Raw genomic sequence first — 144,179 nt, forward strand, 5'->3', positions numbered from 1 at the left:
TTTTCACTATAGTTTTCTTTTTGGATAGTCCAAGGAAAAAAAAACCCTCACTGATCGCACATTGACGGGCCTCCGGTTGGTAAAACCCTTGAGGTCCCTCTTGCCGACCAGGGTGTACACCCAACTTTAACCCGCTTGAATTTTAGAAGACGGTGCATATCAAAGCTCAAGGATCCACACGCCTTTCTCTGCAGGCATTGAGGGTTGTTTAGGCCGAGGTAAGACCAAGGAAAGTGATGTGGCAGATGACATCGCATTGCTAATGGATAACAAGTTTATAAAAAAACCTATGAAAATCTCAATTCATACCAGCTTTCTATATATATATATATATTATTTATTTATATATGTGTGTATCCACTCTAAATCTACAAGTGCAGCCAATATTCCCTATATATTTGATGCACTCTATCATGTGGAATGACTGATATGCAAGTTAAAAAAAGAAGACATTTATTTGGATGTGGGTTGTGAAAACTCATCAAAGTGGCTTGGACAATAATCAACCTTGGTTTAAACATGATATTAATGTTGTCGATCTGGTGTAGTCATGGGTGGACTTAGGAGGTGTTCGGCATGGACTGACAACTTGACTAGCCCACAACATCCCGTTGTAGCTATGATAAGGCAACTATGGTGACAGTCACATCATGCACAAAGTAACACCCCAATGTGCAGCAACAAACTCCAACCCACAAGAATGGAAGCACTTTTGGGGTGCATAGCACTCAAACTGAGTCACCCCTGGCATGGCTCGACCAACAGTCGAACACAGTTAACTACCTAAAGACATTGGTAGCAGTTCAAGATGTGACAATACAAACTGAAGGCACGCTCGTTGGACACATACTTGGGCATGTCCTATTGTAATATCACATTTTTTCATGATTCTTAAATTCAAAAAATTTAAATTTTAAATTATATATTTAATTAAATTGATAAAATAATGGGAAAATAGTTATTTTATAGGTGATGCCATCTCAGAGCCCACTAACAAGACCTAGTTGAACTAATTATGAATTGAGAAAATTTTTATTTTTAACCTTTAAATTCGAGCAAAATTCAGGTATGAACATCGTTAGATGCACCTTAGAATATTGATCTTGTTGGCGGCCTGCTTTTCTGAAATCAGATTATGGTTAGCCCAAAAATCGCAGCTTTCAAAAATAACTTGCCACTATTTTTTACTTTTTCTCGATTGGATCGAAGTGGAACTGCTCTGTTTGATCCAAGTTAATATGGATCTGGATCTAATCCATGATCCATATTAACTAAGATCTGATCCAAGTAGGATCCATATGGATTTGGATCTTGAATCTAGATCTGAATCCAAAATCCATCCACGGCTAATTTAAAACATTAAAATCAACTTTAAACTAAAAGAGGATGAGGTAGAGTTCCACTTGAGATTAAACTCTACCCCATAAAGGTCTTCTAGAGAAGGCGACATCCTCCAGAATATTTTCTGGTATATTAAATAAAATATTTAATTAAATAATTAATAAAAAAAATAATTAAATAAAATTTTAATTTAATAAGATATCTAGAAGAGGTAGAGTTCTACATTAAGTAAAACTCTACTCTATGAGGCCTTATCTAGAGATGATGTCACCCCCTTCTAGATTAAATCAAATTAGAAAAAAAATAAAAAAAATAAAATATTATAAAAGGGGTTTGTTTCTCTCTCTTTAAAACTCATGTTCTAGAGAGAGAGAGAGTTAGAGAGAGAAAGAAATATAAAACCCTAAAATCATGTGAGGAGAGAGAAAAGAAAGAAAGGGAGAAAAAAGAAGGAAGAAAGAAAAGATGAAAAAGAAGAAGAAAAACCAGTTTTTCTTCATACATCCATCAATTTTTTTTATCTTTTTTTAACTTCAATTAAGGTATGGGTTTCTCTCTAAGTTCTTATGGGAAAAAATATGTATAAATCTGACTTTATGTATACATATTAGAGGAAAAAGGAAATCTAATTTTTTATGTATATATATAGATGCAAATTTATTATTTTAAGAAGGATGATTTCTTTTATGAATCAAAAAATTGAATTATACATGTTGATTTCTTAAATTCATGTATTTGAATAGGTATATGCTTATTCGGGTTCAGATTTGATGAATTTTCATTCAAAAATAAACATGTCGATTTTAGGGTTCATGGCTTATGCATAGCAAAATATACGTATAGATGCATATAATCAGATTTAGCATTTTTTATTGTTCATGCCATGGAATATATATATGATTTTGGTACATGTTTAGATTTATAGTCATGCAAAAAGGTATATGTATTTAATTTCATTGGTTTTATTAAATCACATCTAAAAATATGCATGAAATCTTAGATTGTCAGTTTGATATCCATGTAGTTGAATATACATGTTGTCGATTTTTCTTTAATAGCCATACATGTTGAATATATATATATATATATATATATATATATATATATATATATATATATATATATATATATATATATATATATATATATATATATATATATATATATATATATATATATATATATATGTAGTCTTGTCACCTTTCTTGATTTTTACAACTGAATATGTGCATACAGCCATGTGTGATAAATTTTCTTTTAAGCATATTTCTGAAAATATTATATGGATTAGTTTTGCTTTGCTCATGTGTCTTGACAGATCTGGACAGATTTGCCGACTACATGTGTGGACAGATCTGACTCAGATCTACCGAGTTTTATAAGTGTGAAGATCTGGTCCAGATCTATTAAATGTGTGCATGCAGATATGATCAGACCTATTGAGTTTCATAAGTACGTAAATCTGATCAGATCTGTCGAGTTTTTTATATACGCAAAACTGATCAAATTTGCCAAGTTTTATGAGTATATAAATCTGATCAGATTTGCCTAGTTGTATGGGTACATAAATATGATCAGATTTGTTGAGTTTTATAAATACATAAATCTGATCATGTTTGTCGAGTTTTATGAGTACATAAATTTGATTAGATTTTCCAAGTTTTATAAGTACGTAAATCTAATCAGATTTGTCGAGTTTCATGAATACGTAAATTAGATCAGATTTGTTGAGTTTCATGAACATGTAAATCTGATCAGATTCACCAAGTTTAGGTACACTGATATGAATCAGATCTGTCGAGTGTACGCATTAAACAGATATGGTCCAGATTTGTTGTATATGTGATCATTTTTTTATTTGTGATTCAAATCTGCATAGTAAAATTCTCATGCATCTGAATGCATTATTATATTTTATATTATCCAAAAAACATGTTCATGCACTTGGAAATAACTATATGTTTCAACTTTATTTGTTATGCAGCTAGCATGTGGTACATGTTATATATATAGTTTTTGGTAGTCTGGCCGACCCATATACATGATTATGATAATGTACATGGATCAGCCGACATGTTGAAAATATGTATTTTCAGCATTGGTCGACTCATATACATGGATCAACCCCAGTTGTTGGCTCGATAATGTTTTTTAGCATAGTTGATCTAGTACATGAATTTGATCATGTACATGTTTAAGATTGATGTATGCATTCTTTTTAAAATGATACATAAACACAATTTTGATTTTATCAACTTACAGTTGTGCATATTATACGTATGAATCCGAAATTTATTTGAGGTTTGCATAACTATGATCATATGCATGTTTGAATGTTTATACATGAAATTGATCATGATAATGTGTTTTGTAAGCATTTATTCTTATGCGTATGCATTTGACTTCATGTGCATTCATTTTGTGTGTTTGAATATGCACTGTGAACATGTTTTGAAACAATGAGTACCTTGCATGTTTACTAAAAATTTGCAAGGATGCATAGATCACTTTTTAAGATGAGTTGGTGGTCAGATATGAACTACGCTGGGCCGTGTAGGTCAGGAGCATGTGTTGCTCCACTTATTATTGATTTTATTTATGCATTGCAAAATTTATTTCTAGAAATTTAATGGTCTTCTAAAATTAATTGCACTTTAAAATTATATAGGTCAATGCTTGAATTTGGTTTTGCATGTTGATTTGCAAAACAGTTCCTTTGTAAAGAACTTGAAATTATTTGAAAAGTTTAAAGAGACCAAATAGTATAATTTATCACATCATTGATGTCCCTTTCATAATGTAAAAACTTGTATGGCGGTCTTGGGGGACCGTGAGGATACTAAAACTTTGTGTGTGATTGTGCACCCAAACACGATATGGTGATTCACCTCCCGACCATAATTTCAGGAAGATTCAACCACTTTGTCTGGGGGTGGTGTTGTTCACTCAACTGTAGTTATTGCTATACTAAAAAAGTGGCGTCAGTAGATGTTGATTTTTTGAATATCTCAACATTAAATGTTGATTTCTAATGTTTTGATGAATGATGTTAATTCCTCATATCAGTCAAGAAACAAGTGTGAAACCCAGTAATAAAATACAAATTGTGTGCTAAGCTACAATTAAAAACCTAACTTGGACTTCGAGAATTCGTACCCATTTTGAATATCTATGGGTTTAAGAAAATATGAAAATTAAACTTGTGTGCATTTAATAGGGACATGCATGCAAAAATAACTCTAATAAATAACTTAATAAGTTATTCATGCATGCGAATTGAATCATGCATATTTATTATTCAACATTAGTTCATGCATTTATGCATATTTGACTTTGCATAATATTTGTTACTGCATAATATTTGGTTAAATGCTTGAATGACAAGTTAATTATGGTAAGTTAATTGATTGTGATATTCTTCTCAAATTTATTTATGAATTTGGTTTATATTATTTCCTTTATTGTTTGGATTTTTAGAGAAATTTGTACAAAGGACTTTGGTTCTTGCCTATTTTTTTAAAATTATTTTACAGGCACAGTTGTTCAATGATGTCCTGACTGGCTGTCTGGAGATTACGAGTTGTGTGACTGGTTTTTGATAGGGCGGCACTAATGAGATAGACGATTTTTGTTGTTCTAGACTATTTGACATTTTTATTAAATTAATAATATTTGATTTATTATTTATTTGATTTATTATTTATTTGATTCAATGCACAGTTTGGTTTGTGGTTTGGTATATTAAATTTATGAGGCCCCGGATCCTTGGGTTAGTTTTTGCAATTATTTAAAAAAAAACCACTATTTTTACGAGGGTCAGTTGGGGTCGTTACACCTACGGACAACACCACCCCTTTCCTTTTACAATTAACACATTAGGCAACGGTTATGGAGCAATGAATGGTTAACCGCAGAATCTGCGTAGTGCATGGGACATATCAAAATCTCATGTTTGATCCGGGTAGAGCGGTTAATTAGTTAGGATGTTGTCTCTTCCACTTTGGGGGCAAAGTGGTGCATAGCGCTGTTACGCCCCAACTTTATATGAAAAAATTTCGAGATTTTTTTTAACCAACGAAAGTGATATACAAGCCATATGCAAACCCAAATAAACTTGGGTGGGTTACAATTAAACTACAACATATACACCCATACGATTGAAATATAAGTTTAACCAGAACCATTCATTGAAATTTAAAACATTCAATTATAAATTAAATAAGAGTCTTAACAAAACATTAATATTTAAAATGTCTCAATTGCCCAAGAGCCAAAAAACCTAGAGCCGTAGGTTCAAGACTAGAGCTATGGGGACCGTCTTGACACCACCACAAGCATACCGCATCACCAACTTACACATTGCCAGAAAATTTATAAAATTAGGGGTTTAAATCGTCCCCCAATAGATAACAATGTACCATATAAATGAGGAAAGAAATGTCAAGAACATAAAGCATGCAATTGGTACATTAACAAAATATATCACAGATCTTAATCACATTCAAATACATATGAGCACACAGGTAAATACACAACACTAACTTACTCTTTAACACTCTACCAGCATTCAAACTTGTCAGTAATCAAGATCATATACCTTTGCATACGTTCATTTCATGAAAATCAATATGAAACATGTGAACCTTATCTCTAATTCAATGTTTTTCTTTTCTCACCCTGAAGGGGTACACTCACAAATACTTCAACTTAGATTCAACCAATCCAATGAGATGTTCATTATGTAATATATTTTATTATCCTCAAGGACTTAGAAAAATTTGCAAACACACACTGAATCGGTCTAAACTGAGAGACACTTCAGTGGTCCAGAGAATCGATTCTTACTCTGCAGAGTCATAGAGCTACCTACTTAGGCTTTATTAAGTAGTCCTTGTTCCTACGCCGAGGATGGAGAACCAGGGAGACACCTTGCTCTCCAAAATAATCATCTCTTTCCTTGGTCATGTGTACCGCCTACCCTCTTTAAGGTAGACAAATGGTTTAAATGAGTTACTTAGTATGGCTTAATTAGACTCATCAGTCAAGTCGAGTGCCTTAGCACCAAGGGCTCTCCAGCCCAAACTTTTACTAGTAAGAGCTATCTCATGAATTTTTTCTTATTGTCTTGAAATTGTTGATTTTTTATATATTTTATATTTTTTACTATAGAAATGATTTCATTTAATTCAATGTGTGTGAATTAATTTTCTGTGCTTGTATGGTTGTGCTTGTTGTTCTAGATCAATCATAAGGGGGTAGGTTTGATTAGGGTACGAAATTACTAATAAATCTTGCTAAAATTTTGTGTCATAGATGTATGTCCTTACCCGCGCCTCTTCTTCTGGCGCTCCAGCTGACTGGCAGGAGCAGAGAGATTTTATCACAAATGTTGTCAATACATTAGCAACGACAATGACTACATATGTCCAAGCTTAGATGATGCAGCCAAGGACATGTATTCATCCCGCAATGGTGGTTGTGAACACCAGTGCAGTGATGTATGAGAAGTTCTTGAAGTTGGACCCACCAACTTTCTCAAGAAAGGTCAACCCAGAGACTGCTAAGAGCTAGGTCGAGGAGATAGAGAGAGTGTTCCACGTCTTGCCTATGCTCGAGGATAGGCAGGCAGAATTTGGCACGTACCGGTCGAAGGGCGATGCCAAGAAGTAGTGGGACACCCTGCAATGAGTAAAGTTTGCTACTGTGAAGGATATTTCTTGGGAGACCTTTAGAGGGGAGTTCTTGGACACATATTTTCCTTCCTACGCTTGGGAGCGCATATAGCAACAGTTCCTCGAGTTTGTTTAAGAGAACATGAGTTTGGTGGACTACATCACCAAATTCTAGAGTTTGGAGCAGTATTGCTCAAACTTGTTCGTTGACGATAAGGTGAGGGCAGCGAAGTACATGTTGATGCAACTTTTTCAATAGGGTATTTTTGAGATATATTTAATAAAATATTTGTGCAAATCATGCATCAAATCATAAAAATTGGATCGCACGAGTGGTGGAGTCTAGGTTGAACTCAGGGAACGAGAAAATTACTTTGTATTCCACAAATAACTAAGCTACTTTTTATTGCCTTGAAAAGAAAATTAATTAATTAACTAAAATAAATAAAGGGAGTGTTTCCCTTTGCGAAGGGCTTACAAAAAAATGATAAACAGTTTTATTACAGACCCAAAATAAATAAATAAAATAAAATCCTAATCTAAAAATAAAAGAAAAAGTCTTTAGTGCTTGAGCTTTAGTCCCTTACTTTCATTTGCTTTTTTTTTAGTCATTTTGGGATTGTTTCTTGTAGGCTCCCTGAGGGGCCTTTTGAGGGAACCTTTTGGGGACCTCAGAGGGCACTTTGGGGATACTTTGGAGGGCTCACCGCACGTCTAAACACTCTCCTGTAAAAAGAAAAACATAGAACACAAAAATATGAAGAAAAACTATGAGAAAATCAAAGGTTAGTATGAAGAAAAATCACAAAACAAGAATCTAACTATTAAGAACAAACAAACTTAACATATAATAACTATGAACTAACATGAACAAACTAAACACTAAATAACAAAATAGTAAAATAAACTAACTTACTAGATTGAAATAAATTAAAAACTACTAACTAAATCAAAACAAGAAAACATGAATTTAAAATGACAATTAAAATAAGAAAGAACGACTACTTTAAATCAATAAAAATGTGAATCTAATTTAGTTATACTAAAACCTAATGACATCTAATTGAATACAAAACACAATGAACAACCTTTAATTAATTAAAATCCAGAAATAGTTAAATCTAAACTAACTCACTTTAACAATTGAATTTGACTAATAAACTAATTTAATTCTAAGTAAAGGTAGGATGTCAATTCGACTAAACTACTTAGAAACAATGATTGCATATAAACCTAATCTAAACATCCTAAATACTAATTTAACATTTTTAATTATTATGGCTGATTTATTATTCTATTATAAACTGAGTTACACTAATTGAAGTTGATGACCATCTTGCTTGTGATATGTTTGATTCAAAGGCTACCCATTCGTTTATTTCTTTATCTTTTACGGGATTGTTTGACCTTGTTTCTTCTAGCCTAAAGAGGACTCTTGAAGTGATGTCTCTGAAAGGTGTGCCTACTCATTATAGAAAGTACCTTTCCGTAGTTTGAGTTGTCATCGAGGAGCATGAGTTGTCTGTCGACTTGGTCATATAAGACATGACATTCTACGACATCATTCTAGGTATGGATTGGTTGTCTAGACATAATGTGACTCTTTAGTATCGAGAAAAGAAGATTTTGTTAGAACACTACGACTTGTCTGCACTGGTATTTTAGGCAACTAAGCCTATGAGTGTGGTGAAGATTGTCTCAACTATGAAGATCTCGAAGTACCACAAGCAGGGTTTTTATGGTGTTTTTGGCCAGTGTGTTCACCAAAGACAATAGGAGATACCTTTAGAATAGTTGGACATGGTTCATGACTTTTTGGATATCTTTTTAGTGGACTTGCTAGATTTTCCACCTCACAGGGAGATCAAGTTCTCGATCAAGCTAGTACCTTGCAGGACACCAATATCGCGTGGCACTTGCAGAGCTGGTTGAGTTGAAGAAGCAGTTGCAAAAACTTCTTGACAAGGGTTTTATTAGGTCGAGTGTGTCACTTTGATATGCATCAATTCTTTTTGTCAAGAAGAAAGATTGGTCCATGCGACTTTACATAGACTACCATAAAGAACAAATACCTTTTGCCTAGGATTGATGATTTGTTCGATCAATTACGTATGACAAATGTGTTATCTAAGATCGATCTTCATTTAAGGTACCATCAATTATGGATCAAGGCAGAGGATATTCTGAAGACTGTGTTTAGGTTCAAATATGGGCACTACGAGTTCATAGACTTGATTAATTGAGTTTTCAGGTTGTGACTGAATCAGTTTGTCATCGTGATTATTGATGACATCCTCATATATTCTGAGAGCATGGAGGAGCACTGAGATCACTTGGAGATTGTGTTGCAGACACTAAGGAAACATAAACTATATGTTAAGTTCTCTAAGTGTGAGTTTCGGCTCGACAGAGTGATGTTCCTCAACAACATGATCTTAGAAAATGGTGTTAAGATGAATCCAGCCAAAGTGAAGGCAGTGTTGTCTTGAGAGCAACCGAAGACAGTGTCAGAGATCAAGAGCTTCTTGGGATTGACGGGTTACTACTAACGATTCATACAAGACTTCTTGTGTATAGATGCTCCGATGACTCGACTTTGGCAGAAGGGGGTAAAGTTTGTTTGGTCACCTCAGTATGAGGAGAGCTTCTAGGAATTGAAGAGGAGGTTGACCTCAACCCCAGTGTTGTCTTTGCCTTCTAGGATGGGAGGGTTCGTAGTGTACAGTGATGCTTCAAGGACCAGACTAGGTTGCGTCTTGATGCAACACGGGAAGGTCATTGTGTACGCTTCTCAGCAGTTGAAGGTGAACAAGAAGAACTACCTCACACATGACTTGGAGTTAGAGACAATTGTCTTCGTGCTGAAAATATGGCATCACTACTTGTTTGGGGAGTAGTTTGAGGTTCTGTCTGACAACAAGAGCCTCAAGTACATTTTCACACAGTGAAATTTAAATTTGAGGCAGTGCAGGTGATTAGAGTTCTTCAAGGACTATGAATTCATCATCGCCTATCACCCTGGTAAGGCGAATATGGTGGCAGACATGCTAAGCATGAAAACATTAGTCACGACAGCTAGCTTGATTGGTCACATTTAAGATTTGCTTGAGGAGATCGACAAGTGGCATCCATTTGTAGACGAAGTCGAACCTATCCTTTATGCAAAGATGAAGGTGTTGTTTGAGATCATAGACCATATTGAAGAGCTTCAGTTGGCCGATCCAAACTTTGACAAGTTATACGTGAGTGCCTAAAAGCCAGATGTGAAGTTCCATCATGAGGAGGATGGGACTATTATGTTTGGGGACAAATGATGGGATCTGAAAGCACTGTGGGAGAAGCTTATGAGTGAGGCCCACAGGTTGAAGTATTTTGTTCATCCTGGTTCTACCAAGATATTCAAGGATCTCTAGAGGACTTATTGGTAGAATGGGATAAAGCGAGATATTATAGAGTTTGTGTCTCGGTATCTCACCTGCCAGCAGGTGAAGATCGAGCATCAGAGGCCTGGTGGACTTCTTCAGCCTTTGGATATCCCCGAGTGAAAGTGAGATGACATATCAATGGACTTCATCATGGGTTTGTCGAGGACCCATCATCAGTACGATGCCATCTGGGTGATTATGGATTGATTGACAAAGAGTGCCTATTTTTTACCTATCAGGGTTAGTCAGAGTTTGGAGAGCTTAGCATATTTGTATGTAGATGAGATAGTCTGACTTTACGGGATATCACGTTCGATCATGTCAGATTGAGACCCTTGCTTCATGTTTCATTTCTGGCACCAGTTACAGAAGACCCTTGGTACTACGTCAAAGTTTAGCATGATGTTTCACCTACAGACTGACGAGCAAACAGAGCGCACAATATAAATACTTGAGGACATGCATAGAGCATGCAAACTGGATTGAGCAGGAGATTGGGATAGGCATATAAAGCTTGCAGAATTTTCGTATAACAACAACTACCATGTCAGTATTGGCATGGCACTGTATGAAGCTCTGTATGGTAGACTATGCAGATCCCTGGTGTGTTGGGATGAGGTTGGAGTGAGGGCAGTGGAGTCTCCAGAGGCTATCCAACACTACTTGGACCAGGTATAGATGATTCAACAATGTTTGGTTGCATCACAGAGCAGGCAAAAGAGCTACGCCGATCAGCAGTGTAAGGAGCATAGTTTTATCTTGGGTGATCACATATTTATCTGAATATCGCCTATAAAGAGTGTGTTTGAGTTTAAGAAGAAGAAAAAGTTGAGTCCTCGGTTCATTGGACATTTGGAGATTCTTAAGCGCGTTGGTGAGTCAGCTTACTGTGTGGCACTTCCTCCTCAATTTTTTCAGATTCACATCCTCCACGTCTCGATGTTGAGAAAGTATGTGCCTGACCCTTCACATATGATTCACTATGAGGCGATCAAGGTACAGTCTGATTTGATAATGGAAGAGAGACCGATTGAGATTGTAGATCGTCAGGAGAGGACACTTCATAGTAGGATGATCCCGTTCTTGAAGGTGTGTTGGCAACATCACGAATTAGATGAGTGCACCTAGGAGCCCGAGGTCGATATGCGTAATCACTACCCATATTTATTCGGTATATTTTTAATTTCATGGATGAAATTCTTTTAAGGGGGTAGGGATGTAATATCATGTATTTTTTCATGATTTTAAAATTCAAAAAATGTAAATTTTAAATTATATATTTAATTAAATTGATAAAATAATGGAAAAATAAATTTTTTATAGGTGATGCCAGTCAGGTTTAGGCATGGCCCAGAGCCTAATGACAAGACCTAGTTGAGCTAATTATGAATTAAGAAGTTATTCACTTTTAACATTTAAATTCAAGCAAAATTCAAGTTGTATTTAGGAAAATTTAGGTATAAACACCGTTAAATGCGCCTTGAAACACTGATCACGTTGGGGGCCTATTTTTTTAAAATTGAATTATGGTTGGCCCAAAAATAACATTTTTCAAAAATGACCTGCCTTTATTTTTGTCTTTTTTCTGGATTGGATCGAGCTGGATCTGCTTCATTTGATTCAAGTTAATTTGGATCTGGACCCAATTCAAGATCCATATTGACTAGGATCTGGTGTAGATAGGATCCATATGAATTTAGATATGGATTTGAATCTTGAATCCATATCTAGATCTAAAATCCATATATGGCTAATTTAAAACTTTAAAATCAACTTTAAATTAAAAGAGGATGAGAGTAGAGTTTTACTTGGGGTAGAACTCTACCCCAAAATGGTCTCTCAAAGGGTGGAGACACCCACTGGTATATTAAATAAAATATTTGATTAATTAAATAATTAAATAATTAAATAAATAATTAAATAAATAATTAAATAAATTTTAAATTTAATAAGATATTTAGAAGAGGTAGAGTTCTACATTAAGTAAAACTCTACTCTCTAAGGCCTTATCTGGAGGAGACGTCACCCCCTTCTAGATTAAATCAAATTAAAAAAAATCAAGAAAAATAAAATATTATAAAAATATTATAAAAGGGGTTGATCGCTCCCTCTCTCTAGAACTCACGTTCTAGAGAGAGAGAGTGTGTGTGTGTGTGTGTGTGAGATAGAGAAAGAAATAGAAAACCCCAGAATCATGAGAGGAGAGAGAAAAGTGAAGAAAGAAAAGAAAGGAGAAGAAGAAGAAAAGCCCATTTTTCTCCATATATTCATCGACTTTCCAGTCTTTTTTTTGAACTTCGATCAAGGTATGAGTTTCTCGCTAAGTTCTTATGGGAAGAAATATGTATAAATCTGATTTTATATGTATATATATACATATAAATACATAATGTCGAATATAAATATATATATGCAGATTTATTATTTCAAGAAGGACGATTTCTTTTATGCATCAAAATTTTGAATTATACCTGTCGATTTCTTGAATTCATGTATTTAAACAGGTATATGCTTATTCAAGTTCAGATTTGATGAATTTTTATCCAAAATAGGCATGTTGATTTTCTGTTTCATGTCTTATGCATAGCAAAATATAGATATGGATGCATATAATCAAATTCAGCATTTTTTATTGTTCATGCCATGGAATATATATATGATTTTGGTACATGTTTAGATTTCTAGTCATGCAAAATGGTATATATATTTAATTTCATTGGTTTTATTAAATCGAATCTAAAAATATGCATGAAATCTTAGATTGTCAGTTTGATATCCATGTAGCCGAATATACATGTCGATTTTTCTTTAATGGCCATACATGCTGAATATATATATAGTCTTGTCGCCTTTCTTGATTTTTACAACTGAATATGTGCATGCATCCATGTGTGATGAATTTTCTTTTAAGCATGTTTATGAAAATATTATATGGATTAGTTTTGCTTTGCTCAAGTGTCTTGACAGATCTGGACAAATCTGTCGACTGCATGTGTGGATAGATCTGTCTCAAATCTGTTAAGTTTCATAAGTGCAAAGATCTAGTCCAGATCTGCTAAATGTGTGCATGCAGATATGATTAGACCTATTTATAAGTACACAAATCTGATCAAATCTGTCAAGTTTCATATGTATGCAAATCTGATCAGATTTGCCAAGTTTTATGGGTATGCAAATTTGATCAGATTTGCCAAGTTTTATGGGTATGCAAATCTAATCGGATTTTGCCAAGTTTTATAACTACGTAAATCTGATCAAATTTGTTGAGTTTCATGAGTATGTAAATCAGATCAAATTTATTGTATTTCATGAGTACGTAAATCTGATCAGATTTATCGAGTTTCACGAGTTCGTAAATCTGATCAGATTCGCCAAGTTTAGGTACACTGATGTGGATCAGATCTGCCGAATATATGCATTACGCAGATCTGGTCTAGATTTATTGTATATGTGATCTTTTTTTATTTGTGATTCAGGTTTGCCCAGTAAAATGCTCATGCATCCGAATGCATTATTTCATTTTATGTTAGCCAAAATACATGTTCATGTATTTGTAAATAACTATATGTTTAAGCTTTATTTGTTGTGCAACCAGTATGTGGTACATGTTATATACATAGTTTTTGGTGGTCTGGCCAACCCATATACATGATTATGATCATGTACATGGATCAACCATCATATTGAAAACATGTATTTTCAGCATTGGTCGACCCATTACATGAATTTTGGTGTAGCTTTTATAAAAATAATTTTCAAAACAATAATTTTTAACAAAAAAATCTCGTATAAACTGTACATCAAATAATAAAAATACCAGCTTACACTAGTGGTAAGACCAGGTCGAACTCAGGGAACGAAATACGGCAATGTACAATTCACTTGAATTATTAACTTTATTAATATCTCAAAAATAAAAGAATTACAACGACTACAAGTTCACAAATATCAAAGAATGAAATCCTAATCTAAACTTTTGGGACTCCGATGTCAGTTGAAGAAGCCACAAAATCAACCTTCAATAGACACCCTCCTCCCTATGCATTCAAACCTGCAAAACAACCTAAACTATATAGACTCAAACAAAGTTAGTACCTAAATTATCTAAGCAATTAAGACTAGAATTAGAAACATACACTAAGCAAATTAATGAACTAACTAACTCACCAACTAAATAAGAGAGCAATAAACGAAATATTTGAGACTACTAAAAGCAAGTAAACTTAAACTACTCTACGCAACTATTTGTTTACTACACTACTAAACAAGTAAATCTACAATTAAGCAAATAAAGAACTGATTAATAAAATATTTCTAATCTAAATTTTCTACTTTCTGACAAAAATAACAGACCTACTCTAACTACAACTAATCAAAAAAAAAAAAATGAATTTAAGATTAAAAATCTACTTTTAAAGCAAATGACTAAACTAACTTAACTACTAGTCAAGCAGGACACTTCAGGACAGGTTTTGGGAAATTAGGATTTTAAAAATGTAAACAAGATCAGATAACCATGAATTTTTACAGAGACATTCTGGAAACACTCATGGGCCAAACCCAAATTATAGAGTTTAATTTTTTTTCTGAAATCCACATAAAATGATTTTTGAATTTATGAAAATGCCCCTTGACAACAATGAATCAAAACAGTAATTTCTGTAGAACTAGTTTTTGAAATCAAATTAATTACCTGACTACATCAACATAAAAAATTATGAAATTTGGCAAAGACACAGTAGACATGCTGATGAACTCAATGTAAAAATTTCAGATCAAAACACATTGAAAACATACATGAAATGATGACCTTAAGTTGACTGAAAATCTAAATTCTGTAGAGTTTATTATTTTGGCTTTGCTTGACTAATTAATTAGTTAAAAATATCAAAATAAAAGACTAATTAATAAAAATTTAATTACTTCTAAAAAGAAAAAAAATGCACAAATTTAAACCTAATCTAAAACAAAGAGTTAAATGAAAAAATTAAGTATGCAATTTAATAAAATTAACTATGCACTAAACTATGTTAATGCCTACACTAACAATTCTAATTATTAATCAATAAAATAAAGTGAACTAACAAATTAAGTAAACTAAAGCAAGCAATAAATATTCCAAAATACGAACACCAAGAAAGGTAAATGACATAAAAGTAAAACCTAACAACAATACGTAAAAGATGAAATTGGACCTAAACAACCCGAAGCAATGCTACACGACTAACTCTAATTACTCAACTAATTAATTACTAAACATATGACTAACATTTATTCTAGGCAAACAACTAATTTAACTTAAAACAATAAAAGTAAACTACCTAATGTAACTTGGATTTAAAGATTGAATTTAAAACTAAGCTACTTACTTAAAGCAATTTAAATCTAAATAAAATTAACTAATACTAATTATAACACAAGGGGTGATTATAAAAGTGAATTGAGATTGGAATGCTTCACGCCCCCTTAGTGGACCCTACTGTGGCTTAATTACACTTAACAAAAAAATAACACTTGCTTAAATAATTATGTAAAGAAAACAATTGAATTAAATTCCTAAAAATTAGTTACTAAAGTTAATGCAAAACAAGAAAGGCAAGGTTGAAATGGAATATTGAAAATGTCTACCCTAAGACTCTCTTTAATTACCTACCAAAATAAGACTTGCTCTAATTACAAACAAAAAAATAAAATCTAGACATTAACCTAAGAATTTAAAATAGGAAAACAATTAAAACTTGAAGAAGGAAATCAACTAACTTACCTAAATTATACACTACACGGTTTTGACTAACCCCTAATCCCTTAACCCTAATTAAAACTTAAAGCCCACTAAAAATCAATACTTAACAAAATTAAAATAAGGATTCAAAATTTAGAAGTTAATTTAAAATTCAAAATCAGCAATTTACCTAAGACTAAAGAAAGCAATCAAATGAATTACCTAAAATAACACCTTATCCGATTTCTATGAAGAAACCCCTAATTGCTATTCAAGTCTTACTAAAAACGAACTGCCAATTATTTATGCTAGCCTAATGACTCAATTGCTAAAAAAATTTGCGTTGACCTAAATTTCATTAATTTACTCTAACCTATTAAATTAAATATAGACTAATGACACCATAAAACAAATAAAAATAAATAAATAAAATAAGGAAACTATACTACTCAACTTGCTTAGAGAATATTGACTATATCTACATACTAACTATAGTTAACTTAATTATGTAAAAATCAAATAAAACCTAATTACCTAATGTTAAAAACCAGAATTAATAAGTTATTAAAATTAATATTAAACTGACTATTGAATTAGTATTAACTAGCCACTAATCTAGCCAAGCCACTAACCCTAAATCAGCTACTCACTAACCAATGCTACAAGTCGGATCCAGCTGCAGCTAGATCACGACCAGTCCTAAAAATATTTACAGAATCCTAATTTAATTATTTTGAAAACAAAATAAATAAAAGAAAATTTGAAACACAATTCGATGTATATGATTCAGCCGACTGCATTTTGAAAGGTTGAAATCGATATGCTTGATTCAATCGGTTGATTTAAAAATGATGAAATCGGTTCTTGCTCACGCAATAACACAATTTCCTATTGATTTAAAACAATAAATACAAATGGATTTTTGACTCACACAGACACTCTAAATGCAGATCTACGACCAGACATATGACACAACTCTTGACATGACTCTAACTAGAAGAAAGAGGAGGAGAAGACGTACCTCACGGCTTGTCCGATGAGTTGGGGAAGAACACGAGTGGTTAATGTGTCTGGAGTAGCACCTTTTCACATCTTGGTGGTCTGCATACTATCTTCCATTGCTGCAAATGCCCAGGAGCCGAGCTACATTGTGGAAGGTTGATGGTGGAAGAGAAGCAGGAGGACCGGTTGAAGAGAAAACATGGCCGATCCTCGGTGGTGGTAGACGGCACGCCGAATCTAAGTTGGAAGCTCTCCAAAAAAATCTGCAGTACTTGCAAGATAAATGATAGCACCCACACAAGAAGAAACACATGAAAAAAAATAGAAGGAGGAAGAGATCAAACACTTTTTTTTCAAAAAAGAGGGAAGAAGAAGAGAATTCATAGAAAAGGGGAGAGAGTGGGTGAGAGAGAGAGAGGCTGCTTTTCCAAACATCAAAAATGTCAACCCTAGGTTTTCTAATCTATTTTAAACACTAAAAAATATTCCTAATTCTAAAAGCTACCTGAAAGCAAAATTAATTCTAACTAAATGCTAAAACAATTTACTATTTACAACTAACTACCTAAGTGCTTGATAAAGAGGAGTTTTTTAGAAAAAGTTTATAGATTGCACCTTAGATCACATGGGTTCATAGATATTTTGGGTTTGGATCAAGTCCATGATCCAATATTTTACCTTTGGATCGGATCTGGATCTGATTTACCTTGTAGTTCGCTCCAATTACCCTAAAAATGCTCCTGATTCCTTCGTTTTAACTCAGATTCTAGTGAAATTCAAATCATGGCTTCTTTGCACCTAAATATACAAATGCATGGGTTCTTATCCTTCAAAATACATAAAAATGCATGAATATTGTATACAAATAGTATGCATTTCACACATCATCAAATTTGGTTATGTATATGGATCAACCCCAATTGATGGCTCGATAAGAAATTTCTATATAGTTGATTTAGTACATGAATTCGATCCTGTACATGTTTATAATTGATATATGCATTCTTTATGAAATGATACATAAACACAATTTTGATTTGAACAACTTGCAGTTTTATATATCATACGCATGAATCCAAAATTTATTTGATGTTTGCATAACTATGATTATATGCAGGTTTGGATGTTTATGCTTAGAATTGATCATGATAATGTGTTCTGTAAGCATCTATTCGCATGCGTATGCATTTGGCTTTATGTGCATTCATTTTGTGTGTTTAATATGCATTGTGAACATGTTTTGAAACAATAAGTGTGTTGCATGTTCACTGAAATTTTGCAAGGATGCATAAATCACTTTTGAGATGAGTTGGTGGCCAGATGTGAACTACGGTGGGCCGTGTAAGCCAAGAGCATGTGTTGCTCCACTTATTGTTGATTTTATTAATGCATTGCAAAATTTATTTTTAGAAATTTAATGGTTTTCCAAAATTAATTGCATTGCTAAATTATGCGGGTCAGTGCCTGAATTTGGTTTTGCATGTTGATTTGCATAATTGTTTCTTTGTAAAGAACTTAAAATTATTCAAAAGTTTAAAGAGACCAAACTATGTAATTAATCACATCCTTGATGTCACTTTCATATTGTGAAATCTTGAACGACGGTCTTGGGAGACCGTGAGGATACTAAAACTCTGTATGTGATTGTGCACCTGAACACGATATGGTGGTTCACCTACTGACCACAGTTTTAGGGAGATTTAACCACTTTGCATGCGGGTGGTGGTGTTCACTCAGCTGTAGTTATTGGTATACCAAGAAAGTAGCGTCAATGAATGTTGATTTTCTGATGTCCCAATAATAAAAGTTGATATCCAATGTTTCGATGAATGGTGTTAATTCATAATATCGATCGATAAACAAGTGTGAAACCCAGTAATAAAATACAAACTGTGTGTTAAGCTACAATTGAGAACCTAACTTGGACTTCAAGAATTTATGCACGTTTTGAATATCCATGGGTTTAAGAAAATATGGAAATTAAACTTGTGTGCATTTAATCAGAATATGCATGCAAATGCAACTTTGATAAATAACTTAAAAAGTTATTCATGAATGTGCATTGAATCATGCATATTTACTGTTCAACATTAGTTCATGCATTTATGCATATTTGACTTTGCATAATATTTGTTACTACATGATATTTGGTTAAATGCTTAAATGGCAAGTTGATTGCGGTAAGTTAACTGATTGTGATATTCCTCTCAAATTTATTTGTGAATTTGGTTTATGTTATTTCCTTTATTGTTTGAATTTTTAGAATAATTCGTATAAAGGACTTCCGTTCTTACCATTTTTCTTAAAATTGTTTTACAGGCACCGATACTTAGTGATGTCCTAATTGATTGGCTAGAAACTACGAGTTGTGTGATTGATTTTTTATTTTTGATTTTTGACAGGGTGGCTCTACTAAGATAGACGGTTTTTGTAGTTTTAGACTATTTGACATTTTTATTAAATTAATAAAGTTTGATTTATTCTTTATTTGATTCAATGCAAAGTTTGGTTTGTGGTTTGGTATATTAAATTTGTGAGGCCCCGGATCCTTGGGTTAGTTTTCACAATTGTTTAAAAAAAATCTATTATTTTTATGAGGGTAAGTTGGGGTCGTTAAACCTATGGACAACACCACCCCTTCCCTTTTTCAATTTACACATTGCGCAACAGTTATGGAGCAATGATTGGTTAACCGCAAAATATCCGTAGTGAATGGGATATATTAAAATCCCATGTTTGATTCGGGTAGAAAGGTTAATTAGTTAGGACGTTGTCGCTCCCACTTTGGAGGGAAATTGATGCATAGCATTGTTATGCCCCAAATTTATATCAAGAAATTTTAGGGATTTTTTTTTTAAACTAGTGAAAGTGATATACAAGCAATTTGCAAACCCAAATAAACTTGGGTGGGTTACAATTAAACTACAATATATACACCCATATGATTGAAATATAAGTTTAACCAGAACCATTCATTGAAATTTAAAACATTCAATCGTAAATGAAATCAGAGTCTTAAGAAAACATTAACATTGAAAATGTCTCAATTGCCCAAGAGCCAAAAACCTAGAGCCGTAGGTTCGGGACTAGAGCTATGACGATCGTCTTGGCACCACCACAAGCATACCATATCAACGACTTACTCATTGCTTGAAAAATGGTAAAATTAGGGGTTCAAACCGTGCCCCAATAGATAACATTGTGCCATATAAACAAAGAAAGAAATTTCAAGAACATAAAGCATGCAATTGGTACATTAACAAAATATATCACAGATCTCGATTACATTCGAACATATATGAGCTCAGAGGTGAATACACTACACTAACTTGCTCTTTAACACTCTACCAACATTCAAACTTGTCAGTAATCAAGATCATATACCTTTCCATACGTTTATTTCATGAAAATCAATATGAAACATGTGACCCTTATCTCTAATGCATTGTTTGTCTTTTCTCACCCTGAAGGGGTACACTCACAAAGACTTCAACTTCGATTCAACCAATTCAATGAGTTGTTCATTATATAATGTATTTTATTATCCTCAAAGACTTAAAAGAATTTACAAACACACACTGAATCGGTCTAAACTGAGAAATACTTCAGTGGTCTAGAGAATTTATTCCTACTCTGCAGAGTCATAGAGCTAACTACCTAGGCTTCATTGGGTAGTCCTAGTTCCCTACATCGAGGATGGTGAAATGGGGAGACGTCTCACTGTCTAAAATAACAATCTCTTTCCTCGGTTGTGTGTATCGTCTACCCTGTTTAAGGTAGACATGGTTTGAACAGGTTACTTAGTGTTGCTTAATTGGACTCGTCAGTCAACTCAAGTGTCTTAGCACCAAGGGCTCTTCAGCCCAAACTTTCACTCTGAATGCTCTCACAACCAATTTAAGATAAATCTTAACCCATTCAAAATCAAGCTCTCAAGAACATGTCTTCGCTTTGGGATGCCCTTGAGCCCTGACTCGCAGTAACATACTCCCCTCGGGAGTACCCTTGAGTCATTCCTCCCTTGAGGTTTAAGTATGTATGAGTAGATATAACTATCATTCATGATATGGTGTACACAAATACTGCAGTGATTTCAAAGAACCCAGACTCACTCACGAGCCATGTATAGATCTAGCATGCTACACACAAACCATTCAACACAGTGCATAATGTCCATGCCTTTGACATAAACCATAAATGCATCACTCATGCAATTTGTCATCTCATATGATAGATAACATCAAGCAAGCATGGCATTCATCATAACCATCATGCATAAACACTCATCGTGTTGTCATACATCAATTTCATAAATTTCTTAGAGTGCACACTAATTCACAAATTAACAATGTACATGTAAGCATGATAGACATTGAATCACATAGGTTCATGATTCATTACTTAAAAACAGTAAATAGTGAAAATCATTATGTTGTCACAGGCTCTGCCACAGTTCACAGAGAGCTCAAGCTGATAATTAAAATTTTTGAGAAACGCCTACATGTGTCCCATAACATCTCCAAGTGATAGATTCGAAAACCTATTATATTTTTACTATAGAAATTTTTAGACTGAAACTAGTTTTTCTGTTAATACACACAGGCACAAAATTTTGTTCTCTGAAGAAACAATAACAACTCTTTCAAAGGCTTATATATTTTTTAATTTTTTTGGTGATAGCCTTGTCTGCTACCTTTCAACAGAGTCTATTCTTTCTGCTAAACTCTGTGCTATTATTTATAAACATATTATGTACCGGACTCCTGCCAGGAAAATGCATAGGTCCTTATTTTCTGTAAGCAACAAATTTTTATCAACTTGGATGAAGTTCTGGTACTTATTGGCAAGAGCTAAAAAAAATTCCTTATTTTTTATGAGATATACGAGATGTCTTACATCACATATCCAAGAACCAGCCAAAAAATTCATAAAACAGATTTATTGGATTTCTCGCACTAACATCTACCAGATCCAGTTTTGTACACAGGCCAGATTTCTCGGTTCGTATTACAGAAGTTATAACACTCAAATGATGGACTTTCTAGCCAAACCCTATTTACTGGGACTCTGTGTACATGTCTACATGACCCACGTAAAAGGATTTAATCAAAATCTAATTTTTTGAGCATTGTAATTTTTTTACCGACATCGTTCAGATACGAAAATACAAACAACATATAGTAAAATTTTGAATTAAACCATTTACATGAAGACACATATATACATACATCTAATCATGGATTTCTAAGCATGGTACACACATAATCAATCAATTATGATGTTGTAACATGTTATAGAAATCAATACATGCTTTAGAACATAATCAAAATCATGTTTTTGCCAAGATCTAAATCATATCTTTAAAAAAAATACCTTTTTCATAAATTATCATGAGATTTAATAAAATCAATCATTTCCAAATCTATCAAATCCTTGTTCACAACAACTTCAACATCATATTTCATCCAAACATGTATACAAAATTCATACGCCTTTTCCTGAAGGCATTGAGGGTCGTTCAGGCCTAGGTGAGACCCAAGAAAGTGACCTAACATAGCATTGATAATGAATGACAAGTTAAAGATTCAAAGTCTCGGTCAAGAGCACTCATACACGTGTCAAGCTTGAAGGCAAGCCAATTAAGGAGTGGAGTCTACCTAGGAAGGTGTGTCATGCTAGAGAGTTCTAGGAGACCTCTTAGTTTTAAAAGATTAATTAGAGTTAATTAAGTTAATTAATTACGAGATAGTCTTTTAATTTGTTTGTTCTTTTGAGAAGTCATTTATTAAGAATGAGTCCTAGTCTAGTTGGTTTCTTTATCCCAGTAGAACTCACCCAAGGTTCATCTATATAAGGATGTCTTGAGGAGCTATATGAATCATTGATTAATTAAGTGAATTTTCCCCAAAGCATAGTCGTCCCCTTCTTTTTCTCCTTTTATTTCTCTTTCCTTCTCCTTTTCTCTCTGGCGTCCCTACCCTCTGACGCCCTCTTTTCTCTCACCTCCCTCTTGGACGTCCCTATCTTTATGACATCTTCCTCTCTTCTCTCCCTCTGATCTCACCTGGCACCACATGTGTGGTGGTGGATCCAGCCTACGCAAAGGGCTGAATCCCTTCATGAGTTTTTTTTAGAGATTCTGGAAGGCTATATTGCCTAAGAAAGCTATTCGGAAGCCTTTGCAGTCATCATTCTGTTGTACTGCCCTCTTCGAAGCCTAACTCGGGTACTCAACCCTATAACCATATGATATTAGTTTTTTAGACTGGTAGTCAGACCCCAGGTTGCATTAAATTGTTTTTCATTACCTTAGAACTAAAACCACATATACCTTATTACCTCGAAAAACCCTGTTTTCACTATTTGATCTTCTCAGCATTTCGATGACCTATTTTACTATTTTCTAACCTATAGTTACCTACCCTAACCATGACATGTTCCTAGGTGACCAACAAATCCTTGGTTCAGTCCATATTAAATCTGAACCAAAACCCTCTTCCGATTGGTCTTCGAGGTCATTTTTAGCCTACTTAATTTTCTTGTTTTCGTAGGCTTTTTCTCATAACCTCCAAAAACCTTTACCACAATTTACCTTAAACCACTGCCCCATCATGTCCAACAAGGGTCCATACCCCAAACATATCCAGCTCTACCTCAAAGGGCCAAGAACCTGAGGATCAATTCTCTCGCTTTTGTCGGGCTCAGACTAAAGTACCCATCTGTTGCCAGCCCAAAGTTCCCTTCAAATCTAAGTTCCAAACCTTCAAAACCAAATCTAGAAGAGGGCCTAACAAACCTCACGGCATGGGACACCAGCTGTGGGTAATTTTGAGTCTATAGTTAACACTAACCCAATACCAGAAACGGTGAAGTTGAAATTGGGTTATTTCTTTCTTTCTTTTTTATGATCAAACTGGGGAATTAAGGACGCCCTTCTTTCTTGTAGAGAAGCCTTACCGATCGATATACAACTAAGCAGTTATTCAACCACCTATACCACGGGTTTGAACTTGCAACGCCCCATCACATGGTGACTTGAACAAACTGCTCAGGGTTATTTAGTTAAAGGTGCACAAATTTGAGGAGTCATTTCGAAAGTGTGAAAACTATCGTGGGTTTGTTAAATTTGATATAAAGATTTGGGGGTATTTGGAAATGACCCATATTTTAATTCTCTTCTGCGATTTAATTTGATTGTTGATTAAGTTTATGATCTCCGATATTACAGCACACTTTGCAGCTCGTTGACAGCATCTTTCCTGTTCTATGAAGTTATATCTTCTGCTTCATCATGGTTCCAGTTGATAAAGATATGTAGTCCTCTGATTTGTATATTAAAATTCTAAAAAATAAGATCTTATGTCGTGAATCATGATTCCTTCATTTTATTTACAATAATTCACACAGAGCAGAGAGAATGAGGTGAATATCATTGAGAAAATCTGTCTGAAGAATTCTCAGGTCCGTTGGCCAAACAAAGTGAAACTTGTTAGCAGAGCGTACCAAGGGATGAAATTCATATCGGTTAGGGTAGGTTCCCTAGCAAATGCAATCAGAATGGTAAATTGGAGATGCCCTATTGGATCTAGGTCTGCTGTATGTGGGTGGTTTAAAGACTGAAGGATGGAATGAGAGCTCTACTGTGATATCACTGCACCCTTATGATCTGATGCAATTATCCCATCCAAATGAGCTCCATACTTAAGCAGCACACAAACCCTCATTTGATGGATATGGTGTTGCCCATCTATCCATGTCTGATTCATTCTATCCCTAGCAAGCAGCTTTGAAGCATTTGACAGGAAGTGAATTGAGACTTTGTATACTATGGAGACGGTTTACCAGATCAACCAACATAGGAAGATTCTATACTTCTGACAAGAACAGGTTAAAAATGCACAGTTGATCAAGTTATGATCTTAGAGCAGAATTTCCCTTCAATCGTGCAAAGGTAAACAAAAAAAGTCAGATGGCAAAAACCATGATTTTGACAAAGAATTTCATCTTATAAATTTATAATGTTACATATACAAAACGATGTCATCTCTCACATTACAATGGCGACTCAATCTCTCATTACAAGGCAACTGAGGCGATTAAACTCTAGACAATAAAAAACCTAGAAGATGATTCTTGAATTTCTGTAAGAAATGAATTTTGACATAAATAATTTCCTTTACAAGATGTCTTACCACAGGCAGAGCAGAAAGATGCAAATATGAACTAACGATTTTGAGCTGTCGTGTTTTTGTTGGTATGTACTGAACGGCACATGCAATCTGGCATCGGAAATGTATATAGGGAACTATTGGGCTTTCTTATCTCAATCCCCTTTGAATCACTGTGATGAAGCATTGCATGCATGGTCTTCTTGAAATAATCCCATCTGAAAGGAAAAAAATAAAAATTTAAATTACAGAAAAGTAGAAAGAAAAAGTGGCCATAAAACACTGAGAAAGAAGTGATCAACATTACAAGAAATACACTTTTGAGCTCATCAGACAGGCATATTACATTTTGCAGGTTAAGGAAGAACTTGTACTTTTGACTGCACAGAACTACAAACAAAAAGTTTAAAACATAAAGGGAAAGTTCTTTGCGTGGGATGCCTTGGATCAATTATAGATATAAGGGTGTACCACAAACAGCTTGAGGTTACCAAACCCAAGGAAACAATCAAAATTGTTTGGCCACTCTCCAATTAGACTAAGCCCTTCAAAATACAAAACCTTTGTAACTAAGATATGTGAAACAGGCTAAGCATCATGTCTATAACACAATTTTTCATGGCACACTTCAATATATATTGGAAAAAAAAGCACCATCTCTATCAGATTTAGAATTAATGGATCTATTTCATCCCGTCACACTACAGTGAAGATAGCCAAGAGGTTGGCATGCTGCAAACAGGAGCGAGTTGGCCAGATCAAAAATATCAATTTTGCCTGGATTGATACCTAGGCAGAAAGATGTCCTGTAGTAGCCAGTGGGAATATGCTTTTGCCTAGAAATTGGCAATCTAGGATTTACCCATGGCATTCTGTAGTCTAGAAATCATCAGAAAAAATATTTAAGTGGTTTTAGATCTGTGAGGGTAGAAATACCTATTTCTCAGATTTATCGGCAATATTTCTTTTCAAGTTGATCACTTTAATTTACTTTGAACATTCTCAATTTTCACTAATTTGAAAAATGTTGTCTTTTTGAGTTTCGATTAAGAGTTGTATTCTCCATTGACTCAAATTTAAACCAACATTAAATTCCATTGGTTTCTTAGAAGACTCCTACGTGCAAGCATATTCATGTTCTATAAATGAATCTAAACCAACAGTAAATTCAATCGGATCATTAGAAGAGATCATAGCAGTGTATTCCTCTCCTATAGATGGCTAACATATCCTAAACTCCAAACGTGGCATTGGTGTACTCATTGATGGGATATTATAGATGCAGAGCAAAATGTCAGAAAGATTTTTTCTATTTCCCATTTACATGGTATATCTAGTAAAATATAATCATACACAATGTTGTAAAAACGTTACATATTCAGATTATATTAGGATAAATGTGTGGACAAAGACTTCATCAACAATGTCAAATCAAATACATTCAAAATTGAGTATCAAAATATCTATTTAACCATATGTATTAATATCAAGGACATCATCAAAGGTTGTATAATAAGCAATGAATTAACTATCTGTAAACCACTTACAATCTCTACTAGAGGCATACAAGGGAAAGAAACTTACAGCATCTTTCTAAGGTACCATGTTTTCTACCTAAGGTACCGTGTTTATAATAAAATGTATTTTTTTAAAAACAGGATCACTAGTCCTACTTGGCAACCGTAGTTGCAACAAATGAAATTTGGTTTAAGCAGAAAAATGCATCAGGAGAGCATACTGCTTAACCAGGGATAAGATACAGCAACCAATGCACTGATTGCTGAACAAGCTATGATGCAATTGGAAAAGGTAAAATTGAATGACAAAAAGGTTTTGTATAATGAGAAGATGCCAAAGTATAGGTCATCAAGAAAACAAGAAAGAACAGTTTACTAGGAAAAAGTATCAAAAGTCATTGTCCTACTCAGAAGGCATTTCTGTCTTACCACACTCTTGGTCAAAAGATGAGTGAATTTCCAGGGTCATGCAAGTACTCTAGATTTTTTTTTGGTAAAAGGAAATCATGTAATCCAGATTTAAGCATCAGAGATCCAGTTATTCAAATATTTATCTAATCATGTCCTGATCCAATTATGCATGTCATTACATACACATGAATATCCCTGCACAAAGTTGCACTTGTGCTACACGGATATACATAAAAGAGAAAATTCTAATTCTAAGCCACAAACACAATGTAAACAGTTGAAAATCTTATAGATAGTGCCATATTAACTATCATATACGCAATTATGCACAGAGCATAAAAAAGAACCCATCATTTTGCACTAATTATGTCGTAAGGCTCAACAAGCACTAACCTGATCCTTGGATTGTCAAACAGGAGTGCTAGTTTCCTCTTATCAGGCTTGATTGTCTTTGAATGTCCTTCATAAAGGTAACGTCTGTGACCCATCAAAAAGTGAGGAAAGTTTCCACCTTGGGTTGTAACAAAAACTTCGCTGTGAAGACACACAGTATAATCAAGTGCAGCTAGCCTTGACAAGTGACCCTACATTAAGAAACCACTGTTCAATTTGAATGCACCCATCATCAAAGGAAAAATTAATGTCACCCACCACAATGATGCCGGAAACATATTAACTGAAGAAAAGCATATAAATAATAAGTCAAAAGTGTATTTCCTTGAGGAAAATAACTGTAATTTGGTGTGAAAATTCTGGTACCTCGAAAGAAGCAAGTTCATCTTCTGACGCTAAAGACTCCTTTGTTTCTAGAAAAGGAAACATTTGCTGAAGTGGGGCTATATATCTTTCAGCCTTATAAATCTTTCCTGCAGCAATGTAAACATGAGTTGTATTGTCAAAACCCATCCCTCTGAGCATCATTCCTACCTGCCAAGATGAAAAAAAACCAACACAGGTTAAAGTCACCAAGACAACTCTAATTTACACCAAAAGAGAACTCAACTTGATAGCACATGACCTAGCAAAACATGTCTTCCACAAATTTATTGATTTATTGAATAGTTTATGCCATTATTTTCCATCTATTGCATAAAAGGATCTGTAGAGATTAGAGTTTCTCCAGTATTTTGTAGCAAGCATCATGAATTTATTACTACTTGTGAGTACAAAGCAGAGTTACCGGAAGCTTCTTGGGTAGGTGGGAAGCTCGCTTCCCGGAAACTCGGTTCGGAAGCACGATACTCCTCGCTTCTGAAACTTCATGGGAATCTTGATTCCCCCACGCTTCTTCTATGCTTCTCATACACATGGTCTATGCTTCCTATATGATTTTCTAACATTTTTTCATGTTTTTCATGTATTTTCTCTCACGCTTTCACTCACTTCCATGTACTTTCTTTAAATTGGTAGCCATCATTGTGAGATTTTAACAAAAATTTAAATCTAACAAAAATTTAACTCTTTTACTGAAAAATCACGAAATATAAGAACGATCAATTTTTTTTTAGTTTTTATTTGTTTCTTGTTCGATTCCTATTCAGTTACCATATTGCTTCATTTTTTATTCATATTTTGCTTTTAAATTGATACTTCGCTTCCCGCTTCCTATAAATTTTAAAATGCCTCGCTTCCGCTTCCCGTAACGTTTCCCGATTCCGCTTCCTAGTTTGGCAACCTTGGTACAAAGGACACTGCCCTCAGCAACACTGGTGATGATATCACACATGGCGATATAGACAAACTGTTAAGTTCCAGTAACTTTGTTTTGAGGAAGGTGTTTGTGTGGAATCAATTTTCTTTAGCGCGTAGTAACTAGTAATTACTTTCAAGTTTCAAGTTATAATAGAGTACATTTTGAATCCTGAAAGGTAGTAGATACCAATAGTTCTTCAACCACATTGGCATTTTCTAATGTTCAATGGCAATATGGAATTTGTTTGAGCATTTCACAAACATTCTGAAACAAGAACAGTAACTATGAAGTGAAACAGGATTTGGGCAAAAGGAAGCATACCACTGTACACCACTGTACACCTTTTAAATTTAATACAAAATTCTATCACCTGATGGAGTGATTCAAAAATATGCACATTATGGGCACATACAAGCAACACGGTATGGTTAGGTATAGAAAAAAATCCAGATCAACAAACAAGGAGTGAACTTCAAGATCATCCACTTTTTCTGTGGTTCATAATTAATTTTGCAAAAAATATGAAGAGTAACAAAGAATAGATCAATTAATAATTATCAATTTCCAAGGTCATCATAACAAGAAGGAAAGATATCACTAAAGGTGTCCAATGCACTGACTATTGACCAAGATTTTTAACCTTCACCCCAGAACCAGCCCATATTGGAGTTTCTTGCATGAAAAATAGAACCAAAACATTCAACATACATGTTAACATTTGCTTACATGAGATTAATATGCAAAAAAGTACCACCAAGTCTACGGTTCACAGAAGAAACAAACCTCAAGTGGGGTCAAAGGACACTTCCCATTCATCCTTATCGCTCCAGGCCTAATTATTCGACCTTTTTTGTTGAACTTTCCTCTCCATCCTCTTTCACGTGCATTGTCCATTTCACGCTTTTCTTCCTCACCACCATCATAAATACAACATGAAAATGCTACCATGTCCTGTAATGTGCAACAACCTTTAGAGAATCCACCAGCATAAATACAGCCTGAAAATGCTACCATGTCCTACAATATGCAACCACCTTTAGAGAATCATGGCAGGACAGAGAAGCCCAAGATCATCTAATATGATTTGTTTTTCACAAACATGTAGCAGAAAGTAAAGAATGGGGAAATAGAACACTGAATACCTCTTCAAATCGGAGATGCACTGAGACATACTTTCCACCACTCATAGAGCTCTTCTTAACCATGCGATCTACCATACGTTCTGCAATTAATCTTATGGGTTCAGAAAACCTCAATGCATTGAAGTTAGTCAGGCATCTCAGGTATTGGATGTTTGAAGGAACCTCATTCGCCAAGCGATTGGAAAATGGTGCAATGCGTACAGCACTGTAAACAAAAAAAGGCCAGGTGATGATCAAATACTAAAAAAAAAAAATCTTCTTTTTATTCTGAAAGAGAATTAATGAAAATTCAAACTTGAACAAAGAACTGCAAGAATAAGATACTTGAGATAAATACATGCAACGGAAGAGAGTAGCCAAACAATCAGTGTAACTGATTAATATTTCCAAGCCTAGTAAATGCAGAAATTTAAAAAAATAAAACATGCTAATAGGATAAAATAATAGTATTGCTATATGAGGATAGCTAGACCTGTAAATGGAAATAATGAATAGCATGCCAAATCTACAGATACAATAAGCAGCAAATTTCATGAATGCTTGTTCCTGCTTCAGAATGTGTTTCAAGTATTAACTTAAAAGAATCACCTAAAGAAAAGAAGTAAATGAAATTTTTTCCTGTAGTTAGTAAAAAATTAATACTTCAAACAAGAATCTCTACATACAAAGATCAAGCCAAATTAATTTCTGCCTAAGAACGTGTTGCAAGGATTAAATCAACTACAATGAATTGCTCAAAAAAAAGTTAATGAAAAAATGTGTATGTAGTTAATCACAAGCATGGACCTAAAAGCACTATATTTCAAACAAAAGTACTAGATATCAGTATCAAACCAAAGTCAAATCACAAAAGGGGCATCACTTTAACTCGTAATTCAAACATAATATGGAACAAAAAAATGACAGCATTCAAAACTATTTCTCGCTAGAATAAGATGATGTGATGTATATTTAAATAGGCTAAGCAACAAGAGCTTCCTGATCATAATCTGGTGTAACATGTTTTAGCAGAATTTTAGTCTAAAAATTTCTATGGTGTAACACTGTATGCATGTGTTTGTAATAGATGTGGATAGCAGATAGACTACTATGGCCTGTTTGTTTCACAGGAAAAGGGAGATTTCTGTGGGACAATTAACAAACAGCTTCACAGGAAAACGTGCAGCTCATGTGGCAGTCCAGTGGGCCACACGTTTTCCTGCAGGGTGGGTGGGTGTGGAAGCCCGTTCCCATGAAAGGGCATTCTCTCCCCTCGTGAATTACAGACAGCTCGTAGAGTACATTCCATGAAATAAATCTGCACTGAGAAATGGATGGGATAATACATCATAGATTCTGCAGATGGAAAGATTTTTATTGAAGGCACTAGCATAAGAGAATGCCAACATTTTGGAGAACAATTTTCCAACAAGATGCTACAGAAATCTCAGCAAACCTAGGCAGAAATTGTAGCAGTGGTGACTGTAAAAATGTCTACGAAGAGACAATACGTATACAAGCACAAATACTTTACAAAAGATGTGCACAAAGGCACTCACACAACACTTGAACAACTACGCACAAATGCGTAAAAATAACAAACATGCATTAAGGCATGTATTTCAATAAAAAAAGGAGAATGCTTGAGACTCTAAGCTTATTTATTACAAAGGGGGAACACCCCTATTTATACAAGCAAAAAGGACCACATGGGGGGCTCCCAAAGGAGTCGTTGGGGGCCCCCAATGACTCTATTGGGAGGCCCCCAATGTGATACGACACTTAAAAAGAAGAAAATAAAAATAGAAAAAAATAAAAAAGAATAGAAAATAAAATAAAGAAATTACAAGCATTATTCCAAGTGGAATATGCATAAAAGGTGAAATTACAAAAATACCCTTTCAAGTATTGTGGACAAATATATATATATATATATATATATATAAATATATATATACTTACAATATTGGTTTGCAATTACATTTTAACACCCCCCCTCAAACTTACGGTGCGATAACCGCAAGTTTGCCAAGAAGAAAGTGAAATCTGGGCGAGCAAAGAGCATTAGTTAAGAAGGATGCCAGTTGATACTCAAACGTCACGTACGGAAGATCAATGACCTTCTTCAAGTATTCTCCCCTGACATAGTGGCAGTCCATTTCTATGCTTTGGTCGCTCATGAAAAGTGTAATTCTTGGTAATATAAATTGCACTCTTGTTGTCGCAGCATAACTTGGTTGGTTCTCTAATAAAAACTCTCATATCTTCTAGAAGACGCTGAATCCATACAATTTCCATGGTAGTGGACGCCATGGCTTTATATTCTGCTTCGGTGGAGGACAGAGAGACCTTCTGTTGCTTTTTACATCACCAAGAAATCAGAGACTCACCGAAGAAGACACAAAAACCAGTGGTGAAGTGACGATTATTAGGGTCACCTCCCCAATCTGAGTCAGTATAAGCAATTAACTTTAATTAAGAAGAAGACAAGAATACTCTATTATTTAGAGTTCTCTTTAAATATTTGATGATGCGAAGCACAACACTCATGTAAACTATAACGCCCCAAAAACTTAACCCAGAAACACCGGGATTTTTTTTTACATACAGCGGAATCATTTTATAACTCATGGTGAAGTAAATGGAGAGATGAAGGTAAAAAGATCTTCAAACAGTCCACACATCCTTTATACCACTTTAGTTTATGAAACTTTACAAAAGTACATTTACAAAGAACGAATCCATGATGACATATCAGTTACAAGTTGGCCAGGGAACCAGTAGATCAAACAGATATCAAAACCTCTCCTGTAACCGCTTGTGGTGACTACTCAGGACCTGAGAATGTTAAAATAAAATAGGAATTAGACTACCACGTCTAAGCAGAAATTCTGTATTGATAGCGCAAGTATATCGTGAATCGAGTGTGTGGGATGAGTGTCATGGTTGATCTTTAGTGTATATCAAGACAGGTAAGCACTATATAACAAAGATCTAAATTCATGTACATGAGCAGGTAAGCAGTTATATAACCATAACAACTATGCCACATTAATATGCAAGTGAGCAGTTATTTAGCAATAACAAATATGCAACATTGATAAGCAGGTGAGGTATGCCACAGTCAATGTAATAACATGTACACTTTCATATAACAATTTAATTACCTCGTATCCACCAAGTTAAGAATTTTACTAATTTACAAGTTGATAATATGAAGCATCTGAAATACAACTAAAATATATCTCTCTAGTGTCTCCACTAGTTGTGAACCTAACTCTTCTAAATGATGTTTAATTATCTTATCCCGTGGGTACACACGGGCACAGGTGACCATCTCAGAAGAGAACGTTCGAGGGTATATTATTCCAAGTAATTTATTAACCCGAACATTCTAACAGAGACTGAATCCCCAAGGGAGCGACCAATAGCCGAGAGAATCTCCAATGGCTCAACTCAAAACAGGATGCATCCCTAACCTTTGCAAAAGATGTGGAACTACCACCTACGACACATAGGTAGTCCTGGTCCCTAACTCCGAGGACGGGGACCCACGAGCTGCTTCACGCTCGACACCAAACACAAGTCCTCAAAGTCTTGTACCACCCACCCACTCCAAGGTAGGTCTCAACTGAGTAATTGGGTTTCATTACTTTAGTTATTTTCCCGAAGTTTAGAACCTTTCCGCAACTTCTAATCACTGCCATAGCATTAAACCCCATTCTTAGTAATACACACACCCTCAAACATTGAGTCTCAACTTTCCTTTGTCACATGTTATGTTCATTGTTCACCATATAATAAACATGAATACCCATCATAGGTATCTATCTGTTAAATATAACCCAGTTGCTCTGTTAATAAAAATATCACATACTCCCACATATTGTTCTAACTAAATTGTCCCAACTAGATGTCTTTTCACAAAAAACATAACAAATCAGCTATCCTGAAATTTGTGTTAAACCATTTTTAGCAGACAATCGTCCAATATAGATTGCAGTTAGGCGAAAAAATGCATCAATATGGTGTAAAAGAAACAAGACAATTCATGCACAGAGAGGCAATATACCATTGACAACGCGAGTGGAAGTCAAGCATGATCAGAAACCACTAGTCCTAAATATAACCTTGCATGCAGTGTGAAATAATATACAGTTTTAACGTGTTCTTTATAATGTGAGATATGTTGTATGGATCACTCAGTATGGGATACGTAAGACTGTTCAAGCAAGATATAGTCCCTCAATGAAAGTAGGTTTACTACTGTTTTCCTTTCATAATACATTTTTTTTTCAAAAGAAAATTCCAAAATCTATAGCAACCCACGAAATTCTGGCTATTAAAACAAAATGGAATCTGATACAGCATATACAGATTTTAGTTAATCTGAAATCCGACGCAGGCAACAAGAACCCAGGTTTATTCAAGAAGTTAAAAAAATTAAAGGAATCTATGTTAGGTTGTCCATATTGAATGGAAATCATTAACCGACAAATTCAAGACACCCTGCTTCACATATTATTTAGAATCCAACGCAATAGGTTAAAAGAAATCAATCTAACCAAGAATAATCAATCTGACCAACATCATATATGATCAAGAACCATTACGCTTAAGAGAAAAACAAAACAAATCTGAAACCCATCTGATTAAAACATATACGATCAAGAAAATCAATGTGTTCCAGAGAATGAATCAAATCAAGAAAGAAATGACCCCCAAACCGTTCTGATTTCAAGATTTAGGGTTTATCAAGAAAACCCCCAAATCGATTTGATTTGGGGATTTATGGTTTATCAATAAAACCCCCAAATCGATTTGATTTGGGGATTTATGGTTTAGCAAGAAAACCCCCAAATCGATTTTATTTGGGGATTTATGGTTTAGCAAGAAAACCCCAAAATCGATTTGATTTGGGGATTTATGGTTTAGGGTTAGGCACGAAAGCATCTTCCCTTCCCAAGGCTATTGTTACCCTTACCGGTAACCCCAAGACACAACGTTGGATTTTTCAACAACCAAGAACGAATTGAAAATCTCGTACATGCGATAATCATCGGGGTTTCCCTTGACCGACCCAACCCCAACCCGATTCAGTCCACACCCAACAAAATCAGAGACAGAATCCTACCTTTTCTTTTCCGGCGACGGACGAAGAAGGACGAGGCTGACAACCAAGCTCAGGTACCTCCCCCCCAACACTGTGCTTCTTGCTGCCGACCTTGAAATCGTCAAGAGAAGAGGGATGAGAGGATAGAAACGAGAGAAGGAATTTGAGAGGCGAGAAACACGAGGGCACAACCTCCTCTACGTCCCCCCCTTGTATCGTGGTGATTCCCCATCTCCGATGGACCGAGAGAGTCGGTTACCTCCTGTAACCCCTCCCCTCCCCCGATTTGCCATTTCCGCCTCTTGAGTAAGAATCGTGCCCTAAGCACGATTCTGAAACTCAAGTTTTAATAAAACTCAAAACGGGTCCGGGTCCGAACCCGATAACCCATAGTACCAGATCTACTCTAAAAGTGGATCCGGGTCTGTAATAGGTTATGAACCCATTCAAACCGGCAGACCCTCCATGACGTGGGTTCGAAATGACACCACTTGGGCAAATCCTTAAGTGGATCTATTTGGGTCCATGGTGAATTCGACCCGACCCATATAGTTCGTACCTTATTGTGAGAAATCAGATGTGGGAGTCACCTTACTATCGTAGCAAGAGATAGAGAGAGAGGTAAGAGGGAAGAGAGAAAAAAAAATGTTGGGCGGCAATGATGTCTTTTCCCCTTTCCATTGATATTTATATGTTGTACGAGTGGTACAATACAGTACAATAGTACAATACAGTACAGTATGTTGTACAATATAGTACAATACAGTACAATAGTACAATACAGTACAGTATGCTGTACAATACAGTACAGTATGCTGTACAAGTGGTACAATACAGTACAGAAATATATTCATTTACATATACATATTTAACAGCCTCCCTCAAGTTGAGGATGATCTTCAATCATGCTCAACTTGCCCTTAAGTAACCAAAATTGATGACTAACCAATCCTTTGGTGAAGATGTCTGCTACTTGGTCTTCTGATCTGACATACGAAGCCTCAATTTCTTCTGTTTCAATCTTTTGTCTAACAAAATGCTGATCAATCTCAATGTGCTTCGTGCGACAATGATGAATAGGGTTAAAAGAAATATTAATGGCACTTTGATTATCACATAAAAGCAGAGAGGAAGAGATAGGTTCATTCAACTCTTGAAGAAGATGCCGTACCCAAGTGACATCAACTGTCCCTGCTGCCATTGCCCTGTACTCTGCCTCAGTGCTGGATTTAGCAATGGCCTTTTGTTTCTTACTACTCCAAGTGACAATATTTGGGCCAATAAAAACACAATATCCTGAAACCGACCTACGCTCATCAGGGTCCCCACCCCAATCTGCATCACAATATGTAAGTAAACGGTGTCCTGTAGTGAAGCTTTCATCTTTGTGATAGAGCAATCCATCTCCAATAGTCCCTTTCAGATATCTGAGAATACGCTTAATACATTCCATATGACAATCAGTGGGAGCATGCATAAACTGAGATGCTTGATTTACAGCATAAGCAATGTCAGGTCTTTTAATGTAAGATATTGCAACATACCAACAATGCGGCGATATAAAGTGGAATCATGATATAATTGGCCTTCTTTTGCACTAAACTTATGATTTAAGATAGATGGGGTGCTAAGAGGTTTACAATTAATCATACCAGTGGTGTGAAGAATGTCAAGAGTATACTTGTGTTGACTTAGAGTGAGTCGATCATCTTGTCTATCGACTTCAACTCCCAAGAAGTATCGCAATGGGCCTAAGTCCTTCATCTTGAATTTGGCCATGAGTAAAGACTTGACCAAGGCAATATGTGCATCATCACTCCCAGTGATAATGATGTCATCAACATATATAAGAACCCAAGTAGTAACATGATCATTCTTATACATAAATAAAGAATGATCAAGTATACTCTTAGAAAAGCCATGCTGCTGAATTTCCATGGAGAAACTCTCAAACCAAGACCGAGATGCTTGTTTTAAACCATAAAGAGACCTTCTCAATTTACAAACCCATGTAGCCGCATCATGTTCACTATATCCAGGAGGTTGCTCCATATACACCTCTTCCTTCAAGTCCCCATGTAGGAACGCATTATTGACATCCAACTGGCTAAGAGACCAACCATGCTGAAGTGCCAAAGTGAGGATCACACGAATGGTGCCAATTTTGACAACAGGGCTAAAAGTTTCCTCATAATCTTGCCCATATTGTTGTGTGAATCCGCGTGCAACAAGGCGAGCTTTATATCTTTCAATGCTACCATCTGGTTTACGCTTGATCTTGTAAACCCATTTGGAACCAACAACATTTCTATCAACAGGTCGAGGAACAATATCCCATGTATGACATTCATGAAGTGCTGCCATTTCTTCGTTCATAGCTTCAACCCAAGCTCGAGAATGGGCTGCCTGATGGAAAGTAGACGGCTCTTTCTCTTTGGCCACATTGGTTAGAAACAACTGAAAGTCAAGAGAAAAATTGTTGTAACTAACCCAACGATGGATAGGATGCCTTTCACGTGTGGATCGTCGAAGAGGGGGAGCCTCGTGAGATGGAGTTGAAGGGGCTCCTCGACGGGCATAAACCAAACCTGAAAACCGTGAAGGTGCATCCTGGATGATGGAGTTGTCTGCTTCAAACTGAATTGGTTCATCAACAACAGGATCTCTGATAGAGTCATATAGCAAAGTATCACAAAGCCATGGATCATAAGTAGTTTGCTCATATACCTGAGAAGTATCACAAGTGCTGAAATGGTCATCATCAAAAACAACATTTCTAGACACCTTAATCTTACCCAAAATAGGATCATAACATCTATATCCTTTATACCCATCGGCATATCCCAGAAATCTGCACTGAACTGCTCTGTCCTGAAACTTGTTACGTAAAGAATGATCCACATGGACATAACAAATGCATCCGAAAGCATGCAAATCATCATAAGAAGGGTGAGAACCGTGAAGCAAATAATAAGGAGACTGATCTCCTAATAATTCCATAGGCAACCTGTTAATGATATGCACTGCAGTGTGAAAGGCCTCAGTCCAAAGAGAGAAAGAAATATCAATATTGTGCATCATACTTAACGCGGTTTCAACAATATGCCGATGCTTACGTTCTGCTACTCCATTCTGTTGTGGAGTGTAAGGACAAGAGGAGTTACGTGTGATGCCATGGTCCTTTAAATATTCACTAAAATCATGAGATATGTATTCTCCACCACCATCACACTGGAAATAAGTGATATTTGAATTGAAAAGGTTCTGAACAAGAGCATGGAATTGTTTGAAAAGTTTGAACACTTCAGATTTAGATTTCATAAAGTAAATCCAAGTGTAACGAGTGAAAGAGTCAAGAAATAACACATAATAACGAGAGCCAGATAGAGATGAAACAGGAGCTGGGCCCCAAACATCAGAGTGAATAATTTCAAATGGCTTGGAAGCTCTTTTATTGATACTTTGAAAGGGAAGTACATGACTCTTGCAGACATTACAACTAGGACACTTATGATCTAATTTGACTTTGGGAATAAAACCCTGAGAAGACAATTTGTCAAGGAACCCTTGACTACAATGACCTAACCGACGATGCCAAGAAACTGGCTTATTACATTGCATAACAGAAGAAGACTGACTCAAATAAGCAGGAAAAGATGGAGACACGGTAGATGACGTCTTCAAAGTCCCGGGGGCTGCTTCGAAGACGTACATGTTTCCGCATCGTTCACCCTTAGCGAGCATCTTCTTGGTTCGAAGGTCCTTAAGACAAACAGAAGACGGAGTAAATTCCATGGATGAATTTGTTTCATCAACCAATTTAGAAACAGATAAAATGTTTTTCTCAATGGCAGGAGTGAGTAAGACATTTTTCAATGGTAGTGTAGATTGTGACAAAGAGAGAGATGCATTTCCAGTATGAGAAATAGGGTGGTGGGAACCATCTCCCGTGACAATAGTGCCAGTGCCAATATAAGGAACCATGTTGGAAAGTTTACCTGCATCAGAAGTAACATGTGCGGCTGCTCCAGAATCAATATACCAAACTCCATCATCATTCTGACGCAAATTCATGTTGTTAAATGCAGTCATCAGAATTTGTTGCACATCATGTGGCAACCCTGCACTCTGTCCCTGATCAGTACCCTGATGTGCTCGAAAATTTCCCTGCGGCTGCCCCTGAAACTGTCTAACATTCATCTGTCCAGCTCTTGGTCCTGGCCTCCCTGCCTTGTTGCGATTCTGTGGGTTGTGCCAACAATCTGCTTTCACATGGCCACGCTTGTTGCAATGGAAGCAAGTAGGGACACGGGTACCTCTAGTGGCAGGTGGAGCAGTAGGAGTAGGAAGGAGTCCTCCACGGCCCATATGAGCAGCAGGTGGACGAAATGAGGTAGACCCAGATGTAAACATGACAGGATGAGGATCATCAATAAGATGATCTTGAGTCAAACTAACTTCATACTGTAGGAGTTTGGCCTGTAAATCCTCAAAGCATGGAAGTGTAGAGGCAACCTGTAATGCAGTGCAAAACATACGATATTGGGGCCCAAGGCTTCCCAATACCTGCTGAACAACATCTCTGTCAGAAACAGGATATCCAATAGCGGCCAACTGATCAATGATAATTTTGATATCCCCTAGAAATTCAGTAATGGTCTTAGTTCCCTTTCGCATAGATTGGAACTGCCATTTCAGTTGAAGTGCACGTGATTCAGAAACCTGTGAATAAGAGTGAGCAAGATGTCTCCATAGTTCTGCAGCAGTAAAATGGTCAGAGATAGTTTGTAATATACGATCAGATAACGTGGCAGTCAAATAGGCAACCACAGATTGGTCCTTCTGAAACCAAACATCATACGCAGGATTTGGAATAGCAATGCAACTCACCTTCCCATCATTACCAGTTACCTCTTGCGTAATAGTCATAGGTGGGGCGGGTGATCCCCCATCCAGATGCCCGGAAAGACCATGACTTCGGATAAACGGCAGAATTTGGCGTTTCCAAAGTAAGTAGTTATCATGAGTTAATTTGTGAGAAACAAGTTGAGAAAGAAATCCGGGGCTGATTTTAGAATCCATAAGGAAGAAGATCAAAGATGAATCAAACAGCACAACAGAAATTCGTAGGTTGTACGGACAGAAATTTTTGAGTTTTGGAAATCACGATTTTTTAGTTAATCGTGCAGAATGTACGATTTATCAACTATATTGCAAGAAATAGATAAGAAATCACAAGAAGTTTGAGAAAAGAGGCACTTTTGAGAAATGAGGGTTCCCAAATTTGGGGAAAACAGAAATTAGGGTTGATAAAATTGGGGATAACAGAATATGTAAGAAGGAAAAGATGCACGATATGAGGAAATGAAGAAACGACGTCGAAATATAGTGATTCAACGGAGAAACAACAGAGAAAAGATGAAAAAAAAAACACTTTCCTTGAGAACGCCCAAAAACGCACGTCAAGGTCCTTAGGGGCCTTCCAGATGATCGTGATTACCACGCCCTTGGCTCTGATACCATGTGAGAAATCAGATGTGGGAGTCACCTTACTATCGTAGCAAGAGATAGAGAGAGAGGTAAGAGGGAAGAGAGAAAAAAAAATGTTGGGCGGCAATGATGTCTTCTCCCCTTTCCATTGATATTTATATGTTGTACGAGTGGTACAATACAGTACAATAGTACAATACAGTACAGTATGCTGTACAATATAGTACAATACAGTACAATAGTACAATACAGTACAGTATGTTGTACAATACAGTACAATACAGTACAGTAGTACAATACAGTACAGTATGCTGTACAAGTGGTACAATACAGTACAGAAATATATTCCTTTACATATACATATTTAACACTTATTGCCTACTGCATTTGGATCCAGTGAAGGGATCCAAGACCCAAATCTCCCTATTTTTCGTAGTTATTACATGAACGGTTGTGGAAGCATGCTGGAATTGACTGGCGATGTGAATTGCATGAGATAAATCAGGCTGAGTGATGCTAAGGTACATCAACAAGCCTACCAGTTGCCGGTAAGGAGTAGGATCGGTTAAAAGGATCCCGTCATTGATCTTCATTTTTGAGCCAACTATTTCAAGAGTTTCGCAAACTTTGTCATCGAAAATTCCTGACCTGTCAATAATCTCACAGGAAAGTTTAAATTGAGATAAAAAATAACCACTTTGAGAATAAGCAACCTCAATTCCAAGGAAGTATGTCAGAAAACCTAAATCTGACATCTCAAATTTCGAAGTCAAGATGGACTTAATACCCTTGACTCCTTGAACATCATCACCTGTAATTAACATATCATCAATGTAGAGCAATAATATCACAATCCCTGCATCAGATTTTCTAGTAAACAATGCAGTATCAGTATAACAAGAAGAAAATCCATTTTCTAGCATAACACTGTTAAATCTATCATACCAGGCTTTGGGAGTCTGTTTCAAACCATAGAGAGCTTTTCGAAGGCGAAGAACTTTATCTTTAGGAACCTTCATGCCTGGTGGGGCATCCATATAAACTTCTTTATTAAGATCATCATTTAAAAAAAACATTTTTACATCCATTTGAAAAATGTTCTAGTTTTTTATAGACGCAATAGTAATAAGACATCTAACTGTAATCATTCGGGCTACAGGAGCAAAAGTTTCTTCATAATCAATACCATATTCTTTGTCATACCCTTTTGCGACTAAGCGAGCTTTGTATCGCTCCAGAGATCCATCGCTCTTAGTCTTAACCTTAAATACCCAACGACAACCTATAGTTTTCTTTCCAATAGGTAGAGTTTGGAATTCCCATGTCTCGACTTTCCTAAAAGCATTGAGTTCATTTTGCATAGCTTCTTGCCATTCTATACATTTTTTAGCTTCTTCAAAATTTCTTGGTTCAAAGTAAGAATGAATAGCACTAAGACAAGCTCTATATCTGGGTGAAAATGAATCAAAAGATATAAATCGAGTTGGAGGTCTCCTATTTCTTTCAGATCTTCTGTGATCAAGAGTGGGAACAAACTCACTATATTGATCAATAGCACTTCTGAAAGTATCTTGATTTCTACGAGAATAGGTTATTGGGTCACTTGAAATTCTGCCTTCTTGGATATTGGGTGAGTTAAGTTCATCAATATCTACTCTATTTTCCCCATCATGATTTGATGATACTTCATCATCACTAGACATATCATCATTACTAGACAATAAGTCAAATAAGAAAGAATAGTCAGTATTTTCTTGGTGGAAAACATTTCTTTCAAATCCGTTCTCATTTTCTAAGAAAGTCATATTTCTTGAGACATATAACTTATCATTTCTAGGGTCATAACATCGAAACCCTTTTTGAGTTTCGGAATATCCAAGAAAGATGCAAGGAATAGCCTTGTGAGAGAGTTTGTCATTCTTATCAGTAAGTATAAAACACTTACAACCAAAGACTCGTAACCTATTATAATCAGGTTCCATCTTATGTAAAACTTCAAAAGAAGAGATCTTTCCCAAATTCCTAGAAGGTAAGCGATTTATGAGATATACTGAAGCAAGGGCTGCCTCGGCCCAAAAGTTTTTAAGAATATTTTGGGATATAAAAAGGGTTTTAGTTGTCTCAATGATGTGTCTATGTTTCCTTTCGGCCAACCCATTTTGTTGAGGGGTTTTAGGACAAGACCCTTGGTGTACAATACCACTATCCTCAAGATATTTTTTGAATTCATTGGAGAGATAATCTCTTCCAGAATCACTTTTAAATATCTTTATGTTGTTGTTGAATTGATTCATGATCATTATATGAAAGGATTTGAAGCACGAAAATACTTCATGCTTATACTTGAGAAAATAAATCATGAATATCTAGAAAAGCCATCCACAAAGATTACATAGTAAGAAAAACCTCCTTTTGAAACAACTGATGCAGGTCCCCAAACATCTGAATGAACAATTTCGAAAGGTTTAGAAGAGAACATAGTTTCAACCGACGAAAAAATCCAAGAAAGAATCTTAAAATTCATCATTTCCCATTAGTCATGTTTCTTGGAACAATCTTCAAGTGCTTTTGTTCTTTCATTCCCTTCAAGAATCTTGATTTCTCCATCTTTAACAATAGTAATTTTCGGTTCGGGTTCCGGGATTGTGCCTTGCACATAACCCCATAAACCCTTCCCTTTTATGTGAGCCTTCATGTTCCCGGCCCAAACATGATAGTTGGAGCCATTTAGTTTAAAGCCGAGAGCAAAGGAGGACTCTTTTTCGCCCATTAGAGAGCAAAGATAGAGGGAGAAATACGTACCAAAAGGATATCTTTAAGTCTTACTTGCACAAGATTCTTCTAAAATATTGGAGAAGCAAGATCCACCACTTCAATTTTCAAAACACCGAAGGCACGCTTTTCGAGGCACTCAAAAAACGAATAATCCCACGATCCTCTATCACCAACTTGGCTCTGATACCATGTGAAAATATCTACGAAGAGACAATACATATACAAGCACAAATACTTTACAAAAGATGTGCAAGAAGGCACTCACACAACACTTGAACAACTACGCACAAATGCGTAAAAATAGCAAACATGCATTAAGGCATGTATTTCAATAAAAAAGAGAATGCTTGAGACCATGGTTGCCAGTTGAGGAAGCAGGAGCGGGAAGCGATACGGGAAGCGGGAGTGGGAAGCGAGGCACTTTCAAAATTTTAGGAAGCGGGGAAGCGTGGGACCACTTAGGAGCAATTCGGGAAGTGTCTCGGAAGCGACCTAGGAAGCGTCTCGGAAGCGACCTAGGAAGCGTCTCGGAAGCGAGGGGGAAGCGAAAAAAATAAAAATAAAAAATAAAAAATACAAAAAAATTGAAAAAAACAGGGGAAGCGAGGGGGAAGCGTGGGGGAAGCGAGGGGGAAGCGTGGGGGAAGCGTGATGGGAAGCGCGCTTCCCATTAAAGGGAAGCGCGTCCCCCATTAAAGGGAAACGCGTCCCCCATTAAAGGGAAACGCGCTTCCCAAAAAAGGGGGACGCTTCCCCCCACGCTTCGGAAGCGCGACGTTTCGCGCTTCCGAAGCGCGCTTCGGGGAAGCGCGCTTCCCCTTTTAGCTAGGCGCTTCCGGTAACTCTGCTTGAGACTCTCAAGCTTATTTATTACAAAAGGGAAACACCCCTATTTATACAAGCAAAAGGGACCACATGGGAGGGCTCCCAAAGAAGTCATTGGGGAGCCCCCAATGGTCACAACCCCCAATGACTCTATTGGGAGGCCCCCAATGTGATACAACACTTAAAAAGAAGAAAATAAAAATAGAAAAAAATAAAAAGAATAGAAAATAAAATAAAGAAGAAATTACAAGCATTATTCCAAGTGGAATATGCGTAAAAGGTGAAATTACAGAAATACCCTTTCGGGTATTGTGGACAAATAAATAAATAAATAAATATATATATATATATATATATATATATATATATACACGTATACATACATACATAGTATATGTGTATCTCTCTCTCTCTCTCTCTCTCTCTCTCTCTCTCTCTCTCTATATATATATATATATATATATATATATATATATATATATATATATATATATATATATATATATATATATATATATATATATACTTACAATGTTGGTTTGCAATTACATTTTAACATTGACGATACAAATTCAACAAATAGGACAAATGGGAAGACAAAAAGTATGCCATACCTAATTTTAATCAACTTTGGAAGGACCTTTTCCAAATAGTGGTTTGCAGTTGACCATGCTTTAACCCTTAAATTTATGATGTTACTAATATTGTTGTCAAATTTCTGAAGAATGTCTTCTGGGAGCTCTTTCACCACTTTCACCTCATTCTTGAGGGCCTCAATAAAGTGTTCCTCATCAAATATATCCCCAAACTTGCTGTATCATATAAGAAAAATAATTTGTTATTACTTCAAAAAATAAAAACTAAAAATGTTATTTTTTAGAACACCATGCAACTAAGGACATTGGAATGGAAGAAAAGAATCATGGTTAATAAACATTATAACAAAAAATAAAATTCAGTTAAAATTTACAAATAAGAAAAACAATAAACATGCCATTACAAAAATAGTATGTTAATTATGAGAACAGCATGAGTGCATCCTCACAAACCATCATGGTTCTCCCAAAAGCACAAGTTCAAGAACCCCTACACAATATGATGATAATTATGAGAACAGTATGTGTTCATCCTCACAAACTATCATGGTTCTCTCAAAAGCACAAGCTCAAGAATTCTTACACCACATGCATTCATAGGAAGCACTAAAATATAGAGGTATAATGGAAATCAAGGTAAAAACTCAGTCATGTTCAAGTGGGTCAAGACAGTGACTAGGCCAAGTAAAGTGAATATTAGGCGACTGTTGGTAAAAACCTTGTCAAGCCACTGGGTTGACCAGGTTAAGTGCAGAATCAGGTCAACTTGGACAAGTCATTGGGTTGACACTAGGTTTTTAGACTACGATGGGAATAAACAATTATACTACATCAAAAAGCAGTTAGAACTAAGCACACTGAGGCAACACTCATTTTATTTAACAAGTTTCAGATTAGCAATGACACTAGTTACCTCGAGTCCCTCCAGACACTATTTAAATGAAATGTTGGGATGACAAGTGTAGCATTCAATAAGCCTGCAACTGCAACTGCATCACAAATCTGCATGAGGAATAAGATATCACAAACATTAGCCAAACAGAGCAGAAAAAATACTTATCCATAAAAAACAAACAAAAAGGATTAACTTCTCCACGGTGTCTATCATGTCCTACTCGAGAGGGTACTTGGACATTCTACAACTCAATGCCACAAGCTTGCAAAATTTGTTATTTTGTCAACATCCTAGCAAGTTCTTTAGAGCATTAAGGCCAAAAACATTCATCCTAGATATAAGGCAGGTTGCAAAATACAGTGCATGTGAAAGATTTAAAGAGAGACATTGATCCATGATTAAATACCCCTGGAGGTGGCACATGGGATAACAAGACATTCAATGGCCAAGAAAGTCAGTATTTGACAATTAAAATAGCAGGAACAGGGAAAACATCACGTCCAAAATATTCATATCAAACTTATCAATTTCTTATCTCTAAGTCTTCAGTTTGTTATCCCTAAGACTTCTTGTACTTGAAAATTTTCCTTTTATTTGTCTGATAGAATATCAGATGGATAGATGTGTAATGAAATGTCACCAAAGAGTTCACCAGCACCAATGTCGCGATCACAAGCACAAGAGTGCACAATTGTGCCACCAAGAGCACAATCATAAGTCACCAAGAGCACAAGTGCAATAGCCACTAAGGGCACAAGACAAGAATCACAAGAGTGTGCACACACACACTTGAAAAAATTAATATTATTAATGGGAGTAAAATGCTCAAAACAAGCATGATCCAAGAGGGGTGAGAGTCCCCTATTTATACACAATAAACAGCCCAAGCTAGCCGTTAGACTAGTACAAATGGCTAGTTAACCTAGTTAAAAAATAAAATAAAAAAGGAAAAAACACAAAATACATACAATAAAAAATATATATAAAAAATAAATATGTATACACTCCCTCAATCTTGTGATGTAATTGTGAAATACCTTGGAGACTTGGTCCTGCACAATACAGACGAGACAAAGACAGAGAGAAGAAAATAGAAAAGGAGAAAAGCTGCAGGGAAAAATAGATGTCTCAATCACTTAGGGTGACGTCTTTTCATATATATAAGGGCTTACATAAGATTACAACATTGACCCTTTGTGTATGGAACAAATACAGAAATATAAAGTACATTTGGATATGGATATGGATCCGACTATTCTAACACGCCCCCTCAAACTAAGCATGGTTGAGGACCATGGATAGTTTGGATTTCAAGTGTCAATGGCGATGGACAATAAGAGCCTTGGTGAAAAGATCAACGACCCGGTCCTCTCCTCGAATAAATGAAAGAATGTAGTAATCCCTAACAAGGATTGTGTCTTCAACACTCACAAAGAGGATTTATGAAACAAAGGCATTTACACAAAAGAGCTCACACTCATACACAATACCCAAAAGAGGGTATACTTAAAATGAAGAACAAGATTTCATAAACTTGGGAGAGAACTCCCACAAAAAATAAAGAACAAAGAATACAAGGGGAAACAGCGGACTCCTAACGGCTCCCTTGGAGCTTCACCTTTTTGACTTGGTCAAAAAGGCCTTTTTGACTAGTCAAAAAGGTGAAGCCTAAAGGTGTCCTAAAAATAGATTTTAAGTGAGTTCTAGTTGGATTTAAACTAGAACTAAACTAACTAAAAAAAAGGAAAACATTACAAGGGATCTGTCTATGAGATTACATGAGTTATGAGTTGTCTATGAGATTACATATTTTAACACCCCCCTTCAAACTTACGGTTGGATAACTGAAAGTTTGCCTAAGAGAAAGTGAAATCTAGGAGCAGCAAGAGGCTTGGTGAAGAAATCGGTCAGCTGGTATTCAGAAGCAACATAGGGAAGATTGATGGTGCCGCGCAAGAATTCCTCTCAAACATAATGACAATCCATTTCTATATGCTTGGTACGTTCGTGGAACGTCCGATTGCTTGCAATGTAGATAGAGCTCTTGTTGTCACAACACATGTCGGATGCTTCTGAACTTTCAACTCCCATGTCAGAAAGCAATCATTGAAGCCAGACTACTTTCATAGTTGTAGTAGTCATTGCTCTGTATTCAGCCTCTATTGATGAAAGAGATACTTTATGTTGCTTCTTACATCTCCATAAGATCAACGATTCCCCCAAGAAGACACAAAAACCTATCGTTGAATGTCGATCATTCAGATCACCTCCCCAATCTGCATCAGTATAAGCAAGAAGCTTGAGATTAGAAGCAGCAAACAAAAATAGACCCCGAGATATAGAATTTTTAATGTATCTGATAATTCGCAAAACTGCTCCCATATGGACAGAGGTTGGAGCATGTTGAAATTGACTGGTTGTATGGACAATATGTACAATGTCAAGTCTTGTAATGGAAAGGTATGACAAAGCCCTGACGAGTTGTCTATACGGAGTTGGGTTTTCAAGAGGTTGTCCATCATCACTCTTTATCTTGACATTTACAACTTCTGGAGTGTCCACATGTCTTTCATCTGAAATACCTGACCTGACAGCAATATTCAAAGCAAACTTAGATTGTGTTAACAAATATCCTCTAGAAGAATAAGCAACTTCTATACCAAGAAAGTACTTTAAGAAACCCAAATCACTCATTTCAAAGTGAGTTTTGAGAAATTTTTTAATATTGCACACTCTCTATTTGTCACTGTCAGTGATAATCATATCGTCGACGTAGAGAATGAGGATAATGATACCTGTATTAGAATTCTTAACAAACAAAGCAATGTCAGTAAGACAAGATTGAAAACCAAAATCAAGCATCATCCTGCTAAATTTATCATACCAAGCCTTCGGAACTTGTTTAAGTCCATACAAGGCTTTATTTAGACGAAGAGTTTTTTCTTTAGGAACATCAATTCCTGGTGGTGGATCCATGTATACTTCTTCAGTTAAACTACCATTTAGGAACGCATTCTTAACATCCATTTGATATATGGACCATTGCTTTATAGAGGCAAGGCAATTAGAATTTTAACTATGGTCATTTTGGCTACTGGAGCAAAGGTTTCCTCATAATCTATTTCATATTCTTGAGTGTAGCTTTTAGCAACTAATATAACCTTAAACCGCTCAAGACTGCCATCGCTTTTAGTCTTTACTTTGTAAACCCATCGACAACCAATAGGTTTCTTGTTAGGCGAAAGTTCTTGTATAGTCCAAGTGTTTGCCTTTTCTAAGGCTTCTAATTCCACTTGCATGGCTTTTACCCATTCTGGTTGGGTTTTGGCTATAGCATAACTGGGAGGTTCTTCATAGGAGTGAATTAAGGCTATAAAGGCTTGAAATTTTGGCGAAAAAGATTTATATGACACAAATTTCTCAGGAATTTTTGAGATCCTAGTAGATTTTCTTGTTGACACCTCGGGTTCTGATTCTAAAGAGTACCTCTCAAGGGCACATGGTCTTTCTGAATTCCCTCGTCTAGAATATTGAATGAACTCTTGGTTATCACTAATTGGTTCAAGAGGAGAAATATCACTTTGATCATCTTTCTCAACGTTACATTCTTCATTCTTTGAGACTAAATCAAATAGAAAGGAATACTCATTTATTTCTGCAGATGCTTTGGTTTCAAATGGACTTTCATTTTCTAAGAAGGATATGTTTCTTGAGACATAATTTGTTATTTCTAAAGTCAAAACATCTATAACCCTTTTGATGACTTGCATATCCTAAAAAGACACAAGGAATAGCTCGAGAGGAAAGCTTATCATTTTTATCTGAGAATACAAAACATTTGCACCCGAATACCCTTAACCTGGAGTAATCAGGAATTTGTTTAAGAAGCTTTTCGATTGGAGAAATATTATTTAACGACGAAGAGGGCATCCTATTGATGAGATAAACAGCAGTTAAGGCTGCTTCAGCCCAGAAAATTTTTGGTACTTGATGTGATATGAGGAGGGTTCTTGTTGTCTCAATAATGTGCTTATGCTTTCTTTTAGCTAGGCCATTTTGTTGAAGAGTGTAGGGACATGACCTTTGATGTATAACTCCATATTGATTTTGTTGAGAATAGGTGGTTTTATAAGACTTGGAACTTCAGATCGTTCTTTTATTAAAAATACCCATGATAACTTAGAGAAATCATCAATAATAACAAGATAATAACGACACTGAGTCCTAGTAGGAATCTTACTAGGACCCCATACATCTGCATGCAGAAGTTCAAAAACTTTATTACTAGACTGACTCTGACTAGAAGGGAACGAACTTCGATGATGCTTGCCCAACTGACATGCTTCACACTGAAATGATGTGGTGGAAGGAATCTGAGGAAAGACCGACCGAAGCTTTGACAATGAAGGATGACCAAGACGACGATGCCACTCAACAGGACTGAATGAATGTTCCACTGCAGCATGAACAGAACCCATTGGATGATGTAGGTTGTAAATTCCATTTTCTTCATAGCCTCCACCAATCTTCTTCCCCGTCAGCAAATCCTGAAAATGACAACCCATTGGATCAAATATTACTCTACAGTTTTTTTCTTTTATAAGGCAACTAACAGAGAGTAAACTTTGAGGAAAGTTTGGAGCATGAAGAACATTATTCAACTGTAATGAGGAGGATATAGAAATATTTCCCTGACCAACAACCGGGGAGGAGCTCCCATCGGCTAAGGAGACTCCAAGTTGAGCCTTAATATCCTTAAGATCTGAAAAAACACGTGAATTTCCACACAAATGTCTGGAAGCACCAGGGTCAATAACCCACTTACTATCAGTCGGATGAAGATGATTTCCGGTTGAATATGCAACACCAGCTACAGGAGGAGTGAAACTCAAAGGTCGAAGAGCTATCAGCTCATCATATTCTGCACGACTAAGGGTGATACTACTTTCATTTTCAGCGATATTCTTTTGTACATTTGTTGCCTCGAGAGTAGTCACATTTGCTTTAGGAGTATATGACTTTGATGAAGAAGATGTTGGCCGACCATGCTTATCCCAGCAACGATCTTCTAAATGTCCAGATTTTCCACAGAATGTACATTGAAGCTTTCCTCTGCCTCCCATACCACGTCCACGTCCTCGTCCTCTGATATTCTGAATATTTCCACGCCCATAACTAAATGAGACAACAAGAGCAGATGACTGAGTTACAGGCTGAGACTGTGGCAGAGAGATCGCAAGTCTACTCAGACGATTGTAAGCATCAGCAAGAGTGGGAACATCTGATCCAGTCAACATTTGAACTTTTGCAACAGAAAAATCTGAAGAAAGACCTGTAAGAAAACGAGCAACCATGGTTTGTTCTTGATGATCCTTTTGCTTCGAGCAACAAAGAGGCCTGTGAGCATTAAGTCTTTCAAACGCAGCTTTGACAGAAGCATAGTACTGGGCCAAGGTCTGATCTCCCTGTTGCAAATTATATATTTCTTGTTCGACTTGCAGGATACGACTCACATTTGTTTCTTGTGAGTATGTATCACGAAGATTGTCCCACATCAGTTTGGCTGTATTATAGTAGATCAATCCATCTGCAATATGAGGTTCGACACTATTCATGATCCATGACATAACTATGTCATTATCTTCATCCCAAGTAACATATTTTCCCAACTTCTCAATGGGTTCGCCTTCCAACAAAATGTGTTTTCGACGATGTCCAGATACCGACATCATAAAAGTTCTAGACCATCGGGCATAGTTGGTTTCATTCAACCTAACGGAAGAGCCATACGAGAAGGGGTTGGTAAAAGCCTTATACTCCCCAATCTGTTCCATTTTCGAATCACATTTCGAATTTTCAGCCATACTGCTCACTAGAACAACAAGTATCCAAGTAGAATTTTCCAGCACTGTAAGGAATCAGCCCTGCTGTTTCCAAAAAAAAACAGTCCACAACCAGCAGGTAATCACTCCTGCTGCTTCCACGACAAATGGATAGATGAAACTAATACAGCACGAAACATAACTCACCCCAGCAGGGAGTCACGACCATTGCTGCACCCAAACACACCACGACCAACAATAATATTCAGTTGCAACACAGATGAATACGACAACTGTTGTTCCCCAAACATATAAAGCATAACTGTCAATCAGTCTTCAAAAGACAATTAAATAGATCAATCATATCTCGATCACACGCAGCAAACACAAAAAAAATCCAGAATCACGGTAGTCACGCAATCAGCACAGAAAACATGACACTCTCGGCTGGCACGCAGTATCACAGACACTTGCTGCGTGGCCCAAACAGCAGGAACAGCCAACAACTCATGGTTGCGACGCAGCAGCACAGAAGCCTGCTGCGTGACCCAAATAGCAGGAACTAGTCAATCACGGCACGTCAATCACAGCAGGCACGCATCAGCAGGAACTCGTCAATCTCCAGAAAATCACGCCAAGAGATAAAAAAAATCCCACGAAAAAAAACAGATAAAAAAAAACTGTTTACAGCTCCAGGAGATCACGACAGATCTGGGTAACATCCATCTTTAGATCTGACGACAGATCTGGGTAACATCCCAGATCTGTTATCAGATCTTCCACACTAGTGCAACAGCAAACCTGATTTTTTTTTTCTCGCAGTCTGAATTTTTTCTTGATGAAGATCAGTCCTCTTCATGATCACGCTCCCGAGATCGAGGGCTTTGATACCATGTAGACAGGAGCAGCCTGAGCATGTAGAAAGGAGCAGCCACCTGTGTAGAGAGAGAGAGAGAGAGAGAAACGGCTGCACAGAAAAACTCAATATCGTTAACCTTGATTAGGGCTTCTCTCTATATTAAATAGAGAGAGGCAAAAAGGAAAAATTACATCTAAGTCCTTATGAGAGTAAAAATTCAGAAAACCTCTAATATAAGAGAACTTAATCTAAAACCACCTATTCTCAACAAATTTAAATAATCTTTGAATTCCTTTGATAAGAATTCTCCTCCTGAATCGGTACGAAATATTGAAATATCCTCTTTAAACTGATTTTTGACCATATTATGAAAGATTTTAAAATGCGAGAAGACTTCGGATTTATGTTTAAGAAAATAAATCCAAGTGTGTCGTGTAAAGTCATCTACAAAGATAACATAATAAACAAACCCACCTTTTGATATAATTGGTGCAGGACCCCAGACATCAAATAAATCAACTCAAATGGTCTTGTAGAAACAAAAGTTCTTTCCGGAAAATGTAATCTTTTCATTTTTCCAAGAATACAAATTTCACATGTAAAAGTTTCAAAATTACAAATTTTTTCCATGTTCGAAAAGTGTTGAATCTTGGATATACAAGGATGTCCAAATCTTTTGTGCAAAAGATCCAAATCCAATTTTTGAACATTGCAACACAGTGTACTCTTGGGAAAATCCAAAAAATCCATGTAGTATAAGCCTCCTTCTCTATGGCCTTCCCCAATCAGCTTCCCTAACTGGTGATCCTGTACTCGACAATCATGAGAGGAGAAGGAAACATTACACCCATGATCAGTTAACTGAGATACAGATAAAAGGTTTAAATTAAGTTTGGGAATATATCTAAGTTTTGGAATACGAAATTTGTTTGAGTTTGGAGAAGAATTTTCAAAACATCCTATTCCCTTAATCTCAAGAGAAGTGTCGTCGTCAGTCAAAACGTTTGAACCACTTGAGTTATGATATTGAGACAATAATTCTATGTTAGAGGTCATATGAAAAGATGCACCAGAATCAAGAAGCCAAAGAGGTTTATCTGGATCGGAGATGCTTACTGAAGAGATCGCAGCCCCAGCAGATGGGGAAGCTCCTTTAAGAAGTGGTTGAAGTGCCTCCACTAGCTGAGATAACGGCATGCTTCCAATAGATGTTTCTTTTGTCTCTTGTTGGGCTTTAACAGTAGCAACCTTCTTTTCATAAGTCTTCTTTAACTTTGGGCAGCGCGTCTTGACGTGCCCAGGTTCACGACAATAATAGCAAATTACTTCTTTTCTTTCCACCTTACTTGTATTTCTCATCATATGTTCTTCCAAAATGTGGAGGTTTATATGCACGAACATGATTCTCTGGTCTTGAAACAGCTAAAACCAAGTCATCATCATATTTTGAGATTCTTTTCTTCAGTCGGTTTTCTTCCATACTCAATTCTTCAATTGTGTCCTCAATAGAGGGAACCTTCGCTCGATGAAGAAGAGCGGACTTGGTTGTGTCAAATTCCGGTCTTAAACCATTAATAAATTAAAAAAAATGCTCCGCATTTATTTGATTTTGGCGAATCTCTATATCTTGTGGACAATGTCACTTTGGTTCAAGGAGAGCCAATTCTTCACATAGCTCGGACAAGCTATTATAATATTCTCTAATACTTTTATCTCCTTGAACCATATTGCGAACATTTTCTTGAAGATTACATATATGGGCATCTTTAAGAGAATACATTCTCTTGAGATAGTCCCAAGCATCATTAGCGTATTCAAACTTCGCAAGGCTTGAACACTTCTTTATATCCACACTAGAAATGAGCCAAGACATAATCTTGGCGTGACCCATTCTCCATTCTTTCCACTTTTTCTCATAAGTGGAAACGGCTTTAACTTTTTCTACCTCCGAAAGAGATATTTCTTTTCCTTCTTCTTCTTTAGTGAGCATTAGTTTAGGTTCCTCATCAGTTCCATCCACTAATTCCCATAGCCCCTTTCCCCAAATGAGGTGTTTCATGATAGAAGCCCATGTTACATAGTTAGAATCATTGAGTTTTATGGGCTTAATGGTGACATTATCATTGTCATTCATTTTATAAGTTTAGGAAAGGAAGAATGAGAGAAGAAGAAAAGAAAAAGAAAGAAATACACCACCACAAGAAGCAAAAATATCTAGTCTTCCAAGCTTCCAAGGCTCCACGCAACTAGCCCTTCAAAGAGGCTTCTTTCCTTTGAGAAAAACACGAACGGCATGCTTCCCAATGCACAAGAAGAACTCTGGACTGATTACTTCTATCGGCCTTGCTCTGATACCATGAAAGAATGTAGCAATCCCTAACAAGGATTGTTTCTTCAACACTCACAAAAAGGATTTATGAAACAAAGGCATTTACACAAAAGAGCTCACACTCACACAATACCCAAAAGAGGGTATACATAAAATGAAGAACAAGATTTCATAAACTTGGGAGAGAACTCCTACAAAAAATAAAGAACAAAGAATACTTTACAAGGGAAAACAGCCCTATATTTATAGAAGAAGGGGAGAGGAGCCACAAGGGAATCATTGGACTCCCAACGGCTCTATTAGAGTTGTTGGGAGCCCAACGGCTCCCTTGGAGCTTCACCTTTTTGACTTGGTCAAAAAGGTGAAGCCTAAAGGTGTCCTAAAAATAGATTTTAAGTGAGTTCTAGTTGGGTTTAAACTAGAACTAAACTAACTAAAAAAAAGGAAAACATTACAAGGGATTACATGAGCTGTCTATGAGATTACATATGAGATACGAGCTATCTATGAGATTACATATTTTAACAATAAATACCAGCTGAATTTCTTTGGCTTTCACCTTTTCTTTGACGAAATGTTGATCAATCTCTACATGTTTCATTTTACCATGTTGAATTGGATTAGTAAAGATGGCTACCGCACTTCGATTATCACAGTATAAGAGTGAACTGAATATATTTTGGTGCAAGTTTTTTTCCTAGAGGAACATCTTGGACAGTCCAAGTATTCGTCCTTTCTAAAGCATCTAATTTTACTATCATAACTTCAACACATTCAGGATGTCTCTCTGCTTCAGCATAGTTCGAGGGTTCTATATAAGAATGTATCAATGCAATGTAAGCTTGATACTTGGGTGAAAAGAACTCATAGGACACAAATTTCTCAGGGAGTTTTGATATTCTAGATGACCTAGTTTGTATTTTATTATATTTTTTAAAGGTACATGGATGTTCAGAACTACTACGCCTGGAATATTGAATACAATTTTGATCTTGAGGTTGTTCTGCACTTATCTTATTATCATGAGATTCTTCTTCATTCACCATATCATTTCTGATATCCTGATCCTCATCAAGATCAACATCACAATCACCAAACTTTGGAACGAGATCTAACAGGAAAGAATACTCATTTATTTTTTTAGGATTTTCAAATTCAAAAAATTTCTCTTTTTCTAAGAAATTCACATTTCTTGAATAAACAAAAAAAATGAAAAAGAAAAATATAAAAAAAATGTCCATATTGGACATGTCTATTTACAAAAAGATAAAAAGACCAAATTGCCCCTAATGGACGTTACAAAAGATATACATATAACATCCATATATTTTAACACCCTCCCTCAAACTGACAGTGAGATTACAGAGAGTTTGCTTAGGAGAAAGTAGAAACGAGGTGATGGCAAAGCTTTGGTAAAAAAATTTGTGAGCTGATACTCTGAAGTGACATATGATAGTTGAATGATGCCCCATAAAAATTCATCTCGAACATAATGGAAATTCATCTCGATGTGCTTTGTTTGTTTATGAAAGGTTTAATTGTTAGTAATGTAGATGGCACTCTTATTGTCGTAACATAATTTTGAAGGAATAGAAATAATGACTTTTTTTAGCATAATTCTCAACCAAACAAGTTCAGTTGTAGTTGTGGTCATCGCCCTATACTCAGCTTCCGTGTAAGATAGACACATTTTGTTGTTTCTTACATCTCCAAGAGATTAATGATTCTCCAAGAAAAATACAATAATCTATAGTAGAAATACGATCATTGAGGTTACCACCTCAATCAGATTCAGTATAAGCAATTAAATTAGGAGATGAAGAAGATAAGAATAGTCTTTTAGTTATGGATTTCTTCAAATATCTGATAATTCTCATGACGGCAGCCATGTGAATAGTAATAAGAGCATTTTGGAATTTACTTTCACTATGAACCAGGGTTTTAAAACCAATGACTCGAAACTCGACTCGTTCTTTATTGACTCGTGACTCGGTGGGTCAACTCGGTGACTCGGACCGGGTTTTGTTAACCTTTGATTTTAAAAGAAAAACAATATATAATTTGTCTCAAACCATGTTTTTCAGTAAACATATAGTCTAAAGAGTTGACAGAATAAAAAATTGCAAGTTCAGAGTAGAAAAAGTACAAACTTCTTCATAACAAGGTCACATGGAAAGATCAAGTTACATGAAGAAGCTGATGAACCATAATACAACTACAGCAAAAAGATAAATAGAAATAAAAAGGACATTAATGAATACCTTAAATTCAAAGGTGATTAGCTTATTGAGCCAAAGCATGCTGCTCATATTTGACTCAGGTTTAGCTAGATGAATATTGATTGTCCCCAGCTAGAAGCCTAGAACCTCTAGGTTGGAAGAAATGGTTAGAAGAGGCAGGACAAAGGACTGAAAGGAGGGACCGAGCAAGGGAAATGTTGTCACATGGATACATGCACAAGCATACCGTACAAGATCAGCACAACTGGTATGATATGGGTGTTTCTGTCAAAAAATAAGGATGCCAGGGTACAGATTGTTATGCACAGGTGTGGGTGCAGGTATATTTAAGATTGCAAAAAAAGAAATTCACAAGAATATGAAGATACAAAATTTCAAACTTTGTACAATAATATATTTGTATATATACAATGAAGGATATGATATGAGTGCATAAAGTGCGAGGTGTATTTAAGATTGCAAATAGAGAAATTCACAAGAATATGAAGATAAGCAAATACAGACTTTGTACAAAAATGTATTTTTATATACAATGAAGGATATGATATGTGTTCATAAAACAACACTCAAAGGCACCCAACACCAGAACATGAAGTACAAGCACCGATACGTGTATGCTTCACTTTTTTGTTAGATCTTTGAATCATTTTTTTTGCCAATATGTTTAATCAATATTATTGTATCTTTGAACTGGTTTGTCTTGTAATTTATTATTTATTATTGAACTGTTATTTTGAAATACCCAAAAAATCAAAATTCAAATATCCCAGAACTCGGCCGAGTCAGGCTGAGTCAGGCCGAGTCAAGGCAAGCCGAGTTTACCCTGCCGGGTTGACTCGCTGGAGGGCCGAGTCAGCCGAGTCACCGAGTTGACTCGACGAGTTTTAAAACCTTGCTATGAACGGCATGAGCAATATCTGACCTATTAATAGACAAATATGTTAGTGATCACGATAAGGAGTGGGATCTTCTTAAGGAGTTTCATCATCGGCTCTCATCTTGGCATTGATTACTTTTGAAGTCTCCACTTTCTTTCCGTCAATTAAGCCAAACTTAGCAATAATATCTGATGCAAGCTTCATTTGAGACAAAAAATATCCTCGAGAAGAATATGCAACTTTAATCCCTAAAAAATACCTTAGAAATCCAAGGTCAGACATATCAAAATTGCTTTTAAGAACATTTTTAATAAACTCAATGCCCTTTTTTATCATTCTCAGTGATGATCATGTCATCAACATATACCAATAAAATATTTATATGATTACTTGCATTCTTAACAACAAAGGCAGTATCAATATAACAAGAAGTAAAACCATTATCAAGAATAATTTTACCAAAGTGATCATACCAAGCATTTGGAGCTTGTTTAAGACCATAAAAAACTTTATTGAGTTTAAGAATTTTTCCTTTCTCAATCTCAAGACCCAGCGGAGGATCCATGTAGACTACTTCACAAAGGTTCTCATTTAAAAAAGCATTTTTGATGTCTAATTGATAGACAGACCATTGTTTAATAGATGTTAAGGCTATTAAGGTTATTACACTAGTCATCCTAGCAACCAGAGCAAAGGTTTTCTCATAACCAATTTCATATTTTTGTGCATACCCTTTAGTAACTAACCTAACTTTGTATTTTTCTAATCACCCATCGCTCTTAGTTTTGACTTTATAAACCCATCTACATCTAATAGCCTTTTTTTCCTAAAGAGAGACCTACAATTGTCCAAGTGTTAGCATTGTTGAGTGCTTTTAATTCAAGTCTTATAGCATTAATCCAACGTGGATGTTGTTTGGCTTCTTTAAAGTTGGAAGGCTCGTGATAAGAATAGATCATCATTAGACAAGTTCTATAATTTAGGAAAAATTAATCATATGACACATTTTTTAGGTGTACTACTCCTATAGGATCGCCAAGGTAGGGATTCTTCAACTTGGTCTTCTAAGGAAATATTTTGTGAATAAATATCGAAAGCATTTTGATGTTCATTTTCCTCTCGCCTAGTATACACATGGATATCATTAAAATTCTCATTGTGAAAATCATCATTTTGATTAGAATTGTCATCACAAACATTATCACAAATGGTATCATTAAAATCTTTAGACTCATTTTTAGGTAATAAGTCAAAGAGAAAAGAGTAATCAACCTCTTCCTTAGGTTTTTGAGATTAAAATACATTTTGTTCTTCAAGAAAAGTCACATTTCTTGAAATATAAAGTTTGTTATTTTTAATATCATAACACCTATATCCCTTTTGATTTTCACCATAGCCAATAAAAGGGCATTCAAGAGCTTTTGGTGAAAGTTTATCTTGCCCTTAAAAAAGAACAAAGCATTTACAACAAAAAATTCTTAATCTTTTAAAATTCGGAGATATTTTGAACAATTTTTAAAAGGAAGAAACATTTTTTAAAAATGAGGATAACATCCTATTTATAAGATAAATTGCAGAAAGAAGGGTTTCGGCCCAAAAGTTCTTTCAAACATTTTTAGAAATAAGAACTTTTGTTGTTTCAATAAGATGCCTATGTTTTCTTTTGGCAAGGCCATTTTGTTGAGGAGTTTTAGGACAAGATCTTTGATGAATAATGTCATTTTGTTTAAGGTAGTTTTGAAATTCATTTGACATGTATTCACCTCCGGAATTGGATCTAAAAATGGCTATATTGTTTTGAAATTGATTTTGAATAAAGATATGAAATTCTTTAAAAATAAAAAAAAACATCGGCTTTATTTTTAATAAAGTAAACCCAAGTGTATCTAGTGAAATCATCAATAAAGACAACATAATATGAATATCCTCCTTTAGACATAACGGGTGCCGGTCCCCATACATCTGAGTGCACTAATTCAAATGGTCTCTTGGAAATAAAGTTGCTATGTGGATAAGGAAAATAATACATTTTTCCAAGAATACAACCATTGCAAGTAAATTATTTTTCATTACAAATTTTTTTTCGAAAAAGAAAAAAGATACAACTTAAAAACACTAGGATGAAGTCTTTTGTCTCAAGTAACAATATCCTTAGATTGGACATGATTACAAAATGATTTGGATGGCAAAAACAAAAAATCCATGTAATATAGGTCTCCTCTTATATGGCCTTGCCCAATCTGCTTTCCGGACCGAAGATCCTGCACATAACAATTGGTTGGTGAAAAAGAGACACTACATCCAAAATCAGTTATTTGAGAAACGAAAAAAAATTAAGTTAAGTTTTGAAATAATCCTAATTTTTTTAACATAAAATTCTTTGCCTTGGCTTAAAAAATTTTCAAGGTTTCCCATCCTTTTAACATCTAATGATGTTTCATCGACCGTAGAAACAAATGATTTAAAAGAGTTAACACTTGGTTTGGATAAAAGAGATATATTTGGAGTCATATGAAAAGAGGCACTCGAATCAAGAATCTAAGAGAACATATCAGGAGTTTACGAGACCGCAGCACTGAAGGTGGAATGTGATGAAGAGTTGATTCTCATAAATTGTTGGAGAGTTTTCGTAAGTTGAACAATGGAGTCCTTTATGTCTCATTCTCTCTTTGATTTTTCACTTGAATTGCTTGGACTATCTCCAACGGAAGCCACCATCTTTTTAAGCTTAGGACAATCTGGTCTAAGATAACCCAATTCATTACAATGGTGACAAACAATTTGTCTTCCTCCACCATAGTTATTTTTCCAAAAATGAGGAGCTTTATATGTCCTCATGTTGTTTCCCGGTCTAGATACCGCATGGACTTCATCAAAGTCATTTTTAAGAGCCAAGTGAGTTTCTTCTTAGCATAAGTCGGCAAGGATTTCACTAAGAGGAATAGAGGCCCTATGAAGAAGGGATTTTCTTAGTTGTTCAAATTCGAGACAAAGCCCATAAATAAATTGAAAAAATATTTATCTCTCCATTTGCTCTTACCTCATGGCAATAATACTTCCTTCCCATTGTGGTTCAAGGAAAGCAAGCTCATCCCATAGAGGAGATAGAGTACTATAATAGTCTCTAATACTCATATCTCCTTGCTTGGTTCTTCTTACTTTTTCTTGTAAAAAGAAATGTCTAGCAAAGTCCTTTTGAGTGTACATACCTTTTATGAAGAATCATGCTTTATTTGCCTTCTTAAATTTGGCTAGATTAACACAAATCTTAAGCTCCACATTATTTATGAATCATGCCAATATTTTGGCATGCTCACTTTCCCAATCTTCAACTTTGGATTGGTATTCTTCAATAGCTTTGGCATTTTCTTTATCACTCAAGTTTTTTCTCCATTCCCTTCTTTCTTGGTGAGCTTCAATTGTGGTTCCAGAACGGTTCTACATACATATCCCCAAAGTTTCTTGCCTTTGAGGTTGTTTTCCATAGCGGCCGCCCACATTCTATAGTTGGTCTCATTCGATTTGAATGAGAGGTCAATCTTTGCATCTTTTTCGGCCATTGCGGAAGAGATGAAGAAGAACAAGGGTACGAAGCTTAATAACACTCAAACATAAAATAAAGAAGTCCCAAGAGTGCTCAACACCTAAGGGCTCTGATACCATGTAAGAAAATACCAGTGCCAAAAAACAATGTCACAAAGTGGCTTCAAGAAAGCACAATGTCTCTAATGGACAAGATACAAAATGTCACAAAGGGCAAACACCAAAACACACACGAGAGAGACGAGAGAACTTGAAATAATAATGAATCAATTATTGAAATGGTTAAAAAACATTGAGGAGAATGGGGAGAAGTCCCCTTTATATACACAAGAGGGGCCAAGAGAAGCTCCCAAAAGAGTTGTTGGGAGCTCCCAAACGGTCACATTTGTGAGCATTGGGGAGAGTCCCAATGACTCTTAAGGGAATCCCCCTTTACCCCTTTAATAAACAAAAATAAAAATAAAATATGAAATATGAAAAATACAAAAATGTCCCTAATGGACATGTTTATTTACAAAAGGATAAAAAGACCAAATTGCCTCTAGTGGGCATTACAAAAGATATACATATATATATGAAATATATATGTATATATAACATCCATATATTTTAACAAGAGCCATGACATTATCCCTAGATGAATATGATCCAAGAGATTATCATAGTCTCTTCTGCAATTAATTGTGCAATGACTTGAGTTACAGATGGTGAGAGCCTCTCAATGCAAAATGGCATTCCTCGCTCCATCAAATTCTAGTCTAAGAGCCATGCGAAACTTAATAATTATGTCAGTCTCCCTGTGCTGATCAAGAAGCCTCAAACAGGTTTGACATGATGTACAAGACACATTTTATACATTTCTTCTGGCCCTCCATAAGTGCAAGGGCATCCCAAATTCTTTGCATATCTAAATAAAATTCTTCAATGGATTTGTTTTCTTGATGCATACTTCTCATATCTTGAGTGAATTGAAAATGTCTTGCCTAATTCTCTTGTCTATAGATTTGTCTGAGGTACGCCCAAGCTTCTTTTGCCTCAGAATTTTGAAATATTCATGGCAATTCTCGGTTTCACAGACCCAAAAATTCATGCCTTGACTCTCACATTGTTCATGACTCATTCCTTTATAGACTTATCGAAACGCTCATAAGAAACCTTGGGTTTTGCCTTTAAACCATTCAAGTAACCTCCCAAACCTTTCCCAACAACAACTGCTTCCAAGAAATCTGCCAAATATGCATAATTTGAATCCCTTCCTTCTCCATAATACCATAAACAGTCAATGTTACCAAAAGTAATAGGAATTAAGCTCACCAAAATCCCAACAAAGACACCAAAAATCAAATGGAAGTCACAAAGCACTCTACACACAAGAGATGCTGAACCAACACAAACACAGTCCAAACTCAACAAATAGGGGCAGCCGACACTTTGAAATCAGCAAATATAGCCTGCCACAAGCTATAGCTGTTAAAATGTATACTCAAAAGCATTATTGTAAGTATAAATATATATACTTATACACATAGAGATACGTATACATATGTTATATGTATACGTATCTCTATATATAAGTATATATATTTATACATTTTTCTCTTTTTACCCGAAAAGGGTATTTTAGTCCTTTTACATTTTGCGCATATTCCATTTGGAATATGCTGTAATTTTTCTCATTATTTTTTCATTTCTTTTATTTTTATTTTTCCTTTTTGTATTTCCAAAAAGGAGCATTGGGGGTCTCCCCAATAGAGTCGTTGGGGAGCCCCCAACGGTCACAATTGTGACCGTTGGGAGCTCCCCAACGACTCCTTTGGGGAGCCCCCTCTAGCCCCTCTCCTTTCTTGTATAAATAGGGGTGTTCCCCCTTGTTGTAGAATAAGCTTGAGAGTCTCAAGCATTTGCTTTTATTTATGAAATACATGCATTATTGCATGTTCATTATTTATACGCTTTTTGCGTATTTTGTTCAAGTGTTGTGAGAGTGCTTTCGTGCGCTTCTTTTATAAAGTATTTGTGCTTGTATGCGTATTGTCTCTTCGTAGACAATTTCACATGGTATCAGAGCACGGTTGGTGATTGAAGATCGTGGGATCCTCCTTTGTTCGAGTGCTTCGAAAACCATGCCTTCGGATCTTTAAAGATTGAAGTGGTGGATCTTGCTTCTCAAATATTTTAGAAGGATCTTGTGCAAAATAGAAGTTGAAACATTGTATTGGTACGCCTTTTTTTCTCCTCTTTACGCATTAATGGGTGAGAAAGAGTCTCACTTTGCCCTTGGCTTCAAGTTGAATGGGTCCAACTATCATATTTGGGTCGGGAATATGGAGGCTCACATAAAAGGAAAAGGATTGTGAGGTTATGTGCAAGGAACCATTCCGGAACCGGAACCCAAGATAACCGTAATGGACGGAAGTGAAATCAAGATTCTTGAGGGAGAGGAAAGGATCAAAGCTCTTGAAGAATACTCCAAGAAGCATGACAAATGGGAAATGAAGAACTTCAAGATTCTTTCTTGGTTCTTCGCATCCGTCGAAACAAAGATTAATGCCAACATTATCAAATTTAAAAAAGCATCGGAAGCTTGGCATTATCTCGAGAAAATGTATACATCAAGAGATCTTTCCCATAAGTATTACCTTCAAAAGAAGGCCCTCTCCCTTACTCAAGGTGAAATGTCTATTAGGGAATATTTTGCCGATCTTTCCTCTATTTGGGATGAGCTCTCTATGCTTGAACCAAAATGGAGTGGAGAGGCAATTGAACTCCGCCACAAGCAACTTGAAGAAGATCATTTCTTCAATTTTTTGAATGGGTTGAGACCGGAATTTAAGCAAATAAGGTCATCACTTCTCTTCTCATTTACTCCTCCCTCTCTTGAAGATGTTCTCACCAAATTAAGTGGTGAGGAGACTCGTATGAGTTTATGTAAACAAGGATCAAGTGTTCTTATGGTTCCTTGTAATCATGAAGAAAACAATGAGGTTAATGTCGTATCAAGACCCAGAAGTAATGTAAAAACCTATCGTCCTCCTCATTTTAAATTCCAAAATCAAGGAGGAGATGGTGGACAAAGAGGAAAGAGGGACTATAGCAAGACTATATATCATTTTTGTAAAGAACCGGGGCATATCAAGCCCGTATGTCCCAAATGGAAGAAGCTTCTCGCTATGGCCACCACCGGTGCACCACAAAAGGAAGAGGCTTCATCAAGTGGGTCACTCTCATTGAACCAAATAATGGAAGCCCTTCAACCTCTTCTCAAGGGAGCTACATCCGGTGCCGCCATGTCTACTTCTTCCATTCCAGGTAAAGTCTCTTGGCTTTTGGACTCAGGTGCATCTTTTCATATGTCCACAAACATGTTTTCACTTTCCAATTATTCAAAAAATGTTTCTCCATCCTTTGTTTCCACTGCGGATGGAACCTCTCTTGAAATTAAAGGAATAGGTAATTTTGAAACTCAAGATTTTTTTATTCCAAAAATTAGATTTATACCTAAACTTAACTTAAATCTTCTCTTTGTTTCTCAACTCTCGGACCATGGTTGTGATATTAAATTTTCGTGTGATAAATGTTTAATACAGGATCGCCTGTCCAGGAAATTGATTGGGGAAGGCTTTAGAAAAGGCGATTTATACTATATGGAATCTCTTCAAGTTCCAAAATCCTTTTGTAATGTTGCCCGAAACAAAGATATAAATGTGTGGCACAAAAGACTTGGTCATCCTAATATCACCAAGTTATCTTATTTGCATTTTGCGAAAGACCTATGTAAAAGTTCTTTTTCTTGTAATGACTGTATTCTCGGAAAAATGCAAAGTTTACCTTTTGAGCAAAGAACGATGTTCTCATCTAAACCCTTTGAAATTGTTCATTCCGATGTTTGGGGACCCGCACCTGTTGTCTCAAAAGGAGGCTTTTCTTATTATGTTATTTTTGTGGATGATTTCTCTAGATATTCATGGATCTTTTTTCTCAAATTCAAACATGAAGTTTTTTCGTGCTTTAGAACCTTTCATTCAATGATCAAAAATCAATTTAACAGTAACATAAAGATTTTTAGAAGTGATTCTGGAGGAGAATATCTCTCCAACCAATTTAAAATATATCTTGAAGATCACGAAATCATTCACCAAAGATCTTGTCCTAAAACCCCTCAACAGAATGGGTTGGCCGAAAGAAAACATAGGCATATCATTGAGACCACTAGAACCCTTCTTATTTCCCAAAACATCCCTAAAAATTTTTGGGCTGAAGCCGCTCTTGCTTCTGTTTACCTGATAAATCGCTTGCCTTCTAGAACATTAGGGAAAATATCCCCCTTTGAGATTTTATATAAACTCGAGCCGGATTATAATAGGTTACGAGTCTTCGGGTGTAAGTGTTTCATACTTACGGATAAGAATGACAAACTCTCTCCCAAGGCTATCCCCTGCGCTTTTCTTGGATATTCTGAAACTCAAAAGGGATTTCGATGTTACGATCTTCGAGAAGATAAGTTATGTCTCTAGAAATGTAACTTTTTTGGAAAATGAAAGTGGATTTGAAAAAAATGTTTCTCAACAAGAAAATTTTGATTACTCCTTTCTTTTTGACTTATTGTCTAGTAATGATGATACATCTAGTGATAATGATGTATCATCAAATCATAATGAGGACATTGAGGGTGATGTCGAAGAGCATAACCAACAAGAAGGCAGGATTTCAAGTGATCCAATAACATACTCACGTAGAAACCAAGACACCTTTAGAAGTGCTATTGATCAATATAGTGAACTTTTTCCTGTTCTCGATCACCGAAGATCTGAGAGGAATAGGAGACCTCCCACTCGTTTTGTCTCCTTTGATTCTTTTTCACCCCGATATAGGGCTTGTCTTAGTGCCATTCATTCTTATTTTGAACCAAGAAATTTTGAAGAAGCAAAAAATTGTATAGAATGGCAAGAAGCTATGCAAAATGAACTTAATGCTCTTAAAAGGGCTGAAACTTGGGATTTCCAAACTCTACCCATAGGAAAGAAAACTATAGGCTGTCGGTGGGTTCTTAAGGTCAAAACTAAGAGCGACGGATCCCTTGAAAGGTATAAGGCTCGCTTAGTTGCAAAAGGGTATGGGCAAGAGTATGGAATTGATTATGAAAAAACTTTTGCTCCTGTAGCCAGAATGGTTACAGTTAGATGTCTTATCACTATTGCATCTATTAAAAGTTGGAATATTTTTCAAATGGATGTGAAAAATGCCTTTTTAAATGGTGATCTTAATGAAGAAGTGTATATGGATGCTCCACCAGGCATGGAGATCCCTAAAGATAAAGTTCTTCGTCTTCAAAAGGCCCTTTATGGTTTGAAACAGGCTCCCAAAGCCTGGTATGACAGATTTACCAGTGTAATGCTGGAAAATGGCTTCTCCTCATGTTATACCGACACTGCTCTATTTACTAGAAAATCTAAGGCAGGGATTGTAATATTGTTAGTATATGTTGATGACATGTTAATTACAGGTGATGATGTTCAAGGAGTCAAGGGTATTAAGTCCGTCTTGATTTCAAAATTTGAGATGTCAGACTTTGGTTTTCTGACATATTTTCTTGGAATTAAGGTTGCCTATTCCCAACGTGGTTATTTTTTATCTCAGTCTAAGCTTGCTTGTGAGATTATTGACAGATCAGGAATTTCTGATGACAAAGTATGTGAAACCCCTGAAGTTGTGGGAGCAAAAATGAAGATTGACGATGGTGTTCCTCTAATCGATCCTACTCCTTACAGACAGTTGGTAGGTTCTTTAATGTATCTCAGCATTACTCGACCCGATTTGTCACATGCCATACACATCGCCAGCCAGTTTCAGCATGCTCCTACAACCGTCCATATGAGTGTTGTGCTTCGCATCATCAGATATTTGAAGGGAACGGTGAATAAGGGAGTATTCCTATCCTCTTCTTCTGAATTAAAATTGCTTGCTTATACTGACTCAGATTGGGGAGGTGATCCTAGTAACCGTCACTCCACCACTGGTTTTTGTATTTTCTTAGGAGAATCTTTGATCTCGTGGCTATGTAAAAAGCAACAGAAGGTCTCCTTATCCTCCACCGAAGCCGAATACAGAGCCATGGCATCTACCACCATGGAAATAGTATGGATTCGACGTCTTTTGGAAGATATGGCAGTTGTTGTCAAAGAACCAACAAAGCTATGCTGTGACAATAAAAGTGCAATCTACATTGCCAAGAACCACACATTTCACGAGCGAACAAAACATATAGAGATGGACTGCCATTATGTCAGGGAAGAATACTTGAAGAAGGTCATTGATCTACCATACGTGACGTCTGAGTATCAACTTGCGGATTTCTTCACCAAAGCTCTTTGTTCGCCTACATTTCATTTCCTTCTTGACAAACTTGCGGTTATCACACCGTAAGTTTGAGGGGAGGTGTTAAAATATATACTCAAAAGCATTATTGTAAGTATAAATATATATACTTATACACATAGAGATACGTATACATATGTTATATGTATACGTATCTCTATATATAAGTATATATATTTATACATTTTTCTCTTTTTACCCGAAAAGGGTATTTTAGTCCTTTTACATTTTGCACATATTCCATTTGGAATATGCTGTAATTTTTCTCTTTATTTTTTCATTTCTTTTATTTTTATTTTTCCTTTTTGTATTTCCAAAAAGGAGCATTGGGGGTCTCCCCAACGACTCCTTTGGGGAGCCCCTTCTAGCCCCTCTCCTTTCTTGTATAAATAGGGGTGTTCCCCCTTGTTGTAGAATAAGCTTGAGAGTCTCAAGCATTTGCTTTTATTTATGAAATACATGCATTATTGCATGTTCATTATTTATACGCTTTTTGCGTATTTTGTTCAAGTGTTGTGAGAGTGCTTTCGTGCACTTCTTTTATAAAGTATTTGTGCTTGTATGTGTATTGTCTCTTCGTAGACAATTTCACAATAGCCACCTCAAAACTTGCTCAAATCTCCTCCAAAACCCCAAAATAGCTGACCCAAATAGTTTCTCCAACCTTCTATAGCAAAAACGACCTGAATAGAACTGATTTGAGCCTCCAAAAACTGAAACAGGTTCAATGTTTTTCTCAAATCTGGACTGGACTTTTCAAGAAACTCAGAAAATCTTGAAAAAATCCAAAACAACTCTAAATCCAATGGGGTTTGATTTGTAAATCTTCTAAAATCAAACCCAAGCAAGTAGAGGAATCAAACTAACCAAAAATGGTCTGAACAGACCAGTCATTCATCTCTAAATGACGCCGGATGACGTCAACCCTACACTAATCTTCTTTCTTCTCCTCCCAGAATCAGCTGCTTCTCTTCCCTGCACCCACTAGCTCTGATACCATGTTAGATAATATGAGAAAAGAGGGAAAAGGAGCTAGGGTTTACAAGGAGTTTAAAATGGAGAGAAGAAACAAAGTTTTATTCCAATACAATATTGTGTGAGGGGGTCCTCACTAACATAAAAAGGGTCGACCCCTTTAGTGTAACAACATGAAGAAGAAGCAAAAAGTCTAATATACCCCCTTTAATAGGGTATGTACAATAGGACCTAATAAAGTGACATTACACAAAACTGTATTACATTATATTACATAGACTTCCAATAATAATATCAGGATATTTTCAAATTATAGGAGATATTTTGTGACTATGATAACAGTTTTTCTGAAGTTAATGAACCCAACCATAGTCCATTCCATAACAACAAATGTGATGCACATTTAAGACTTTACTTAACTCCGGTGCATGCTTCATTAGCCGTATTTGTAATGAGATATTGCGGAAATACAAAACATACTTACAAGCACTTACAATAATGAATAAAAGAGACAATATCACAAATCCACTAAGGGACAATACAAGCACAAGCCTTTAAGAAGGCAACAATATAAAAAGCCTCTTATTGAAAGAGAGAGAGCTCTCAAGAATGAGAAATATACAAGGGGTTCACCCCTATTTATACAAGAGGGAGAGGAGAGAAGGGATGGCCAAAGGCCTCAAAAGGAGAGCCCAAAAGGGGGCTCCCATAGAATCGTTGGGAGCCCCCAACGGTCACATTTGTGACCGTTGGGAGCTCCAACGACTCTATGGTTGGAGCCCCTTTTAGTCCTCAAAAAATACAAAAAAGAATTCTAAAAAATAAAAAATAAAAAATAAAATTACATTTTATCAAAACTCGAAAATAGTTGTTTTCTAAAACAATTATGTGAAATTACAAAAATACCCCTATCGGGTATTGATGTAATATATATATATATATATATATATATATATATATATATATACATATGTATATGTATATATATTATATATAAGAGATACATTTTAACACCCCGCCTCAAACTTTACGGGGAAATGACGGAAAGTTTGCCAAGAAGAAACATGAAGCGAGGAGCCGGAAGATCTTTAGTGAAGAAGTCCGCCAACTGATATTCTGAAGTGACATATGGTAGAGCAATGGTTCCTCGTAAGAATTCGTCATGAACATAATGGCAATCAATTTCGATATGTTTTGTACGCTCATGAAAGGTGTGATTGCTCGTAATATAGATGGCACTCTTGTTGTCGCAACATAATTTTGAGGCTTCGGTAATATCAACCCCCATGTCTTTAAGCAGACTGCGAAGCCATACAAGTTTCATTGTCGTGGTTGCCATAGCCCAGTACTCAGCTTCAGTAGATGATAGTGAAACTTTCTACTGCTTCTTGCATCGCCAGGCAATAAAAGAATCTCCTAAAAAGACACAAAAACCAGTAGTTGAGACTCGATCATTGGGATTACCTCCCCAATCTGCATCAGTATAAGCAAGAAGATTCAGGAAGAAGAGGAGGATAGAAATATCCCTTTATTGATGATATTCCGAATGTAGCGGATGATTCGGAGAACAGCACTCATATGCACAGTTGTAGGAGCATGCTGAAATTAGCTAACTAAGTGAACCGCATGGGCGATATCTGGTCTGGTGATGGTTAAATAGGTAAGAGACCCAATGAGTTGTCTATAAGGTGTGGGGTCTTCCAGAAGAACCTCATCCTCCAACCGTAATTTGGCATTAATAACCTCGGGAGTCTCTACTTTCTTGTCATCAGAAATCCCAGACTTAGAACATATATCTGCAGCAAGCTTCATCTGTGACAAAATATATCCTCTAGAAGAATATGCAACTTCAATTCCAAGAAAATATCTAAGAAAACCTAAATCAGACATATCAAAATTATTTTTTAACATATTTTTAACATCAATAATACTATTTTGATCATTCCCAGTGATAATCATATCATCAACATAAAACAACAATATTACTGTTGAGAATAGGTGGTTTTAAGTTTAAGCTTTATTAAATTAGAGGGTATTTGAAATTATATTTAGTTACAGGTTTAGATGTAATTTCTTGTTTTTGGCTTCTCTCTATTTAACATAGAGAGTAGCTGCCCTAATTGTTATCAAGTGAACTTTCTGTGCAGCTCTCTCTCTCTCTCTCTCTCTCTCTCTCTCTCTCTCTCTCTCTCTCTCTCTCTCTTTTACTCTACCCAAGGTTCGGTACTTCTCATCCGACCTGCAACATGGTATCAGAGCAGTCGATCGTGGGATCGTGATCAATCGTGAACAATCTACGAGTGATCTATATTCAAATCGTGGGAGCGTGATCGATAGCCGATCGTGGGAGCATGATCGAGTGTGATCAAATCACAGTTGATCGTGGAAGGTGTCTCGATCGTGATCAAAATTTTATCTAATGAAAATATTTCTCCAATCAGGTCAGCGATTTAAAAAAAAAGAAAAAAAATTCCAGATATGCTGCTGGTCGTGGATGCTTGCTGTGGGTGTGGTAGCCTCTTCTAAATTTTTTTTTGACTACCTGCTGTCGTGGTTCTTTGTTGCTGAGTTTCTTCTTCGCTGTCAGCGATTTTAAAATTTTTTTTGTATGCTGCTGGTCGTGGATGTTTGCTGTTCAGATCTGGCAGCCGTAACCCTTTGAGCCACGCTGTGATTTTTGGGTTTGGCAGCTTATAACAGATTGTATGTGCTGCTGCCGTGATTTTGTATTGTGTCCCTTGAAGAAATGATTTTCCTTCTTCATCTGTCGTAATTTCAGCATCTACAGTAATTTCTGCAGGGTCGTGAAATAAATTTTTTTTATGCTGTCGTGAGTTACAGCATCTACCTATATGATTTCAGCAGCAACTGTCATGATTTACTATTGTCAGTTTTGATCCTGCTATGTATCACCACAAGGAGACTGCATTGACAGCTCCTACCAACCATGCTGTCATAATTTTTGTTTAAGAAACATGTTAGTTTTGGTTGTGCTCATGTCGTGGAAGCAGCAAGCGTAGGGAGAAAGAATCAGATCTGACTGATTTCACATCCAAACACGAAAGCAGCTTGCTAATATAATTTTTTTTTGGAATCAGCAGGCATGATTCCTTGTGGTGTTGAAAAATATTCAGTTTGTGGGATTCTTGTCTTTTGACGTGGGATTCTGAGTTGAGTAATGCTACTGGTGGTCGTAGTGGCGGATGTGTGATGGTTACACACACTAAGTCGTGGTGGATGTGTGCTCTTGATTTGCAACCTATAGCCATCTCTGGGTGAGGTGATAGGTTTTTATTAGCCATCTCTGGGTGAGGTGGTAGGTTTTTAAAATTATATTTGGAGTTTGGATCTGAACAGTCGAAGGGTGTGTTTCTCAGATTTCATTGGTGAGGTCAAAACTTGATATAGTCGGGCTCGTAGGTGATTGTGGGTGTGCGCGTGTGGTTGATCCTGCACTTTGTGAATCAAGCTCATTAGTTTATATTATGGCTCAAGTGGTTAAATCAGATGCAGATTCCTCCAATGATTGTGTAACTCTTAGCAGGGCTGAATATGACAAGCTCCTTGCTTTACGATCATCCAATTCGAAGTCTTTTGTTGCGGAGGTTGTGTGCTCGGCAGGTAATGGCCTATCGGCTCAAGGTGGTAGGTGGATCATTGATTCTGGAGCCTCTGGTCACTTGTGCGGAAACTCGAGCAATTTTTTGAGTTTAAAACCTGTGACAGGTCAAAAAGGGGTGCTTCTTGCTGATGGTAGCTCTTCCCCAATTGTAGGGCAGGGAAACATGTCTATAACCCCTACTCTTCAATTGTCGCATGTTCTTCATGCTCCTTCGTTTCCACAGAATTTACTATCCGTCAGTCGTATGACAAAAGAGTTGAACTGTAGAGTGATTTTTTATCCTATGGGATGCACCTTTCAGGACTTGCTGACGGGGAGAAGAATTGGTGGTGGCTATGAGGAAGGTGGTCTGTATTACCTACACCAACCAGAGGTTTCGGCCCATTCTGCTGTTACATCATCCTCAAGTCCTCTATTATGGCATCATCGTTTGGGTCACCTTCCAGTGACAAAACTTCGTCGCGTCATTCCTCATATACCTCCCTCAGTTTCTTTTCAGTGTGAAACATGTCAATTGGGAAAACATTGTCGAAGCTCTTTTCCCTCCAGTCAGAGTCCATCAAGTCAAGGATTGTTTGATCTTCTTCACGTAGATGTGTGGGGTCCGAGTAGGATTCCGAATAGGTCTCAGTGTCGCTATTATCTTGTTATTGTTGATGACTTCTCGAGACTATCGTGGGTGTTCTTGTTAAAAGATCGGTCTCAAGGTCCTGTTATTCTTAAATCTTTAATTGCAGAGATAAAAACTCAATTCGACATATGTGTTAAAATTGTTCGCACTGATAATGCTCTTGAGTTCAAATCCAAAGACTTACTTCAATTCTACTCTGTTAATGGGATTCAACCTCAATTTTCATGTCCCCATACCTCCCAGCAAAATGGGGTGGCTGAGAGGAAACATAGAAAAATCCTTAATGTTGCTCGGTGCCTTATGATTCAATCCAATATGCCCGCTACATACTGGGGAGATGCGGTTTTGACAGCCGGGTTTCTTATAAATCGCATGCCATCAAGTTCTGTAGAAGACCAGATCCCAATTCAAATTCTCCATCCAGAGGCTCCTCTCTTTCCTATCCCCCCTAAAGTGTTTGGATGTGTGTGCTTTGTGCATAAGCTGGGTCCTGATCGAGATAAACTTGTTGCGCAGTCTATTAAATGTGTTTTTCTTGGGTATCCTAAGAACCAAAAAGGATATCGTTGCTATGACCCTATATCCCATAAAGAGTATGTCAGTGCGGATGTTACCTTCTTTGAGTCTATTCCTTATTTTTCGAGTACTACTCCAAGGTTACAAGAGAGTCAGGGTGATGTTTTTCCTCTGCCAATTCCCCCGTTTCCTTTAGAATCGTTCACTCAAAAGCCTGCGGCTCCATCCTCTGGGGAGTCTCGATACAGAAACCCTCCTATAGTGTATACTCATAGGTTATCACCTACCTCATTGCCACCAGTATCTCCTTCTCCTGAGGCAAGTATCTCTGAGCATACTGAAGTTTCTGCTATTGATGAGGATCTTCCTATTGCTCTGCGAAAAGGGAAACGACAGTGCACTCTTCATCCCATTTCTCAGTTTGTTTCTGAAGTTAATCTTGGGGCTTCTATGAAGAATTTTATCTTGGCTTTGTCTGCCTCCTCTGTTCCGCTTCATCACAGTCAGGCTCTATTCGACCCCAAATGGAAGCAGGCTATGCAGGATGAGATGGATGCCCTATGTTCTAGAGGCACTTGGGATTTGGTTGATCCTCCAACTGATGCAGATATTGTTGGCTGCAAATGGGTATATACCATTAAATATAACTCGGATGGGTCAATTGAACGGTACAAAGCCCGGTTGGTTGCAAAAGGGTATACTCAGACTTATGGTGTTGACTTTTTTGAAACTTTCTCCCCTGTTGCTCGTCTTGGCACTATTCGTCTTGTTCTTTCTGTTGCTGTGCACCATGGATGGCCCTTGTTTCAGTTGGATGTCAAGAATGCCTTTTTGTATGGGGATTTGCATGAAACTGTCTATATGCAACAACTCCTAGGCTTCGAGGTTCAGGGGGAGTGTAAGAAGGTGTGCAAGTTGAAGAAGGTTATTTATGGCCTGAAGCAGAGTCCAAGGGCATGGTTTCACAAATTATTTGAGGTAATGTCGAGTTTTGGCTTTGTCAGGTCAGCTTCAGATCATTCCTTGTTCATCAAGAAAACCAGTGCTGGAATTGTTGTTATGGTGGTATATGTCGATGACATCATATTAACAGGGAGCAGTGCCCAAGATATTTCTGCCACAAAAGATCATCTTCAGAAACACTTTGTTACTAAAGATCTTGGTCACCTTCAATATTTTCTGGGTATCGAAGTTGCAAGAAACAAAGAGGGCTTAGTGTTGTCTCAAAGAAAGTATGTGTTGGACTTATTAAAAGAGACTGGAATGCTAGGAGCCAAGCCAGCTAATATTCCAATGGATCCCAAAACTCACATGTTCGATGAGAAGTCTGAGTATGTGGATAGTGCCAACTTTAGAACCTTGGTGGGTAAGTTGCTATATGTGACTGTTACTAGACCTGACATTTCATTAGCTGTGAGTAAAATTAGTCAGTTCATGGACAAACCTACAAAAGTTCACTGGGATGCAGCTATGATGGTTCTTCGGTACTTAAAGGCATCTCCTGGTAAAGATCTGTTGTTTAAACGAAATCCATCTTTGGACGTTGTTGCTTACACTAACGCCGATTATGCAGGATCGGTTGAAGATAGGAAGTCAACATCTGGATTTTGTGTGTTTGTGGGAGGAAATCTTGTTACCTGGAGGAGTAAGAAACAAACCGTTGTAGCCAGGTCTAGTGCTGAATCTGAATACCGAGCAATGGCCCAGACTGTAGCTGAGATTATGTGGGTAAAATCAATCTTGACCGAGCTTCAAGAAAAAGTATCCCTACCTATGTTAATGATATGTGACAATAGGGTTGCTACATATATTGCCAACAACCCAGTGTTTCATGAAAGGACTAAACATATTGAAGTTGACTGTCACTATGTACGTGACTTGATTCAGGCTGGTTATATTTGCACAGATCATGTATCTTCCGAAGATCAAGTTGCCGATGTCTTTACCAAGGCCCTTGCGAGGCCTAGTTTCTTCCATTGTTGTGACAAGCTGAGCATGATTGATATCTATGCTCCAGCTTGAGGGGGAGTGTTGAGAATAGGTGGTTTTAAGTTTAAGCTTTATTAAATTAGAGGGTATTTGAAATTGTATTTAGTTACGGGTTTAGATGCAATTTCTTGTTTTTGGCTTCTCTCTATTTAACATAGAGATTAGCTGCCCTAATTGTTATCAAGTGAACTTTCTGTGCAGCCGTCTCTCTCTCTCTCACTCTCTCTCTCTCTCTTTTTTACTCTACCCAAGGTTCGGTACTTCTCATCCGACCTGCAACAATTACAATACTAGAACCTGCATTTTTAACAAAAAAACAGTGTCAGTATAACAAGAGTGAAATCCTAACTTTATCATGATATCACTGAAACGATCATACCAAGCCTTAGGAGCTTGTTTAAGGCCATACAATGCCTTCAAAAGCCGAAGTGTTTGGCCTTGCTTAATATTAATTCCAGGTGGTGGACCCATGTAAACTTATTCACTTAAATTTTCATTTAAAAAAGCATTTTTTACGTCAAGTTGATAAATAGGTCATTTTTTGGTTGATGCGACAGCTATTAAGGTCCTGACACTGGTCATTCGAGCTACGAGAGCGAATGTTTCTTCATAATCAATGTCATATTCTTGGGAGTATCCCTTAGCAACTAATCTAGCTTTATATCGTTCCAAAGAGCCATCGCTTTTAGTTTTCACTTTGAAGACCCAGCGACAACCAATAGGTTTTTTGTGAGAGGGTAGATTAACTATTTCCCAAGTATTAGCCTTTTTTAAAGCATTTAGTTCAACTTGCATTGCTTCAACCCAATGTGGTATAGATTTAGCTTGATTATAGTGAGCAGGTTCAAAATAAGAATGTAGGGTTATTAAGCACGCCCGATAGTTGGGGGTTAAGGAATCATAGGATACGAACCTATTTGGGGGTATTGATATTCTAGAAGAATGTCTAACTTGTGGTTCCTCAGTAGATTCAGAAATTTGAGAGTATTTTTCGAGGGCACTAATAGGATTTTCTTGATTTCTTCTTGAGTAAACATTTATATTTGTATTACTATCATTTATATTTGAATCACTATCATTTGAGGGTGTTATATCAAGATGGGACACCTCACGAGTATCTTCTATGTTTTCAAGAAAATCTTCTTGTATGTCATCAATAAGATCATATAAGAATACATAATCAATTTCATTTGTTTCTTGTATTTTATCAAAGTCGTTTTCTTCTTCCAAAAAAGTTACATCTTTTGAAACATATAGTTTATCATTCTTAAAATCATAACATCTATACCTTTTTTTATTTTCACCATATCCTAGAAAAATGCATTCAATTGCTTTTGGAGATAACTTATCCCTTTTGTTTAATAGGACAAAACATTTGCAACCAAAAATACGAAGACGATTGAAATCGGGTGAAAGTTTAAAAAGTTTTTCATAAGGAGAAACATTTTTTAATTTAGAAGAAGGCATTCTATTGATTAGATAAGTTGAGGTTAGAACGGCTTCGGCCCAAAACTTCTTTGGAATATTCTTAGAAACAAGTAATGTTCTAGCGGTTTCTATAATGTGTCTATGTTTCCTTTCCGCTAGGCTATTTTGTTGAGGAGTCCTAGGACATGACTTTTGATGGCAAATTTCATTTTGGGTTAAATAGTTTTGAAATTCATGAGATAAGTATTCACCACCGGAATCGGATCTTAAAATAGATATGTTATTTTGAAATTGATTTTGAATCTTTTTATGAAAATCTTTAAAGAAAGTAAATACTTCCGATTTATGACTAAGAAAATAAATCCAAACATACCGAGTAAAATCATCAATAAAAGTAACATAATATGAATAGCCCCCTTTAGACATAACCGGAGAAGGCCCCCAAACATCCGAATGCACCAATTCAAAAGGTCTTGATGAAAGAAAAGTTCTAGTTGGAAATGGAATAGACTTCATTTTTCCAAAAATGTAATCTTTGCAATTAATTTCTTTTTCCTTACAAAATTTGTTTCCAAAAGGAAATAGATACATTTTGGAATAACTTGGATGACCAAGTCTTTTATGCCAAGTTTCCATGTTTTTTTCTTTGACATAAGAACAAAAATGATTTGTAGAGAGATCGAGATGGTCCATATAATAGAGGTCTCCCTTTCTATAGCCTTGCCCAATCCGCTTCCCGGAACGGAGATCCTGCACAAAGCAACCATTAGATGAGAAAGATATTTCACATCTATGGTCGGCAATTTGAGAGACCGAAAAAAGGTTTAAGTTTAGTTTGGGAACAACTCTTACTTTTGGAACACAAAAATTTTGAGAATCTTTAAAAGAGCCAATACTTGAAATTTTTAAAAAGGTTTCATCGGTCGTAGAGACACAAGAGTCCTTTGAATTGGTGCAAACATCAATAAGTGCATTTTTATGGGGGGTCATATGAAAAGAAGCTCCGGAGTCAAGGATCCAAGAATGCGTACTGGGTGATGATGTAGAAGCAATAGCCGCACCCGATGTGGAGGAAGAAACTTTTAGAATTTGTTGGAGAGCCATAGATATTTGTCCAAGAGTTTCTTTGATGTCATTGTTCTTGCCTTCATCTTCTTTGGTGGTAGTTTCTTCAAGAGAGGCCACCTTAGGCTTGAAAGTTCCGTTAAGCTTTGAGCAAGCAGGTTTAATGTGACCCGGCTCATAGCAATGATGACAAACAATCATTTTTCTTCCTCCATTGTAGTTTCCTTGTTTCCCAAAATGAGGAGGTTTATAGGTTCTAACATTGTTACCCGGTTTTGATACGGCAAGTACTTCATCAACATGTTTACTCATGCCAAGCCTTGTCTCCTCTTGAGTGATTTCGGCAATAGCATCCTCAATAGGAGGAAAAATAGATCTATGGAGAAGTGAGGATCTCACTTGCTCAAATTCGAGACGTAGCCCAAAAAGGAATTGAAACAATCGTTCTTGTTCCATTTGTTTTTGTCTTAAATCAATATCTTCCATAGAAACCCATTTTGGCTCTAAAAGAGCCAATTCATCCCATAGTAGGTTTAGGGCACTATAATAGTCTTGAATGCTAGAATCACCTTGTTTGGTGGTTCTAATCTTTTCTTGCAAGAAATATGCTCTTACAAGATCCTTTTGGGTATACATACCCTTCATAAAGGACCAAGCCTCATTGGCTCTACGAAATTTAGCTATATTAGCACATACCTTAAGCTCAACATTGTTCATAAACCACGCAAGGATTTTTGCGTGATTGCTTTCCCAATCTTCCACTTCTTTTTGATGATTTTCAATGGCCTAGAGGCGAGCATCTCCTTCAAGAGCCTTTTCTTGATCTTCTTCGTCTTTTGTGAGCATAAGCTTAGGTTCCGGAACGGTACCCATAACATAACCCCAAAGTTTCTTTCCTTTGAGATTATTTTCCATTGCCGATGCCCACATCATATAATTCTTTCCATTGAGCTTGAAGGATAGGTCAATCTTTGCCTCCATGATGTTGCCAAGAAGTGAGAAGAGATCCACCAAATATGAAATACACGAACCACACCTTTCCTTCAAGAATCGAGTGGCTCTGATACCATGTAATGAGATATTGCGAAAATACAAAACGTGCTTACAAGCACTTACAATAATGAATAAAAGAGACAATATCACAAATCCACTAAGGGACAATACAAGCACAAGCCTTTAAGAAGGCAACAATATAAAAAGCCTCTTATTGAAAGAGAGAGAGCTCTCAAGAATGAGAAATATACAAAGGGTTCACCCCTATTTATACAAGAGGGAGAGGAGAGAAGAGATGGCCAAAGGCCTCAAAAGGAGAGCCCAAAAGGGGGCTCCCATAGAGTCGTTGGGAGCCCCCAACGGTCACATTTGTGACCGTTGGGGGCTCCAACGACTCTATGGTTGGAGCCCCTTTTAGTCCTCAAAAAATACAAAAAAGAATTCTAAAAAATAAAAAATAAAATTACATTTTATCAAAACTCGAAAATAGTTGTTTTCTAAAACAACTATGTGAAATTACAAAAATACCCCTATCGGGTATTGATGTAATATATATATATAAGAGATACATTTTAACAGACGGGTTTAATCAAGAAATTCTTGTGATTCCACAAGTGGCTCGATGGAGGGCATGGCAATGTGGGCTGATTCAAGGTTATGAAAGTTGTTTAATCACTCCAGGTCAAATTGAAGAATTCACCTCATGGCATCTACACAGTAAATTCTTTTTGTATTATGATATGGAGAAGGCATTAGCCCCCAGCTTGCTCATTAAAAACAAAAGATAAATGTAGTAATCATTGCCCTTTTCACCGTACTTTTGATGACCATACATGTTAGAGGTGGACTATTAGCCTATACAGGAATTACTTGACCAAATTATGGTCACAGTCTCTCAAGAATCATATCAAGTTTCAGAATTCAAATAAAAATCAAATATACAATATGACAGGACAAAAAAAAGGAAAAAAAACATCATGAGAGAATAGTTTTGCCCCTTCATGTGCATGTATTCATTAGAGAAAAACAATAAACCTTCAGAAAGCTTTAGATAATTATAGGCACAGGCATCTTTTTTAGTTATTCCAGCAATTATGAACATGACAATGATACAATAATCATATATGTTTGTTCATGTTCATGCATGCTCATCAGAAGAAAAAACAAGAAACCTTCAGAAGAATGTGCATATAATTATGGACAGGCATCTTGTTTTTTATTCCATCAATTATGAACATGATAATGATATAACAAGGAAAACTGCAACAAAAAGATAAAAAAATGTATTTAAATACCCAGACCAAATGCAAGAGGCCCAGTAGATGATCCTTGCAACAACTCAGGTCATCCTGTATTCAGGCTGCATGGGTAAAACACTTGAACCTAGCAACTTGATATCCACAAATGATACTCAATTATGATATTCGGTCAAACCATATTTATCAGATTCTCTACATTGGACAGCAAATCGTGATCCATGACGAAAGTTCGGAGCATACTGGAATCTTTTTCAGTTTAATGATCCTATCCCAGAATACCAGGGTCTCTGGCCTTGACAACCCGCAATCCACAACCAGAAAATCCGGCGATTCTGGCCAAAACAACAGTGTTTTCAAGATTCTGGAAGGAGACAGTTTGTTGGATGACTAAATTGCATTTAATCTGGATTAGGTGCACAACATTTACAATTCCTTCTCCTTTTGTCAATTTGTATAGGATCAAGTTACACCATAACCAACTTCAACCAAAGCATTGCACTGCATCTTGCCATATGCTTGTCTTTCCCAAGAAGCTTTTTATGTCCTATTGCTATCTTATTAAAAAATGAGAGGCATAAACTGAAAACATCCTGATTTTGCATGACAAAATCTGATGTTTTTCAGTCTAACTCAAAAAAATCCAGTTTTGAAGATATCCCACTAAATGAAAACAATAAATAGAATAAATAGAAACTTAAAGAAAAAAATCTTAATCAACATTCAAAATTTTAAAATATTAAAAGCTCAATGGTAGTCAATGTCAACACATCATACCGAAATACGCTGCTGATTTAAACCACCATTTGCTTCGATAATGAGGTAACCATTTGAGGCAGGAAGTTCTGTTGCACCACAAATAAAATTGGCCAAAACAACTGATAAGTACAGGGTGGGATTACAATAAGAAATCTTTAAATATTACAGAATACCATACTAACTTTCATTTATTATTTTTTCTTCTGTTCCTTTCCTTTTTTCCTCTTCCCAAAACAATGACCCACTAGTGGATGGACAATCTAACTAAAGTAAACCATGCTAGATGCATATATGAACATTATTTATAACACAATGATCAATCATACTGGAAAAAAAATTATAATGTCATCTAACTTCCCGAGGATAATTTGATATGTTGGTTTATCATGGGATGTTGAAGACAGTGAGTTATTCCAATAATCCAATGTCAAATTTGTGGTTAATCATGCATATTCCATCGTGATTGTTTCTTCCATAATGGAATATGATAAGTGAGTCATCGAGTAAGTGTTTATAGAATCTTCTTCGAAGAAATGATTCATCAAAATAATGAGTCACTGATCCTATCTTCGAACAGGGGTAATTTCCGGCCAGAGAAAACAGGGGTAAATTGTTAAGATGTGTCATGTGTGGCTCCTTATGGAAAAGCATTTAGCAGCATAGTTTTAAAATCCAGTGACTTGCGACTCGACTCGGCATAGGTTGGCTCATGACTCGACTCGGCATAGGTTGGCTCATGACTCGCCAAGTCAACTTGGTGACTCGGGCGAGTCATGACAGATTTATATTTCTATAAAAAAAATTATTATATAATATGTTTGTGTATATTGTATAACTAATTGTTACATATAATGTATATTATAATATACATATTATGTATACGAAGTATATATATTACATTATTATTTATGCAAATATATCATTTATATATAATATACATATTATGCACATATATACATAAAACATACATCATATATGTATGATTCAGCTGAGTATAATTCTATGACTCGGACATGACTCAGCCAAGTTTTGTTAAGTTCCAGGTCATCCAAAATTTTGACTCGGTGAATGGCCAAGTCGAGCTGAGTCACCAAGTTGACTCGGTGAGTTTTTAAACACTGCTTAGCAGGCGCAAGAAAGATTAGGCCTCCAGCTCCCTGATATGAGATATCATTTAACCAAGGTTCAACCAATTCTATATTACAAGATTTGAGCAGAAATGCTCCATGCACTCCCCTCATCCTCAATGCCTTAAAAAACATTCATCTTGAGGTTTCCTTCCATGAGCTCATTTGCAAAATGTGTACATCAATGTCTATGGTTATTCGTGAAATGAAATGGGGATCTTCGAAACACGAGCTTAGATTAACAAGGGCAAGTGTCAAGAATGACACTAAAGCATAACCCTTAAAAAGGGTATAACTGAAAACAAAATAAAAATGTATTCTTTATTGATATGAAAAACCAATTGCTTAAGAAGCATTGGAATTAAAATACAAGAGGGGCTGCACCCCTTTATATACACAGCTGAAAGAGGACTCAATAGAGCTGTTGGGCACAGTCCAACAGCTCTATTTAGAGCTGTTGGAATGTGTCAGTCCAACAGCTCTATTAAGAGTTGTTGGACTGTGTCAGTCCAACAGCTCTATTGCTAGTCAAGTCTGGACAGGACTTGACTAGCAACAGTCATTCTAGTTCAAACTGAACTAGATGACATAAAGACAAAAAATAAAAATAAAGGAAAAAAATTATAGAAAAGAAAGAAATGAAAAATGTATTTATATATATATATAATAATATAATATTATTATATATACATATATGTACAGTTTTACATTTTAACACTCCCCCTCAAACTTACGGTACAATGAGCGAAAGTTTGTCTAAGAGAAAGTGAAATCGGGAAGCAGCGAGAGGCTTTGTAAAGAAGTCTGCTAACTGATATTCTGAAGTGACATATGGCAGATCAATTATCCTGTGTAGATATTCCTCTCTGACGTAGTGACAATCCATTTCGATGTGTTTGGTGCGTTCGTGGAATGTTCTGTTACTAGCAATGTAGATCGCACTTTTGTTGTCACAACACATTTGTGAAGCCTTTGTTGCTTCAGCTCCCATGTCAGCAAGCAGTCGTCGGAGCCAAACTACTTCCATGGTCGTGGTTGTCATGGCTCTGTATTCAGCTTTGGTGGATGAGAGAGATACTTTCTGCTGCTTTTTACACCTCCACGAGATTAATGATTCCCCTAAAAAGACACAAAAGCCAGTGGTTGAGTGTCTGTTATTGGGATCACCTCCCCAATCAGCATCAGTATATGCAATTAAATCAAGAGAAGAGGAGGAAGATAAGAAAAGTCCTCGTGAAAAAGAGAACTTGATGTATCTGATAATACGCATGACTGCTCCCATATGAACAGAAGTAGGAGCATGTTGAAATTGACTTGCTGTATGAACAGCATGTGCTATATCTGGTCTGGTAATGGATAGATAGGAAAGTGCCCCGACAAGCTGTCTGTAAGGAGTAGGGTCTGCAAGAAGTTCTCCATCATCAATCTTCATTTTAACATTAACAACTTCTGGAGTGTCAACTTTCTTATCATCAGTAATACCAAACCTGAAAACAATATCAAAAGCAAATTTAGTCTGAGATAATAAATATCCTCTAGGAGAATAAGCAACTTCAATGCCTAAAAAATATCTCAACAAGCCCAAATCAGTCATTTCAAAATGAGATTTAAGAAGTGTTTTGATTATTTCAACTCTCTGTTTATCGCTTCCGGTAATGATCATATCATCCACGTAGAGAAGAAGCACAATGATCCCTGCATCAGAATTCTTAATAAACAAAGCAGTGTCAGTTAAACAGAATTGAAAACCAATATCAATCATAACACGACTAAACCTATCATACCAAGCTTTTAGTGCTTGTTTAAGTCCATAAAGAGCTTTTTCTAAGCGAAGGACTTTACCCTTAGGAATACTTAGAACAAGAGGGGGTTCCATATATACTTCTTCAACTAGCTTTCCATTTAAAAAAGCATTTTTGACATCCATTTGAAAAATAGACCATTTTTTGATAGAAGCTAAGGCAATTAAGGTTCGGACAGTAGTCATACGAGCCACCGGAACAAAGGTTTCTTCATAATCAATCCCATATTCTTGGGCATAACCTTTGGCTACTAAACGGGCTTTATATCTTTCAAGAGTACCATCACTCTTGGTTTTAATTTTATAAACCCATCGACATCCTATAGTTTTCTTCCCTGGAGGAAGATCTTGAATATTCCATGTAGAAGCCTTTTCAAGTGCATCTAATTCAGCTTTCATGGCTTCTATCCATTTGATATCATTTTTTGCTTGAAAATATGTGGATGGTTCTTCATATGAGTGAATTAATGCAATAACTGCCCTATATGTGGGTGAGAAAGACTCGTATGATACAAACTTTCCTAGAGGCCTTGAGATTCAGGATGATTGTCTAGTTGGAATGTTAGAATATTTCTCAAGTGCACATGGAGGATTAGACTCTTGTCGCCTGGAATATTGAATACTAGTATCTCTATGAACTTCTTCATTTTCAACATTAAGATCAATAATTCTTTGATCATCATCAAAGTTACAGTCAAGGTCATATTTATCAGATATTGATGTTAGATCTAGCAAAAAGGAGTACTCAGTGACGTCTTTTAATTTTCTAAAATCAAAGAAGCTCTCCTTTTCAAGAAAGGAAACATTTCTAGACACATATAGTTTATTATTTTTGAAGTCAAAACATCTATAACCTTTCTGGTTTTCAGCATATCCTAAAAAGGCACAGGGAATCGCACGAGGGGAAAGTTTATCATTTTTGTCAGTAAATATGAAACATTTGCACCCAAATATTCTTAGTCTAGAGTAGTCTGGAGAAATGTTCATAAGTTTTTCAATGGGAGTGATATTTTGTAACGAAGAAGATGGCATCCTATTAATGAGATAGGTGGCAGTTAAGGCAGCTTCTGCCCAAAAGTCTTTCGGGACTTGATTTGCTATTAATAAAGTCCTAGTGGTTTCTATAATATGGCGATGTTTTCGTTCTGCCAATCCATTTTGTTGAGGTGTATAAGGACAAGATCTTTGATGTGTGATGCCATGCAATTTAAGATAATTTTGAAAATCTGTGGATAAAAACTCTCCCCCTGAATCTGTGCGAAAAATAGTAATATCATTTTGAAACTTGTTTTTAACCATATTATGAAAAGTTTGAAAGTATGAAAATACTTCAGACTTATGTTTGAGAAAGTAGATCCACGTATGTCGGGAGAAATCATCGACAAAAATAACATAGTAAACAAATCCTCCTTTAGAAATTACTGGTGCATGACCCCAAACATCCGAGTGTATTAATTCAAGTGGTCTTGAAGAGAAAAAGGTTCTGTTCTGAAATGGTAATCTTTTCATTTTGCCGAGAATACAATCTTTACAATCAAATGATTCAGAGTTACAAAATTTCCCTAGATTTGGAAAATGTTGGATTTTGGCTATATGTGGGTGACCAAGTCTCTTATGCCACAGTTCCAACTCTATTTTTTGAATATTATAACAAAAAGCTTTCTTCGGCATTTCCAAAAAATTCATGTAATAGAGTCCTCCTTCTCTATGGCCTTCCCCAATCAACTTGCCTGACTGGCGATCCTGTACCCAACAACCATGAGAAGAAAAAGAAATATTACACCCATAATCAGAAATTTGAGATACAGATAAAAGATTTAAATTTAATTTGGGAACATGTCTAATTTCTGGAATAAAAAAAAAATTGTTTTATAAATTTTTTCAAAATTTCCTATTCCTTCTATTTCAAGAGAAGTCTCATCAGCAGTAAAGACCTTTGACACACTTGTTTTATTTTTAACACATTTGGATAGACTTTGATTATTTGGGGTCATATGAAAAGATGCACCAGAGTCAAGAAGCCAAGAAATTTTACCTAGATCAAAAAAAGATGAGGCCGCTGCGCCGGTTGAAGCTTCAGATGAGGAAGAGGCACCTTTGATGAGAGGCTGAAGAATCTCCATTAGTTGGGCCAGGGAAATTGGTTCATCCTGATCTTTAGGCTCCGATCCAGCAATTGCAGCTCTTTTTTCTCTCAGCTCCTTAAGTTTGGGACATTGTGGCCTGTAGTGTCCCGGTTCATGACAGTGATGACAAATAACTTTCTTCTTATCATAGTCACCATTTTGTCGGTTAAAGTGAGGAGGCCTATATGATCGAACATGATTTTGTGGTCTAGACACGGCTAAAACGGAATCATCTTCAATTTTTAAAGAACCTTTCCAGAGACGATTTTCTTTCAATGTTAACTCTTCAATAGTTTCAACAATAGAAGGAATTTTTCCCCGGTGAAGTAGGGCCGATTTAGTGGTTTCAAATTCCGGCCGTAATCCAGTGATAAACTGGTAAAAATGTTCAGCATCGAGTTGTTTCTGACGAAGCTCGATGTCTTCGGCACAATGCCACTTTGGTTCTAAAAGGGAAAGTTCTTCCCAAAGTTCGGACAACCCATTGTAATATTCATGAATAGTTTTGTCTCCTTGTGTCATCATTCAAACTTTTTCTTGGAGGTTGCACACGTGTGCAATATCTTTAAGGGAATACATATTCTTAAGGTATTCCCATGCCTTATCGGCATGATCAAATTTGGCAAGACTTGAGCATTTTTTAATGTCAACGCTATTGATAAGCCATGACATTATCTTCGCATGATATATTCTCCATTCTTTCCATTTCTTCTCGTATGAGGCAATAGCCTTGATTTTCTCTTCTTCCGATAGAGGGACCTCTTTATCTCCCTCCTTTTTAGTAAGAGATAGCTTAGGTTCCGAATCGGAACCATCCACAATCCCCCATAAGCCTTTTCCCCATATATGGTGCTTCATGATTGAAGCCCATGTTACATAGTTCGTATCGCTTAGTTTCATAGGCATGATGGTGACTTTATCATTGTCATCCATCGATTACAAGGAGAGAAAGAATAGGGATAGAAGAGAAACAAGAAGGGAAATGAAAAAGAAAGAAAAAAAAAACAATACAACAAGATGTGAAATCTTCTCCAATGAAGTGATAAAACACTTCTCTTCAAGTGGCGAACACTTTTGCAAACGGGCACGAAAACCGAGGCAGCTTTTCCTCAAGATTTAGTACTTCCGCGGCTCTGATACCATGAAATGAAATGGGGATCTTCGAAACACGAGCTTAGATTAACAAGGGCAAGTGTCAAGAATGACACTAAAGCATAACCCTTAAAAAGGGTATAACTGAAAACAAAATAAAAATAAAAATGTATTCTTTATTGATATGAAAAACCAATTGCTTAAGAAGCATTGGAATTAAAATACAGGAGGGGTTGCACCCCTTTATATACACAGACTCAATAGAGCTGTTGGGCACAGTCCAACAGCTCTATTTAGAGCTGTTGGAATGTGTCAGTCCAACAGCTCTATTAAGAGTTGTTTCCAACAGCTCTATTGCTAGTCAAGTCTGGACAGGACTTGACTAGCAACAGTCATTCTAGTTCAAACTGAACTAGATGACATAAAGACAAAAAATAAAAATAAAGGGAAAAAATTACAGAAAAGAAAGAAATGAAAAATGTATTTATATATATATATAATAATATAATATTATTATATATACATATATGTACAGTTTTACATTTTAACAATTCGCAATCTAACCCACAAACTTGTTGAAAACAAGCTAAACACTACAAGTGGACATATATTCCGCAATGTCACAATTGTGCTCCTTTGTGACTTGGAATATACATGATCTGTACAAGGACGTAAATTTGAGATCTAAAAATAGACCCAATGGAAAACAAAAGATAACACAAAGGGCTTTCGCTAAGGAAATTAAGTTTATTGTATCCAAATCTTTACCTACATGTGAAATAAGTTTTTGTAAGGTATTATGCTTTTTATTCACAAGCATAGGAACAAATCTGAGATCACCTTGTTAGGATGGTGCAACTCTATCCATTCAACCATCTGGGTCCTCATCACTCCAAGTTTGGCAATACAACAGGTAGCAGCACAGAAACCCCAATAATTTCTAAATTACAGCCATTAAAATTTTGATATGACAAGGCAAGACAGAGATAACCAACTTCCACAAGAATATGGTAATGTATAAAGCTCAAAGGAAAAGCACACGCTTATTTTATGTTTGTGACTTCAAACAATACAAGTAGCATGTGAAAAAAAAATCCAATAAAAACAAGCTCTGGAAATAGGAAATTCTTCAGTTAATCAAGTAAAGAGAACAGACAATAATGTGAACACGGTAACACACAAACATACAGAAAAGAAGCACTATGGGTGAAAGAAACATGGTCATCAAATCATCAACAATTAGCATCATTTTCCTGTTTCACTTTATGAATTGGATGATAAAGGAAGAGCAGCTCACCACTACATTTGTTTAGTTAGTACACTTGCATAATATTAAACCAATACAAAATGATAACCATATCATGTTAAAACACAATCCAGTAGATAATCAATCAAATAAAACCAAGAAAATATTAATGAAGTCAAACCTTCTTGAGAAGCCTTCTGGCTGACACAAGGCTTCCACATTTGACCTCCCCTCACATGCCACGCAGCCACCAACTGCAAGGAAAGGTATAACTTTAGGATTCCCTAGAAAATATACGAAACTATTTTTAATAGGTAAAGGCTTCAAGAATGTCAAACAACATGCAACTCTAAACATTCAATTCTAGATAAATATTCAATCTTAAGGTCCAAAGGGTTAACGATAGGATCCATTATTTCCAAATAGATCCTACAACAATGACTTTGTAAAGAACCAAGAAGCCTTCGATCACGAGCAAAAGGTCCACCAAGAGTCAAAATGGACAAGCACAAAAGTGGTCACTATGAAGACACTTACAAAACCCACAAAGGGCACACACAAAGAAGGCTCAAATATTAAAAAAATATTATTTTATTGATACACACGTGCAAGAAGCATACATGCAAAGAGGGGTTTCACCCCTATTTATACAAGTAAAGAAGAGACCCTCTAGCCATTGGAGCTAGTCCAAAAGGTCCAACAGCTAGTCAACTCAAAGTTGACCAAAACAAAAAAGGTATAAAAAATAAAAATAAACAAAATAAAAAATACAAATAATTATTTTATATATAATACATACACACACACATATATATATATATATATGTACAATTTTAACACTCCCCCTCAAACTTACGGTAAAATGAGCGAAAGTTGGCTAAGAAGGAAGTGAAATCTAGGAGCTGAGAGTAGTTTGGTAAAGAAGTCTGTCAATTGGTACTCCTAGGTTACATAGGGAAGATCAATAATGCCTTGAAGATATTCCTTTAGTACATAGTGACAATCCATTTAGATGTGCTTTGTTCTCTCGTAAAATGTATAATTGTTGGCTATATAGATAGTACTCTTATTATCGCAACATATCTTTGAAGTTCCTTTTATTTGAATTCTCATGTCAACCAAGACTTCTTAGTCATATCACCTCCATCGTAGTAGTGTTCATGACCCGGTATTCAGCTTCGGTTGATAAAAGGGAAACCTTTTGTTGTTTTTTTAACCCCCACGAGATCAGAAATTCACCTAAAAAAACACAGAAACTCGTGGTTGAATTTATTGTTGGGATCACCTCCCCAGTCTACATCAGCGTAAGCAATTAAATCTAAAGCAGACGAAGAATACATAAAAAGACCTCTAGAAATTGAAAATTGAATATATTTAATGATGCACAAAACTGCCCTCATGTGAACAAATGTAGGAGCATGTTGAAATTGACTAGTTGTATGCACAACATGAGCTATGTAAGTCTAGTAATTGATAGATAAGAGAATGCTTCAATCAACTGCCGATAGGGTGTTGGATATTCAAGTGGCTCTCCGTCATCAATTTTTATTTTTACATTAGTAACTTCGAAAGTATCAACTCTCTTATCATCCGTGAATCCAAACCTGTGAACAATATCATAAGCAAAGTTAGATCGACACAATAGATACTCTCTAGGGGAATAAGCAACTTCAATCCCTAGAAAGTATTTTAACAAACTCAAATCAATCATTTAAAATAAATTTTAAGAATCCTTTTAATATTTTTAACTCTCTATTTATCTCTTTCAATGATAATCATGTCATCCACGTTTAGGAGTAAAATGATAATACCTGCATCAGTTTCCTTAACAAACAATGTAGTATTAGTCAAACAAGATCCAAAACCAATATCAAACATAACCTTACTAAATCTATCATACCATGCATTTGACGCTTGTTTCAAACTATAAAGTGTCTATTTTAAGTGAAAAGACTTTTCTTAAGGAATGCTCTGCTAGGAGGTAGCTCTATGTAAACTTCTTCAACAAGATCACCGTTAAGAAAGGCATTTTTGACATCTAATTGGTAAATGGACTAGTTCCTAATAGATGCAATTGCTATAAGAGTCCTAATAGTGGTCATGTAGGCAATAGGGGCAAAGGTTTCTTTATAATCTATCTCATATTTTTGTAAATACCCTTTTGCCTACTAACCTAGCCTTATACCTCTAGAGAGTCTCATCACTCTTGTTTTTTTACCTTGTAGACCCATTTACAAAGTATAGGTTTCTTTCCCTGTAGAAGATTTTGAAGAGTCCAAGTTTTAGCCTTTTCTAATACTTTTAATTCTATTTTCATGGCTTTTACCCGTTTAGAGATTTATTTGGCTTGGGAATAGGATGAGGGTTCTATATAGGAGTGAATCAACACAATATAAGCCTTGTATTTATATGAAAAAGAGTCATAGGACACATTTTTTTTTCAGGGGTTTTAAAGTTCTAGAGGATCTACTAGACTGCATATCATCTTCACTTTCAATTTTTGAATAATTTTCAAGTGCACGTGGAGGTTTTTAAACCTTACGTCTAGTATATTGTGTTAAGTTGTAACATATATATATATATAGTATTGATAGTGTTATAATAGGAAATACCCATTAGGGGTATTTCAGTATTTTCACAGTATTGTAACAGGTTGTGCCCATTAAGGGCATAATAGTCTTTTATAATTCTTTTCCATTATTTTTATAACTTAGTACTTAAGTTGTAGGCTTGAGGACATTTAGGTAATAGGCCGATAGAGTCGTTGGAACCTCCCAACGGCTCTATTTCTAGTCGATGGGACCTCCCAACGGCTCTATTTCTAGATGTTGGGAAGGTCTCAATGGCTCTATGGTGTGTGTTTGTGTATAAATAGGGGTGTTCCCCCTCTTATAAATTCAATGATTTCCCAATAATATCTATATGTTTTACTTTGTTTTAGCCCCTAAGTGGCTTGTGTGATTGTGTTTTGTATTGAGCCATAAGTGGTCTTGATTGTGTAGGTTCTTGTATTCTTCCATGCCCATAAGAGGCACCCACTTGTACTCGCTTTCTAGTTTAATACATGGTATCAGAGCCTTGGTGCTCTTGGATTATAACTTGTATGTGAAGATCAAGAGGAGGCTCATGAGATCGATGGAGCGTTGGTTTGTTGGTTCGGAAAGCGCACCATCAACTTTCTTCAACACTTGTCATCTTCTTCTCTTTTCTCTCTTCTTTCCTCTTCTATTCTCTCTGCTTCCATGGCCAATAAAGAAGTTGTAACCATTGTTCCCATCAAATTTGACAAGACCAACTACAACATGTGGGGCATCAAGGTAAAAAGAATCCTAGTAGAAAAAGAATTGTAGCACTTGGTTGATGGTTTTACTCTGGAACTTCAAACTATTCTTACCAAGGTTTTAGGAGAAGATGGAACAACTAAAGAGACCGTAACAGGAAATGAGAGGGATAAAGCTCTCTTGGATTACAAAAATAACTATAAAACATGGGAAGTAGGTCATCCTATGTGCTCTTTCTTTATGGGAAGCATGTATGAAGAGCCATGTGAGAATATCTTAAAATTTGAAAGAGCGGATGAGGCTTGGATTTTTATTAAGCAAACGTATACCCAAAGAGATGCCGCTCATAAATGAGAAATATGAAACAAGATCCATAAGTGTACATAAGGTGACAAAAAGTGTGCGTAAATACTATGGATCTTTAAAAAGACTTTGGGATCAAATGTTTAGATTAGAGCCTATTTGGGACACACCCAATGATGTTCGTCTAAGAAAAACACAAATCTTAGAAGAGCAATTTTTTCAATTTATGCAAGGCCTTAGACCCGAGTTCGAACATGTGAGGGTCACCATCACTCATCGCGAGAAAGATGAGCCTCCACCTCTTTATGAAGTATTGGCCGAAGTATGTATGGAAGAGACTAGATTAAAGACCATGATCGAGCCCAAAGAACCTAAAGATAATGTGTTGGTCGTCCAAAGACCCAATGCCAACACTAATGCCTACAAGCCTCCTCACTTCACAAGATTCAACTTTGGGAGGCAACGTTATGATGATGGGAGGAAGAAGATTATAAGACATAATTATGGAAAACCAGAGCACATTAAGCCTTATTGTCGCAAATTTGAAGGAAAGGATGAGCGAAGAGTGGCGAGCATAGATGCATTTTAAGAGGATAGCAGTGGAATCAATGGAGATTTCAAAATTGTTGGAACCATAACGTTGTCCCAACTAGTGGAGGCCCTACAACCGCTTCTCAAGGGTTCATCTTTTTCCATCATGGGTGCTACAATCTCTTCTTCTTCTCCTCCAGGCAAAATTTCTTGGCTCTTGGACTTTGGTGCATCCTTAACTATTTACTTTCCGATATCTAGAAATAATTCAAATAGATCTAATGTTTTTACCGTTAATGGTTCTGTGAAAATGTCTCCAAAGAGACTATATGCACAAGAACACTAAGTTCTTAATGTGTGAAGTGTGCACAAAGGCACAAGAAGAACACTTGGAACAAGTTTGCACAAAGGCATAACACATACAATAAATCACAAATGCACAAAGGCATAAAAATAGTATAAGATCTTTATTAAAGAAGAGAGGGCTTTTGCTCAAAGCTTGAAGCGATCATAAATCTAATCGATGGAGGGGCCCAACGTCTATAACGTGGGCCCCTCTAAGGCTTAAAGAAATGGAAAAATAAAAAAAGGTAAAATAAAAAAACAAAAAATAAATTACATGCATATTCAAAAGGATGAATATGCGTAAAATGTGAAAGGACAAATTTACCCTTATCAGGTTTACCCTTAAAATATATATATCTATATTTATATATATAGATACATATACATATAATATATGTATGTATGTATCTATATATATGTATATATATATAGTTTACAATTTAACATCCCCCCTCAAACTTACGGCGTGATGACCGAAAGTTCAGTAAGAAGAAAATACAATCTGGAGGAACAGAGAGCTTTAGTAAAGAAGTCAGTCAGTTGATATTCTGATATTACATAAGGGACATCAATGACTTTCTTCATATATTCTTCTCTAACATAATGGTAGTCCATTTTGATATGCTTCGTTCGCTCATGAAATGTGTGATTCTTGACAATATATATTGCACTTTTGTTGTCACAGCAAAACTTTGTAAGCCCTTGAACACGAATCCCCATATCTTCTAGCAACTGCCGAATCCAAACATATCATAGAGATGTGTAAAGTAAGCTTTAGGCTACTATATACATACCCTATAAAGGAGGGGTATACTAGTTTTTTATTTGTTTTTCTTTTTTATGTCTTAAGGTGGTTGACCCGTTAGCTGTAATATAACTTCATTCACAATAAGCAATAAAAGTGAACTTGTGTTCCCTCTTGTTTTGGAGTTGAGTTTCTTCTAACCCTAACTTCTTGTGTCTTTGGTTGTCTAACAGTATACTCTACATGTGGTTATTTACTAACTCAATCAAAGTTTGTTACAGACATCATTTACAGATTTGAAATTACAAATGAAAAAAAGGTGGACACTCCTGAAGTGATTAACTTAAAAATGAAGATAGATGATGGTACACCCTTGGACGACCCCCACTCATTACCGCCAAATGATTAAGGCCTTATTTAACCATTACCAAACATGACATTTATAATACAGTGCATACAACACGTTAATTTCAATATTGTGCATATGAGTGTTGTTATGCGCATTATTAGATATTTAGAGCATTTTGTTTCTAAAGGAATTTTATCATCTTCTTCCTCCCCACGTGACTTAATTTCCTATACTGATTCGGACTGGAGAGGAGATCCCAATGATAGACGCTCACCTACCGGTTTTTGTGTATTTATAGGTGACTCGTTGGTATCCTGAAAATGCAAAAAATAGTATAAAGTATTTATGCCATCAATTGAAGTTGAGTATCGTGTCATGACTACCACAACATCTGAAATCGTGTGGTTGAGAATATTGCTAGAAGAAATGGGGGTATATATGCAGTCACCCTCAAGGTTATGCTGTGATAATAAAAGTGCCATTTACATTGATGGTAATCACACATTTCATGAAATGACCAAGCATATTGAGACGGATTGCCACAATGTTTGTGAAGAGTATCTTAAGAAGACTATCATCATGCCATATATAACATCGGAATTTCAACTTGCTGACTTCTTCACTAAGGCACTTCCTTCTCCCCAGTTTCACTTCTTAACAAACCTTTGGTGATCCAACTATAAGTTTTAGGGGGGAGTGTTAAGTTGTAACATATATATATATATATATATATATATATATATATATATATATATATATATATATATATATATATATATATATGTCATAGTATTTAGAGTGTTGTAATAAAAAATACCCATTAGGGGTATTTCAATCTTTTCACAGTATTGTAAATAGGTTGTGAGGGGCACGATATTCTTTTATATTTTTTTCTTTATTTTAACAACTTAGCACTTAAGTTGTAAGCTTGAAAGCATTTAGGTAATAGGCCCATATAGTTGTTGGGAGTCTTGGGACCTCCCCAATGACTATTTCTAGTCATTGGGAAGGTCCCAATGGCTCTATGGTGTGTGTTTGTGTATAAATAGAGGTGTTCTCCCTCTTGTAAATTCAATGCTTTCTTAAGTATTTATTCTTAATAATATCTATATTTTTTACCTTTTTTTTAGCCCATAAGTGGCATGTGTGATTGTGTTTTATATTGACCCATAAGTGGTCTTGATTGTGTATGTTCTTGTATTCTTGTATGCCCATAAGAGGCACCCACTTGTACCCTCTTTCTAGTTTCATTACATATTAAAGGTAGGTTCTATCACCATAAGATTGTTCTTCAAGGAGCATTTCATCCCTTGGTTCATCAACATTCTCAAAATCAAGCTTATAATCACAATCATCAATATCATGCTTTGATACAAAATCAAATAGAAAAGAATACTCAGTTACTTCCTTAGATTTTTCATAATCAAAGAAATTTTTTTTCTAGAAAAAACACATTTCTTGAAACATATAGCTTCTCATTTTTAGAATCATATGTATAACATTTTTTGTTGCCAGTATAACCAAAGAAAGCACAAGGAATAGCCCTAGGAGAAAGGTTGTCATTTTTATTGGTATAAATGAAACATTTACATCCAAAAACTCTTAGTCTAGAATAATCAGAAGTTTGAAAAGTTTTTCAACAGGAGATATGTTTTGTAAAGACAAAGATGACATTTTGTTTATAAGATACGCAACGGTGAAAGCGGCTTCGGCCTAAAAAACTTTAGGAACATGACTTGCAATAAGTAAAGTTCTTGAAGTTTCAATAGTGTGCGTATATTTTCTTTCAGCTAAGTCGTTTTGTTGTGGTGTGTGTGGACAAGATCTTTGATGTATGATGTGTAAATTAAGATAATCGTTAAAATCATTTGATAAAAACTCTCCCCTTAAATCAATGCGAAAAGTAGAAATGTTATCATTAAATATATTTTTGACTAAGTTATGAAAGTTTTGAAAATGCAAGAAAACTTCGGATTTTTGTTTAAGTAGATCCAAGTATATCTAGAAAAGTCATCCAAAAAAACCACATAATATGCATATCTACCTTTAGACATGATTGTTATTGGACACAATACATCCGAATGGACTAACTCAAGTGGCTTAGAAGAGATAAAAATTCTTTTATGAAATGGTAATTTCTTCATTTTGCCAAGAATGCAACCATTACAAGTAAATTTGTCAATGTTACAAAATTTTTCAAATTTGCAAAATATGGAAATTTTGATACATTTGAATGTCCTAATCTTCTATGACATAAGTCAATCTAATTTTTTAACATTACAACAAAAGGTATTCTTGGGTATCTCCAAAAAAATCATATAGTAGAGGTCTCCTTCTCTATGGCCTTCTCCAGTCAGCTTCTCTGACTTGTGATCCTTCATCCAACAACCATCAGATAAGAAGAAGATACTACACCCATGGTGCAAAATTTGAGACTCTGATAAAATATTTAAATTAAGTTTGGGAATATATCTAATTTTTGGAAAAAAAAATTGAGATTTTGAAAGTTTTTCTCAAAATTTGTTATTCCTTTGATTTTAAGAGATATACCATGTAGTGAAGACATTTGGCACACTTGAGTTAGTGCGACATTCAGATAAAATATCAAAATTGGGGGTCATATAAAATGATGTACCAAAATCAAGAAGCCAAAAAGATTAAACAAGATTGAAGTAAAACGAGACCATGGCTTCGGTTGAAGATGATCCTCTAAGAAGAGGTTGAAGTGCTTCTACTAATTGTGATAAAAAATAGCTCCAACGTAAGTATTTTGCAAGTTGTTCATGTCCTTATCTTCTTGAGGTGGACCAGCCGAAGCCACTTTTCCTCCCTTAACATGGGACACAAGCGTTTAATGTGTCCCGGTTCATGACAATAGTGATAAATAATTTTTCTTTTATTGTCATACTCATTGGCTTGTCTCCCAAAATGAGGTGGTTTGTAAGTGCGAGTATAGGTTCTCGACCTATATACGGTCAAAACGGAATCATCATCATTCTTTTCTAAATGCTTATTTAACCTATTCTTCTCCGTACTTAGTTCTTCTATGCTATCAACAATAGAAACGTGTTTTCTATGTAGAAGAGTCGATTTAGTGGATTCAAATTTGGGTATTAATCCATTTATGAATTGGTAAAAGTGTTCCATGTCAATTTGCTTTTGCCGAAGCTCGATGTCCAAAAGGCAATGCCACTTTGGTTCAAGAAGAGCTAATTCTTTTCAAAGTTTCGAAAAAGCATTGTAGTACACCCTAATGCTCATTTCACCTTGAGACGATATGAGACTTGTCTTGAAGATTGCACGCATGTGCAATATCTTTAGGGAATACATTTTCTTGAGATAGTCTCATGCATCATTAGCATGTTCAAATTTCGGAAGACTATAACATTTCTTAATGCCTATGCTATTGATAAGCCAAGACATAATTTTTGCAAGCCTCATTATCCATTTTTTCCATTTTTTCTCATAAATATAGTTGTGGTTCTTTCTCTATTCAAAAGAGTCACTTCCTTTCATTCTCCACTTTGGTGAGAATTAGCTTAGACTTCAAATCGGATCCATCAACTAACCCCCACAACCCCTTGCCCCAAATATGATGTTTTATGATTGAAGCCCACATTACATAGTTAATATTGTTAAGTTTGATGGGTATGACGGTGACACTTACCTTATCTTTCATGATTACAAATAAAAATATAGGAGTGAGAGAGAGAGAGAGAAAGGAAGAGAAGAGGTGAGAAAGATAGATAGAGAGAGAGAACGAGAATGAGCACGTCCACTTGAGCACCACGAGCACCACACCACGAAATACTTTGAGAAGTGATCCATAAGCACCGAAACAAAGAGTCAAGTCAATCTTCAAAGGGAGATACATGAGCATACAAACGTGTAATTTGTCAATCATCAACTATCAAGAGCACTATGGCACTGATACCATGTAAAGAACCAAGAAGCCTTCAATCATGAGCAAAAGGTCCACCAAGAGTCAAAATGGACAAGTACAAAAGTGGTCATTATGGACACACTCACAAAACCCACAAAGGGCACACACAATGAAGGCTCAAATATTAAAAAAAAATATTATTTTATTGATACACAAATATGTGCAAGAAGCATACAAGAAAAGAGGGGTTTTAACCTATTTATGCAAGTAAAGAGGAGACCCTCTAGCCATTGGACTAGCTCCAATGGCTAGTCAACTCAATGTTGACCAAAACAAAAAAAGGTATAAAAAATATAAATAAACAAAATAAAAATTACAAATAATTATTTTATATATACACACATATATATATGTATACAAATAGGTATACATACATAGGTAATGTATACATATAGATACATATATTATATATGAGTAATACTACGGTGCTTCGGGAGTACCTACTCCCACATAGTATAAATCATGGTTGTAGGTTGTATCTTCTCAATTAAACCTTATGGATGTACTCAACATAGTTTATTTGATAGGAATCATGCTTTGGAACATGTTTTTTGGACATAAAAATCAGATTTTTTAAGTCATTAAATTTTGATACATTGTGAGCCGTTAATTTTTTAAGTTCTATACTATAATCACATGATCCAAAAACTTGTTTTCTACTAAATAATTCTTATAGATCATATCTATAGGGTCTGATTTCTACAAAAACTTGTTTTCTACAAAAAATGTTTAAGAAATTTGAAAATCTATTTGCAGAGAAAATTGGTGGTTTACCTTATTCGTGACTTAGTAGGCTAAACCAGAAAGAATATGCACATAAGAAGATATGTGAAGCAAAACAAACAATAACAACAACAACAACTACGCCTTCATCCCAAAACAATTGGGGTCGGAGATATGAACCAAAAAAGAAAATCATTCTAGGTCTTCCACATGAATCCTTCTCCTCCAATCATTTCTATCCAATGCCATGTCCTCGGTGAGGTTCAAAGCATTCATATCCTTTCTTATCGTCTCCATCCAAGTCTTCCTAGGCCTACCCCGACCTCTTTTAACCAATATATTTTTCCATTTCTCCATCCTTCTAACTGGAGCATCATTAGACCTTCGTCGAATATGTCCAAACCACTGTAAATGATTCTCTCTCATCTTATTTTCAATGGGTGCAACGGCTACCTTCTTATGTATCTCCTCGTTCCGAATCTTATCTTTTATTGTATTTCCACACATCCATCTAAGCATACGCATCTAAGCTACACTCATTTTTTGAATATGATGTCTCTTGGCAGCCCAACATTCCGTACCATATAGTAAAGTGGGCCTAATAGTCGTCCTATAAAACTTTCCCTTCAACCGCAATGGCATTCTACGATCGCACAACACTCCAGTTGCACTTTTCCATTTCATCCACCCAACCTTTATCCTATGATTTACATCTCCATCAATTTCTCCATACTTTTGAATGATAGATCCCAAATATTTGAAACAATCATCCACCGGTATTTCTTGCTCACCAAGCTTCACTACACTCCCATCACTACTTCGTTGCTTACTAAACCGACATTCCATATATTCTGTCTTACTTTTACTCAACTTAAAATCTCTTGCTTCCAATGTCTATCTCCATAATTCTAACTTAGCATTAACCCCAGCTCTAGACTCATCAATCAAAACAATATCATCAGCAAACAACATACACCACGGCACATTTTCTTGAATTGATCTCGTAAGCTCATCCATCACTATAGCAAAACAAACAATTATCCATAAATAAGAAACTTCAAAAGCATAAAGCCTTACAGGTGTTTTTAAGCAACTAAAAGAAAAGCATAAAGGTAAAGCATCATGATGGCATAACACAAGGTGAAAGCGTCGGATATAGAAGGGGGAGAAACAGAAAGCAAGCATCATAATTCATGAACAAGACCCTAAGAAGTATTATAAGAAGTATGCAAAATGGAATGTATGTTTCGTAAATACAGCTCAGACATTAGTGATAGAAAAAGAAAACATATAGAGAAAATGATTTTGTAATCAAGCTTTTGAGTTTGGAAAGATTAAAAAAAGGTCTAAAAACTGATCCACATGTAAAGTGAGGCAGGTTTTTAACAATCTCCAACATTTTTATCATTAATTCCAAAAAGAAGCCCTTGTACAAGTTGCAGCATGACACCCAGGCTTGACTTCTATGACAGATACCAGCCCTTAATATATAGTGATAGTAATATGGTACTGATTGAAGGTCATTAGAAAAATCACACATCAAATAGTCAAATGCATAAACATTTTTACTGCAAGAAACACAATTTTCAGTAAACTGTTTTTAATTTCACTGAAATGTGTGATTTGTTTTTCATAATTTACCTGATGATGTAGATGCTTTCACAATTTTCTAAAGAGCTAAATGTTAGAAATACCCATCAAAGGAATCTTCGATTGGTTAGTTTTACTAAGTAGGAGACGTGGTTTCAAACAGTATATCCAGAAGACAGTGTAACCTCATTAAACGAGAGTTGATTAAGATGTCTGAATTTTAACATGTAAATCAGTTTCTTAACAATGCTGATTGAGTTCAAAAAAAAATTATGTATTTACAGTTTTCATACAAGGATATTTTAGAATATTATTTCTTGCATTTAGGGCCAAGCACTTATCATATTATATTAATTCTTGCTGAAATAGACAGTTTTTTCAAGATACTAAACTCAACATTCATCTTCAATATCAAGATGTTATCCGAGTTGACTGAACGATCAGCACCTTAGCTCATCCTTTTAATTAGTGCAGCTCCAAATTCAGCAGGAGAAACATAAGAGCATATAAAGATCAGGTAAGTCTGAGGAGTTAGTATAGAGATTTGTTATCCGCTGCCTGTATCATCAGCTTAGTAATTTTCTAGAGAGACAAAACCTGTTGTAATCTCCTAGTAAGGAATCACATCACATCTCATACATGGAAAAGTGACTCCAAATTATACCAGTTAAACTGAATCTGTCCAGATAGGCAAACATGTACTTTTTTATTCATTGGGTGACCTCAGGGGAGGAAGTGAAAGGTGAAATGCACTTTAAAAATTTGAGCATTAACCATTAATGGAAATACATAGTGAAATTGGAATGCTTAAGGCAAACCCATGCATACTATACAAGGCTGGATGACATTGACAATGGTGGTGGTGGTGGTGGTGTATGTTCCTACCATCCTATCTCTTATTGACTCTATTCCTTTTATTGTGTTTATTCACGTTAAGGAAACCACAGAAAACAGTTACCAACTTAATGAGGCAGCATTCACATTTTCATAATCTACCACTAACGGTGCCAATTGTGTAAGATCTCCGTGTATCATGCATGTTGCCAATAGGTATGACCTCCGCCCGAATCATGAACCAGAGCAATCAGTTAATGAAATTCCCCACGTTTTTGCGGCAAAAATCATAACCAAGAAAAAAGAACACCAAATCCAACGATAATTCATCTAAAATATATAAAATTAACATCGATTCTTCAAACAAAGACAACGGAATCGCTCTTATGAACAGCAATGAGACAATCGAAGCAGAGAATCAAAATCATCTAAATTCTCAGAAATTGCAATTCTAACTCTTATCCAAAGAAAAAAGACATCGAATTGCCTCTGAATTACGAACAAAAATGAAGAAATCGAAGTAAGCGACTAAGAGCAAGAAGAAAATAACGGAAACGCACCGCATTCGTCCGCGAATCGTCGGCCTGCATATGCGGCCAGAGCCGCTCGAACACCACGGGGCTCCGATATGTCGAGCCGGGCGGCAGCCGGCGGACGACGCGCGGGATCTCGATCTGCAGCGTGCCCATGTAGAGCAGCATCCCGGAGAGGTAGATGAGCGGGGCGAAGAGCAGCACCCCGTGCCTCCTAAACACGACGGAGAGGAGAAGGTAGGCCAGCCGCTGCGCCAACCTCTGCAGCTTCACCGGCGACTCGAAGCCGGAGCCCCGCCCTCCCCCCCCGGCGGCGAACTTGCTCCGGCCTTGCCACGCCCGTGGCGACCGGCGGGGAGAAGCCGGATTGCCGCCCGCCGCCGCGGTGGGCCCGCTCCCCAACCTGCTGTAAGCGTACATGCTGCTTCTCGGAGAAGCTTCCAGAGGAGGATCGGAGGGGCGATTCGCAGACCTTCACGTCCATCCAAGGCCGAGGGATTTCAGTTCTCCGGCGGATCTGGCGACCGGAAAGCTAACGACATTACCGGAATTTTGCAGATGATGGAACCCAGAAACAATTGCTCCGGCGACAAGATGCTTCCCCCGTCAACGTTGGAGCTCGCTCTCTCTCTCTCTCTCTCTGAGTGTACAGTAGCAGTCACGAGGGAGGAGGGGATGGTGAGAAAAAAGAGATCGACCACCCGGAATGTCCGGTCCGTACGGATCTGTTAAGACGAACTCGGGTCTGGAGCGGCGAACCGTGGTTGTGTCGGTGGTGAACCGACCCTCGTGCAATGGATCTGGATCCCTCCCACAAGCGACGTGGATCCAGAGATTCAGACCTTTTTCTGACAGGCAAGTTCGGGTTAGGCAGACCCACCGTACCATTTGGGATTTGAACTTACGACGTCCCAATACAAGGTTTCGTACACTAATTGCTCATACCATACAGGCAGAGCCCCCAACAAAGGAGATAGGAGATGTCGTACTCATACATGCATAAAGGCCATATCCTGGTGTAACTAAAGGTGTCAACGGGTCGGGTTCAATTCAGACTCAAGTAAGTCCAAACCCAAATCTGGCTTTGAGGCTGGCACCTACTAAATTCAATTAGGTCTACCTTAAAAAAATCCATGCCTAAGTCTTATAAGAATTGCATGTACTAAAACCCCTAAAATAATAATTTTTTAACTTTTTCACATAAAAAAATAAAAAATACTATATTGTACAACTAATTTGACAAAAAATTTTAGAAACCCTAAAATTTTAGCTATTCTCTTGATGTCAACAATTGCAAATACCCAATATAGTCATGACCATTTTAACGTTCGCAATTGTGAATTGGCGTCAGCTAATGCAAACTCTCACTTAAATTCATAATCATACATTTTTTTAAGCAAACTTCACAAACTCACATAAATTTATTTGCAAGCATTCGGTGAAACTGAAACCATTAAAATCATAAATATTTTATTTTATCGTATATACTTCATGATTTTGCATAAATATATTTGCGCATATCCAACTAGACTGAAACTACTACAATCACAAAATATCCTACTTATTTGTATATACTTCGCAATTTTGCATAAATATAAGTGTAAACCCCCACTTAAAGAAAAACTACTAGAACACAAATATCCTACCAAAATATTTATGAATTTATTATATGCATGCAAGTATTTTTATTATTTATGGAGTTCACGAATCATATAAAACCCCATTTTTGTACCTAGGTTTCTTGTTTTCGCTTATGTCAGCAAAAAACTTTAATGTAGAACCCTTATAGCAATTCTTGTATAATTTGGCACTGCATTTTTGAGGAGGTTGTGGTATCATCAACTTCTCTGTCTACAGGTTCAAAAGAAGAGTTTCATACAAACAATACATAGATAGCTTACTCAATACAAACAACATACAATATCACGGATCTTAATTGGAACTCGGGTCTAACCCAAGTCTTTTATAAACCATACCCGACTCTATAGTCTGACCTCGGGCCTCATTCTTTATTACCACACTCAGACCTATAGGGTTTGGTATGGGTCGTCTAGGGGTTAAAGTTTTCCTTTCATATGAGAATCTGGAGCATGTGGAACTTCAGTCAGATGTTAGATGGTGCTTGTATCTTTGTGACATATCCAAGAACTAACTAACCTAAGTGGGGTTAGGTCCAAAAGCTTAGGTTGAATAACGGACCTAACTGAGACTGAGATCTTAACTGGGCTTGAATCTTTTGACATTTCTAACTCGAACTTGAGTCGCATGTCGGATCCTACTTGTATCTTTGTGACAGCCAAAAACTAATGGACCTAACTGAGATCCAACGGTTCATGTTTGTTTCTCATTGCAAAAGAAGGATTAGCTTTTCTTATGTAATTGGACTTTAATGCCTTAGATCTCATATCCATGTATTGAGACTGCTGTCAAAATCGAAGACAAACAAACAGTAAATCTTAGATCTCTAAAAAAGGAGAGATGATCATATTTATCTTTCATCCACATACTTCAAAAAATCCAAGAATGTAAAGATAGCTAAACGCAACACAAAAAAAGTGTCAGTTTGTCTGACATAATACTTAGCATCGGGTTAGATATGAAAATGGATCCAATTCAACCCATGCAGATCCATCCTCTGACCCGAAAAACTTCTTAGGCTGCACTATGCTCAAGTGCAAATATGGATCGGATCTGACCTCAGTAGAGGTTGGATTTGGACCATCCTACATTGCCCTTACGGGTTTGGAGCTCCTCATTTTTCTTTTTTTCTTTTTTTTGGCTTTTTTCCGTGTGTCCTTAGCTTGCTCGTCAAGTTGCTTACAAATTTTGTTCCTAAAACTTTTTTCCTACCGAGAACATGAATGTGATGCAAAGTGTGTAGCTTACAAAAGGTCCACACGAGCTTTTGGATCTATATTTGCATGAAAAGGTTGCTTTTGTTATTTGACACATAAAATTAACCTTGTCAATTCATAAATATATTTTTTTATGATAAGAAACCCTCGTTGAAATGAGAAAAAACCCCAGGTGGGCCCCATGACCACCCTACCTTAGTCTACTTTTGAAAGTTAGGTACACCTTGTGCCAGTGATCCGGTGGCTTCATATAGGAAAAGTGGTACAAAATGAAAAATGCTTTTTTAACCCTTTCAAATGAGACAAAATTTCTCTTGATAAATTTTTTTTTAAAAGTACATTTTTGATAAGAAACATTCGGCCAACTTTCTTATAAAAGAATATTTTCTATCAAAAAAAACAAGTGAGATCCACCACCACCGCAGCCACCACCACCACCGCCACCACCACTCAAAAACCTGCCCTCACAATTACTATTATCACCCACCATCACCAATCTCTTAAAAATTAAGGCTCGAGAAGCTCCACGACCACCACCCACAATCACCTACATTCCTACATTTCAAAAAATGGTGCGGAAGAAGCCCTACAACCACCACCATTGCGTACCTTCTAGAAAACCATGTCAGAGAATCTCCACCACCACCACCACCTCCTGCTCTCATTTTTTAAAGACTTTTCATTTTATTTTTCTTATGCTACACAACAAGTGAAAATCTTTCATTTAAAAAAATTATCATATAAAAACTTCTCAAAGACATTTTTTTTCTTATGAGAGTTTTCCTTGCATCAAAACTTTCCGTTAGGGTCAACCTTTTGGCCACGTTTTTTATATATGTCTCAGTTCTTTAGAAACTGCTAAATTTCGACCTATACTTACCATTATCCATTAACTCAGATTAAATATCAGTTAAATTGAATCAAATATCAATAATATCCTTCATATTCAATTGACATCAATGCATACTCTCTTTCCTTATGAGGTTAAATAACTATTTTCCAACTTTAAAAAGACTATTGGAAATTTTAAAAAAAAAACTGAGACCTTATTGGGCAGTTTTTTCAAAACCTGTCAAATATTTAAAATTAGGGATAAAAGCTTGACCTTTAAATAGAATAATTCTTATATTAAAATCGCCAAGTTGAATGGTAGCAATCTTGACTTGCTAAATCTAGCACAAGAGAATTCCACTTAGGTAAGCAATTCATATTTTATTTATGGCCATAAAATTTTCAAATATGAATAACTTCTTTAAAGCCCAGCGCCACAAAATCCACAATCTTTTTTTTTTAAGAAAAAGTGTAAAATAATATTGAAAGTAGTAATGTACAAGAGAGGACGAATAGTCCTCAAGAAAGAAGGGGGCATGGTTACCAATGAGGGGCTCAGCTTGTCTGGTAGGAGCAGCTAGTGCACGTCACCCAATGGTATAGTTGTATAATTGGCAAGGGTCTGCATAACCCCAGCTTGTTTTTCGAAAGAAAGAAAAAGAAAGGGTGTGGTTATGGTTTACAAATCATAAACCACAATGGCCAATGTGTCAATAACACTTACCTTATGTCTGGGATTTGTGATGGAGGGAGTTGCAAGGAGTCGGGGAGACTAGAATTATAGGAATTCAAGGGAAATGGATTTGGGAGGAGTTGTGGACTCCCTCTTTTTATTTGGAAACATAAACAATTCCTTCGATGATTCAAGCTTCTAACTACTGATTCCTTGTGATGTTTGAAAACCTGTAGCATGGTATTTGGGCTGGGTTAGGGCTTATAAATTAGGCCTTAGCTTCACTTATATATATATATATATAACATAAAAATTTAGAATTTACTGAGGTAAAATCTTATTATTTATTGAAGTAAAATAAGTTAATATAAGATTTATTGAGGTAAATGAGATAGAAATTTTGTACCATCAAAAATTTAAAAACCCATCAGAATCCTTGTGATTAAGGAGTTGTTGGAGTCGTCTGATTTCCAGCTTAAAATGTCGACTCCCTCTAAATCCTTCTCCCAAACGACTGCCAAATCTGTGAAATGAATGTCACATCAGATAACCGTCCGTCACTGCAAAGACTCCGGTCACATGCTCCCAAACAGAGCCTTAATATATTAAGGCCCCATGTAAACAAAGGGTGAAAGTCATGCTTCTCTTTCCCTGGGCCAGCAAATGCTGATCGCGAAGAGGACATCGCTCCTGATGATTCGAGCCACTTGACATGGTCATGACTCCATGTCCTTAAAAATCCTGTTTGTTCCTTTCCTTTCAAACCCACCGCCAGACTGCACAGATCCACCACCTCCAGATTGACAACCATTTTTTTGAATGCTAAAGTGTAGGTGGGCCAGTTGGAGACCCAGTTTTTGTAATTGATCCTGGGCGTTGATGCTGCTCGTGAGCAACAAGAAGGAGAAGAACATAGCACGAGGGGAGACCCTTGGACGAAAGCACCTTCAGTGGTAACCAGTCAGTACTGAGTTCAAGACCGGTCATGTAGGCGGACAATACGAAAAAATGTCGTTCTTGCAGAGAGTCCATGTTACTTGCGGGCCATCGATGGGTGTGCTCGTATATTGCTTAAAGAACAGGAAAAGCTTAGCTAGGTTTTTCCATATAGTCGACCCTCTCTTACAAGAGACATGTGGTTGCCAAAATCACATTGTGATCTTGAGATGATATTTATGTTTGACAGAGTTGGTCAATGGGGACGTTTCTTTGGGTAGCCTCCACCACCACCCACTAGGAAGCAGATCTGGTCATGCTGAACATGAGCGTTTTTTGCTCATGCCGACAACGTGGCCATCCGATTTGTATTTTAAAAAGGTAAAAAGTTAACAAAACCACGTGGCATTCATCCAAAATGCAAACAGATGGCCACGATGTCGGCAGCAAAAACGCTCATGTTCAACATGACCTGATCTGCTTCTCACCCACTAGGGATTGCATGATTCAACGCCCAATTTTCCAATCCCCAAACCACCCTTGAAATTGGCAAGCAGAGCCGGACCCGTAAAGAGGCCAATGAGGCTTGGGCCTCAGGGCCTCAGGGCCCCTGAGCCCAAAAAAAATTAGGGGCCCATTTTTAAGGCCCGAGCTCCCCTATTTTTATTTAATATAATATAAATATTTGTAATATTATATTTGTTTAATGTGAATGCAAATTTTATTGTTATTTTGATTCTTTAAAAAAAAAATCAAAGGCGCTGCACCCCTCTTATTATTAATAGGGGGCCCATTTTTTCCCTCCGCCTCAGGCCCCATAAAACACAAGTACGGCTCTGTTGGCAAGGAGGCGCTTTTCCAGGCCACCAATGCTTCGGGGATGGAGGACATGAAACGGGGATGAAGGCGAGAATGAAGGTTAAAATCAAAAGCCGTGCAGATAAAGGGTGGTGACCTTGTCCCTGCCCTCGCCCTGGTCCGCTGCCATCCCTAGGCATATTTCATTAGAGGCCCATATTTCTCCATAAATTTTTTTATTGGAGGCCCTCAGCATAAGACCCATGCATGTCTCACGTTTCATGGGAGGCCTAAGCATGTGAAATATATATATATATATATATATATATATATATATATATATATATATATATATATATATATATATATATATATATATATATATATATATATATATATATATATATATATATATATATATATATATATATATTCATTTGAGGCCCATGGCGGTGGCCTCAAATATCAAGGAGGCCAGCCGGCCCTGAAACCATCCCTTACACCCATAGATAATATTAGACTCTCATTCCTTAATGTTTTGAAAAATCAAATATACCAGTAAAAATTGAAATGCTTGAATTTTATTTAAACACATAATGATGAGATACTAGTCTACTTTATTGTCCAATTTCAGAAGAATTTGGACATAGGAATTTGATGTGTTGTTTGGTGGATTCTTATAAATTATACAAAATCAATACTGCAGGAACAGTGCAAGAGCTTGGAGGAAACCTTTTGAGAGGCTTAAACTACATATAGAGGCTTAATTAAGCCTCTTTAAGTAAGAGGTTATGCCTCTTTAGTTACCTACAAATGAAGCTAAAGTTTGGGAGGCAAGTAGAGCGAGGAGGCATAAAAAGGTATAATTCTCTAAAGCCACAACAACAACTAGGGCTGGGAAACATGACCACTTGCTCATGGCTCAGCTCGTGTTCAGCATAGGGGTGGGCATCCGGCTGGCCCGGCTAAACCAGGGCCCGTTTAGAGCTCGGCTTGCTTGGCTTTAAGTGTGCTCAGCTCAAAGATGACCCGGTTCTTAACGTGCTCGGGTTTTAAGAGCAGACCATGGCCTGGCCCAATGGGCCAATGTGAAGTGGGCTGGGTTCGGCCCGGCCCAGCCCAAATCCCTTTGTAAATAGTAATAATTAACAAATTCTCAACTTCTCGTGCATCCAATTAATTATCTTTTTAGTTTTCATCAGATTAATGCAACTATTTAGATAAATAATAATAGTTACAAGTTATTATGCAATAGTTACTTTTTTTAAAAAAATTTATATTATCAAAAAACTAATAAATAATTTAGCACTACAAGAAAATCGTGGATTAGCGACGGCTTATATCCATCGTTAATCCGTCGCTAAGCCATCGCTAAACTGTTTAGCGACGAATTAGCGATGGATAGAGGCCATCGCGAATTTTTGCTCGCTAATTAGCGGAAAAACTTATCTGTCATTAATTTTGTCGCTAATTTGTGACAGATTAGCGATGGACATTATCCGTCGCTAATCCGTGGTTAAATTTTAAAAAAAAAAAAAATGATCCTTGTCAGGCGGTATTCCGGCAGCAATAAGTCAGACTTATACCGCACCCGACAGGCATTGCACAGAATGATCGCTCTGCCTCGTCGCCGGACTTGTATCGTTCTCCGTGAACCGGTACTCTCGGGCATCGTCGTCCTTTGTGAATGGGCATCGTCGTCCTCCGTGAACCGGCATCGCCACCCTCCGTGAACCGGCGTCGCCATTCTCTGTGAACCGTCCTTCGTGAACTAATGCTCTCCGACGTCGCCGTCCTCCATGAACCGACACCGTCATCTTTCTCGAACCGGCGTCGCCGTCATCTTCCGTGAACCAACGTCGTCGTCCTCCATGAACGGGCGTCGTCGTCCTCCATGAACGGGCGTCGTCGTCCTCCATGAACCGACGTCGTCGTCCTCCGTGAACCGATACTCTTCGGCGTCGCTGTCCTCCATGAACCAGCGTCGTCATCTTCTGCGAACCGGCGTCGTCGTCATCTTCCGTGAACCAACGTCGCCGTCCTCCGTGAACCGACATCGTCGTCCTCCGTGAACCGGCGCCGACGTCCTCCAGCGATCGCCGACCGTCCTCCGTGAACCGGCATCGTCGTCCTCCGTGAACCGGCGCCGACGTCCTCCAGCGATCGCCGACCGTCCTCCGTGAACCGGTGCTCTCCGGCGTCGCCGTCCTCCATGAACTGACGTTGTCATCTTCTGTGAACCGGCGTCGCCGTCATCCTTCGTGAACCAGCTTCGCCGTCCTCCATGAACCGGCATCGTCGTCCTTCGTGAACCGACGCCGACGTCCTCCAGCGATCGCCGACCGTCCTCCGGCGTCGCCGCCCTCCACTCTCATGCACATGCTCTCCAACGCGCTCTCCTCCTCGTCCTCCGAAGAAGTCGGTTTAAATCGAGCACGATCGATTTAAATTTCGAACGGGAAGAGAGGGAAAATTTCGCGCTTGGTTTAAATCGAAAATTAGCGAGGGAATTTTTCTGTCGCTAATTAGCGACGGATTAGCGACAGAAAAATTCTTTTGCTAAATCATTCACTAAAATGTTTTTCTTGTATTGAGAATTAGTGACGAAACAATTGTTGTCGTTAATCCGTCGCTAATTAGCGACGAATTAGCTAGAGAAAACTTTCATCGCTAATCTGTCGCTACTTAACGACGAATTCATGAAGAAAGTTTTCTCTAGCAAATCTGTCACAAATTTACGACGAAAAAAATCGGTCACAAATTTTCGTTGCTAATTAACATTTTTCTTGTAGTGTAGGCCAATTGGGTCGGTCCAGACCCGGCCCATGTATATAACAGGTCGAGTTTCTGCCTGGTACGTAATGGGCCCAGGCCTAAAACATTGGCCCTAACCCAGCCCATTGGGCTGCCACTCCTAGTTAGGCTCATAAAGAGCTCACTCTTATAACTCGTTAAATACACTCGGGAAGCTGAACATGAACAATAGGTGTTTAACTAATACACGCTCATTAACTAGCAACAAGTCCGTTTACATATATTTTATATCATGGAATGTAGACAATTGAAGTGTTTGGCTCGCAAGCAATAAGCTTAGAGTTCAAATTCTATTGCTTACAACTTTAAAACAATGTATTTATTTTATAAATGAGCCAGTATGAGCCTGACTATTCAAATTTTACTATTTTTAATCTTAAAAATATATATTATTTTTGTATATGATCCAACACTTGTTCAACTTGTGCTTGCCATGAGCTTAAGCTTCGCTCGATTCACCACAAGAATGAGCAGACCTTGAACACCCTTTGTTTGGTTTGTTCTGTTAGTTTGCCAGTCCTAACTGTAATTAAAACCATACTTAAAAATGATCCAACTTGAAAATTTTTGGGTCTAATCTATGGGGTCCATTGGATGGCATCTTTGCCACATGCAACAGAAGAAGATGGGTGTCACTTGGATTGGAGGTGGGGGTGTCAATGGGTCTGGTTTACCCGGACTAAACCCTATATAGGGTCTGGATATGGTGATAAATAAGAAGACACGGGTCCAAACCCGAATGTTCGATTAATACATGGACCTGAAAACTTTATACTAGACCCGGACCCAACCCAAGTTCCGATTAAAACCCACAAATTTTCAATGTAAAAATGATACAAAATATTATTTTACCGGGTTTGGTTCATGTAGTTCTTATCGGGTCCGGGTATGGTTTTTCTTATAGTGGCCCCGATTACACCTGGGTCTGGACTTGATACCATACTAAAAAATCTGGTCCAAGTGTGGATCCACCTGAGTCCGAACCAAACCCGGCCCAGGTAGCGAATGGACGGTAGGTCACATGCTACAAAGCATATTTTCTTGTTTGTTTGGTTGGACGGTTGGAAAGTTAAAGTAACTTGTTGCTACCACATGAGATCCTGTCACTTTTTGTCACCTAAATACCTTCTTGACTGATTAAGTAAATTTAGAGTTCCTTAGTACAATAAGCAATTGATATAGCACAACTGTTCCATTCAATGTTGTCAGTATCGGAATCGGACCTGAATCGTTTGGCCAACTATTCAGGTGAATGCGGCCGGATACCGATTCTCAAGTGAATCATTCTAAATCGGCAAAAAATTAATTAAAAATTATTACGATTGACACATGTTAAAGCTATTAAAATAATATTAAAAATCAATTTTAAGCTATTTTTATATTTATTAAAAAATAGCCAATTCAGGCCGATACTGACAACACAGGTCCCATTGTCTCTTTCTGGTATGTTGCAGTTGCACTGCCATGGGAATATCTGTCATTTTGTTGGAATTAGGAGAGTGAGAGTATGTGTAGGGTTGCAATTTTAAAAATGGATTGGATATGGTTGGATACATGATCCGAGTTCATGTTATTTTCATATTGGAACCCTTTAAGTAAAATATGAATGTGCATTTTAAATTGGATCACGGTTTCTTTAAAAAACCTTAGAATTGAATCGCTTGTGAATGGGTAACTTTTTATCATCAGATGACATGTGTTATTAAATAATAAAAAAATATTTTTAAAATATTAAAGAATATTTTTAACTCCATAAAAATATTTTTAACCCCAACTTGCCTTTCAAAAATAAGTTATCGGCCCATCCATATCTCTTATGAACATATAGGAGGAACAAAGTAATTGGTTCTTTTTTTGATGTTGCAAGGAATCTTTCTGCAAATCAATGTCTAAAAATGTATTCAATATTTGCATTTGTTAGAAACCAATTCTTGAATCATTCTTTCGATGAAAAAGCACAAATTCGTGAGTCATGAAAGAATACAAATTTAATTTATCGACTACAAAAACTCATTTAAAAACTCATTTATATGTCATAATCTAACCCAAAGTGGTTTGGGATGGGGCCTAGGCAGCTAGGCAGGCGGTGTAGGTTTAAATCTCATGGATGTCACCTCCTTAAGCAAGCAAAAGAGTGGCGACTATCTAGAGGCAAAAGGGTAAGCCCATGAAGTTTTATGCTGACAGGACAGTGACCATAAGCACCACATGCAGAGCCAACGTGGCTAGGTCCCTAATCTTGAAGAAGGTTTATCCGTGTAAATATATAAAAAGAAAATGTCATAGTGGAACAATTCAAAAGTCAATTTATATTAAAGAAACCATGTATATCATATCCAATCAAGTTCCCTCCTACGTGTATAAACTTGTTTGTGTATAGATATAAGAGGGACCATCCAACTAAATGAAGGTCCAAAATCTATAACCAACAACGATAGGACGGCTTCCCTTCTTCAATGCTTGAGCATCTCATCGATCAGATCTCATATATTTGTTTTTTATAATTTATTTAGTAAGAAATATGTTTTACATGAGACTTTACAACATATAAACATGTTTTTCGAAACGTAAAAAATTGACGGCTCACAATACATTTAAAACTTTAAAATACAAAGTATTGTAGGCCATTGATTTTTAGCTCTTTCAAAAATACATCTAAACATCGAAAATTCATAATCTAAAATGTCACTTACTAAATGAATGATAAAAATCCAATATGTAAAGCCTCATTAATGAAAAACTTGATCGTTAGAGAAGAATGTCGTCGATTATCATCACTTGTAAATTTTGAACCTTCCTTTGGTTGGACAGTCCTCCTTCCCTGTATATATGAGTCACTAGAATATGAGAACTGAAAATATGAGAACTAATGTGAACCACAATTTTCATGAATTTTTTGTTTTTTTCTCTTGAATCTAACCATACGGATGTGATCTGCATACTTGGTTTATAAGAACTCGCTCTTTGATTTTGATGCATAAACAATATCTTTTTTAAGGCTTTAAAATCAATAGCTCATAATCTTCATAAATATTCAAGCATTAAAAAATCACATTTTTCATCAAAAAAGCATGATCCAATAGTTGATTCCTAGCAAATTCACCATGCCAAGCACATCCACATGGTTGGATTTGCTAAAAAAGTATTGAAAATGCCTATTTTTCTAGTTCTCATATTTCATTTCTCATGTTCTAGTGACTATATATATATAACCACTCACCTAAAATCATAAGGACTTTTTTGCAGTACAAAAGCTCATTTAGATTTGGGTCATCAAATTGTCTACCACACAAATTAAGATTAGTTTGGATATCATTATGAGAACAAATTCAATATTTCAACTTATCTCATCTTCCGGGAATACTGGGTGTGTTCAAACGCCTTCTAGTTAACACTGCGTAACTCCACAAAGGGTGCTAATTTAAATTGTAAATTAGATAACTTTTTTCTTAAATATACATTATTTTGATACATACAAAATGATAAAAAAACAAAGTTGCTAAGTATCAAATATAATTCCTAAGCAAAGGCCATCAACAAGGATGGTATTGAAAGAAATAATGCACGATCAAATGAACACAAACAGCACAAAAGTTTATGTGGTTCGGTCAAATCTGACCTACTTCCACAAATAGAAATTCTCTCACTTTTCTTTCTTACCTATTTCAGCAATCTTCATACTAGCCAATATATAGAAAAATTACATTCATAAGGATGTCGTCTCATCCTTTCCTTATCAATAGGATAACAACACGATTCCTGATCAATTCTCCCTTTATCGTTGGGATAGCTCTCAACATTATTTCTTAAGCTATCAGTCTCCTTATTCTGTTGGAGATTAGTTTCCTTATCTGGTTGAAGATTACGTTTCTTGCTTGCTTTAAATCTGCCAATTACTGCAGATAGCTTATCACAATCTGGTGGATGATGATCACGATCTGGTGGTGTGGATATTATTCTAACATTCCCCCTCAAGCTCATCAGATCTTGAATCAGATTGAGCTTGCCGACAAGGCTGCTGAACTGCTGATTTAATAATGGTTTAGTCAGAATATCCGCCACTTGCTTCTTTGATGAGATGTATCTCACAATCAGTTCCTTCCTATGAAGCTTTTCTCGAACAAAATTAAGATCAATTTCAACATGCTTGCATCAGTTATGATAGACTGGATTGGTGGCTAGATATGAAGCTCTGATATTGTCCTACCATAGTGTGGGTGGTTCTTTCCCTAGAACTCCAAGTTCTCTTAGCAAAAATCTAATCCACATAATTTCTACTGTGGTATTGGCAAGAGACCGATATTCAGCTTCAGTACTAGAGCAAGACACCAAAGATTGCCTTTTTCGAATTCCATGATACAAGGTTAGGGCCTACAAAAATTGCATATCCTTCCGTTGATCTTTTATCATCCAAACATCCTTCCTAATCAACATCACTATAGCCAACTATATTGAAAGACGAATACGATTTAATCACGTGACCATATTCAATGGTGTGATTTAAATATCTAAAAATTCTTTTTTCAGCAACCCAATGTTCATTTGTAGGTTTGTGCATAAATTGACAGACCTTGTTGACCAGAAATGATATATCAGGTCTGGTTGATAGGACAGGTGAATCGGCCATAGGTGTGGTAATGAGTTTTGCTCCTGTCATTCCAACTCTTTTCAGGAGATCAAAGATATATTTTTCTTGAGAGAGAATAAGACCATCTTTTGTAAAAAAAGATTTCATTCCTAAGAAAAAATGAAGCGCACCCAGGTCTTTTATGGCAAACTCGGACCCGAATCTTGAAATTAGGTTTTGAATTTGCTTGGTTGAACTTCATGTGGCAATTATGTCATCAGCATAGACTAACACATACATGACGAGATTAGCATTTATAAAGATGAACAAAGATGTGTCAATTTTGGTTCCAGTGAATCCAATGCTTAGAAGAAAGGAGTTAAGACAGGCAAACCATGGCAGTGGAGCTTGTTTTAGCCCATACAGGGCTCTTTGCAACTTACATACACTATTTGGAAATTTTGAATCTTTGAACCCTAGGGGTTGACTCATGTAGACTTCTTCTATAAGTTGCCCATGAAGAATGACATTTTACACATCTAATTGTCGAATTACCCACTTTTGGCTCATAGCTATAGACAAGATTGTTCGTATGTTACTGGGTTTCACCATCGGACTAAACATTTCTGTGTAGTCAATCCCTTCTTGTTGACTATCATTTTGTCACTAACCTGACTATGTAACGTTCTAGAGTACCATCTGCTCTTCTTTTTATTTTGAAGACTCATTTGCATCCTACCACATGATTGACATCATGAGCTGAAACCAATTTTCAAGTTTTATTTTTTTCAAGTGCATTAATTTTTATTCTCATAGCCACTCGCCATCTCTTATTTTTGAAAGTCGCTTTAAAGAAAATGGGTTCAGTATCTTGAAGTAAAGTCACTAAGAGGGCTTCAGGTATAGGATGTTTGGTCGCTAAGAAGGTATTAAAATCTTGGTATTTGGAATTCAGTTTTAAGGTTTCATCTTGGTGACAGGTGGTCATCTCAGGTTTGTAATGGTTTGGGTTGCTACACTTCTGGATTCGACTGAGTTGGAAATTTTAGTTGAGTCATTCTAACCTTTTGTTTTTTAACACTTTGTTTATTCAAAGATATTATACACCAATGCCCAAACAATTTTAAAATAACATTCTTAAGACACATGATAATAATGTCAATTAAAAAAAAGTTATAAAGAGTTTAATTTTTGCCACTTGATACCCTTTGGAGTGTTGATTTTTTTAACACTCAAATTGAGATATGAAAACTTGAAACTTTATTTTGGGATCTCTTCACCTTTACAATAGCTTCTGATTCCTAGAGCTTAAATTATAAGTAAGAAGAAAAAGAAAAAAGAGAGATAAAGAGAAGAAGATAAGGGCTTGTGATGTCGATCGGATCCTCGTGTCTTCTTGGGCTTCCTTGAATTTGCTTTTTCTTTTTCTCTATCTCCTCATTTTTTTTTCTTTTTTCTTTTCGAACTTACGTAGTTTCTCCCTTTTATAGAGTTGCTCTCTTAAGTTTAACATCCCATGATGAAAGTTATTCTATCATGGGTATTGTTTTTTGCTAGATAGATGCCATCTGTATCTGTAACCACCCCTATACTCTTTGCCTTTCTACTTTATGGGTACAAGCCACGACATGGATAGATGCTTGAGAGTTAGGGTGATAGGTGACTGATTTACTGAAACCAGTACAAGTTACCCTCCTTTACCATAACCAACATAGGTTACCTCTTTTTACTATGACCTACAAGGGTGGTTATCGTAACCAGTACAGGTTACCCACTTTTACCATAACCAGCACAGGTTACCCTCTTTTACTGTAACCTGCAAGGGTGGTTATTGTAACTAGCACATGTCACCCTCTTTTATCGTAACCAACACAGGTTACCCTCTATAACCTGCAAGGGTGGTTATCGTAACCAGCACATGTTGCCTTTGTTTACCATAGCCTACAAATATAGTAAGAGAGATTTACCATAACCTATGTATTTATCTTACCATGTGTAAATGAATGTATATTTGATAATTTTGACACACTTTCACATATATTTAAATTATTTAAATTATATATATATATATATATATATATATATATATATATATTGTGCAAACAGTTTGCCCCTCGATTTCTTTATGTTTGAAAGTAATTTTGAATGTAAAGAATTCACCTTCCTTTATTTAGACCTTCTTTCTTTTTTGCTAAATAAATTTTATTCATTTGGATCATGGAGTTGACACAGGATCCATTCGGATTCAAATCCCCATTTTATTTGGGTTTGAATTTTTGATCCATAATTTAGATATAATTTGTTGGATTTGGGTTTTATAAAAATTTTTTTACCATGCGGAATCGACTCTCACTTTTTGGACTCTTCCCTTTTTTTATGAGAAATCTCCAACATTTTATAGGATTCACACATTTTTTAAGTGTTTTTTTATTTTTAGGGCTTCTTTTAATGCCTAACATTTTGTATTTTTTATATTTATTTATTTATTTTTAATTATATATTTATCCATGAATTTGGTAATTTAGGTTACCAAGTTTAGGATTAAAAAACATGAGACCCAACATCTTTTTGTAAGGTTCTTATTTTTTGAGCTGGTTAGAAACCCAATTAATTGAGATTCCTTTCGGATTAACATTGTCACAAGGACTCTCTTACTTATCTCTTAGAAAGTCATTTATAAATAAGCATCCGTTAATACCAAATAGCAGAAGCCTTCCTTGAGTCATTTGATTCATAATTTGAGGCTACGGTCCAGTGTTGAGTTGATCGACAAAGAACACTGATCAAGCCCACGTAGGTATGTATGGGAAACATTTTTTTCTTTCTTTTCCCTTTTTTTTATTTCTTTGCTTTCTTCTCTTTTTTTATGGGAAAGCCAAGCAACACAGGTATATGTGCGTCCCTTTTTTTCTCTTTTTTTTTATTTGCTTTCTTTCTCAACCATAGATGTTGGTTGAGTAGCAGTCCCTATATTCACAGTTTTTTTTCATGATTAAGTCACCCTGTTTGTTATCTTAGAGACCAGAAACTTGCGATAAAAAATTCCTTGGTTATAACCTTCGATTCTAGTTTGGTATTGGTCGTGATACTTGAATTGGATCTTTACCTATTTTTTGAAAGGGTGTGAGGTTTGGATCTATTTCACTTTTTGAACCCGAAACAACTTGAATTGGATTTTCACTCACTTTCCGAAAGGGCGCGAGGTTTAGATCTGTTTCTTTTCTTATTGGATCCAAAAGGGCATGAGTTGGATCTTAACTTACTTCTCAAAAGGGCATTAAGTTTGAATCTGTTTCTTTTCTTATTGAACTCGAAAGGGCCTGAGTTGGATTTTTACTCACTTCTTGAAATGACGTGAGGTTTGGATCCGTTTCTTTTTTTATTGGACCCAAAAGGGTCTAAGTTAAATCTTAACTCACTTCTTGAAAAGGCGATATGTTTGGATCTGTTTCTTTTCTTATTGGACGCAAAAGAGCCTGAGTTGGATCTTTACTCACTTCTTGAAAGGGTGTGAGGTTTGAATCTATTTCTTTTCTTATTGGATTTGAAAAGGCCTGAGTTGGATTTTAACTCACTTCTCGAAAGGGGGTGAGGTTCAGATTTGTTTCTTTTTTATTGGACCCGAATGAGCCTAAGTTGGATCTTTACTTACTTCTCGAATAAGCATGAAGTTTGGATCCATTTTTTTTTTATTAGACCAAAAATGGCCTGAGTTGGATCTTTACTCACTTCTCGAAAGGGCATGAGGTTTGGATCTGTTTCTTTTCTTATTGAACCCGAAAGGACCTGAGTTGGATCTTAACTCACTTCTCGAAAGGGCATAAGGTTTAGATCCATTTCTTTTCTTATTGGACCCGAAATGGCCTGAGTTGAATCTTAACTCACTTCTCAAAAGGGCATGAGGTTTAGATCCATTTCTTTTCTTATTGAACCCAAAATGGCCTGAGTTGGATCTTTACTCACTTCTTGAAAGGGCATGAGGTTTGGATCCATTTTTTTTCTTATTGGATTTGAAAGAGTCTGAGTTGGATCTTAACTCACTTCTCAAAATGGCATGATGTTTGGATCCATTTCTTTTCTTATTGGACCCAAAAGGGCCTGAGTTAGATCTTCACTCACTTCCTGAAAAGGCATGAAGTTTGGATCAATTTTACTTATTGGACCCGAAAAGACCTTAGTTGGATCTTCACTCACTTCCTGAAAGGGCGTGAGGTTTGGATCTTTTTTTTTCTAGGACCTAAAAGAGCTTAAATTGGATCTTCACTCACTCTTCGAAAGGGTATGAGTTTTGGATCCCTTTACTTCTTATACCCGAAAGGGCCTGAGTTAGATATTCAATCACTTCCCAAAAGAGCATGAGGTTTGGATCTATTTTACTTATTGAACCCGAAAGTGCCTGAGTTGGATCTTTACTCATTTCTCGAAAGGGTGTGAGATTTGGATTCATTTTATTTCTTTGGATTCTGTGTTGACAAATCATGGATCTAGACTTGATCCTCAAAAGGGCACAAGCTGGATTCAAACCTGAACGTGTGTGGACATGGATCTGGGCCCATAGCTTATAAGTTTTGTATACTTTAGTCGGGTCCATGAGCAATATGAAACATGTGAATCCAACTTCAACAAGTCAAAACTTTAACTTTAATATTCGCATCCAATGAATTTGTATTATCCACCAAGATGAGAAGCTTCCCAAAGAGGACATTAACGTTTGTATGAAATGTTTAGCTTATAGCTAATGTCATCAGCAACACCGAAGCCAAATTATTCAAGCTATGAATAACTATTTCTTTCTTTCTTTTCTTTTGCATGGAGAATTGATATTTGCATAAATTTCGGAGTGCTTTAATTTTGTATTATTGTCTTCAATGACATTCTCCATTTCAAACCTTTGACGCTTCTTTAACAACTCCTTGACATTTATTATTAGGCCATATATGAGAATGACCTAATAATTACCATGCAATTTAATCTCATGCGACAAGGAGAAAAAACTGTTTAACTTAAACTGCAAGGCAATTTATTAGGCATATTTTTATTAGCAGTTTATACTCGTGCATGAAGTTACTATATTTAAAAGAGAAAGCAAAAGTATTTGATGCCCCTAAGCAGTTTATACTCATGCGCGGCATTTCTCGGAGTAACTATCCATACAATTTATACTTGTGTAGTAAGTGTGATATTCGTGTAGTTTAGGCTCTTGCGGATAGGAGCTCTCTCCGTGCAATTTAGGCTCTTGCGACTAGGAGCATTCTATGTGCAGTTTAGGCTCTTGCGGCTAGGAGCGTCCTCCATGCAGTTTAGGCTCTTGCGGCTAGGAGCGTCCTCCATGCAGTTTAGGCCCTTGCAGCTAGGAGCGTTTTCCTTTTATGCAAAATATTTTTTTAGAAAGAGATCATTTACGACAGGAACAACATATTCACCATCTGGAGATGTCACCCTATAAGCCCCATTCACAAACACTTTTTGAACCACATACGGTCCCTCCCATTTGGGCTCAAATTTATCATGAGAATGTCGATATGGAATAATAGGGTGCCGCATCATCAGTACAAAATCTCATTTTTTGAATGACCTATACTTTATATTTTGATCATAGGTATTAGTCATTCTAGATTGATGAATTTGTAATCATTGATGAGCTTGCAACCTTCTTTTTTCTAAAGAATTCAGTTCACCATACTGAATTTGAGATCTTTCTTCTTGAGTCAACGAGTTTCTAAGTGCTACCCTTAAAGATTTGAACTGGACTTCCAACGGTAATATTGCTTCAGAACCGTAGACAAGGAAATATGGGGTACAATTGATGGTCGTTTTGTATGTCGTTCGATATGCCCAAAGCACTTCACCCAACTTTTCATGCCATTTTTTTTTGTTGTCACCGACTATCTTTTTCAAGAACTTGCACAAAGTTTTATTAAATGCCTCAATCAATCCATTTGGTGGAGGATGATAAGGCGATGAGAAATTTTGCTTGATTTTAAACTTTATGCAAAGTTTTTCTACCACTTGATTTTTAAATGGAGTCCCATTATCAGAAGTTATTGACTCTGGGATTCCAAATCGATAGATGATGTTGGTCCGCATAAAATTTGCTATTATTGCTCCAATTACCATTCTGACAGGTATAACTTCAGCCCATTTAGAAAAATAATTAGTAGCTGCCAAAATATATTAATGATTTGCTGATGATTTGGGAGCAATAGGACCAATAACATCTAGGCCTCAAGATGCAAAGGGCCAAGATGAGACAATGACGTGTAAGTAGTCATGTGGTTGGTGTATAAGGTCACCATGAATTTGGCAAACCTTATAACTCTGTGCAAACTTAATTGCATCTGACATCATGGTGGGCCAATAGTAACTGATTCTTCGTAATTGATTACCCAAATTTGGACCAGGTTGGTGAGCACCAAAAGATCCTTGATATACTTCATGTAATTCTATAGTAGCTTCTCTTCTTATGAGACATCTCAAAAGAATTCCATCATAAGATCTTCGATAGAGGGTATCATTTAACACCACAAACTGGGGGGGGCATTCTTCTAATTCATATACGTTTTTCTCGCTCGTGAGGTAATTGCTCCTTTTGTAGGTAGTCATAAATAGGTTGTTGCAATCATCTTTAATGAATTGTACTGTTACCATATTAATTGTGGCTACCTCATCCTCATCGGGATTGGGGAACAACTACTTTGAGAACTTTAAACTTTTATAAAATCAAAATATTATACATTATCTTGTACGCTTTGAGAGGCAATTTCACTTGGTTGTGATTGATAGGTTGCTCTATATTCTGCTCGACTAACTATGCCTGGTCCTCGAGAAGGTCGTGCTTGCCCCATTATATTGCCTTCATGCTCAATATATCTTGGCATGGAATGAAGCCTAAATAGTATTGGCATATGATTATTTAAGTTCCTATGCTTATCTGAAATTCACCTTCTTCTGGAATTGATGCCCTTTTGGCATATCGAGCTAATTGTAGAGCATAATCAAGTGAAACTAGGTCATTTATACCAAAGGTTAGGATATCAAATGAATCTGCTAGTTCTTTGAATATCCTATGATATATGGTAAATTGAGGCCATTCAATGCCATTTAAAGCATCGATGTGTGCCCTTTTGACTTGATAATATCCATGGATGATGAGATGTCAATTTTTTTTTGTAGCCATTTTTAATCCTACTATTAATGCCTTATAGCTTGCTGAAGGCAAATCTATTGCACTCGTGAGAGTGAAAGCATGTAAATACTTTTTTCCCTAAATAGGATGATGCCAACATATCTTCCTTACGTGTATATCGCTTTGTAATGTAATTTCCAAATAAGTTGTTCTCTAGCAACATCACTCAGGTCTTTGCATACACATAAGTGATGATATTCACAGATGCTTTAGGAACATGTTGCTGACTTGGTTATGGAATTTGTATTTCTTGATCTTTTGATATTGTGTGATACAATGCCACCGAGACTTTTTCTTGTATTTCTTTGTTGATGTCAAATGATGCTGCTAACTGTGAAAGTGCATATGCCTGCGAATTAAAACTTCTTGGTATATAAGTAATGTTGGTTTCATCAAAATTATTCAGTAAACCTTTAACTTTTAAGTAACAAGGCACAAGAGTGGGTCTTCGAACCTCATATATGCCTTTCAATTGATTGATTACCAACTGTGAATTACCATAAACTTCAAGTTTCTTTATTTCCATGGTACTTGCAATTGATAATCCTAATGTGAGAGCAATATACTCGGCCTCATTATTAGAACAAGAGGTAGGAATTGTATATGCATGGGGTATCATAGCATTTTCGGGCGTAATAAATACTATGCCAACTCCAACTTTGTTGTTTTATGATGCCCCATAAAAATACAATTTCCATGAAGGCTTTTCTTCTATAATTAACACATCTTTATCTGGTAGATCACACAAAGGTGAATTGTTTGGGACTGGATGGTGTAAACACCCCAAATTTTCACCCTCATCCAGTGTTTGTCCATTTCATAAGTCATTACAGATCATTGCATGTCATTGCATGTATTCTGCATAGCATTGCATGTCATTGCATCTCATTTTCGAGATCCAACACTCCTATTTCAAAACATTCAATCCAGATTTGAATTTTAAAGCTTTATTTCAAAATCAATTTCAAAACCTGGGTTTTTATTCAATACTCTGTCATTTTCCAACCCCAGGACTTTATATTTCGAAATATTTTCTCAGAAAACAATCTGGATTCATTTCAAATTCAAATTTTAATCGATTTCAATTCACATATGAGACCCATTGAGGTGGTGTCGCTTCTGAATTCCTCTATTCATCAAATTTCTCATATTTTTAAAAGTTTCAATCCGATCAGGACTCTGTCTCAGAGTCCTAATCCAGCCAGGAGTCTGGTTTTTAAGTCTGTTTTACTTCCATTTTCAGTCTTTTTCGATTATTTTCAAAATTTAGGTCATTTTACATAGTCCAGTTAGTTCAGGATTCTATTTTAGAGTTCGGTTGAGTTAGGAGTCTAACCCTGACTGTGTTTTCTGACTTATTTCATCATTTCTTGATAAAATCTTTTGAAAATTCTTTCATTTGGCTTTTAAAATCTAAAATCTCAGAGTCCTAAGAGTTCAGGACTCTAACCCGGAGTTCCAGTTCGCTTGAGACCCTATTTTCAAAGATCTTGAATTTCAAATATCGATTTTAACCCCTTTTCAAAGCCATTTTTAGTGTTTATTTCAAAATTTCTAAAACTCGATGTGGGCCCACTCAGTTGGCACCATATCCAGAGGAATTCTAATTCAGTTAGAACCCTATGCCATTTCAAAAATCCTAATTTTAAGATTACTTTTGAAAATCCTTTTGAAAACTCCTTCAATTTCAAGTGTTAAAATCATCTTTTTGTAAAAACTCAAGCAGGGCCCACTCGGGGTGGTGCCATATTCGAGTCAGTTAGGGCTAGACTAGGGTTAGTTGATGTCTTGGTTAGTGTTAGAGGTTTAGAAGAGTCAAAACCATTTTGAAAAACTCATTTTTGAAAGTTAGTTTTTAAAACTAGTGTTTTTAAAGGTGTTTTAAAAACCCAATGTGAGAAAATGCCAAGTGGCACCACATTTGGGGATTTTCTAGGTTTAGCTAGGGGCTAATTAGGACTTAATTAGGATAATCTAGGCTAGGGTTAGTTAGGTAAACTCACACCAAAATCGCCCCCCTTAGAGAGTCCAAGATTTTCAAAAGTGTTAAAATTTAAACCTAATTTTTTTATTATAAATAGATGCATAAGGGGGGTCGATTTTTCCCATCTTTCTCCTATTGGATTCTTGGAGATTCTCTCTCCTCTTCAGCCCTTCCTTCATTGCAGCAACCTCAAGGTAATTATTTTCTTTAATTTTTAGTTTTTATTTAATATTTTTCATTGTTTTAAGCATGATTTAGCCATTGGTACCATCACCTTCATGGATTAAACCATGGATTCAACCTCAAGAACCATCAAGAATCAGCAAGAACGATCCAAGAAGGTGATCTAACCCTATTTTGGATGATTTACAGGGATTTTAATCCATTAGAATTGATTTTAATATGATTCTTTACATTATTAACCAATAAAATATATGATTTACCCTTTTAATGGCTTAAATCTATGTTTTAAAGGTGATATCAAATTCCAGCCATTGATTCCCTGTTTTTATTTTATTTTCATGGTTTATTCATGTTTGTTTTACGTTCTATAGCATAGAAATAATTTTTATTTACTGTTTTATGGTTTATTTTATTGATTTACATTAGTTAATGCATGGTTTTTCAAGTTTCTTAAATTTCTGTGTGTTTTAGGTTTAGAACAGTAAAGATAATGTTATTTCGGATTGAAGTTCTCATTGTTTATTGTTGATTTTTTTATATGTGATGCATGCATGAGTTATTGAGTTACTGTAGAAAAATTAGAGGTTTTGGATCTCGGGAACCTTGTCAAACAAATCAGACATCAAACCGGGTTTTTAAAGCTTTAAAATCGTGGTTAAAATCAAGAAGGTAACTTGCTGTGATGATATTTCTCTCATCTTATATCCGATTTTAGATCTGTAAAATGTTATGGATTCACATTGAATAGATCTGTCTGCTGTGAAATTTTTGGATTTTTTGATTACTGTTTAGTATTTTTCCTCTTTCAGAGAATCTGTTTTTAAATTTAAAACTCGTTAGGGTTTACCAAAACCCTAATCAGACTTGTGTTAGTCATAAATCCCAAACCACAGATCCGATTTTAAATCTGTAAAAAGTGAGTATTGTTATTTTTCTGTCTACTGTTCACCACTAAAAGTTCAGAGATTTTTGTTTAGGTTTGCTATTTATGTTTGTATTTTCAATCTGAAGTAGCCGTTTTAATCACTGTTAAAAGTGATATATTTTAGCTCAAATTGCCGGAAGGGTTTCTCCCTAACCGGAGATGATTTTTCCAATATGTAAATTGGGAAATCTCTGTTTTTTTTTTTAATTAGTCTCTGTAAAATTTCATAAATTTTCATGGAGATTTGACCCCTGGTTCAGGTCTTGGATTGAAACTGGTTGGTGAATTAGGTCAAAAATAGCATATTTTTAGGGTTTCATGCAATTTTCGGATCAATTTAATGTCAAAAAATTATTTTTATAATTCCAATTCGACATTAGGGTTATAAAAAGTGCAAGTACCAATTTTTATGGATTTTGGAATCCATTTGATGGCTGAATTAAGCAAATTGCAAAATCGGGTTCCTGAAAGATCCGAAAACACTGCTAAAATCACAGTTTTTGTGATATTATTGGATTTTCGTGCATAAGCATATATTTTTAGGGTTTTATTATGTTCATAAGCATCTTAGGATACTTTAGGTTTAATTTTGTAGTTATTTGATTTCATTTAGGTCATAAAACCCAATTTTTTACCAAAATCTCTTTCTAAAAACCCTGATTTCAAGGCCATAGTCTTGCTATCGGGGGCAATTTGGTCATTTGACCTAAATTTCGAAATTCCTAACCCTAATTTCATATTTTTAATCATGTCATAGCATATTTGGTTTGAGTTTATTCCATTCAAATGTCAAAACTTGCATTTTATCAAAATATCTTTCTAAAAACCCTAATTTCAAGGCCATAATCTTGTTATTAAGGGTATTTTGGTCATTTTGACCCCAATTTCGAAATTTCATATTTTACCTTTATTATTTCTTCATATTTTATCATTTTGATTTAAGGGAATCATGGCAAAGAGGCTTATATCTAGCAAAATCCAACAATTTCCTGATATTGTTGGATAAATCTAGGGAAGCCAACATATTTTCATTAACCAAGTTTTCTAGTTTTGCAGGTACAATAAAGACTTTATTTTTCATGTATTTAAATTTCAATAGTGATGCAATTTGTAATTAAACTTTGGAATAAGAATTTACATTTTTTGCTTAGCTTAGGTTGCATTGCATATAGTTTATTTTTTTAAATAATGTTAATGTGTGATGAATGATGATTCATGCATATTTTTACAAATTCACCATGGTCTACACGAATGGCACATGCACTAGCTTCTATGAAGTTTATAAACTTGGTAAAATTTGTATTTATGGCCATAGTCAGAATACGAATGATACTTAGATTTATGATCTTCACATTAGCCACATTCAGCCTACACTCTTAGGCTAACTTCAAAAATGCACTGCATTTCTCAAAATACAAAAAGTATTTCTCAATTCCTCAAAATCATATTCATTCATTTCATGCATTTGCCAATTCCAATTCAAATTTCAATTCAAAGAAGTTCATTTTCTCAAAATCTCCTAAGTCTTATAGCAAAATCGATTTTCCCAAAGACATTGAATTTCAAAGGATATTTCAAGTATTTCCCAAGTTCCAAATTCAAATTTTCTAAGTTAGAATTTCAATTTCAAAGTTTGAATTCAGAGAAACCAAGTCTCTCAGAATCGATTTTCACCAAATGTCAAGAATTCCTCAAAATCGATTTTTATTTCTCTCAGAAGTACATTTCAAATCCCAATTCACGATTTTCCAAGATTTACATTTTCTAAATATTTCAATCATTCAAAGCAAACATCATGTTTTCAAAATGTGCATTTTCTGAAAATTCATAGCACATGCCTGATTCTATGTGCATTTAGAAATTAGAATATGATTTAGACAAGTTGAATAGAGTAGAGCATAAGATTGATCCTTGGTTCAATTACCCCTGTTAAAGGTGGCAGGAACGGTTGAACCTCGTACCGACAGACGAGTCCCATTCTACAGAATTTTCCCGCATTTTAAAAACGGAGGCGAGTTATTTTCAAAATCTTTTTCAAAGGTCAGTTTGATTCGCAAAAGTAAAATTTTGCGATGACAACAGATGGTCAGCAAGAAAATTCGCCAGTGCTTGCCCCTTGATTGCTTTTTGGTAGACAAAAGAAATGCTAAATTCTTATAACATCATTGCCCATTTTGCAAATCTACCAGACAAGACTGTTTTTTAGAGCAGATGCTTAAGGGGGTCTACTTTAGAGATTAGTTGGATCTCATGTAAGAGTAAGTAGTACCTAAGCTTTTGAGTGGCAAACACTAATGCTAAGCAATACTTTTCAATTATTGAATACCGAGTTTTTGCGTCTAGCAGAACTTGACTAAGATAGTATAGAGCATTCTCATGCCCCTTGTCATTTTGTTGGGCCACCCAGTGATTTATCCAATGTTGCAATATATAGGATGAGAGGTCGCCCTTTAATAGGAGCTCACAACACTAGAGGTGATAGTAAGTATTTTTTTATGGCATCAAATGCATTTTGGCATGACTGATCCCATACAAAAGGGACCCCTTTTTTTGTCAAATGTGAAAAGGGTTGACACCTACCAGCAAAATTTGATATAAATCTTCTGATATAGGCTAATTGTCCTTGCAGACTTCTTAATTCTTTTATGGTTCTTGGTGGAGGCATCTCCACAATAGCTTTTATTTTAATTGAATCAATTTCAATAATTCTATGTCGGACAATAAAGCCAAGAAATTTTCCTGAATTAACTCTGAAAGCACATTTTGATGGGTTCATTCGGAGCTTCATCCCACGAAGTCTACAGAAAACTTTACACAGATAAGCAATATGATCATCTTTATCTGCAGATTTGACAACCAAGTCATCAACATAACACTCAACAATTTGATGAAGCATGTCATCAAATATTACTTGTATTGCATGTTGATAAGTTGTTCCTGCATTTTTTAATAAAAAAGGCATAACTGTATAACAAAATATACCTATTGGTGTTCGAAACACTATCAACTCTTCATCGCCTAGATGCATCTTGATTTGGTTATACCCTGAAAATCCATCCATAAAGGATAAGATTTGGTATTTTGTTAAATCATCCACAAGTAATTCAGTAATTGGAAGCGGAAAGTCAACCTTTAGGCATGCAATATTTAGATCCCTGAAGTCAACACAAATCCTAATTTGGCCATTTTTCTTTCTTACATGCACAATATTTGCCAACCAAATAAGATATTTGACTTTACAGATAAACCCTATTGCAATCAACTTTCTAATTTCAATTTTGACTTTCTCAGTGAGTTCTGGTTGCATTCTTCATTGGGTTTGTTTGATCAGATTTTTACCTAGTAAAACCGATAATCGATGCATTGCAACATTTGCATCTAATCCTAACATATCTTGATAAGACCATGCAAACACATCTTGAAATTCCTTTAGTAATGCAATATATTGCTCCATTTTTGTTTCTGTTAAAGATGCACTTATAAAGGTAATCTTTGGATCTTCTTTTGTGCCAAGGTTTACTTCTTGTAATTCATCAATTGTTGCATGTGTTCCATCTTCGATGCTAGGAGGTGCTAGTTGTTCTTGAATAAACTCTCCATCCTCCTTTGTATCATCTGCAGAGATGTGATGTACTCCATATTTCTTTTCCAACATGATGGTCTATTGATACCCTATTCTCATTTTACCTTTTCGATTTAAGACTCCATCTTTGGATAGGATCTCTTTTTCTCTAGGTCTAAGATAGGGCTCTATAGGCTCAATTATTCCTCTAGCCTTTAAACCTTGAGGGTTATCAAGGTCATATCACATCTTCCATGTCATCTTTCTAGCATTTTGACTATATTTTTTAGTAGGGATTTTGACTTGCTGAGACTCTTCTTCTTTTTGGGGGCATTGTATATCTCTTATTGCAATATTTTTTCTTTTATAGAGCAAATTGCCTTATCTTTCTTTCTTCTTGAAAGGATCATTATGGTTGGAGACTGAACCATTTCTGGATCCATATCAGTCAATGGACAAACTGCACTCCTTGCATTTTTTAGATAATGATGTTTCTTTTATCAATGAGGAGGTAATTTCATAGAATTTTGCATAAGCGAAGTTTGATTCAATTCCAAAAAATGGGTTAGGATAAGCCATCTCTGTTTTCATGACTCCATTTTTAAGGAATTCGAAACACTGATGTAGTGAAGATGCACCACTCTATTTCATGTATCCATGGTCTTCCTAAAAGTATATTATATGATGTGGTAGCATTAATGACATGAAATTTAATCATTGAGGATAACTCTCCAATGGTTAATTTAAGTTCAATAGCCCCAAGGGATTTTTGACCATCTCGATTAAACCCTTTATCCTGAGTTTGGATCTCATCAGCTGCCCCACAAAAAATTCAAGATCTGATAAGGCTTTTAAAGAGAGGTGGTTTACTCTGGATCCAGAATCAATCATGATTTGGGAAATCCTTTGTGATTCAACTGTTCTTGTGACAAACAAGGTCAATTGTGGGATTTCTTAACATTTTTGAAATCTTTTTTAGAAAATGATCGACAGACAAAACAACTTAATATCTCTCTGACAGGTTTATCACCATTTTCCTTAATTTCTGTCATATAGCACTGTGGTTAACTAAGTGCTTGTATTAATGATTGACGTATCTCAGAAGATAACATGAGGAACATGAGGGCATCATATACACTTATTAATGCCAGAATCTTTTTAAGATAAGTGATTACATTATACTTTATAGATGCTTCAACATTTTCATAAACTATAGGCGGACACCCCCTTCAGTTTTGCCTTTCTTCTTGAACTGGTTGATGAGTAGGTGTTTCTCTTTCTGGAAATTGCCCGCCTGACCTCAGTTCCATAGCTTCTACTTTAACCACATCGATATGATTGCATAGTACGGTATTTTTTTATCCTTTATCTTTTGCTTGAATTTCTTCAATCTTTATATTGTGAGGTACCATTTCAACTTCAAATTCTTCTTCCCACCCTATAGGTATGATGGGTTCAAAAAAAATTTTGACTTTCTTCAATCCAAGCATGAACACGCTCTTGGTCTTGTGACTTTTAGGCACGTGTCATATACCTTGGAATGTCGCCATACCCATCAGCCAACTCACCCTCTGTACATGAAGTAGTACCAGAACTCTCATAGTATGAGTTCAAATCCTAACATCAATCTTTGTTTATTTGAACTTGTTGTGTTACTAAAGAATCTAGTTCTATTATTAATTAAGGCTTAGAGAGGGGAGCCATTTGGGCATCAAGAGGTAGAATTGGTTGAGCCAGTACATCTTGTGGCAAGTCTATTGGAGAAAGTGAACCAAATTGTATGGTAGTCATATTTGCCGATACTTCCTCTTTGAATGATGCCTATCTTTCCAAGCTTGGCTCCTTTTTATTGATCTTGTCTTAAATAAAGTCTTTTAGAACAAAGCAATCTTTCGTCTTGTAACTAGTAAGATGATGATATTTGCAGTACTTAGGACTGTTTATTTGTTTCACTTCCCTTGGTCTCTTGCACTCTGGAAGCTCAACTATTTTTATTTCTAACATATACTCCAAAATCTTTTCTACATCATTATTAAAAGAGTACTTCTTTAACTTCTCTTCCAAGGAAGTCTTGACCTTACCCTCTTTACTACATTTCTTGTTACCATCATCTTTGGTGTCTTTACTCTTTTCATTCTTAGGTTCATTAACCTTTGGTATGATATTCAACACCATTTCAGCCACATTGCAATATACATTACCCTTATTGAGGGCATCTTTTCTCTTTTCATCAATATTTATCTTAGACCTATTATAGGTCCTTTTGATGTTTTGAGCAATGTCTGAGAGTTGATTAAATAATTTTTGTTCTATTGACATCATGTAACGTGAGATAGATGGTTTCAAGTTTTTCATTCACATCTTTACAGATCGTGCTTTCATCAATTGCTCTTCACATAAGACAACCATATCCCTCCATCTGGATATAAAGTTCATGACTGGTTCATCTGGTCTTTGCTTAGTTTCCACTAAATCAGAGGTAGTGATGATTCTTTGTTGACTATAAAACCTAGCTAAGAAATTATCCTACATTTCTTTCAAACTCATTACCGAGTGTACACTTAAATGGCTATATCAAGTAAATGCAGGTCCTTCCAAGGAGAAGACAAATTGTCTTAAACAATAATCTTTGTTATTTTTTGTCCCCGCATTGGGCTATGAAATGGCTAATTTTTCTCTTAAACACCTTAACCCATTAAATCTCCTAAAGACTGGGGGATGATAATTTTGAGGATAAGGGACCTTGTCCACATGTTTTGGATATGGTTTAGAATAACTTTGAGAAGGTCCAGAAGTCATTGTTACCTTAAATTGCTTAAATTTTCTATTGAACTCTTTTAAAAACCTTTCCTCTGTAACAAAGGATCCTCCTCTGAATTGTGATACTGATGATGATGCATGAAGAGGATTTGATGTTCCTTCTTTTTCCATCACTTTGCTAAGCAAAGCATTTATTTCAAGTTATTTTTCTTCTAATTTTTTTTGAGTAATGCCAATTGCTCTTCTAGGGTCAATATTTGTTCTGCTTCAGCCATCATAACAGACACTACCACTGGACTATTTGAAAGTGAGATTGGATCTTCTTCAAATAGTGGGTTTGAATATTCAGATCTAGGAGTATTGTTTCAAAATCTTTTTTTACATGGCTGGCTAGTTGTAAAACAAGGCATGGGATGGTAACTTTTGCCAGTTAATGCAACCTTGCATGGTACCTCCAGTTATGCAGGCATTGAGAGACTTTGGCAAGTAGGAGATGTCATCACTTTGTACGTAAGTGTTGTAACACTTTGGCTAGTTGATGATGTCACCATTCTCCAACCAAAAGTTACTTGGCTTTGGCTGGTTCATAACATTATATTTCCAACTGATGATCTCATTTGTGCTGACATAGGTGCTGATAAAGTTTGGCTAGTTGGTGATGTCACCTTTGCTTTGGGTGATGTCACTTTTTCTAGCACAAGTGTTGCAGATCCTTTGCTAGTTAGTGATGTCATATTTGCTTTAGGTGATGTCACTTTTTCTATCATAAGTGTTGTAGAGCCTTGGCTGATTGGTGATGTCATATTTGGTTTAGGTGATGCCACTTTTCTCTTGGAGAACTTTGGCTGATTGGTGATGTAACCTTTGCTTTAGGTGATGTCAGTTTTTCTTCTTGAAAACTTTGGCTGGTTTGTGATGTCACATTTGCTTTGAGTGATGTCACTTTTTCTCTTGGAGAACTATGGCTGGTTGGTGATGTCACCTTTGCTTCGGGTGATGTCACTTTTTCTCCTACAAAACTTTGGCTAGTTGGTGATGTCACATTTGATTCATGTGATATCACTTTTTCCAACACAAGTGTTTCATAGCCTTGAATGGTTGATGATGTCACCTTTGCTTTAGGTGATTATCACTTTTTCTAGCACAAGTACTGCAGAACTTTAGCTGGTTGGTGATGTCACCTTTACTTTAGGTGATGTCACTTTTTCTACCACAAGTGTTGTTGTGCCTGGCTAGTTGGTGATGCTACCTTTACTTTAAGTGATGTCACTTTTTATCTTAGAGAACTTTGGCTGGTTGGTGATGTCACCTTTGCTTTGGGTGATGTCACTTTTTTAGCTCATGACATTACCCTTTTTTGTACGGGTAAGTTTTGGTCGATTGGTGATATCATCTTTCCAACCAATGATGCCCTCTGTGTAGTACATGTGTTAAAGGGGTTTGGCTGGTTGGTGATGTCACCTTTACCAGCATGGATGCTAGTTTCCAGTCCTGCATCATCATAAGAGACATAATACCAAATGCATTTTTTAGAAATGTCTTTCTTAAGGAATGTAATTTTTTGGGAACCACCAAAGTCCAACCATCATCTTCTTTCATGTTAAGAAAAGAACTTTTATGTATCTTTTCTTGAATGTAAGGAAAACCTTTCGATATCCCTTTCTTTAAAAATATGTAGGAGCCCTTTGGCATCCATTTTGTAAGAGAGTCTTTCGACATCTCATTTTTGGATAAAAGAGAGGAGTCTTTCTATATCCTTTTCATAGGAGAGCCTTACGGTATCTCATTTTTTAGTGAAAATGAGACTCTTTCGGCATCCTTTGCATGGAAGAGTCTTTTGACATCTCGTACCTCGATGAAAAAGAGGAGTCTTTCAACATCCTTTGCGTAGGAGAGCCTTTCAACATCTCATTCTTTGGTGAAAAAGAGGAGTCTTTCGGCTTCCTTTGTATATGAGAGCCTTTCAACATCTCATTTTTTGCTGCAATGAAAACATTTTTCAGCATTTTTCTCTTTGGAGATGCATCCAATTTCAAGGCTAAGCCTTCCAAGCTATCAAAAGACGTTGATGTGGCTCTCACTTTGCTTCTAGTAAAAGGGTCCCCGTATGCAGAAGTAGGCGAAGTGTTGGTGTCATTTGATTGGCTCGCGAGTCCCAACATGATTTTCAAACTCTTGTTTCTTCCCACCATTGTTGCAGTTCTTAGAGGGAGATGAGAAGCAAAAAAATATCCCATCGGGCGTGCCAAACTAGAGTGTTGATTTTTTTTAACACTTAAACTGAGATATGAAAACTTGAAACTTTATTTCGAGTTCTCTTCACCTTTACAATAGCTTCTGATTCCCTGAGCTTAGATTACAAGTAAGAAGAAAAAGAAAACAGAGAGATAAAGGGAGAAGAAAATGAGGGTTTGTGATGTCGATCAGATTCTCGTGTCTTCTTGGGATTCCTTGAATTTGCTTTTTTCTTTTCTCTATCTCTTCTTTTTTTTTGAACTTACGTAGTTTCTCCTTTTATAGAGTTGCTCTCTTAAGTTTAGCATCCCATGATGAAAGTTATTCCATCATGGGTATTGTTTTTTGATGGATAGATGCCATATGTACTTGTAACCACCCCCATACTCTTTGCCTTCCTACTTTATGGGTACCAACCACGACATGAATAAATGCTTGGGAGTTAGGGTGATAGGTGACTAATTTACTGCAACCAACACAACTTACCATCTTTTACCGTAACCCGCACAAGTTACCCTCTTTTACTGTAACCTACAAGGGTGGTTATTGTAACCAGTACAGGTTACCCTCTTTTACTGTAACCTGCAAGGGTGGTTATCATAACCAGCACAGGTCACCCTCTTTTACCGTAACCAGCACATGTTATCCTTTGTAAGTTGCAAGAGTCGTTATCGTAACCAGCACATGTTACCCTCTTTTATCGTAATCTGCAAGCATAGTAAGAGAGATTTATCATAACCTGTGTACTTATCTTACTATGTGTAAATGGATGTATATTTGATAATTTTGACACACTTGTATATATATTTAAATTATTTATTTATTATTATTATATATATATATATATATATATATATTATGCAAACACCCTTATGCTTTTATAATATTTTAAAAAACTATTTAAGCTATATAAACAAACTTATACAACCCAAGCTGAGATGCAAGCTCCCTATTCATGCTTGACTTGACTATCTATAATGAGCCAGCTTGTGGTTGGCTCACCCTTCAGAAGAACCAAACTTAAACAAGCTTGGGAAGAGCTGAACTGAGCCAAACCATAGGATTATCAATTGGCCGGGCTTCCCTTAGGTCAGATGTCGTTGGAAAGATATTTGTGTTTAGTTTCTTTATTTTTTTCTATGTTTTTCCAAAATTCTTAAATTTTTCAGAAGAAAATCAGTAATAAAGTCTGTCATAGAGAAAATTCTCATATCCTCAATAGGTCTGTACATTTGCAATCTTGGTCATCGGGCAGATTTTGATCAATTGTAAAGTTTTATGAGAAATACATCATTTTTTTGTACAGTACGCTCATTTTTCAAATATTTTTTGGGTAAAAAAAATTCATGCCTAAACCTAGGTATTTGGGTTTAGGTCGGGTCGAGTATCTAACACAAAATCGACACTTTCACAGCCCTACCAGCCACGAGCTCCACAATTCGTTTCCCAGACTTATAAATGAACTCTAGTAACTAGAGCGATCATCTCTTCAACAATGAATGCATGTCTTCTACGTAAGAATCAATGACAATGTCAACATTATTGATTCATGTCTATAAAATTTACTAGCCAAATAAGCCATTTATAATTGACATTTATTCTCTGTTTGGAAACTGTTGTTGGAGAGGAGATGAGAGGGGTGATGGGAATGGAGGTGAAAATGGGAGATGAAGCTAGAGTTGTCAACATCCTTGTGAGGATGTTGAAAATGACCCATCTTCACTCTCACCACCATTCATATCTCCCAAAAAAGTGTTCCCAAACAACTATGGGTAGGTGGTATTAATTGCACCCTCATTAAATACCGTCTCCACTCTCATGTCCTCCCATCTCTTGCTCCTCAAACAGAGCCTTACCTATTTGTTTGACTGGCTATTTTACTTTCTTTCAATCTAGTGAGTTTCGTATGAACAGAACACACATTGTGACTAAACCTTGAGGTAGCTAGTAAATTTTCACCATTCACCAAAGTGATTTGTTTCAAAATCAATTTTTTGTCTAGCTTGTTATTTTTTATCCTTTTGTTTAACAAGTTTCATAAGAATATACAGGTAAAAGGCACAGTGTTGGTTACTTTAAGCTTTTTAGAAGGGGATATGCATTGACATTTGGAGGGGGTGATCACCTCCAAAGTGATCCCCTCCCATCAGTTCGGCTCTACTCATCCTCTATGTCATCCCTCATCTTCATACCTCTCTTAAATCTTATGATGCAAGTTGCTTTGGTCAAACATGATCTTATAGATGGATTCTGCATAGTTGATTTAGTATGAATTGAGCCTTGGATTATATTTTTTTAATGAAAAAAATATGATTTTTAAATCACAAAATTTTTTGTTTTGTCAATGATTGGTTTTTAAATCGCCAAAAAGCCTTACACACAAGTCAAGTTTCGGTGACTTGAAGATTTTCACTAAATGAATAATGTAGATCACATCTGTTGAGTCTGGTTTGATCAAAAGAACTTGCATCAATGAAATCTCAAAGAGGGGTATAAAGATAGGGATGACATAGGGGATGAGTGGAACATATTTGCCGATTAGTAGATTTGTGTTCCTATCGCATGGGGCAAAGTTAAGTATGTTGGAAGCTGAAAATTCTAGGGAAAAGTTAGATAACTTAAGAAACCATGTTTTAAGACAAACTACGGAAAATCAATATCATTAAGGCTCTTTTTGGGAGCCTTGCATTGAGGAAAACACCATTTTAATGTGTTGCTAAAATAGCTTTGCCAAAATCTGATATTGATAATGGAGCTGCCAAAAATATCCTCTTGTGAATGTTGTTGAAATCTGGTGTTGGGATGTCAACATCATTTCAAATATGGTGCTTTGGCAATAGCACTTCTATCAAACAACAAAGAGTGTGAGAGCACTGAAGGAAACCACAACACACCTCTGATTCAAGCTCCCAAACAGAGCCTTCATGAAAAAAGAGGCAAAGAAAAGTGCGCAAGTAAAGCAAAAAAAATGGGGTGTAGGTAAGGAAAATAGAAATCTTAGAGCTAATTCCATACATATTTTATAAACTAGGAGATAGGCAAGGAAAACACGAGGGAGACCTATTGTATTATGTGTGCATGCGTGCATGCATGTTAAAGGAAACATGGTTAGAAGTAAGAAAAACAGATGACATCAACTTGGGTTATGATTGAATGTTCAGACAAATAATCTTAGACTATTTATCTGGGATAAATAGCCAGATGTCAAGCCCCTCTTGGTCGGAGCAGAGCCAGGAATCTAAATTAGGGTGGGCACAAACTCTGGCGCTGGACAACTGGTGTTCCCTTTATCAATGTATTTTTAAAAGAATATTTTGATGAAAAATGTTTATGAAAGTTAGTCACCAAACTTTAAAAATCCAACTCTCACAAGTAGTGAGAACCGGGATCGAACATGAGGAATGGGTTGATAAAACTTCGTATTTCATAAATGCTAATTGTTTATTGTCTTAAAAGAGAAGATTTAAATTAACTAAAAATGTAAAAATAAAATGTAATTAGAAGTTATTAAAAAACCAAGAACTGAATTGAAAATAATTACAAACCTTTAATGTGGCCAAAAAAGCCCTAATTAACTAGAAAAAGGAAAATACAAACAAATTGAAAATGAAGCTTTTTCTTCCTTTGCTTCTTCACTTTAGATTCAAATCCACTTTACTTCAATACTGTAGAATCAACAAATGGTGTCTCCCTTCAAAAAACACTAAACAAAAATACAAAAATATGAAATTCGACACTAATGTGAATTAATACGCGAAATTACAAATTTGCCACTAATGCTATAGAATTTTCTGTCAGAACAGGTTTCTGTAATTTGACAAAATCAAGTATCAATTGAATTCAGATCATTTTTAAAATTTCCAGATATATTCTCAACATGTAAATGAAGATAATTCAATTCATAAAATTGTAAAATTCAGCATAAAACTCAATTTATTAACAAATGAACAACAACTTTAAAACTCTAGAAATTGCTGTCAAATTTTCTAACAGCTTCAGGTATTTAGCAGATTTAGTATAATAAAACAGATTGAAAATGAATGAAAATTTTACAGTAGAAATTAAATTCATTCATGAATCCAATCCATTTTACGGATTTGGATTTGGAGTTTGGAAGCTGCAGATATATCAAAAACAAAAATAAAAAAATTTATAAGAAATAAAAATTATAGAAAACATTAACCATAATATACTGCTAGAAAAAGCTCAAAATGGACCATGAAATATAATCCAATCATGCTGAATTTTTGCAGAGAGCAAGATGATTCAAACATGAATCAGATTCAATTTATGGATCATCATTTAGATTCTGAAATCTTAATTTCTATAAAAAATAAAATCTGACAAAAATTGAAATAAAAACAGAAACTAAGAGTTATGAATTTTTTCTTCTTTGATCCATTAAATTGAATCAAAGAGTGAATTAATCCAAACTCTAACAACTAATTTAATTACATAATTGAATCCAAGAAACAATAATTAGCATGTTGGAATTGAAATCTAAAATATGAGAATGATTGATCTAAAGCTATAATTGAATTGAAATCAATTAAGCATAGATCACTTCTCTTCTTCTTTTTTGTGTTTTTTAATAAAAGGAAAGACAAGAATGAAAACTCAGATTAGATATAGATCCATTGATTGGATCTAATCTAATTTGATCTAATTATAATTAAGAACAACAAGTGTGCTGAAATTTTAAAGAAAAGAACTATTCTAATTCAAGATAGTTGATCGATCTCTTGAATTGTGCAAGGAGCAATTCAAGGGGTTGATTGGATCTTGAATATGAGAATTATGCAAAAACAAATTACTACAACTAAATGTATTAGAGAAAATTTCAGAATGATTAAAGCTAAGTAAACAAGAGGAAGATATTTAGAAACACAAGCAATTTACACATTTCCCATGCATGAATTGAGAATAGGGAAAAGAAAAACTTACCAAACCTTAGATCTGATGAATTCGATTGATCTTCAACCAAAGCAAGATATGGAACTCCAATCCAGATTGGTGTCCAAGCATGCCTCCATTGCTGGAATAAGAAGAAGAAGGAGGGAAAAGGAGAAAAGAAGAAGAGAGAAATTAAGAAGGCAAAGAAGGAATTTCTTGGACAAAGAAGAGGACGTGAAGAAGAAGGAATGGGGTTGGCATGAAATGGGCTAAAGACCCTTTTCATGCCAACCATAGTGTGGTATTTATTAGAGTTTTTTTAAAAATTACAATTAAGTAATACTTTTTACAAATTCTAAAAAGCGGTTTAAAGTGAAAAGAATTGTTTGGCGTCATTTTCAAAATAGATTTTTCTAGAACTTTAAAATGGATTTGGTTTAAAAATATTTGTTGAACATATTAGAATTGGATCCAAGATCCAATTAATGTATTATAGATTGGATCAAGGTCTGAATTGCCTTGGGATTCGTTCTAAAACTGTAAAATGATTGTAACTTCCTCGTTTTAACTCTGAATCACACACAATTCGAACCTTGGCTTCTTTAACCCTGAAACATTATAAGCATGAAATGTAAACCAATAAAAATGCTAAAATGCATGATTTTATGCATTAAGAATGGATGCATTATCAACAACAAGATGAATAGCTTTCCATTTGGCTTGGCTTGACTCAGAAATTGAACTCAGTGAGTCAAGCTATCATCTAGCTCATTTGGGTAACTAAGCAAAGCAAGAACATGGCAAGCTTGATTGGCTTGACTTGTATAGGTAATTTTACATATTATATATTTATATATACTTTTATATTATATATTTATATATATGTATAATATATATATTATGTACATAAAACACATATTATATATGTTTTGTACATGGATTAGACATATATTTATATATATTTTTTATATATCATCAAGCTTTAAAAAACAAATTTTTTGGAAGATGAGCTCGTTTGTGATTGGATCGCAAAGAGCAGGGTTATAGCCTTAACAAGTTTAAATAGTCCAAGTTCAGCTTGTTTACCAGTCCTAGCAAACTCCTCCATTAAAGGGGTTGTTGGGTTGAGAGAGAAAGAGAGCCATCAGATGGGGGTGGGGCACTACTACCCTGATCCTTCTTTCATTGGGTCAGAGCCAGTTGGCCTCTTTGAGATTGAAGGCCACCATCTAGGGCCTTAAATGAGGACCTCCAATGAAACATGATACATGTTGAGGGCCTCCAATAAAAAAAATATGTGGAGAAATATGAGCCTCCAATAAAATATGCCTAGGGCCTCAACTTCTCTTGAGCGGCCCCTGCAGGGTGGGTACTACCCACCTTTGACCTGAACCCTCCTATTATGGAGCTTTTGGGTCAGGGTGGGCACTTGCTCATTTTGACCTCAATGTGACTCCGCCACTACTTCTGAGCTCTGCACATCTAGCTAGGTGGATCAACTTAAGTCTTTTAATTCAGAAAATGTCAAACAACAAAAACCGCAAGGTCAAAGCTAGGTGTATTTTCTGGGAAGCAAGGAGGACCTCAAGGGCTTTACCAATTGGAGGTCTAGTCGGTGATGAAGAGTTTTCCCTTAGATGATAAAAAAATAGCATGGGATGCCAAAATCGGGACAAATGGCATCAGTCAACTATTTATCCATACATTCAAATTGTTCCCTTGTGACTTACATTGTAAAGTTGCGTCTAGAGTCTGTTTTGCTTTCGTTGGGTCTAATGTAGGCTGCCCGGTTCAGGTTAATCAATACCCCAAAGGGGCATCCCGTATACTTGAACTATAAGAGGCCTACATGCTAAATTGTGAATGAATTAAATATGTTGATCTTTCTTTTGTTCACCCTCATTGTGATTGCTTCTTGTGATTGCAATTCTTTTCCCTCTATTCTCTTTTGCACTCTGATTACAAGCTTTCGTGACTGGCAAGGGAGCGATAAGAAGGCTTGCGGCAGTAAGGAAGGACCATTGCACCACACTAGCCTATTGAAGGAAATAGGCCAGTTACAAGTGGTACCAGAGCCCATTCTCGTGCTGGGAAAGGGACTCCAGAGTTGGTGATAATAGATGCACCAACATGCTACGATTTGTGAGCAAGACATCGTGGCACCCTATCAAAATTTACATAACACCAAATGCAAGACAGTTGCCGAAGCTGAGGAGATGGGTTCACCTCGGGGCCAAGAGCAGATGACTGCAACTGTCAACAAGTTGGTAAAAGATATGACTTCGCATGAAGAAGTGATTTCATGCATAGTTGAATCATTCGGTGGACTGAATGATATGGTGGTGAGCCTGCAAGAGCAGGTGATCTTACTGATGGGACATGTCACTTTGTTGACAACAACAATGACCGACTTGCAGACTGAAGTAGGGAAGCTTCAGTTGAACAACCGCACATTGCAGCAGATAGTGACCCAAAATAGGGGAAATGGTGAGAGGCCATCAAAAATTGATGTGCCAAGACTAGCAAAGTTCAATGGTTCTCACGATAGTAAGGCCATTGAGAACTTCTTGTTTCAAGTAAAAGACTATTTGGATATTCAGAACGTGACGATTGAAGATCTCAGGATTAAGGCTATAACAACTCTACTAGATGGAGATGTCATCGCTTGGTGGAGGCAAAAGCGCAGTGACATGGAGAGGGGTCAATGCATGATAGACACCTTTGATGACTTCAAAATGGAATTGTGCAACTACTTCATGCTGAGAAATGCATAAAGACAGGCTTATAGGATGGTGTCAGATCTTAAACATACTGGTTTGTTGCAAGACTATGTCAGAACGTTCCAAAAGCTTATACTTGAGGTGTCCAACATGCCAAATAAGGACAAGCTCAATAGGTTCATTATGGGACTTCAGCCATGGGCACAGTTCGAAGTGAAAAGGAGCAACCCCAGTATTTTAAAAGATGCACACGTGACGGCTGAGCGTTTAGCTAACACTCAGCGTAAGCCTTTCACCCCATCAACCAAGGTCGGGAAGCAGCCTGACCACAGAAGCAAAAAGGATGAGCGACACGACAACAGAGGTGAGGCATCGACATCCCATCAATTTGATAAGAAACAGAACTTCAAGAAGTATAACAACAACAATAAGAGAGCAGTTGTTACTTGTTGGTTTTGTAGCGATAGGCATATCACCAGGCAGTGTCTGAAGCGCCTTGTAAAGGATGATGGGCAAGACAATGCAGCGCAGATAGAATGCAGTGATATTGATACCATGCAACCAAGGATAAGGGCCATGCGATTGATTAACACAGTTAGAAGTTGTGCAGCTAAAAATATGCAGGTCAGTAAGAAACTCATGGACCTGAAAATCATTACGAATGAAAAGTCTACTTCAACAATGGTAGACTCTGGAGCCACACACAATTTTGTCTCGCAGGAAGAGGCAGAGCAGTTGGGCTTGAAGCCCGGGCCAAAACAGAGGACCATCAAAACGGTGAACTCTGAGGCCAAGCCCATCCTTGGTGAAGCAAGGGATGTGGCTATCCAAATTAAAAGTTGGGCCAGAAAGGCTAACTTCTCTGTGGTGCTCTTGGACGATTTTAAGATGATTTTGGGTATGGAGTTTCTGTGCAGTTAGAATGTGATGTTGTTGCCAAAGTTTAACTCATTAACAATTATAGGGCCAAACCTATCACACACAGTTTAGTGCCTTACTCAGAAAGGCAAGACTTCAGTGTTATCAGAAATACAATTGAAGAAGTGTGTCAACCGTGGAGAGCAAACATTCTTAGTTATTGTGCACGCAGAGAAGAGAAGGTGCAAGCAGCAGTGCCGTCGACCCTAGCCCCACTATTGGCAGAGTTTCGGGGGGTGATCCCTCCAAAATTACTGAAGCATCTACCACCAAGGCGTGAGGTCGACCATAAGATTGAGTTGACCATAGGAGCAAAGCCTCCCGCAATGGTTTCATACCGTATGGGGCTAGCTGAGCTGAAAGAGCTGCATAGGCAGCTAGACGAGATGTTGGATGCAGGCATCATTCATCCATCAAAAGCACCATTTAGTGCCTCAGTCCTATTTAAGATGAAACATGATGGCTCCAAGTGGTTGTGTGTGGACTACCGTGCGCTAAATAAGGCCATGGTAAAAAACAAGTACCCGTTGCCACTAATAGCGAACTTGTTCGATCAGTTGGGCAATGCCTAAGTCTTTTCAAAGCTAGATTTGAGATCAGGTTACTGGTAGGTAAGGATTGCAGATGGTGATGAGCCGAAGACAACTTGCATTACCCGCTATGGTGCTTACGAATTCTTAGTAATGCCATTCGAGTTGACGAATGCTCCAGCCATGTTCATGACCCTAATGAATCAGATTTTTTACCCTTACTTAGACAAGTTTGTGGTAGTCTACTTAGATGACATCGTGATCTATAACAACAACATGGAGGAACATGTCAGACACTTATGAACAGTGTTTCAGGTGCTAAAGGTGAATGATCACTGTGTTAAACGAGAGAAGTGTCTCTTCGATCAGGAGAAAATCAGCTTCCTCGGCCATATTGTGGGGCATAGTGTGCTGTGCATGGATGAACAAAAGATAAGAGCCATCAAGGAATGGGTTCTGCCATGCAAAGTGTCAAAGTTGCGGTCATTCCTTGGTTTGGTGAATTACTATCAGCAATTTATTGAAGGTTAGTCCCTCATTGTTGCGCCCCTCACTGACCTGTTAAAGAAGAATCGGGTATGACTCTGGACAGGAGCATGCCAAGATGCCTTCAACGACTTGAAGAAAGCTTTAGTGAAGGAGCCAGTGCTACAACTGTCTGATCACTCGAGACCCTTTGAGGTCCACACAGACGCCTTAGACTTTTCCATCGACGAAGTTATTATGCAGGATGAACATCCGATCGCATATGAGAGTCGTAAGTTAAAAAATTCAAAGAGACGTTACATGGTGCATGAATGTGAGATGACAACCATCATGTATTGCCTCAAGACCTGATGGCACTATCTTTTGGGTGCCTAGTTCATCATCAAGATGAACAATGTTGTCATGAGCTATTTTCAGACATAGAAGAAGTTGATGCCAAAGCAAGCTCGGTGGTATATGTTTTTGGCTGAGTTTGACTTTGCCTTGAAGTACAAAGTTGGGAAGACCAATGTAGTTGCGGATGCCTTAAGCCACCAGATTGAACTGGTTGTTGTGGATGCAGAGCCTTTTGAAGTGCATTTGAAGGGCGCTTTGCTGAGCCGCATCTACGAAGGTACGCAACAGGATCCAACGGTGCACTACCTTGTTTCTCTTACGCAGGCATGGAAGACTCGACGATTTTGGCTACAGGATGACCTCCTTGTGACA

The 144,179-nt window shown here is 36.2% G+C and overlaps 1 protein-coding gene across 2 annotated transcripts; it reads right to left on the minus strand.

The window, feature by feature from the left end:
* Nucleotides 1–25,147: 25,147 nt before the first annotated feature.
* Nucleotides 25,148–102,268, minus strand: LOC149817138 (O-fucosyltransferase 9-like). 2 transcript variants are annotated; one of them, XM_089986618.1, is made up of 10 exons: nucleotides 101,643–102,268; nucleotides 88,620–88,692; nucleotides 81,065–81,132; nucleotides 45,785–45,873; nucleotides 44,890–45,087; nucleotides 30,094–30,298; nucleotides 29,735–29,902; nucleotides 28,018–28,185; nucleotides 27,652–27,842; nucleotides 25,148–25,548 (listed from the first exon to the last, which is right to left on the minus strand). In XM_089986618.1, the coding sequence occupies exons 1-10, from the start codon at nucleotides 102,033–102,035 to the stop codon at nucleotides 25,386–25,388; spliced, it is 1,716 nt and encodes a 571-aa protein (XP_089842744.1). In that variant the 5' UTR covers nucleotides 102,036–102,268; the 3' UTR covers nucleotides 25,148–25,385. The 2 variants fall into 2 exon arrangements, with proteins under 2 accessions (XP_089842744.1, XP_089842743.1); XM_089986617.1 differs by having other exon boundaries at nucleotides 29,735–29,968.
* Between the last annotated feature and the right edge of the window lie 41,911 nt (nucleotides 102,269–144,179).

Source organism: Nuphar pumila, chromosome 14 (genome assembly GCF_984573655.1).
Source record: "Nuphar pumila chromosome 14, dmNupPumi1.hap1.1, whole genome shotgun sequence".
NCBI lineage: Eukaryota > Viridiplantae > Streptophyta > Magnoliopsida > Nymphaeales > Nymphaeaceae > Nuphar > Nuphar pumila.

Excerpts from the sequence above, each read along its gene's own strand:
- LOC149817138 (XM_089986617.1), bottom strand. The coding sequence starts at position 102,035 with ATGTACGCTTACAGCAGGTTGGGGAGCGGGCCCACCGCGGCGGCGGGC. Across the intron at positions 88,693-101,642 it reads ACGATTCGCGGACGAATGCG|TTGGTGGCTGCGTGGCATGT; the intron begins GTGCGTTTCCGT and ends CTTTCCTTGCAG. Across the intron at positions 81,133-88,619 it reads CCAGAAGGCTTCTCAAGAAG|AACTTCCTGCCTCAAATGGT; the intron begins GTTTGACTTCAT and ends GTGGTGCAACAG.